Raw genomic sequence first — 144179 nt, 5'->3', positions numbered from 1 at the left:
GCTCGAGCACAGTGTTCAGCTCTGAAATATCAGCGTAAACAAGCGTAACACCGGTAAAAACACGAGCTGTGTCTACTCGAAACCTGGAAGTTGTTGTGTAAGTAGTTTAACGTTTATCGGTTTGTCTGTAGGTTGTGTATGTAGGAGACAATTCATACTTATGTCGAGTTGTCAGAGGCCTAGGTGGTGCGGGCTGTGCTCAGGCTGCAGTGGTCTGATGGCGTGTTGACAGTAAGTGTTTGGAGGAAAACATGGAGTGGATTTTGCAGGACAGGACATTAAAATCCTGTTATTTTCCACTCAATGTTCTCACGTTAAAGCATCAGTGATAGCTAATAATATTATTCTATAATATCTATTAGTATAACACCCACGGGGGTCATTTTACTGCTGTGAGCGCTTTTGCTTTTTATACACAAAATAATCACTAAAAATAATTTCAGTGATGGACTTTCACTTTTAATGGACAGGGGCGGATTAACACACAATGGGCCCCTGAGCACAGATATGCAAAAGTACTATACTTCTAGTGGCTGAATGAGTATGAAACTTCTGGTTTCACACTCTGTTAACTTGAATAGGAATAAAAATTATTTACACTGTAAGATGTTGTTGGGCCGATTGAATCAAATTCTAATTGTGTAACAAGTCATTTTACGGGGGTTGTGAAACCTAAAAAAAAACAAAGTATACTCTGATTATAGGCACCTTTTTCACAATGAAGTCTATGGGGAAAGGTGGAAAAGGTGTTTTGGGGCCCCATGGAATCACTTGACACACCTGGACAGTGTCATTTTACTTTTGGCCACAAAGTAAAATTGGCTTCTAAGCCCAGCACTGTTAAGGGCACACACGCACACACTCTGTACCTGTTCCATGGTTTTGCAGGGAGCATTTTGTAGGGAGCCTGTCTTACACTTTGGACCACTTTGTCTGTGGCTGATAGGTCTGCTCAGTAAGCCTTCCCAACAAAGTATTTTCACATTTATACCGACTTTGAGTGTTTGAGTGTGTGATTGAGATTTTTTTTTTGGAAAAAAAAAGACTTTAAAAAATTACTTGATTGTTTTTTTTTTTGTGTTTGGAAGGCATGTTGCCATTAAAAACTCTAGGGTTTTTTTCTTCTTTTTAAAACCTTTTTGGCAATTACTTTTTCTTAAATGTGTTGCCATTTTTATAGAAAACTTTTTTTTTTTGTTTTTCTAAATGGGTGATTTTTTTTCTCTCACATATTTGAAACGCATGGTTTCTTTAAATATTGCCAAAATAACACCATCTATAAAATAAAGGGGAATTTTTGTCCATGACAATGTGTGGGAACCCTAGGTGATGCTTCAGGCTTCACTGATGCTTAGGACTCTGGGGACCTCTGCCAAAAAATGCCATTTTATAGATCAGTGAATTACACTAAACAATAAATGGTGTATAAATAATGTCACAGTCTAAAACTGTTCAGTAAAGCATACACGTAAGATACCAAAAGGAGTTAGCATATATTATATAAAACTTGAAAAACTCACATTTTAGGGGCGTCCATGTTAATGTTGATCTATATAATTATCAGCAGCGTGTCCTCCGATCCCGGCTGCGTAAATTCCTCCCCAGTTTTTACCGCCGTCCACAGCCTCAGACCTTGTGATTGGTTTTCTGTTTTGGTCAGGCGATGGTGCGGGCCGTGTGGGCGGTGCTCCGTATAGTGTCCTGCGAGGGGGCTGCTGTGCTGAAATCAAACGTACCTGTCGCCGTCAGAGCTGCCGCACCGCGACACACATCCATCTGCAGACCCACCGCGTCCTGCTGCAGGGCTTTCTCCAGGTAAGCTGGCAATCTGTAGGTCCCTGAAACAGCTTCAAGTGATACTTTGAGGTTAGACAGCAGCCAGAGATAAGCCTATTCATCCTAAGCCTGGAAATGTCTGTGTGTGCTATAGATAGCTGAGCTCTAGTGAAACCCGTCTCTTTGCGCGATAAGGAAAGAAAGTCAAGTCAATTTCTATTTAAAAATGTCTTGAACTTCATCTCGCTTTGCATACTAGTTGAGATACACACTTTCAGAATACTAACTCAAAGGCTGATGAGATTCTCTTTAATTCGGCACCAGTTACATTTACCAAAGAAAGCTGCATTTGCTGCAATATTAATACAACATGCGCATTTCATAAACTTTTTGGTTAAGGTTATATAACACGTGTTTTGGCATCAGCTGGAATACTTTATTGCAGCTAACATTTAACCCTTTGAAACCTGGAGCGACGTCACTTTTCTTGCACTGGTCTCAGACACCTTTCACACGGATTTAGACCTTTGAACTCTGAGTAAATTGGTGCGATTTCTTTCAAGAACATGTGGGAAAAGGAAATGAGCTGCTTGTTAAGAAGTGTTTCACAAATTGCGAGAAATTAATAGATTTATTGTTTTATTTTTTAAACCTAGGGAAAAACAATAAAACTAGGGAAAACTATATTTATAATTAACATACTTAAATATTTAAAATTATGCAACATTAATAATTATAATTTTTAAGCACCCTTTCCAGGTTATTTTTATGTTTGCTTGTTTTTGGGGGTTTTTTTTTTTACCTTCTTTCTCTCTCTTTTTTTAAGCTAATTTTGTTGTTATTTTCTTTTCTTTTTTTTTGGGGGGGGGGGGGGGGGGGTATTTCTTCTTAAGTTGCTCTTTGCATTCTTCACATGTTTTTAAAAGAAACCAAAGCAATTTGCTTAGATTTCAAAGGGTTAAACTGTAGTGCAACATAATTATTTCAATGAACAAACACCACATCCCAGGTTATCAAAGAGAACAACGTGCTCCTTTTTGTTTCTATATTATTGTACATAAATATGAAAACCTGCAATCTGAAGACCTGTTAATGTCCACTGGGAACTTGTTACAAGCATTTAGTTATAACTTAATATACTATTTCTCAACCATAAAATATAGTTGTTTTTTGTGCAGCACAGGGAATACAACTTGCATTTAGTTGTGCAACCTGTTGAACCTTGAGTATTCATTCATTTAAAGAAATATGTCCAGGGGAAGCACAATCCACCATGAAAGACATTTCACTTTTTTGTTTGTGTGTTACTTTGTGAAATCTACTCCCTACTTGAATGTGAAAGTTCATTCTTGAACTTGGAAAGAATGTAACGTCCACATACTAGCTTTTTCTGGAGCTTTCAATCATAACTCAAAGTCTTCCTCAGGAGGTGAACTTTGCTCTCCATCCTTTACAAACTCAAAATCTCCAGAAAAACCTTGTCAAACAATACCTTCCGTGGTTGGATCATCATAATTAACCTTAATAACTCCGGTTCTTATGTAAATATGCACTAAATTATTAAATGTTTTCTGCCTGCTCTTTTTCTCTTGCACACAGTGAGGTGAGACACCTACAGTCAATCAGAATGCCTGAGATAACCACAGATCACCTGGACGAGAAGCAGGTGCAGCTGCTGTCCGAGATGTGCATCCTCATCGACGAGAACGACCACAAGATCGGTGCGGACACCAAGAAAAACTGCCACCTCAACTCCAACATCGACAAAGGTACCCTTCTGCCATATCAAACTGCACACGCGTCTACCACTAATGCCCCTTTTTATCTCACATTTGTACTTAAGATAAATTGTGTTTTACCAGGTTTATTACACAGAGCCTTCAGCGTGTTCATCTTCAACAGTGAAGAGAAGCTGCTCTTACAACAGAGGTCTGATGCCAAAATCACTTTTCCAGGTCAGTGATAACTGATTTTCTTTTACATTTTTCTTTTCTTTCTTTGCTAAATTTGTGATAATTCTCTTTTAACTTGTAACTTCCTCTCAAGTTTTTGAAAGAAATCTAGCTAATTTGCTCAAGTTTTCTCAACTATCCCAAATACTCCGATGGTCCACAGGTGTTCACAGTGTTACATTTAGCAAAACAACTGAGAACTAAACACCAGCAGGAGGCATTGGCAATGTGTTTAACCATGTGTGTATGTGCAACCCAGGCTGCTTCACAAACACATGCTGCAGCCACCCTTTACACACTGACAGTGAGCTGGAGGAGAAGGAGGCGATAGGAGTGAGGAGAGCTGCTCAGAGGAGACTTAAAGCTGAACTGGGTATCCCCATGGAACAGGTACAGTGTGTGTGTGTGCGTGTGTGTTTTAATGCATCACAAGAATCTCTCATTGTATCTGATCTCTCCTTTCGTGTTGCTCCTCAGGTGACACCAGATGAAATGACGTACCTGACAAGGATCCACTACAAGGCGCAGTCAGACGGCGTGTGGGGAGAACATGAGATTGACTACATCCTCTTCATGCAGAAGGTAGCACTGTAATGTCAGATGGAGTGGAGTTACATTAGGATATGTTACATTAGGATATGATATGTGTGTTTCTGACCCCTGTCTGTGCTTTTTACGTTTTATCACTACATATTAGTCACAGAACTAAGCATCAGCCTCCGCTATGCTCACCAGCCTGTTGTTGCCGTTTGGTGCTTGGCAGGTACTGACAGGTTGACTGATGCTGATACAAGCAGTAAAAGTGAAGTTAAAAAATCCAAAACCATGCATTAAAATATGCTAAAATGCCCCACAGAGCTGAGAGGAGCTGCAGAGACAGGTGATAATTCTCTGTGGCTTCATCCTTTTCACACACAAGTACTGAGCCACTGTAAGGATAAAAAGTGCGAATTAAAGCTGCTTTTACTCTGTGACTTCAATATAATGATAATGTGAGAGGCACACAATGGGGATAATGTGTATCCTACTCTTGTGAATGTCTGTCTTATGACTCACTTATAAGCAAAACTCCTGCCACTTAATTTACTCTGAGAGCAGAAAGAGACGTTTAGCTACAGCCAACACCTGATGTCACTCAGTCAGTCCCAAACATTACTGCATACTTTATCACATGTGCTGTTGCATGGTACTTTTATCTCAACTGATAAAGCAGGTTGACTTTTCGAGAGGTCCTGTGCCCCCAAAAGTGGGTATTTTAAGCCAAAATATGATCTTTTCCGAACCATAACCAAGTGGTTTTTGTGCCCAAATGTTACCCACAACGTTGTTGAAATGTAAAGTTTCATTTTATCTGCTAATGTACAAATGTTACATATCCATGGTTTGCAGAAACATACAATGTTAGCGTTTACTCTGGTGAATGGGTTATATTGACCATCGGAAAATTAGCAGACTCTACTGCGATAGAGTATCAATGTAATTTTCAGCCCGACTGTTACTGATACAATAACCCCAAAAAATTATATATCAGAAAATGAACATTAATAAGAACAGTCATGCATATGGCACACATCTTCAAATTCAGTTCAAAGTTTTACCTTAAGGATGCCAGACACCTATTCCAGTGTGTTTTTAGGAATGGATTTCCCTGTGTGCCTGAATTTTTTCTGTCAGCTTCATATTTAATAAAAATCTTACGTTTCTCTGAAGGACGTGGAGTTGAGTCCAGACCCCAATGAGATCAAAAGCCACTGCTACGTCAGCAAGGAGGAGCTGAAGGAGATGTTGGAGAAAGCCAAGCGCAAAGAACTGGAGATCACACCCTGGTTCAGCCTCATCGCAGAGACCTTCCTCTTCCAGTGGTGGGACAACCTGCAGAACCTCAAGCAGTTCATGGATCACAACAACATCCACCGCATGTAACTAAAACCTGGATCGGGCTCTATGTTCAGTCACTTTAAACTTGTGGTTGTAGTAGTAACTGACTTGCCTGACAAAAGCAGTGCCAGATGAGCTGCTAGAGCTTCCTGACACTCTGATGCCCAAACATAAGTATCACTGGCTACTTTTGCCAAGGTAGTGGTAAGTGTAGGGCTTCTACACTAAAAAAGGAAGAAAAGCAAGAGGTGATGTGGTTTATAGTGGGTCTGTAGCTCTGAGGTACATTAATCTAAACATGAAAGTTGAATCTAGTAGACTGAATCCTAGTCTTAAGTATTTACATATACATCAGGTCATAAAAGCTGATAATGTGCACACTGGATGTACAGACTGAACAGAAGTATAGACATTTACTCTGTGAAGATAATAGCCTATTTTTGTATGAAAACTTAAAGTGCCTGGGTACAGGTGGTTAGGTTGAGATGAATAGTGTCTCAAAGCACCGATGTGATGTCACAACAACTAATATCACTTCTGTATATTGTCAACAACGATATCAATGAACAAGCTGTGTCTTTGCACTCTTTTACACAATAAAGTGATCGTGTTCATTGGCAGTAAACTTGACTTTTTTGTATTAGAGGGCTGGAATATTACTTAAGGCAGACATGATGAAATGGCTAAAATAATCATTGTTGTAAACATTGTTCAGTTGTGACCTTATAGAATAGAAAAAGACAAACCTTTACTCTGTATAAGTAGATATAATATGTATATGTCTAATTATGAATACTTTTCCACAGATAAAGTCCTAAATAATATCTAAAGGGTTCCCACATGTTGTCATACACATAATTTCAAAACTTTCCCATGACTTTCAAGGAACCACAATACTTTTTTTCCCCCCTAGCTCCACTTGCCTAGCATTTTTCAAACATGTCAGATTCAAACTCTATTCAAACAGAATTTCAGCAAGAAATCAAGCTATGTGGGGAGAAAGGAGAAAATGTATATAACAGTAAATAAATTGTCACACACTGTCTGATATTAGAGCTACATTACATCATCAGCTACAGGAAATAAATTAGTAATTATGTTACATTACATGTAAAGTTATCCATGAAAGATTACTGACAACATGCAAATTCATTAATTTTCCAAAACTTATGATGATTTTTAGTAATTCCACAATTCTCCAGGCCTGGAAAATGTGAATGGGAAATTCCAAGACTTTTCCAGGTTTTCCATGAAACCCTGGATCTTGTTTCATGTTAATATATCACCTCATAAAGCAATAATTTGGTCACACAAAATTCTAATTTTCACTTGACCAGCAGGTGGCAGCAAATACCTGTCAGTGAGGCCACTGCAGTGTCAACAGCTTTCCAGAACGAATTATCCAAAAAATCCAACACCCAAATGCAAAATTTGTATTTTAAGTATATTCAAATATTGCAGTCGTCCCAATGACCACAAAAATTAATTAAACTTAAGATAATTTATGTAGGTATATACTGTTGGAAAATGAATATATAACACACAAAGGGCTATAACATTGTTTTAAATGTGTTAAATAAATGTTAAGTTCAGTTTGTATTGAATAAGAGGTGCTTTATTAGCAAGCTTAATCTTTCTGTTTGATAACACTTAAGGCACATTACCTTTTTCTATTAGAAGCTAAAACATGATACATCAGACACGTTTTGAAGCTTTCGCTGAAAATATAAAACAATGAAATCACAACAGAAAGACAAAAGCACTAAATATGCATAGATTATAATTACCAGTACTGTGCTGAGTTTCTACTGTGACTGCATGTTTAATACTGATATATATATTTATGAGGTCAGTTTCCTGAACAGAGATGAAAACTGGATGAAGTCAATGATCATATCACTGGGGAAAAAAAACACCCTTAGTTTAGGATCAACGGTTACTTTGCTAATTTAAATATGGAAGGCAAAGTGACCAAAACTAACTGGCATTATGGCAGACCACAATCAATGCACACAAATATCGTGAGTGATAACACTAGAACAAAACAACCAACTCTACAATGAGACAACTTTTTAGTTATCACAATATTTCAGATTGATACCTAAAGGTAAAAAAAACATTGGCACTACACTGAGTAAAATAACTAAATTTTAGGTCTTTGAGTATAAGGCATTAATATAAGCGAGTGCATAAGGAAGCATGTGCAACACTTATCCTGATATATTGTTTAAGTGGCATATTGGCAGCAGCTTTAAAGCTATTTGGCTATATGTATATAGTTATGCTACTGCCAGTGCTGCAGCCATTGTACTGAGGATGTAAATATCTTGTAAGAGGGGAGGTATATATACATACATACGCCCTATGTAATATACTTAGTTACACCAGTTTCCCATGCATTTATTGAGGACTTTTACTTTTGGAACCTGATGCTGGAGCCATCAAACAGGCATAAAAATTAACTTTGATAATGCATAAAAAAAACAGCAACAGGTTTGTTCACAACCAGTGCAGTGTTTCAATGAGAAATGTTTTTCCTATTTATTCTGTTTCAGTAAGTGCAACAGAAATAATAAATGTATATTTTAAGTGCAATTCCCCATGCATTATTCTTTAAAAAATGATGGAATGATTTTTAAATTGTAGTAGCGCTGATAAACAGCTAACAACAGGCTGATAAATAGGTTATCTGCCAAAAGCAAGATCTATTTTGGCACTTTAAAAAACACAGGTTGGTCAAAAGAGTGGAGTGCTTATGTGCAATGTATTGTGGGGTTGTTGTCTTTGGCTAAGCTGAGCTACATGCCGGTGTTTCGTTAAGCTGGTGAAATAAAAAAAGGGCTAAGCTAGTGAAGTGTACAAATGACATTTGTCTAATTTGTAATGAGATTAAGTCGCTTTTTATCTGTGAGAGATGAATTGGTCTATGCTTAGTTTCTTCCCTGTGGTATCAGATGGTCCCTTCCGGGTTTGGTGCAGGATTTTGTGCAGGGTCAGAGTTGGGAGGAGTCAGCTTCGTGGTATTGAAAAAGTTCACCACCTGAGCTGGAACTTCTGCCAAAACACTCTTTGCCAGGGCTTCTCGAGGAGCCTGAGGTGAGAAAGGAAGAGTTTTAAAAAAAAGTAGAAAACTGATTGCAATACTGATTCAATTTAAAAAATGGAGCATGAATAAGAAGGAAGGCGTCATGCACATGCAGACAGTTTAAAGGAAAATTCCACTTTTTGCATTTTAATAGTCTTTGCTTTTTACTTTATTTCGGTGTTTCTCATGGTGCCACTTTTTCTTGCAACTTCCAGAGGAGTTGCTAGTACTTGTTGCATTTATAGATATAGTGAGCAACAACGTCATTGGCAATTACATCAACAATAGTGTTTCCTCATTAATGGTCTGGCTTCAACCAGATTTATCTTTTAAGTAGCTATGACAGATTGTTGACCAATGATGGACTATGAAGTGCTAAAAACAAAAGATGAACCTGCACAAACTGTTGTTGATACTGTGCTCATTGTGGTATGCAAACTTTTGTTTACAAACCAGCCATAGCGACAATATTTTGATGTGGTGCAAGTTCAGAAAGAAGCCTTAAATCAGGTGATTTGCACCAGATTAGGAGATTTACTGCAAATATGAAAGTTTATGAAAATATCATGCTTTTATTGTAGTTGTGCTGCAAAGATCTATAAATTATGTTGTCTACATTTTGCTAGAAAGGATTTGTTTTAGTAATCTAAAGAGGAGTTTTCCCTTTTATGTAAATAGAAATATGTTTGTTAGACCAGCCACCAGTACTTCAGATCCTCAGACAGAAAGTACAACAGAATTTATTGTACTATCTCTCTCACTCAGCACTGATGTTGGAGCAAAACACAGTTGGAAAAGTTGAAATGAAGATTTTGAGGGAGGCAATGACTACATGGGATGATTCATGCCATGATCAAACAAGGCAGTTAGTCATGTAGGCCAAGCAAAGGATAGGATCGCGGTAGGTTTTATGACTGAAATTTTTGTGCTACCCCTAAGAAGAATTGGGATCGTTGGGAGGCTTCAGTTTGAATGAACTGAAGAAGGAGGCAACTTGCTGAGGTAACTCGGCCAAAACACTTTGGGCAAGAGCCTGGCTGGGTGCCTGAAAAGAGATGAATACACAAGGCGCACACACCTAGGTGAGATCTAAGGTAATGGGCTGGGAATCCCTGGTATCATATGGGGACACTACTATACTGTTTATGGATTTGTAATTTTGAAGCCAGCTGAAATCAAGATGTCGCAGTGAAATGCTTAGAAAAAAGCTTGAAATGCATGCAGTTTTTAGAGAAATAAACTGGATTTAAAAAAAATGAAATTCCACAAAACACCATTCACATATCTGACATAAAGTAATCAGAAATAAAGAGCTGTCTTATGTATTCAGTGACTTACATTCTGAAACTGCCTGAATGGCACAAACTGCACAATGTCTCGCATGGCAGCCTGGCCCGTCTGAGAGCGCAGACATCCGTCGTCTCCATCCAGGAACTCCATGGCGCTGAAGTCTGCCCCCCCAACTCCAACAATGATGATCGACATGGGCAGTCGAGAGGCGTTGACGATGGCGCTGCGTGTGTCATCCATGTCTGTGATCACTCCGTCAGTGATGATCAGCAGGACAAAGTATTGCTTTGGAAGAAAAGCAACAACAGAGGAAATAGATCGGTTATACATTGCTGAACTGCCTGCAAGTTTTGATAAACTCAAATTTATCTTAAACTGTAGTTTAACTTGTCCAAGGTGTACTTGATTTCAAATCAAATCAATATTTGTTAGTTTTCCTCCGAGTAACTAGCTGCTGTCAGTGGGCGTTATTCACCTGCAATAAGAGCAATGAGATGCATGGAATGTAAGAGGGTGAGTCACACCGCCAGATTATATTTTTAAAACTGACTGTCATTTATTCAGCACAGTGGTGTAATGCAATGTGTAATGTGCTGTATCTTTACTTTACTGGAGTTTTATATTTCTTTCAACTTTTACTTCACTACATTTCATAAATAAAATGTTTACTTTTGATCCGATACATTTCCCATAAAAATGTATCATCATTACTACAAAATAAAATTGGAAAGTTTGGCAATCAGTGGTTAATAAATCAAGTACGAGCAAGTGCAAACAAGTGCTCTTAGAGCCGCACTGATGTTCTGATTTCCAGTGAAGTCCAGGCAGCATGTCAAATCACATGCTGAGTGCCAGTAACTACATGAATAGAATTTCACTCAATGATGAGACCGACTTTATGATGGAAACAGAAAGTCCCTCAGCAGAGAGGACGAGTCGTGTACAAGGAGTTAAATATTTGTGACAGGTGCTCCACTGCAGAGAGTCAGCCCTGGAGCTCAAAGGTTTTCTTTAAATCCTTTAAGTTGTGAAGAAGGATGTGTACATGTTAAGAAAAAATAAACCTCATATTTTTTCCATACTTGAGAACTTAAGTTAAGTTAATACTAAAAAAACAACAACATGAGACTTTTACTCATGTAATAACCTAATCGTTGAATTTAACTTCAACCAAAGTCATTTTCTGGAACGATATCTGTACTTTAACTCAAATGTGGCTTTCAGGTACGTTGTCCACCACTGTTGAGTACTGACATTACTTCCCACTTAAGAATTTAACTTTACCTTCACAGAGATCCAGATATAAGCATCTGAAAATAGCTTGAACAGGCAACTACACTGGTATTATCCTTACGCCCCTGTAGCTCTGCTTTAAGCTTTTATCAAATCATCTTGCCCTATTGCCAAAATGATGCGTTAAGAATCAGGAAATTAGTACTGACAGGCTTTCTTTCCCAAACTGCCCAATGTGGCTAAATGTTTACTGCAAATATAAACAATTTGTGCTACAGACAGCAGCAGTGAGAGGGTAAAAAATTGATAATAAACTTTTACACAAGAGGAGGAGTGCAAATTCTTTTTTGCGGTTCAATTTGGGTTGGTGAACTACTTAATCTGTTAAATATAGAGTCTCAGTATCTATGAGAGCCCGCAGTCACATTACTGGTGAACAGATAAATACTCACTGATGCAGTAGTCTGCTGGAGGGCTTGCTTTGCAAAGCAGGCTACGTGGTTGATGATAGGGGAGAAGTTGGTGGGACCGTAGAGTTTGACCTGTGGCAGACACACCCTGTATGCTTCCACCACACCCTCAACACCTACACACACACAGTCAGGATCACACTTTTATCAATAAAGTGCGACTAACATGTCAGAAGATCTGTGTAAGCTTAACAACAGTGCAATGATTTGTAAACATACCTGCACAAAAGGGATTTGACGGGTTGAAATTGAGAGGAAACTCATGAGAAACCTGTTTAGTGAAACAAATATCAGTTCCTGTGCCAAACCACCACATGACTTTTCAACTATATTCATACAGCATGCAAACAGCAGTCTTGTCTTTTGTATGCATTCACAATTTCAGATTTAAATGTAAAGCTTACCTGCCATGTGGGAGGAATTTGGGCTCCAAAGCCAAAAGCAGGAAACATCTTGTCACTGCACAAGGGGGATAAAGTTAGTACTTGAGTTAGTAAATACAGTTAGATTCGTGATTTAACCCTTAGAAACTTGAGCAAATCGGCTTGATTTACTTCAAAAACATGCAAAGAAGGCAATGAGCAATGAAAGAACAATAACCTAAAAATTAGGTGAAACAATGACAGGAAAATTAGTTAAAAAAACAAACAAAAAACAACAACAATAAGGAAATGACTTGGAAAAAAGGCTTAAAAATGATAATTTTGTAACATAATTTCAAATGTGAAATTATAGTTATTATAATTATAATTTCCTGCCCTTCTACAATTTGCTAAGGGTATATATATATATATAATTAAAACAAATAAAATATAATATTGTACCATAATGTAATTGGGAATATTGTTTTTCCTTTGCTTTTTTTCCCCCTTTAAATTTTTGAAGGATTTTTGAAGGAAAACGACCAATTCGCTGAGGGATCAAAGGTTTAAATACTTGTGAAAGACATCTGAAAGCAGCACAAGAAGAGTGATGCTGCTTCAGGTTTCAAAATGTTTATTGCAAACTTTTCCAGCCATAGCTTGTACAAAGAAATGCTACCTTGTAAATAAGTTAAATTTCATCCATCCTTCTGTCGTCAGTGCCTTCCAAATCGTTTTCAAAATAATAGCAACGAATGTGGAACTTAAGTATTTCTTCTGAAAAAAAAATGATAATACTATGTATGAAGTTCTGAATGTACAGTACTATACTGTGTCATATATACCTGTCATAGTCCTGGATGACATTGCCCACAGACCAGATAGCGGTGAGGTACTCATTAACACCCTGAGGACTGATGTAATGCAGAGACTGAGGAGACTTCGGATCCCCGTTGGAGCCTGTGAAGTCAATGGCGACCTGCCAAAAACAATCAAGGAGACATACAGACAATACATGGAAACAGATGCAGATATCATCGCCCTCGGTAATCCAATTAAATTGAATGAATGAAAAGAGGCATTCATAAAGACGACAAAACCTACGGTGAAGTTGAGCTGACAGCCTCCCATTATATAATCCAGGAAGGTATACTCCTTCACCACCTAAAACACAAACACATCCGTACTATAGAGGAGTGCTGGAGCACATGGAATCTCAGACCTAAACCACTACTTAAATCCAAGGATTTATCACACAAATACCCCTTTCCATCAAATAAATCTCTGGTTCTTGAACTGGTTCTGCTCAGAGTTCTTAAAACCTCGCTGCTATGTTGCGTTATCAAAGATATGTAATTAATGGAGGTGCTGCACAACGCACAACAAAAATAACCAGCAGCGGCAAAATCGCTGAGTACATTAATTAGAAACTTTGGACTTCAGGTCAAGGAAAACACCAATTTATTTTGGTCAAATGCTCTCAGCTGTTTAAAGTTCGGTTTGGGCAGCAGAATGGAACTGGAACCATGTTGGTGGAAAAGGGGTAAAAATGAACACATTCAATATATAAAAACAAACAAAAACATAAAACAGTACAACACCTGGCATAGCTTCACGCTCACAACACCAGAGTTCTTGTAGCCTTTCTTCTTCTGCTTCTTTTTACTGTTGATACATTCAAACTCTGCCTGAGGGCAAAACACAACAACAGCAAGGATGTCAATGCCAGAAGATCATAAAACTGAGGTAGTGTGTTGGGAACTTTCACTTTGCTCGGAACTAGTCTCACTCTTTGCTAGAGTAATTTATAATGGGGTTTTGACCATCAACAAAAGTTACAGTAACAAAAATCAAAGTAGAATGAGGAGCCTAAAGCTGGATGAGACTGTTAAAATTTTGAAATACTGGTTGTTTCATCCAAACAAAGTAATCACACACACACACACACACACACACACACACACACACACACACACACACACACACACAAACATACCGGAGATGTCCGTGATGCTTGTTGGAAGCGTGTCATTGTGGTCTCAAAGATTCCAATAAGGTCATGTGAGCCATCATTGTCATAGTCATAACACTCAACCTGTAAGCAGGTAAAAACAGTGATGTGGCAGAAAAGCAAACTGTTCCATTTACACACGGAGGAAAAAAAAACAAAACTAAAGGGTCCATTCACCAAAACTAGAAAAAAAATTATTCACAGCAAAATGCATTAGTCAAAGTAGCTGAGATGCTTCAAAATCCCCTAAATCTCTGATGAATCAGTCTGGAGACAGTTCCAACAAATCTCAAACTATTAACACGGCAGTGAGAAACATTTTTTTTCTGTAATTTGCATGAAGTGACCCTTTAAGTTCATTAAAAGCCAGATGAAGAAAACAGAAAAGGCAAAAACATGCAAAAGTGAGATTCCAGACGCAAGTCTGTAATGCTAATGTACTGGACAGACGCTGACAGTATAATGAAGAACAGCTGCACAAGAATGTGCAGATTGAGACAAATGCTTTCTTTCAAGGTGGGTGAAGAACTCTTGAAGGGCCGAGGCGGACACCTTACTCAGGTGACGTCATGTATTTTTCCCTAATCTACTCCATTCACACACTTTATCCATTAAAAGATGGTAAGATGAAAAAAGACACACACCGTGACGCGCTGGGCAACTCACATGTACTGTATGGTTGAATATCGCTTCCTTCCTGACATGTTTGCTTCGGAAGTTAAAAAAATATATATATATATATAAGTCATCGAGCTAGTAATAAATACACTACAATCATGGTTTGATATATCTGAGAGAGTCAACATACTTTGCTATGTACAGCTTCAAGAAAGGTTGTATTATGTCATGCCATGAAAATTCAAAGTGCTGCTGAACCAAAAATGATCAATGCAATTACAGGTGCGAGCGGCAGCTTACAGAAACACATTCCACAAGTGCAAGTAGTGAGTGTTAGAAAAGGTATTCAGGTTACTTTTATAGGTTTGTCCATGTCTCCTCCACAGAGAGACTGCAGGGGGATTCGAAAGGGCTTCCATGTTGGATTCAAGTTGTTGTTCACCACCTGAGGACCAAAAGAACAAAGGCTATACAGTTGCAGAAAACTAAATCAAGTGCAGATTCTTAAAGTCAAACTGGAACTACATTTAGTCATCCACTTTTCCTGTTAAAAATAATGTCAACATGTTCTTTAAATGTAACGTTAATAGTTTTTCTTATTGTTCAAGCAACATTCACACAGCACTAAAAGAGACCGATAATCTGAAAAATAAAATCACATTCATCTTCCTCATTTACCGAGTTGTGGTGCATCTAACTTCCTTTCTTCACATATATGAAGGCAACAAATCACAGCAGAGAAGCCTTTTAATGCAGTTGTTGGTCATGTCAATCGTAACCCGTGAACTGCAGTCAAACTGGGCAGCACTGATCAAACATAAATCAATATTCTGTTCCTCTATTGCCTGTCTTATCTTAAATGTTTTCCAATGCATATTTTTTGTAATGTTGACCTGTAAAATGAGAAACTTAATCCAGTCGGTGGACACCGTGGTGCTTTGTACTTTGTTCAGCTGTTTCCAAAATGGTGACTGGATCACAAACTCTCTCTCTACAGCTCAACAGTCACAAACATATATTTTTAAAAACATTTGAAGCAAGAAATAGGCAATGCAGTGACAGAATTTTTATTTATATTTGATCAGCACTGCCTAGTTTGATTGCACACGAGCAATTATTGACAGTGGTGTTAAAGACTCCTCAGCTGTGACTGGTTGAGTTTGATGCGCCAAGCTGGATTCTAACCAATGCCATTAGTAGCTGTAGGAAGAGGAGGGCGGACGTGATTTTTTGTCTCATGTGCATCTTTCAGAATGTAATGACACTTTCAGAAAATACAATTTTTTTTGAGGCTTGAGGTTGGATTTTAGGGTAGATTTTAGTTGGAAAATGAATGTGGGTTGTTTACAGTCTGGGGATGTAGTGTTGTATAGCAGGAAGACTCAGTAAGAACATCTGCCTGATAGAACAATGACAGTAATACTTTATGCAAATATGGTTTGAAAATAATGATCGGATTGGCTGTTCTCTAATTCAATCACAGCCATAAATGTGACTTGTCTGGGCCTTCATTTATGACAACATTAGATTTACATTTACTCAAAAACATGAATTGGTCTCAGTGGTATGTCAGTGCAGATCTTGAGTGAGAGCACAGAAAGAGGGTTACAGAATCTACTGTTGCGAGGGGCACTTCTTTCAAAACTATGACTTTCTTTGGTTAAACTGATGTGAGTGTTGCCCAACATGCATGTTATTGCAAAGGCCGCAGTGTAACACAGCCAAGACATCAGTGGTTCCTGTATTAAACTGGTACCTGTTCATACATAGTTTTCCCCCTTCTGGTAAAAGGGACGATTAGCCAGGACAGAAAATATTAATATTATAACACTTGCAATGTCATTTGCATTTACCTCAGTCCTGTGAGCCAGCTGCCATCCAGTTGCTGTTTGCTTGTAGAATTCCAAGTAAGGGTCAGATTTCCCAAAAAAATCCTATGAATGAATAAAGTCATGAAATACACCAATAAGTAAACCACACCTGAATATGTAAAAAAAAATATATAACAGCATTTAATATTTCTAGAACATACCTTGTTATCTAGTTTCCTAGCTTCAACTTCAAAATTCACCACCCTGTTGTCTTTTATTTCTTCAGCACTGATCTACAGAGGAATAGAGGAAAAATGAATGACAAACAAAAAAACCAAACAACATTGCATCATTTCTCTCTTTCTCTCTCTGCCACTCACTGTGATGGTCCCTTTTCCTGCAGGGGTCTTGTTCTTCAAAACAAGTGGCCGGGTCAGTTTTTTACTGGACACAACCTAAGAATGAGTTCAAAAAACAGGTTTTTAACAAACACGAAGAAGCCACAGCAAAAACAGCACAATGAAGGAGCTCATCCTGCACAGTAGAAAAGTACAACACAGCAGCCTCCAGAGCACGAGGCAAAAGCATCCAAAACAACCGGGCAGAGTGAACATCTGGTGTCAGATTACACTGAGAGAGCCGACACAGCAACTGCTTATCAGACATGTTAACTCTTGTGCTGTAACAATAATATATCATTACATCACATGATGTGTCCTGCCACTGCTGCACCTGTCTCACTCACTTGACTGTCAGCGAGTTTATAATGAATCTTTATTCTGCTGAGAACTGGGAACCAACAATTTACAAATTCTGTTGAATTAAATTAAGGAATTTCAACTTTGAGCACATCATACAGCTAAATTCTCACATGTGGTTTTATTTATTGGCTTTCCAAGACAAAGGATGACAATTTACAAACATGTATCATGAATGCTAAATCACGTCCTCTCAGGGGAGGAGTAGAAAGCCTTACCTGTCCCAAAGTGCACTCCAGTTGCCCCAGGAAGTCATCGTCACTCAGGTCAATCGTTTGGTTGTCGATGTCATAAACCCCAAACTTCAGTTTCTGCACTATTTCGAAATAGTAATCGACGACAAACTTTTTTGCGAACTTTGGGGAGAGGCAATTCTGGACTTTCTCTGTGCGTCCCACCTGTTAGGAAAGGTTGGATTGCGTTGTTTTGGGGTTTTTTTTCTTTTTGCTACATGCACACATTTCAAGAGATCCACAAGTCCGTACAAAGCAATAAAAAGTAGAATGTATTGGCACACATGCACTGACGAAACAGGAAGTTGGTATGATTGTGACTGCTGCTTTACACAACACTGAATTTTCCATTTGGAAGTTAACGATTAACATCACTGAGATTTTCTCAGAGCAACAGCAACATAACTGCCGCACCTTGGTAAAATGCATTTTTTCCATATGGACAGATGACAGATTACAGGAAAAACCTTAATAAATGAGTGTGAATGACAGGATGACAATGCTTCCATTCATAGGACAAGAGGGGTCCCAAAACTTTTTCGTGACTTTTCAAGGACCCATGACACTTTCTTTCCCTAGCCTCACTTGCTCAGCAGTCACTAGATCTCAACCACACTGAACGCATATGGGAGATTTTGGACTAATGCATTTAACTGCACTCTCCACATCCATCATTAAAACATTAAATGTTTGTTTGTTTATTTGTTTATTATTTAGCACATGTTAAAAGTCAACATTATTATTATCATAAAAATTGGAAATATGCAAGGAGGTCCTAAAAACCCTCAAGGGGATTGACAAGAGGACCACCCTAGATCAACATTAAAATTGATTAAAATGAGGGACTATCTTTGGAAAGAATTGTGTTCTCCAGTAGAGCTCCAGAGAGTGCCAAAGCATCAGATGCTGTTCTGGTGCCTTACTAAGACACTTTTTTATCAGCTGTAAATATGTAAGATCTCTGATAGGAAATTAATCGGGATCCAGCCAACCCACTGACCTCATAAAACTGGGAATCAGAGCTGCTCATAAACAGGGCACACATAGGATCGGACTTGGAGCCGATGTCTTTGTCCAGGAGATTGTCACAGGACACAGTCAGCTCCACCTTGGTTACACACTGCGCAGCCATGTCTGACTGGAGCTGGAGACACAACACAGGAAGAGAAGGATATTAACCTGAGCAAATTGGCCTGATTCCTTTCAACGTAAAAAATATTTCTTTAGTTCTCTCTTCTTTTTCAAGTATTTTTCTTGTCACATTTTAGTAATTTCTTGCCAAGTAGCTCGGTGCCTTTTTTTAATGTTCTCAAAATAAATCAAAACAATTTGCTCTTATTTCAAGGGTTTAAATGCAACACAAGAAAACCAACGTTAATATGGGTTTCAAAGGGTTAACATTACTGTGTGAACATAATATAATATGCTAGTAGAGATTTGTTTGCCCCGAAATGTGGACACCGGTTATTTTAATTGCGGTGTAACGAAAACACTGAGTGGAGTGTTTATGTTAACATACAATAATATGACAAAATTCAGTTATCATTTGTTAAAAAAAGACTTTGAGAGCTTTTCACCTACAAATACGAGCCTGTAACACAGTAACATTAAGTTACATACCCAACGTTAATGCTAGGATACAATCATCCAATTAAAAGTTTAGCTAACGTTAGCTGCAAACATACACAAAACCATTATGCCTCGCTGCAAAATGTTGTAATAAAACAGTGAAGCGAGTCTCATGGAAAATGTGACACATTAATCCGAGCACTAATTAAGTCCAGCCGGCGGGGAGAATAAAAGCTAATAGGTTACATTAAGAGAAAACACAACAGCTACCGCTAACAAGCTAACTGAGCTAGTAAATACCGAATTAGCGAACTAGCTAGTTAGCTGCGGTGACTCCCGCGGACAATTTTTGTCTAATTTCATTTCAAACTTACCTTTCAATGTGTGGGAAGCGTTAAAAGACTCAAAAACAAAGTAGTATGTTGGGTGGTGCTAGCTGCTGAAAATTATCGTTGACGCTATGGCTTCAGAGGGTGGTGTCCCCCTTCCGAGGTCTACTCCCTCAACTCTGCTCAGGCAGACAAACTACAGCGGCCGCCGCCGCCCACCGAGAACACCTCCTACCGGATATGAGCTCATCGAGTCTCTTCACCGGAAGGCGTAAATTATTTTATATGATTTGAACATAGATTGTATATAATATTTTTATAAACATGCTATGGTCCTGGAACTGTCGTAAAATCCTAGAATCATCCTAAAATTCCACAAATGTCCTAAAATCCTAGAAATGTCCTAAAATATTAGAAACATCCTAAAACCCTGCAGTACAATGTGTACCACACAGTGTTAAATATGCACATGTGCACCTGTAGTCTTACTATGCTGCCATGTTTGAACTTTGAATTTGAATGCAAACTTGTTTATTTCATATTATTATGCTGACACAGTGGCTAGTAGAGGACAGGAGCACCAACTCAAGGGCTGTTTATGGAAATATGTTAAAGGGTTTTATATTGTTTGATGGCAAGGGGCGCACTAATAATATAGATAATATCAGTTTTAATATCCAAAGTTATACCCTTGATTGTTCTTGTACCACAATAATTTCATGGCCATTTCTGACTACTGGAAGGGAAATTAACAACCATGATATTTAAACACATTCTGCTTGACTTCAACTAGTATTTCCAACTAGTATCAAGGCAGAGGAGATTCCTGAAGCATGGCTACATGTAAGGGAAGCACCACCTGTTTCAGTTTGAAAGAGACAACTATGAATACAGACAGATAAAAACAGCAGCGAAGTATGTTCATTTAGATGTCCAGTGTAAAAACAATTTGGTTGTGTGATAAAATTGGTTAGAAACATAAATCACTACTTTGATGAAAATTCATAGTATTTCTTTATTGTCATGAGATGAAGGCATTGGCAAACTTTAAAAAGATCTCTCAAATTATCTAAGAATTTTACATAAAAATACTGAAACAGAAGCTGGCTATAAATGTAGGTACAATATGATTTTTTTCTTGCATTGCTATGTTTAAATAAAAAATTCATAAAATCAAAGTCCATGACGAGATATGTATAATACGTAAGGCAATGCCACATAGATTGGTGCAAACGACTTATCTTAACAACAGATACACAAATACATTTGGTGAAATGTAGTAGGCCATTTTCATAACAGTCAGTACAGCGAGAAGTTTTAAATCCTCTTAAGACAAAGTAAAAATGTAATGAACATTAGCGTTAACATGCATTGTCAATAATTAATCACCTTAATGGAGTCTCGTTTAACACTCTTATGTCAAATCAAATATGGAACTGGATTTTAAAAAAACAAACTGGTTAAAGTAGAAAACAGCACCAAGGTCACATGTAATCCTTCTGTTGTGTAAAATCTACAAAAAGTATTAATAAAGGCAGACGTATTAATCCATTATGTATGGATTCTTTATGTAAACATCTCTGAATTGTATCTGATATAGCCAGTGCTTTGTCCAAGGCATATGATTTCAATGGATGTGTATGCTTCATTTCGCAGGGAAACATGAACGCATAAAAACAAGCGGCCATTGTTATATGTTGCAACATGGAGATGATGGAGGAAATATTAGCATAATCATGAAGAGCACATTAAATACTCGAGCCCTTTCAAGTAGACATTCTGACAGACAAATGAGATGACTGTTAACCACCAGACTTCAAATCAAGTCACTCTGGTTTTAATGAATGCCCTAGATTGTGCAGATCAATTCAAAAAGAAATGATTCAAATTCTTAACAATCCTGGCTTGAAGGAACTGGCAGGTTTGCATTTCAGTGGAATTGTTCATCATATGATTACACGTGACAAATAAAAAAAACTGATTGACTGAACGTGTCCCATTAAATATCTACATTAAGCGCATGTTAAAAAATGTTAGAAAATGTTTGACAATGACTATGGCTTTGCAACATTAGTTCATAGTATTTACAAATCAAAACATGACAGACAGAGTGGATATTGCATACTGTCCCTCAGGACACATCACTTGGGGGTGCTGACGCTGAGAGGTCGGAGACAGGTGTGCCACTGTGCGGTGGCCTCAATTTCATTGTATTAAAGAAGCCCACCACCTGACCTGGGACTTCTGCCAAGACGCTCTGAGCAAGCATTTCTTGAGGACACTAAAGAGAAGGAAAAGAGACGGCGTTATGACTAGCTATAGCAACCACGTAAGACAAGCAGAAATAAGCAACAGGTGTCTGAATAATGCATGATGATTCAAATTTAATTATGATTAGATATGAGTGATTACTGTAGTATGTTGCATTTGAACAGTAGATTTTTAATACAAAGTAACTCTGGAGTATACAGTAGAGATGAAACGGTATAAGAATTCCATATCACAATCATTGTGACCAAAATTATAATTATCACAATATTGTTGAAATGTGCTGAAAATGTCCAAAAAGTATTGATACACACACAGAATTAATTTCCCAAAGGTTTATATTGAAAACCACAAATGAATTTAGCAGCACTTTTGTTTGCATATACATTAAAAGTCCAACATAGCCAAAACTTTATGCAAACATGAAGACCATATCAAATGTGCATCACATAAAATGCATCCTGTCGTTGAAATGGAGTGTCGGTGTCACTGTAGAAGAGGATGAGGGACTGTTAGCAACACTAGGTTTGCCTACTGAACACCCACTCTGTAAACAAGGGAACAGTAAAACAAACCCACACTGAAGACTGCATCCGCATGTGGGAGACTGATGCTAACTTTTGGTGATGCAAGACGGAGAGTGCCATTTCAAGGTGCCATAATCAAACACGTTTTTAATGATAATTAAAATTTTAAACGGTAATACTAGCCGTCAGGAATTTTATCACAAAACTGGTAACCGTTTCATCCCTTGTATACAAATAAAACACACATTAATATGCAAACAGAGTGATGTTTCCACACTGACAGTGGCAACACTCTACTGTTACACATCGCATCATACTGCCAGTCTTACAGTAACTGCTTACGTTAGAAGCTGTGGTTAGAATACGATTAATAAAAACTAGCCCAAGAATGCTCACTACAGACGTTCCTATGGTTATAGGCTAGGGGCTTGGCAGAAGCTTTGAAAAAACTTTAACTTCAAATAAAGCAAATATATCATTTAAAAAAGGCAGTTGAGCTGCCAAATATCCTGCAGTAATGACTTATGTTAACGGGTTCAATGTCTACACTAGTTACTGTACAGATTGAGGAGGGATCAATACAGGATAGTACTGCACAGTGTCGGGATATTTTTGCATGGCAATATTGTATCAATACGCATATGCAGAGTATTGATTTTCATAAGATGAACATTACTAATACAAATTAAACTTTTGGTAGCCTCCTTGAATATTTCTAATTTAATTTCTTTTTATCTTATTTTTTTAATCTTTTTTTTCTTTTTTCTTTTATCTTATATGAAATAAAGTTTTTCTATGGGGACGTAATTTGCAGATCTAATAAATTGCACTATATCACAGTATATGTTATTGCAATACTGAGCATTGTAGCATGTTTGAATTTGCAATAACATTGAATTGTAGGGCCCCTGGTGATTCCCAACCATAGTACAGATTAAACAAGTGTAATGTAAACGTACATCACACAACATATAAATGGCATTGTCATGTATTCTGATCTTTTAACATTAAAGCAACAGTAGAAGTTAGCTCTGGTCTTGCATAGAGTTCGATCACATGATCAATACCGCTATCAGAACTGAACACTAAATATAAGGCCAGGAGGAGGTTAGTTTATCTTATCACGAACACTGGAAACAGTATCTTATGTTTAACTTATATCTGCCAATTTATTTTCCTTCTTTTTAATCTAAAAATGCAGACTCAAGTCAAATTCCCAGACTTCTCATAAGATTTTTCACGTCGGGTTGGGTCAAGCCAAAGAAATCTCCAAGAATGAACCAAAAAGTTGAGTAAATTGAAAAAAGAAAAATAATCTCATTTTAACGGCGTATGTGCCGCCTTGTTTATACACTCTGTCAATGGAAGTGAACACAGCCATAAAGGTATGGTTTCCTGAAGCACAAAAGTCTGTTTACATTTCTGATTACTGCATGTACTTTCACTTTTGTATTTTAGAAAGCAGAATAAGGACAAAAGTCTTCATACACAAATATTTTCCAATACTATCTTTTCTTTTTTTCATACTTATCTGGACCTAGAAATATGATTCTTTTGACCTTCTTCATTCGTTTATACTTTTCCATATTGCGTAGGAACCCTGTGGCTGGTTTGTTTAATTCATATGAAAAAAACAAGGTTTAAAAACAACTTTTTGCAGTACATAGCTTTATGTGCCAGACTATTACATGGCTCTGAGCAGTTGCCAGGCAACCAGCGGAGACTCCAGAAAGTTTCTGCACATTACAAAGAAATGGTTTTGCAGGTAATCCCCATGTAAGAGCATTCTTGAGTTAGAGATTTCAGCAGAGTCCACAGACCTACGTGATGACGTAATGCCCCACATACTATGAAAGTGGACATCAAAACCCTGAAAAGAACAGTGTGGTGAAGTTAATCTTACTAGATTGTATGATTGTGCCTCTGTTCAAAATCATACAGCTTTGGATCAAATGTGGGGAAGAAAGAGGGGAATGAGGTTTGTGGGGTACTGGGGGTACTCCTACATTTCTAGGAAGGACTGGGATCGCTGGGGGGCTTCAGGCCAAATAAATTGAAGAAGGAGGTCACTTGGTCAGGCAACTCTGCCAGCACGCTTTGGGCAAGGGCTGCAGTGCCTGCCTGCAATTAGATGTTTAGACATCATGCATTATTTCAGGATTTTAAAGATTAAAGAAGCTTTGGTGGTGCATACCTGCAAAGACTTGACTTTATGATATGACTTACATTCTGGAACTGCCTGAAAGGCACAAACTGCACAATGTCCCGCATGGCAGCCTCGCCTTCAGCGGAGCGTAAAATTCCCTCGTCTCCATCCAGGAACTCCATGGCACTGAAGTCTGCCCCACCTACTCCAACAATGATGATTGACATGGGCAGTCGAGAGGCGTTGACAATGGCCCTGCGTGTCTCATCCATGTCTGTGATCACTCCGTCAGTGATGATCAGCAAGACAAAGTATTGCTGTGAAACATCCACAAGAAAGGGAAACGACACAATAAATACAATGAATTACGAAGAAGTGCTTTTCACCTTCATTGATTAGTATTGTGTGGAAAAGAAGAGCTGATTGAGATTATGTTGCTCTTGTTCAGTGGCTGCTTCCAAACCGAAACTATGATAACAAATATTTACACAGTCACAGTTATACCATTTTGATTGATTTTAGACTTCCAGCAACTTACAGAAGCAGTTTCCTGCTGCACGGCTTGCCTGCCAAAATGGGCTACATGGTTGATGATTGGGGAAAAGTTTGTGGGACCGTAAAGCTTCACCTGGGGTAGACACTGCTGGTAGGCTTGGACCACACCCTCTATACCTGAAATGAACACACACGAGAACACAACTAAGTCTCATTTTACACATATTTCCATGTAATTGAGAATGATCAGGAATGGAGAGCACACTGCAACATGATGGTCAATCTCCGGGAACAGGGTCAAACTGCTGAGCATTTCACATATCTGGTAAAATGTTGAAACAAGCATTATGTTGAAAAAGTGACTGCTTATTTTCAGTGCAGTGTTTTATTGATACAGTGTTATTCTGAGGTTTTCCACACAGTCATATTTTTGTTGTGGCCTTCCATGATTAAAACATCTGTCGCCACAAACAGATTTTTTAATCAATATCAATATAATAATTTTCTGAAGCTGGACTGTTCATTAGGAGCACTATTGAATACTGTTTAGTTATTTATAGTGCCACACTGATTTGAAGCACAGAGCATACTCACGCAGGGACAGAAAAAAACTCAGAAAAAATGAAATAATGTGTTCTGCACACCGTATAATTACCTGCACAAAATGGATCTGATGGATTGAAGTTGATGGGAAACTCGTGGGAGACCTTCAAACACAAACAACTATTAATCTGCAGCCCACATCAACTTATATATGTATATATATATATATATATATATATATATATATATATATGAACTTATACTGCCATTCAATGTTTGTGTACAATTACCTTCCATGTAGGAGGGATCAGGGCTCCAAATCCCAAAGCAGGGAACAACTTGTCACTACAAGAAATGACGCAAAACAGGCGTGATTGTCAAAGTAAGTTTATATACACAAAGGATAAGACTACTGCCCTTTATAGACAGGGCGTATGCAACATTGCATGTGACTTTTTGTCATTGAGACATTCACACCTTTACATTAATATTTCTGGCATGAAAGGACATTTACTGAAAGAACTTAGGGCTCTGAATGCTCACCCCTTCCTCATATTGCAATATATTTTCACATCGATTCTATCGTTTTCCATTATCAGAAAGCTAATTCTGCTGCCTGTTTTATAATGCAGTAGTACACAAACATTGAATGGCAGGATGTTAGGTTGGGACTCTCATTTTTTTCAATTTGCATCAAGCTTTTAGCTTGAATTAATTTAGTAGTACATGCAGTAGAAGTGATTATTGAAAACATAACATGACGGTGCTGGTCTGGTTATCACTGTCATGGTGCAAGGGTTTTTTTGTTTGTTTTTTAAATTTCATTCTGTCAAGGGGTCACACCATGAGGGGAAAACAGTTTTTATAGACAGATATAGTCTAATTAAAAAAGATTTTGCGCCAAGAGACACATTACAGTGATATTTGAAGACAGTACAAGACATGCTTTTTGCTGTCTCTCTCTGCATGTTTAACTTGTACTGTTGTATTCTTTATTTTAATCTGACAACATTCAATTCAGGCTGAGGTGCCGACACAAAGCCTGACATTCGCTGCTGCTTTTGTTGTTGAAACATTTTTGCTATCAAACTCTTTTTTAATCTCAGATATCCTCAATAGGTCTGTTTAACTAACTTGCTATAGGAGCCAAAAAACGTCCAACATGATGCTTTATGTATAACAATCTCTGTACCTGTCATAGTCCTGGATGACGTTTCCCACAGACCAGATAGCTGCCAGGTACTCATTATAGCCCTGAGGGTTGATGTAGTGGAGGGACTGAGGGGTGTTGGGATCCCCGTTTGAGCCTGTGAAATCAATAGCAATCTGTCCCGAGAGGATAAAAAGAAAGAGAATACGGAACAAAATCATGCTTTGACAACATCATAATAAATGTTTCCTGAGCAAAGTAAATACTCAATATACATGGTAATTTAAAAAAAAAATTGGGGACATTTTTTCCTTGTTTCCTCAAGGAATTATAAAAAGATTCAAGATTTCTAAAACAAAGTGTGTAATACTCACAGTGAAGTTAATCTGACAGCCACCCATGATGTAATCCAGGAAAGTGTACTCCTTCACTATCTGAAAATAAATATTGGTGACAGAAAATCATTTCACTGTTGTGAGTCTCTAGCAATACATATCTCTATTTGCAGCACTCTTCAAAGTGCTGCTCTGTGCTGTCAAATTGGTGACACTGTTTTTTCACTTGGTTGTGTCTATTTTCATGTGTTTTCTTAATCAGCAGAGGGCTGAGCTCTCAGGGCCACCTGAACATTTACTACACAAATAAAATAATTACTTCAGAAAGGAAAAAATGAAAATGCAGTACCTTGCATTTTTTTACAATGATAACACCAGAGTTTTTGTATCCTCTCTTCTTCTGTTTCTTCTTACTGTTGATGCATTCAAACTCGGCCTGAGAAGCACAAAAACACCACACAAGCATTCATCTACAGATTCATCCACTTTTTTTAAAATGCCAGTCAAGCTTTATGAAATGCTTGAGAAAAACATGCGTGTTCACGCTGGAGGGAAATACCAACACTGGTACGTACACACGCAGAGACAAAGAGAGAGAGAGCGCTCACCGCATATGTCTGTGATCCTTGCTGTATTTGGGAGAGTGTGGTCTGAAAGGATCCAATGAAGTCGTGAGATCCGCTGCTGTTGTAGTCGTAACAATCTACCTGGAATACACAGACAGTTCGGATAAACAACAAAGATCCAGTCAGTTCTCATTAGCAAAGTATATTTTCATATTTAACTGACACACTATCAGTGTGTGAAAGCCAAAGCAGATGAGACAAAAGCATGCTTTGGGGTGACACTTCAAATGTAAGTTAACACCCTGACTTTGTGGACTCTGACAGCAACACACACACAAGTCCTCTAACTATCAAAAAAAAGGGGAAATGTCCCACTAACTCCTTTAGAGCAAGACATACAGATTATCTGCCTGTTTCTCTCTGTGTTGAGAAAACAGGCAAAAAACAAACAGATCTAGACACAGCATGGAGCAACCAGTAGGGATTAGACAAACTGTGATGCTACAGACAGTCTACAGGATGAACAGCTAAGAAAACTAATGAATAACTAAAAAAGGGATCAATCTTAACGGAAAGCGTCTACTTTTTGGAAAATTGTCCCATTGGTTGACTTACCTGTTGATATATTATTAATATTTACCAATTAATTTAAATAATCATTATTAGGGGTCGCCAAAGTCTTGACCTGGCCAATTATCATCTGCATTTATATTATTATTGGAATTATAGTTATCTTTTTTTTGTTTATATATATATATATATATATATACGATAGCCAGTAAATACATTAATTGAAAAATGCTCTACTATGGCTCTGATACAGCTGCATCAATGCCCAACCCACAGCACTATCTGATTAATTACACGTCACACCTATCAACACTGATGGATAGCGTGACAATCCTCTACACTGAAGTATGAAAAACTGACCAGTGTTTCTGCTGGTAACCTTCTGCAGTAAATAGCTGTAGTTACTGGTTTCTTGATTGCTGGTAGTCAGTACCATTTCTGATCATAACATATTGGTCAATCCCTTAACAATATGCTGAATGATTAAATGCCACAATCGCTAAAGAAAAATGTGTTACTTTTCATCATGTGACCTGAAGATTTATATATTTCATATACCTTAACTATGACAGAGGATTAGGGGCAAGGTAAAGAAAATAAATGTTAGATTTCGAGAATAAAGTCATAATATAACAAAATTAAAGTTGTAGTTTTGAAATTCAAGTCGTAATATTTTGAGAAAAAAAGTTAAAATATTTCCTGAATGAAGTCGTAATGTAACAAGAAAAAAATTGTAATTTTATGAGAATAAACTTGTAATATTACAGGCGAGAGCACAGTTCAAGAGGTAACCTCTTGAACTGTGTGTGGCACGGCAGGACACCAGGGACGGTGTTTGCCAACGAGGCTGCCTGTGCTCTCACCTGTTTCATAATTTACTGGCAATATGTTTATTTCCATGATATAATATTCCCTTTCTCTTAAAAATATTACTTTATTCTCATAAAATAAAAACTCTATTCTCGTAAAATTACAACTTTATTCTTGTATTATTGCAACTTTTTTCCTCATAATATTACAACTTTATTCTCAAAGTCTCAATTGTTTTCCCTCAATGCAGCCCTAAAACTCTGCTGTATTTACCATTAAAATAAACTTAAAACTTTATATTCACACGCATGCTTCATATCCGAAGTAAAAGGAGAAATTAACAAGTTCACCTTACATTTCCATCGTATCGTATTTTGTTATTAATGTAAATTGACATAAAACTAGCAGATTTAGCTGAATATCTTGTCTTGGACAATGTTCAACCAGGGACACAGGATTCTTGTTCTGATGATGCTCTCATCATCTAACAGGTAAGTTCACCAATGAGCCAAACTCAATTTTTTGCGCAGTCCCTTAAGATAAATAAAGGGGTGTCAAGGACTTTGACCTGTCCTGTCACAGACACTGCATCCTTCATGTGAAAAGCACTCATGGTGGAGACAGTAAACTCACTTGCACCGTAGAGCGGAAAGCATCTCTTCCTGACAAGTGTGCTTTTAAAGGGTTAGAGGGTGGAAACAAAAAACAGCATACATAAACTAATACTAAAATACATTTCCTTATCTGTACCAATATTATCAGACCTTTAAATACACACAAGACGCAATCAGTTAAACACAGACAGGGTTCCCGCTGCAGCCTTGAGCCAGGGTTTTCTCAATTTAACATGACAAAAGTTAAATGCTCAGAAGTTTTTTTGTCATTAATGTCCAAAACAAATAGTTTTGCCAAACCTTACAAGCAATTCAGAAAGGATAATCTATCACTCAGTAAGGAGCTGACATCAGTAAATAGTGTGTTAAAAACTCTTACATTCTTCGAAAAGTTCCAGTCACCATTTCATATGAATGTACTGGAGTAAATCCAGGATGAGACAAGAGGGATTGCTAAAATTCCTCCCAATGGCAACCCTTCATTTAAAGACATGCAGTGTGAAATAAGACAGACAGAAGCAAAAGGCTTCCCCGTCGTCAGGCGCAATGAATTACAATCGTAATGCATTACAGTCAGTGTGTGATTGTGTTTGTACCTTTATAGATTTCTCCACGTCGCCTCCACAGAGTGACTGCAGCGGGATTCGGAATGGTTTCCATACTGGGTTTAGGGTGTTTTTCATCACCTGGATAACAGAACAGATTACAAACCACTCTGACAGCTGAAAATCATTAACTGTATAAACTCCATACTGTCAATACCCATTCTAGTTGTTACTTAACTTGCCCATGAACAGCCAAAGAATACGTGGATAAGATAGCATGCAACACTATGAGTACATCAGTACCTCTGTCCTGTGACAGAGCTGCCATCCAGTTGCTGTCTGCTTGTAGAATTCCAGGAAAGGGTCAGACTTGCCAAAGAAATCCTTGAAATAAATGAGAAAGTACTGTGTATCTGAGTCGAATAAAGTACTTACTACTACTTAGTGTGCAGAAATACAAGTGCAGAATATTTTTCTATTCATAAAATCTCCAGTAGCAAAGACTATAATAATATTTCAATTCTTTTTGTAGAAGCAGTAGGGTCTACAATATATGATATTTTTAAATTCCTAAAAAAAATAATCCAAATGTACTGTTTACCTTTTTATCCAGTTTTCTACCCGCAGCTTCAAATTCCACCACCCTGTTGTCTGTTCTTTCTTCAGCACATATCTGCAGCGAGGAAAACATGTACGCTTTGAATCATACATCCTTAAATGCACCAAATGTCACTGCCAGTCTCAATAAAAGCAGCTCACAGTGATAGTTCCTCTCCCTGCTGGTCTCTTGTCCTTCATGACAAGTGGTCTTGTTAGTTTCTTTGAGGACACAACCTGGAGAGAAAAACACTTTTGTGAACCACATCTATTACTGGAAATACAACAGCTCCAACACCATTTCAGATGATGATTTTACTTTACATTACAAAAAAGAAAAGGACTAATATGCATTGTTTTTTCATGCTTAATCCCTCATAAATACAAAAATAAATAATAACAAATAGGTTATTTGTGCTGATGTATGGCTTTTTGTAATAGGCAGAGAAGGCTAACCTGTCCCAAGGTACACTCTAGTTCTCCCAGGAAGTCAGCATCTTTTAGACTGTGGTTTTCGCTGTCAATGTCGTACACCTCAAATTTCAGCTTCTGTACCATCTCAAAGTAGTAGTCGATGACAAAAGTCTTGGAAAACTTGGGATCGAGGCAGTTCTTGATTACCTCTGTCCGTCCAATCTGCAGATACATATTGCAAAAAAAAGGACTTATTTGTTTATAGTTTCTGTAAGAGACACTTATGACTCATAGCAGCCAGGCACTGACATTTCCAAAGAGACATTAAATTTAGCTGGGGTAACTCACACAAAAATGTATCCCAATACTGGAACTACTTAAAATTATTGGGGCTGATGATAAATTTGACCTTGTAACCTACTTACCTCACACCACTGAGATCCTGAGGTGTTCATGAGAAGCACACACAGAGGGTCAGACTTTGAGAACGTATCCATGTCGAGCAGATGCTCGCAGGAGACATTCAGTGCCACCTTGGTCACACAAGCAGGGACCGTTGGGGCTCCTACTGCTGCCATCACAGCCTGGAGGACACACTCACTCACACACAAACTGAGGAACAGAAACACAGAACACAAAACAGGAGGGAACATTTAATATACTATGTCAGTGGTCATAATTATAACTCATATAATTATAACTGAGCAATGACTTTGGACCCTATGAAACTTGATCAAGTGACTGGCTTATGAATAAGGTCCCTGAAGCATGTTCTGACCTTGTTAAGTCTGTCATTTCCTTTAATGCTCCTGATTCATGGAGTCAAACTATGCAAAAGTTTGAACAAATGATCACAAACCACTGTTTAGGGATGCATATTTTCATCTTTGTTGTCATTTTGCGTTTTGTAACGTTACATTTCCTGTTGTGAAACTTTTTAGACTTGTCTGTCACTTTAAACAATGGCCACCCCGGTGCACTTTCCGAGTTTAAATAAAGATTTGACTTAAACTGAGAGCTGCATCTGTCTTTTGTGAACCACATGCCCCTTTTCTCTGTTTATTAAGCAGACGCTAACATTGTATACTTGTCCAGTTTAGCTCTCTCGATCATGTACGATAACTCACAGATCTCAATGCACAGTCTGACAGCTGACACGCCCAGATGGATATGGTCGGTGCCTATAGCGAGGACCGAGCAAACACGCCAAACTGCATTCAAAAATCATGTTATACACAGTTTATTAATCGAAAGATACAGCGTAATGATTTAAGAGAGATCTGATGATTCGTTAGGATCCTTTTTGGACATTCGGCTAAAACATTATATCCTTCTAGCCTTTTTATTTTCAGTAAAATGTAGGATTTGTAAGCGTGGTGCCACACAGTGGGGAGGTTTCGGGGCTATCAGTGGATGACGTCGTCTCACGGTGCTAACCTTAGCAGGCACCTTTATTAGATACATGTCGAGTCAAAGTAAAACATTCGCAGTTTTTCAGTTTTTAAAGTGGTCTGTCCTTGACGTACGTTAACATACCATTAGTTAATTCACGCAACTTTCGTGGAAGGAAAACTAACGGACCAAGCTGTGGGAGCTACATAACGTTACTAAACGTTAGCTAACGTTACAGCGACCGTCCAGAAAGAGAACTCGTTCACGTTTGTTGGGTGTTTACTAGATAACGCGTAACGGCAACTGACTAGTATCTAACGTAAGCGGACGGGTCGACGCCTGAAAAGATTTCTAACATACCTAACATCACATTCAGTAACGTAGCTTCGACAGTTTACGTTACTATTTCAGTCCTTTGAGTAGTAACGTTAGCTAACTAAACATTTATATTAATATTTATGGTGACAGCAAAAAAAAGACGCAACATAAGAGTCTTTATTTTACGCCTTACCTCCGTAGATGAAAGTGCTGTGTGGTTTGCTTTATAGCAGGAACAGAGGAGCTGGCTCGCGCTGCAGTGGGCGGTGCCCAGTGCGCTCGTTTTGCGTTAAAGGGGCACCCGTCAGCCGGAGTGCAAAACAAAGAAAAGCTGGAACAACAAATGGTGAAATGCTATAAGCACTCGGTTCATAAACTGGTCACAAATGCAAACAAACAAGTTTAATGAAATATTAATGATTTAAAGAGATTTCGGGTGGTTACACGCTTGGACAGTCATTCAGGGACAGAATCTCTAGCCTTGATGTCATGGAGGCTTCAGACAGCATTTTGTCAAAGCTGTGACAGTCTGACAAAAAGGCATGGAGATAGATGTGTGTTATTATTGGCGATCAGTGTGTTAATGTGTAATCTGTGAATATAAAATTGCTTTTACAAATACAAAAAAAAAAACTTGCAAATGTGAAACACATCGGCTAACACGAATTCCACAAATTTAAAAAAAACTGTAAATACATTAAATGAACAAATAAAAGCATTTTGAGTATTTTCTTAACATTAACAACTGTCAAACAGTTGTTTGTGAATCTAGTTTTCACTTCTGAATTACAATTTAGGCACAATGAATCTTTTTTTTAAAATGTGTGGAATTTTTGTATTCACAGATGTGTTTTGTGTGAAAAAATATTTTTATGAGTTTACAAATAATGCTTACATTTGAGGAAGTTGCTTTACTTTTACAGATTACACATTTGCAGAACAATTGTCAAACTACGCACACAAATAATACTGACACTAAATGTTCTCCATAAAAAGGGAACATCAACAGAACATAAATATGCAACATAGATTGGACTTGGACATTTATGGACACAACGGCCAGATTCAGACATTCAAAGTGTGAAATCAAGAGTTACTTTTGTTATTTATCTTTAAGGCTGTCTTCCTGCCCGCCATCCAACCTGAACCCCCTACTGTCCTGGTATAAGAGTCCAAAGACTAAAGATACACATTCATTTAATGGTAGTGCTAGTATGTTGTTTTTTTAATTGATATTTTCTTATAGTGTGTAATATAGTTTGTTGGAAAGCTACAGTTGTTAAACCATAGTATAGCTTGTAACAACTGGTTGTGAATATGACTCACTCCTATGTGAAAATGCATGCAGTATGTCTTTAAAGGCAGTAGCAACAGAAACAACAAAAAAGCTTTAAAAGTATATAATACTTTTATTTCAAAAATATTGATGAAGAAGCTGGCTATAATGTAGGTTAAATTGATATTTTTTTTCTATGCATTACATATCTTACATAACATATTAATAAAATCAAAGTCTATGACAAAGACAAGAATAAAACATAATGCAGTGCCACATAGATCGGTGCCAATAATATGTCTAAACAACAAATATAAAAAATACACATGGTGAAATGTATTAGGCCATTTTCATAACAGTCAGAAAAGTGAAAAGATTTACTTCCTCCTTTTAAGACAGAGTGAGTTTACATTGATGTAAACTCTCCTTGTTTAACAATGATGATGTTAAGTCAAATATTGAACAGATTAAATATTAGCATAAAGGTGTACAAAAGCATGCACATACACATAAGGAGCACTAGGTGCTGGACCAGAGATCATGCAAAAAACTGACCACATACTAGACTATGATTGCATAAATATTTAATTGGATTACCTTTCAAGCTTGTTACTTTTCATCAGACTCATGAAGACCTTCATCAGTCTGATAAGTGTGAAGCTCAAAATGGCACCTCCGTGGTAATCCAATTAAGTGTCTATGAAAGCACAGTCTGTGCAGACCGTTACTCTGAAATATAGCGGAAACATGGAGAGCACTTTAGCCCATTCATGCAGATATTCTGACAAACTAATGAGATGTCTGTTATTGGCTGCAAGCCAGGTTCATTTGAAGTTTGGTAGGAAGATTGTAAGTATAAAATAAACAAATTTAGAATAATAATAAGATAGATAAAAATGCAAAATAAAAATTCAACTTTAATTAAAAAGAGGTAATTAACATAAAAGTATTTGGCCTGTCAGTTAAAGTAGTTACACTTTGTGCAAATCTGAGTTTTTCTGTCAGTTTGTTCTAATACATTTTTTACAGTCATCTCAGTTTTGCTGAGTTTTTAGGAGAGCTAAGAGAGATAGGAAATATGGCAGAGAGAGGGATCTGGCATGCAGCAAAGGGCCACAGGCCGGAATCAAACTCGGGCTGCTGTGGAGGACTCAGCCTATAGAGGTCGCCCCGTGAAGCCACATTTTTCCCAATTTATGCCATAGACTGTGAAGTTCAATCAAATAAGAAATGACATAAAATCCTAAAAAATCTGGATTGAGAAGAACTGCTGGGATTACACTTTACTGGATTATACTTTATATGATTACATGTATCAAATACAAATTGATTCACTGACTGACTAACTTGGAGTCATATAAAGTTATATGTAAGTGTAACATTAAATATATACGTAAAGTACATGTTAACCAATGTTAGAAAGTGTTTGACTTCGAAAGTGACTATGGCTTCATACAACTGTTATAAAGTATTTACAAATAATAGCATACTGCCAGACTAGGTGTTACGTACTGTCCTCAGGACACATCACCAGGAAATGCAGATGCTGATGCTGAGAGGTCAGAGAGAGGCGTGTCCCTGTGTGGTGGCCTCAGTTTCATGGTATTGAAGAAGCTTGCCACCTGACGTGAGACATTTGCCAGGATGCTCTTAGCAAACATTTCTTGAGGACACTAAAGAGAAGGAGTAGAGACAGAGTAACAATGTGAGTGTGGTGAATATATATACAAATAAGAGAGGCGGGGGCCGCAGAGATAACCAACATGAGCAACAGGTGTTTGAGTATTACATGATGAATAGTATTGAGTATTGAGTATACAGTACATTTCAAATTTCTGTGCGAACAGTGATTTTACAACACTGACAGTGAACACTACTGTTTCCTATCTTATAATGCTGCCAGTCTTATAGAAACTGAGTGTGTTCCCATGGTTACAGGTCTAAATATCTATTTTATTAAGACACTAAACTGCAAAATATCCTGCAATGATATTATAGTGACCTGACAGAAACAAGAAACCTACAAGCCACTGAGGGACTGCTATACTGGTACTTGCCTAATTGATGCGTCACCTTTGAGTAGCATGTCAGTGGAATAATTCACAGTTCACAAATAGGCACACTCAAGTGAATTTATTTTTACATTTTACATGGCCCATCCACAGTTTAGATTGTGATCCGCATGAACTTATATCCATTAATAACCTGCATGCAAACAAGCACATGGCTCCATGGCATGCTACATGTGACGGTTGAAAAACTGTCTCTTCCAGTAAACATCACACCTGCTCTGTAATGACAGCTTCCCCTATTTCCACACACCACCTGCTGTGCAAAGAGGGAACTGCCACAGGTGAAAACACAATAAGTGATATAGTATAGACACCTACTGATGAACAGAGCATGCAAAAAGCTCCAACATACCGGCCCCTGATTGTTCATGGAAGGCAGACATAACTAATAAATTAAAAGATGCCAAAATCTATGCACCACGCATAAAAACTGTATGAGGCAAAACAGTCCATGTATAAACCTCACCTTGTTTTAGTTCAATATTTGACTGTCCAGTCCTGAGACTGTCAATGCCTAATCACAGGTGTCTCTAAGATGGCTTTGTCCACAGACACAGAGCGCACTAAGCCTGTTTTGTCTTAGAAGGTTCCCAGAGCTCTGCCAAGCAGCCAAGAGCCCTAAGGAGCTGCAGAGCTGCAGAGTGAACCACAAGGACAAGTAGAATCACAATTCTTGTGATTCTACTTTTTTTTTTTTTAAATCTTGGCGCATAGGAAGGTACTCCTGTATCCATTTTTTGCAGAAAATATCTGCAAGTACTGAAATTGTCTCCAACTCCTTGTGTCTCTTCAGCAGCTGATGTGTTTGCATGAAGTACTAGTTTTGGTCTCCCTTGGTGGACTTGACCTGGGCTCCAAAAATGGACGGAAAGCTGTTGTCCTTTCCGCCCCTTGTATGAGCACAAGTTTCTAAGGAAGCTGTTTTAGCATTGGGATGTTTTCCTTGTATTGTTCTATGTCTGTCCTGGCTCCTTAGTGATATAAAAAACATTGGGATAAAACATTTGCAAAAGCATGCGTGTCCAGCTGATAATAATTAGATGCTGAACAAAAGACAAAAAGAAGTCCGCACACTATATTATGCTTCCATACATATGAATAAAGTTACCACAGAGATGACGTTTCAAGCTACATGCTCTTCATCAGACAAAATACAATATAAAGACACATCAACAAATACCTGTTTAGTCAGGTCACCTGACAGAGCACCTGACAGGTTATGATTTTGGCCACAAAACTTGCAAGTTGAGCACTTAAAACAATCCTATTACATGTTTCCAATACACAGGAAGCCAGAACAAATCCCTTTCTACTTTAGGATGACATTTAGTCACCATGCTTCTTCGCTTTTGGCTGCAGACGCTCTTCCAAAAATCATCCTGAGAGCAGCATACACTTTACCAAGGGTCACTTTGCCTCTGGGTTGAGCTTTTTGGGAGATGTTGTTGTCCAATATTCTTTTTCAGACAGGAGTTCATCCAGTCAAATAGTGTAATGATGTGATTCATTAAGACAGTCTGATACAGCTTGGAAAACAGCTCATTTAGCTCATGAAGGTATTTCAGCATAATTTTCAAGCTGCTCCTTTTTTCCTCTCAGCTGCTCCTCCTGTGTCTCCAGCTCATGTTTTTTCCTCTCAGGTTTCAGCATGAACAAGAAGTGCAGCTCTGTCTGCCTCTGCTCTAATGCGTTTAGAGGATATGGTTTCCCCACTTTCATTACTTCATGAGCTCTGTCTTTTAGAGCGAGCGCTGACAACATTTAAGATACAGTCATTACAGTTGACATCATAATTTACATTACTATAGTCATTACTGTCAACAGTATTTTTAACCATTTGGGGATGCACAATGATATTGGCAGATATTGGCTTTAAAATGAAAAATCAGAATTGGCCAATGTGCTGATTTCTGCTGATACAACAAGCTATATATATATATATATATTGACATATCTGTTGTTATTGACAAAGTGAATATGAACAAAACAACAACACCAAGTTGAAGTATTTTTTAGCAACTTGACAACAGGAAATTAGTCAAAAGTTATTATTAAAAACAAAAGCAAACAAGGAAATGACCCAAAAGTGCTGAATGCCAGGAGTGTTTTATAAGTTATATATATCTTAAAACAAATTTTTCTACCCTACCCTCACCCCTCCGTTTTTCAAGTAATTTTGAGGTCATTTTCTTGTCATCTCTTTCTAATTTCTCGAAATTTGCAGGACATTTCTGCCAAGTTGCCTTTTATTTCTTTTTCTTTAAAAAAAAAGTCAAGCCAGTTTTCTCAGGTTTCAAATGGTTAAATAGATTGTGAAAGGTGTCTGAATGCAGCACAAGAGAACTTATGCAGTTCTACGTTTCGAAGGGTTAAAGGTATACTATGCAGGATTTGTCGGTTACTGTTTGTAAACAGTATCACCAGCGAAAGTAAAAGTCAAACAGAGATTTACTGTGAATGACATTTGGCCTCATTATAATTCTTTAAATAGTCATTTAAATAGTCAGGCACGTTACTGCTGGTGTTACTGCTGTGTTTTTATTCTGCTGTTTATGTGCACTATAGAAGCACAGCATTGCGTCTTAATTTGTGTCCTATCAATAACAGAGGTAAGGTATCGGCATGCAGGAGTCTCTCCTGTAGCTACAACAAAGGAGACACATTTTATGGGTATGCATGCCACCAACAGGAAAAGGAAGGAGCATGGAGAATTTCACAACCAAGTGCAAGAACTCAACCGTTACAGGGTAGCTTTTTTAAACTACTTTCGCATGAGTGTCAGCCTGATGGAGACACTGCTTTCTTCTGTTTGGGAGGATTTAGGAAGACAGACAACAACATTTCAGGAGCCTGTCAAGCAGATGCAATGGTTTGGTGTTGGTCTGAGTTAATTAAAACAAGACGTTTTTCACTCCTCAAAAGCAAGGTTTTAAGGTCTTTAATCATCTGGCATCATGATTATAAATAAACATGACAAACAGCATTTTTTTGCAAAACAGAAGATATTAGGTTAAATGTGAAGTGTTGTAGCAAAGACAGTAAAAGGGAGATATTGTTTTCTTTAATATTGATGCATATAAAGAAAACTTTACATGTATTTACATAACTCTGAAAATCAAAACAACAGGGGCCCTTTAACATTATTGAAAAGCAAATTCTGTTGCCTGTTTTGTATAATTTAACAGTGTATAAGCATTGAATGCCACACATTTAAATTTAGTTTAACTTTTTATTTCCATGCCAAGGGCATGGGTCAGGCATACTCAACTTGTTTTACTTGAGGGCTTGTTTTGCAAATGACAGGATGCTAGGGGCCACTTGCAGCAGTCCTATACGTGGTTTAAGGATTTTAGGACATTTAATAATTTTAGGACGTTTCTAGGATTTAAGGACATTTATATGATTTGAGGGTATTTCTAGGATTTTAAGACATTTATATGATTTTAGGATGTTTCTGGGATTTCAGGACGTTTATAGGCTTTTAGTACATTTAGGACATTATGGACTTAGCTAGGATGTCTGTTGGGGGGTACTAGGGATCCTCCACTGGCATTTTTTGATAAACAAGCTATATTTTGATGCTGTTTTATGCATTCTGGCCCCTTATAAATACTAAAAGTACGAAAGCAATTTCCAGTGTGAATAACTTTACTTTTATTGCAAATTGGAAAATGGTTGGGGGTCATCCAGCACCCCAATGGGGGCAATATTTAATGCAGTTGCAATAAATATTGAAAATATAAGGAGAGAGTTCTGGTCTGATTACTATGAGATCTGAATAGAATAAGAATAGCCTATTTTACATTGTTTGGTGGGTGATTAAACTGATTTTGTGCATGATGAAATTAAGATGACAGAGATTATAAGTGGATTAAAGTGATTTTAGAAGACAAGACAAGACACAATGCTCTCTTTCTGTCTACACATTAAATATATGGAAATGTTGCTAGATCTGACCTATAAGAAAACTGCCGTGACTTTTACCATCAGATTGGGTTAATCAGGGTTGCATGTGTGAAATGACTTATTTGCTACAGAAACAAAAACACACACACACACACACACACACACACACACACACACACACACACACACACACACACACACACATAATTTTGCACCCTACCTGTGTATCTAAAACATTGTATGCACTGAAATGTACAATAGATAATACAAGTACATGTACATTACCACAGTGCATACAATGTTTTAGATACACAGGTAGGGTGCAAAATCATAGGTTATTTCTATCATAGGTTTTTGTTTAAGTCACCTAAAAAACTCTACACCCTGTAGCTGACTTCAGTTTGGAAATAATAAATACATAAAACTGCAGTACCTTGCATTTTTTATAATGATGATACAAGACTTTTGGTATATAGGAGCACAAACCCTCCCACATGCATGTCAGAAATATACATACAGTTTACATTATATATACTGCAGTATGTACATGCACTTACCAGCCACTATATTAGGCACGCCTGTTCCACTCCTCGTTAATGAAAATATCTAAGCGCATAATTATGTGGCAGCAATGTAGTGCATTTAGGCATTTAGATATGGTGAAGAGCTGCTGAAGTTAGAACCAAGCATCAGAGAGGGGAAGAAAGGTGATTTGACTGACTTTGAACGTCAGTTGATCAAATTTATTTGTCACAAGAAATCATAAAGGGTGTAATTTCAGTGAAATATAATCCAGCCAGTCCTTAATTAGTGCATTAAGAGTAAGGGTAAATGTGGGGTGGGGTGTTAGCCTGTGTCTTCATTCAAGATGCATGTGGTCTGATGGGAGAGGCTCTATTACTGCTGGTCTGGTGTGACTGATAAAAGGCTGTTATTTGGGCATTTGGTATCCTTACTGGTTCTCGTGGCTTGCTCTTGCAGCGCCTGGTATAAACATCCATTAGGCAGGGTGGAGTGGCGCCTATAGTGTATTCAGCTGAAGAAATCCCTCTTGTTTGCCCAGAGGAAGGGAAAATCTTTGTCCAGCCCTTTTCTCTTAGACATAACTAAGTTCAATGTAACATTATTTTGACCATTTACTTCTTATATTCAGCCCCTGAGTAATATCCTTCCTCTTGTTTTTTTCTCTCTCATTTCTTTGCTTGTCTGAAATAATTGGTTGTTGAGATGAAAGTATGATCCAAAATAAAACTTGACTGGCTTAGAAGTCAGCCTGTACAATTTCATAAATTTGTCACAGTGGTCATATTCAAGTCTAGACTCTGTATTTTATCTATTCTCAGTTTTGTCTCATTTCTGAGAGCCCTATGAGCACAGCAAAAGAACTGCTGATTTATTCTTTTCTCCTTATTTCTCCCTATGGAGGATTTAGGAGAAACAGAAGAGAATTCAGTAATCCATATAAAACAAAGACCAGAGCACAACAGTCAACTGCACAGACAGTTACACTTGTTAACAGGGTTTTATGACACACTAATATCTATTAATAATATCTGTTAATATCCTATAATTTGGGGTGACCTCTAGCTCACCTGGTAGAATGTGTGTCCTATTCAGGCTGAGTCCTTTGCAGCTGCCCAGATCCAATTCCAACCCGCAGTCCTTTGCTATGATTAAAACCTCCTTGTCTCTTTCACCTTTCCTGCCAACAGCTATGCTATTATTGCAAGCAAAAAGGCCAAAAATATATATAAAAAAAGAATCCACTGTCCTTATTTTCTTCTCTCCATCAATATAATATTAAGCTACCAAGCTAACCATACAATCCAGATTCTAGTGGGGGAGGGCTATTTAAGAATTATGCATCCATTGAAAAAAAAGAAAAAACCAACAAAATCATTGGCTGAGATTCAGGTGACCATTGCTTAACTGTTGTTTCAGGACCATGGACAGCGCTATTTGTTGTGTATAGGTGTGGCACTGTCCGTAGTACTGTAATGGAGTAGAGGACATAATAGCAAGATATTAAGGAGCAAGAAAGAGATGAAAGTCGTAAACAAACACATTTTGCTTCCTTTGTTAGTCCCTAACACATTTTACCAAATAGGAATATCAATATATTTTTAGAATACTTTTGTTCATATTATATTCAGTCAGTCATTTTCTGTAACCACTTGTCCTCGTAAGGGTCGCGGGGGGGCTGGAGCCAATCCCAGCCGTCATTGGGCGGAACATATTATATTCATAGTTTTTATTATACTTGTACACCATAACATGTTTATTATCTTGTATCTTTAGCTATTTGTTTTCTATTACAGTTTGTTGTTTTGAATGATTTTTTTAGTTCTAATTTGTTTACTTGTTGATTGGTTTGTCTTTGTGTCTTTCATAGTCAGTATCATTGAAAATGAGGATCTCCCTCAGTTGATTTCCAGAGTCTTAAAGGTTTGAAAATTAACATTTTGTATAGTGATAGACTTACAGACAACATATTTGTTGTTCACAATGTAGCATTATATAAGTACAGTATGTACAAACACACACACACACAAACACTGATAGAGAGCTCACCTCATACGCTTGTGATCCCTGCTGCATTTCAGAGAGTGTGGTCTCAAATAATCCCATATGGCTGTGAGATCCGCTGCTGTTGTAGCCATAACACTCTATGTGGGATACACAGAGAGTTCAGAGAAACAATACAGATCCTGTGAGTTCTCTTAGCAAAACATATTTTTACATTAAACTTATAAACTATCATCAGTGTGAAAACCAAAGCAGATGAAATAAAAGCATGCTTTGCTTTGGGGGGACACTTCAAATGTAAGGCAACATCCTCATATTGAAAAATCTCACAGAAACACAAGTCTTGCCAGGATCCAGAACTCGGAATGACACGCAGGACTCGCATCTGGGCCGCTGCAGAAGCTTCAGGCATATGGGGCTCGACTTTCAAAGTAAAACTATCATGACTTTTTATTCTAACCAAAGAGGGTTAACCTGTCCCAAGATACACTCCAGTTGCCCCAAGAATTAAGCATCTTTTAGACTGTGGTCATCACTGTCAGTGTTGTACAATTCAAATTTCAGCCTCTGTACCATCTCAAAGTAGTAGTCAATGACAAAAGTCTTGGAAAACTTGGAATTGAGGCAGTTCTCGATTACCTCGGTCCGTCCGATCTGAGTAAAGGACTTATTTGTACAAAGTTCCTGTCAAAGACACTCTGACATCAAAGTGACATCAAATTTAGCTGAGGTAACTCCCTTCAAAAATGTCTCCCCGTAATGGAAATACATGAAATTCTCAGGGATGAGGATAATTCTGGCCTTTTAGATTGACATTTTAACCTACTTACCTCACACCCATTCATGAGAAACACACACAGTGGGTCAGACTTTGAGAATGTTTTCACATCAAGCAGATTCTCAGATTCTCAGGAGATACTCAGTGCCATCCTGGTCACACCAGCAAGGGCTCCTCCATCACAGCCTGGATGTCACACACAAACTTACAAACAGAAACACAGAAAAACTGTTTAAAAAAAACTGAACTGAGACATACCCAAAGTCATCCAAATTCCAATTGAGCTTTGATTTGTATTGAAAGTTGTGTTGCTTCATCCTTGTGTTTATTTTGCAAACAAGACTTAGCAGAGGCCATTGGCCTACTGATAGAGTTTTTGGCTCTCAAAGGTACAATTTTCCAGTTTTCAAACAGCTCTGCAGTGTGTGCAAATGAAAGGCATCTGGCCCCTTATCCACCTGCCCCCCAGGATGAGCAGGAAGCTCCTGGCAACATGGAGGTTGACCATTTTGCATTTGCACACAATCCTTCACTGAAAAATGTTTTCCAAGATTATTACTTATTATTTATTTTACAGATTTTACAGTGTACTGTCAATATTACAAAGGCACAGAACTCATTGAAAATTGTCAAACTTTACATTTAAAAGGCAAAAACACCTTAAAGTAATGAGTGGCCATGTTTTTGATTGACATTTTGGGCAGGAGTAACAAAATTGCTTGCTGCAAATGAAATATCTGAGCAACATGTTTTTTCATACAAATGTAATCACTTCCAGTATGAATTCATAGGCATTCATTATTTCTCTTTTCTTTCACAATTGTTTTTTTATACACCAGCCCATAAAGCTACTTTCCTTAAATTTTAAATGACAATTTTGTTTTTTAAATAATTAATGATGAATGAAAGACAGGGAAATAATGAGTAGCTGTTTTCATCACGTCACAACTGTTTAATCAAATCACACAAAATGAATCAATATGATGATTAATCCTTTTTCTTTTCATACCCATTTATCACTATTGTAATTCACATGCATTTTCATCACCTCCATCTTTAATGCAGTACTAAGTACTAACATAAGCTAATAAAACATGCTGTAAAAAAAAAAGTCTTAATTTTACATTTCCCAACTTACCGTGTGAGCTACTTCACTGCAAGTGCTTTTTGTGGTTTGTTTTGGAACAATGAACAGATGAGATAAACTATGCTGGGATGGGCGGAGCCCAGTGTGCTTGTTTCCAGTTAGAGGGACACCCCTCAGTCAGACAAAACCATTACACTCATTTTTTAAGTTTTAACAAAATACAGTGAAGCTGGTTCACCCTTTGAAACCTGAGCAAATTGCTTGAATTTATTTTAAATACATTGGAAGAAGGCAAGGAGCAATTAAAGTGATCCAAAAATTAGCAAATTCACAAAATAAGTAAATGTACACAAACATACAAAACAAAACATATATATATATATATAAAATTAATTTAAATAAATAAAATATAATATTGTAACATAATGTAATTGTGATTATTGTTTTTCCATAGCATTTTTTCTTTTTTCCCAAGCTTTTATTTATTTTTTTTTTATTTTACAAAATCTACTTATTTCTTGCAATTTGTGGGAAATTTCTTACCAAGTTGCTCATTGCGTTTTTTTCCATATTTTTGAAGGAAAGCGATTTGCTCAGGGAACAAAAGGTTAAAATACTTGTGAAAGGCATCTGAAAGCAACATAAGAAAAGAAATGTCGCTCCAGGTTTCAAAGGGTTAAAAACACGGAGAAATATTATACATTACTGGACTTCAAAATGGTCCCAAAACAACTACAAAGAGGCAGCCCTGATTTAAAGATCCCAACGACTACATTTACACAGTTATTTAATTATAGTTATTTTTGATTTGTTATTCATTTTTTTATTTGGGAAACTCCTTTCACAGTGGGGTGCTTCAGATGCTTTTATTGATCTCCCATTATACAATAGCTGAAGCTGGGATTACTCTTTTTTAACCTCCATATGTCCCCTAAAATTCAACGTTCAAAAAATAAAAAAAATCAGGAAACAGCTCAAACTAAATTTCACATCACACTTGAAATTAAATCATCTGATAGAATGCTCTCATGTACAGAAGCAACCAGGACTTGTGTCACCTAGGTCTGAAAGGAGTGTCACATCAGTGCGATGGTGTTGACACGACCTGTCCAGCGCCTGACCACGACCTTTTCTCAGCTCACTGCCTGGACAGACAGAAAACACACCACACGGCACTTCAGGTGATTTGAGGATAAGGACATGAGTATGGGTTAAAGCATTAAGAGATTGTAAAGTAACTGTAGAAAAGAGGTGATACGGGGAAAAGAAAGAGAAATAATATATTTAATCAACAAAGCCATTCCAACATGTCAAGTGTTTACATGCATTTTACAAGCTATCATGTCTCCTGGTCAACGCAACTCTTCTTTTATCTGTAAAATGTGACAAATCACATGTAAAACATTACTGAAAATTCCATTCACGGGTTTGAGGTTAATTACACATATTTTGGCATATTTTTGAACCTTGTTCATTTCTTTGCATACAGTAAATACAGAATGAAGGTTCAGGAGATGCATATAAGGAGTAGATATGAGGTATTTGGGTTAATTCAACCCACTTTTCTAGGATGGGTCAGGAAAATTATAGACATTAGGGGGCTTCAGTTTGTAAGAATTGAAGAAGGACGACACTTGATCAGGCAGCTCTGCCAGGACACTCTGGGCAAGGGCCACACTGTTTCCCTGAAACGACAATGTTACAAGAATGAGAGGAGAATCAGAAATCTGGATTGCGAATGTATGACTTCACATATATATACACATACATTTTCCTCCATATCAATAAACACCTGTTAGACAAAATGATATTTGATTATAAAATATCCTTAATTATAAATCCCTTGTATGTACAGACGACAGCTTTCAGGGCAGTATAAAGGTATGCTTACTTTGAAATCCCTGAACGGCACAAACTGGACGATGTCTCTAGCGGCGACATCACCTCTGGGCGAACTCAGTAGTTTGTCATCACTGTCGAGGAACTCCATTTCGCTGAAGTCTGCCCCGCCCACACCCACTATGATGATAGACATGGGCAGACGAGAGGCCTCCACAATGGCAGTGCGTGTGTGGTCCATGTCTGTGATCACTCCGTCTGTGATGATGAGCAGCACAAAGTATTGCTGCAGATAGAGAGATGAAATAAATCAAACAGGGACCCAATCATTTCTAAATTTCTTTAATTTAGATCTTATACCGAACCCTAGTAATGAGTCCATAAACCTGGATATAAATTAGAATTTCATCACCTCCAGTTCCCTTGTCCCAAAGTCAAGGGTTTGTTTGAATGGTTTTTGGTTAGAAGCCTTATATAAGGTCTGTGGATAGCACAAGCTTAAGAGAATTTAATGTTTTGTTCTACGACATATAATATGTCCGTAAATACCACACTTGTAAACCTTAAAGCTTTTATGTTTCTTCACAAAGGTGGTTCTAACAAGTGGCTAAATGAGAAGACAGAATACCATCAAGCCGAACAGTGCCAAACATGGCTTTACAGCCTTGTAGTGGTGGCAATGCAACCACAGATTAGTTGTTTTGTAGCTTCATATAGCCTAGCATTAGCTTTTTACTTCCAGAGATTGGTAGTAGCACATTCTGGTCGACATTTGTGGCTGACAGAATGACCTTCACATTATTCCAGGCAGTATTCCTGTCTGACAAATACTTGTGCCTGACAGAATGGCCTACACTGCATTTACACAAGTTATAGTCCATTCCAAAAGATATTTTGTACCTGACAGAATGGCATACACCCCTATTTCTGCAGTTCTGCACTTCTTTTTAAGTGTAGTTTAATATGGAGTAGGTCATTCTGTCAGGTATAAATATCTATCAGAATGTACTGCTTACCTGTATGAATAAGGGGATAGGTCATTCTAAATATACAAGCAGTAGTCTACTACAGGTAGTAGTCCATGCTGATCAATATGTATACCTGATGGAATGAACTACTCCATATTTATGCAAGTAATAGTCCATTTTGATAGATATGTGTATCCGACAGAATGGCTCACACCATATTTAACTACATTTATAGAGGTAGTAGTCTATTCTGATTGCTATATGTTCCTGACAAATTAGGCTTCTCAACATTTAACCCCTGTGGTAAAACATCAACTTGTGGATTAGGAAAACAGTTCTCAACAACAACAAGACATAGTTTTTTTGTCATCTAGTCATGCCCTCAGAACTGAGTCTAACATATTTTTTTTGAGGAGTATCCTGTGATTTCACATTTGTGATGTTTTTTTGAGAAAAGAATATGGCGACTTACTGAAGCCACATTCTGCCGGAGAGCTTGTCTGGCAAAGCAGGCCACATGGTTGATAATCGGAGAGAAATTGGTGGGGCCCCAGAGCTTCAACTGGGGGAGACACTCCTGGTAGGCCCTCACAACACCCTCTATGCCTGCATCGCAAAACACAAATACATACAGTATAAAGCAACACGAATGCAACATTACCGTACAACACTGGACACTCAAACCCAATCTTTGACTTACCCTCACAGAACGGGTTTGCTGGATCGAAATTGACAGGAAACTCGTGGGACACCTATAAACATAGATAAATATATAAGTTTTACTGTACAGTTAATGACAATTTTACACAAACTTCCTCCGTTTGAGGATGTTCATGACATAAATAGAGGCACAGTTTGCTTGTATACAGTATGTGTGTAGTCGGACTGAGTCAATAAATGTCTGATGTCTAGTCTGTAATGATGATTTTAAAGGATTTCTATAATTTTTCATACATGCCATAGGGGAGGGACCTGGGCTCCAAAACCAAAGACAGGAAACCTCTTGTTACTATTTAAAAAGAATACAGATATAACATTGATTACACTTATTGATCAAGGCACATCGGTCAGTACATTAAAGGGATAGTTTGGATTTTTTGAATTGGGGTTGTATGAGGTCTGTATCCATAGTCAGTGTTTTGAATACAATAGATGCAGTAGTACAGCCACAGGAGACAACAATGTACTGCTGAGGATGTCAGCAAAAATTATTCTAGCCACCTAAAAAACATAAGAACGACCTAAAAAAAATCAGTGTCAGTTGAAGTGCATGCTACATTTAGAATATTGTCTCCGCTTTATCTTACCTTCAGACAGCAATTTCCACCAGGGAACTAAAGCTGTTATATCACTCTCACTTTAAAGCAAGATGCTATTGAGAAAAAGAGTAACTTAACATCGCTAAACACTGGAGTTGCTGGTCTACAGCTGCCTTGATCAGTTCATTTTTTTGTTATTGTGTGACTTAATAAGCTAAATTGTTTTGTAGCATAAAACTTTAAATGTCACTCATTAGAGTCTCATTGGGACTCTACTTAGGTGGCTAAAATGTGCTTTGCTGCTGCCTCCGTCCACAGCCATACATTGCTTCGGTGTCGGTATTCCTGCCTGCTTCTCCAAACTGGGGGCATGCTGACTGACATCTACTTTCCGTAAAACAGTGACTATGCGTACAGACCTCACACAGCCCCAATTCAAAAAATCCAACAGTAAACAAACTGCAGTATCATCATTGTAAGCAAGCAGACATAATGATATAGAAGTTTTCAAATCAGAGACACAGACAGAATTAAAGTGGTAGAATAATGCAGGATGAAGCAGAGTTATGAGATTACCTGTCATAGTCCTGGATGACATTACCCACTGCCCAGATGGCCGTCAGGTACTCATTATAGCCTTCAGGGTTGATGTAGTGGAGTGACTGGGGAGACTTGGGATCCCCGTTGGAGCCTGTAAAGTCAATGGCAATCTGGCAAGGGTCCAAGAGAGGATAAGGATTTAAATAGCTGCTCGGTGACCAAATGCAGTACAGAAATACGTTATGTGGTATGTTATATACTAAACTTCTGCAAGGTCAAATAAAAAAAAATAATTTTATTTATGTTTGGTTGAAAGATGTGATCATGAATAAAAGAATTGAAGTAACATTTTGCATTTGACATTTCTAAACTCACGGTGAAGTTGAACTGACACCCCCCCATGATGTAATCCAGGAAGGTGTACTCCCTCACCACCTGAAAGAGTAAACACTACGTTACCTGCGTGCAGCAGTGCACAATGTAGTGACCCAATACAAATTGGCGAGACAAGTATGTTTGAATCAAGAACACTTATTTCTGGCTGTCCTAAAAATGCATATTCTAAAATTTAATGAGAAGACACAGTTGCTTAGTGAGAGAAAATAGAGTTAGATGGCCTGAATTTCTTAATCATTACCTGGCAGCTCTTGACGGCAATGATCCCGGAGTTTTTATAGTTTCTCTTCCTTAACTTTTTTGGGGAAACGCACTCAAATTCAGCCTGGGAATGAGAACATGACACATATTTACGTCAGTTAAAATAAACATACCTGGCCTTTTATAGTTGGAATCAAACACACACACACACACACACACACACAAACGTCTCACCGGGCAGATGTGTGTTCCTGTTTGCATCTCTGCAAGTGTGGTTCTAAAGCTCCCAATGAGGGCATGGGAGCCGTTGACACGGTGGTCGTAACAATCAACCTGAAGACAAACATCTGTTGTTGGCTTTTAGTTGGTGACAAATAAAAGCCAGAAACTAAATAAGCTTCAAGACAGGATGAATAAATTAAGGTGGATGTAATTTTCTTAAGTCATCATTACCATTTTTGCTCAAAGTCATCACAACATGCATTTCAATTTTTATTAAAAAGCTTTAATATAAGTAAGTGCTAAGTAAATGCCAGCATGTAAACATCTTTTGAAAGGGGATGTAAATAGCATGTGTTTTTTTACACTACTCAAGAAAACCCCTCTAAACTACAATGATAAGGGACTGTTCATTATTTTTGAGAGGGGAGGGGGTGGTGCAAAATGTGTGAGGGACATTCAACTTGAAATGTTCATGTTTTGTATTTATTTTAAATATCCCCAGAACCCCAAATCCTGCAAGTGGGTTTGAAAGGCATGTTTTCTTCAAAAATCTCCAAAATCAGACCATTTATCATAGACAGAAAGTGTGAAATATGGTTATTTGTGGTGAAGATAGGGTTAAGCAAAAATATTTGTAGCTCCATGTTATGATATATATAAAAAACCCACAATAATAATAATAATAATAATAATTAAGTCACACCCCTGACAACCCCCTATTCAGATAAATAAAGTGCAGTCCCTACATTTATCTAATTATAGAGGTGATATACAAAAAATTGAAACATTCACTGCAGTATTCACTATTTATGCTCAGCAAGGAAGCTTCATACCAGTCTAATCGTATCATAAATTACACACCTCACATGCACAAATTATCAATAACATTTCATTCTTATTTATCAGTATAAAAAAGTCAATGCAATAGGAGTCACTTAATTAACTAAAAAGAACAAAGCAAAAATGCACACCTTCAGGGGGGCACGTTATGCGGATGACGTGCATACAAACACACATCGCTTATCCAGCTGCGTCGCAGAACGTTTTAAGTTTGGGAGCATTGTAAAATAAAAACAAAATTCAATTACAAGATGAATCATTAGTATGTTAGAGTAGCATGGACAACAAAAACTCTACTGTTAGGGAAGAAGTTAATGGGCTGCATTTTACAGGGCTTATTGACTCAAATGGTGGGCCAAATTACCTTTACAGGTTTCTCCACGTCACCTCCACAAAGAGCTCGCAATGAGATGCGGAAGGGTCTCCATATTGGGTTGAGGTTGTTGTATACCACCTACATAAATGGGTTTACAATGAGCCACAAGTGAATGATAATTCTATGCAAACAGAGGATGTGTTGCTGGTAAATATGTGTACCTCTGTCCTGTGGGCCAGCTGCCATCCAGTTTCTGTTAACTTGAAGAATTCCAGGAAAGGGTCGGACCACCACAAAAACTGAACAACCATACCCAATTAATGATTCACAGTACTTCACAATATTTAAGTAAATCAAAAGGTAAGGTAAAAATGACTGTTTTTGTCAATGGAGTCTGGCTTGGAGGAGAGAAAAGAAATGTTTCACTTTTAGTCCAGTTCCACTGTCTGACAGCAAGGTTGTGTGTTTGGGAAGTCCTGAGCATAAATGAGACTTCGATTACACTGCACGAGTTCTGTGAAAGCTTGTAAACTGATTTTTTAATATAGTTTTGTGGATGTTGAACACTGCCCCCTATGACTTCAATTCATTTGAATTATTTAAGGTTTTGGGTTCTTCATTCACTTGAGGCATGCAAGATAATACTGCTTTTACAAACTGAAGAAAACACAGGGTGCGAAATTGATAAATAAATGGTCATTTGGGGTTCGGGGTTGGGGGCGGGAAGTAATCATTTTATTATTTAAAAGACCTTCATTACCTTTGTGTCCAGTCTACTGGCTGACACCTCAAAGTTTGCCACTCTGGTGTCTGTTATTTCCTCAGCACAGATCTATTAAAAAAGGGAGAGACAAAACTCAAAACTCTTAAAGGTTTGGGGATTTTGTACTTGAAAGTGGACCGCAGCCTATTTTTTGTTTTCCTTTTCAAGCCTGAAAGTGCGTAAAATCATACAAAGTTTTGTAACCCAGTTATGACACATTAAATTATATCAAACGAAAGAGAAAGGAGCAACAAATCAAAGCTCAATACATCCAACACCAGACAGACTGTGATGTTTTGCCACTATCTGGCTAATACCAAAGAGTGATTTCCTTGATCAGACATAGCTGTGATCCTGGTTATTTACTATGATCACATCAACAGTATTAATCTTTTAATAAGCCTTTAGAATTTTAACTACATACAACACTTAAAAAACTGCATGCTAGTTTTGACCACATCACCACTCACAGGACCGTAGATTAGAGTTTGTGTGCGCATAAATCTACAGTGAGCAACTTTATCTGTTATTATAAATACTGTCTTCCTGATATACTTGTATCACAACTTCCAAAGCACACTGCAGCCACTCTGTCTGTGTGTACATCCACAAAGAGAGGTCCTCAACGCAACTCAGGCATAGATAATAATTTCTGTGTCTTGAAATGAGAAAATGAGAAAAGAGTATACTCACTGTGATCGTCCCACGACCCGCAGGCTTCTTGTTCTCCAGCAATAAAGGTCGAGTCATGTGCCTGTTAGAAACAATCTGGACACAAAATAGTGCCACACAACCATGAGTAGGTGGAGAAATGTCCAAAGTTTTCTTTTAAAATTGTACAAACTGAAGCTAACCTGGCCCAGGGTGCATTCAATCTCCCCCAGAAAGTCATCGTCACTCAGGTCATAGGTGTCGTTGTCAATATCATACACGCAAAACTTCAGCCTCTGCACCATCTCGAAATAGTAGTCGAGCACAAACTTCTTGGCAAACTTTGGGTTCAGGCAGTTCAGGATCATCTCCGTGCGTCCTAACTGATTGACAAAAGCAAACAAACAAACTAAAAAACCAACACGATGTAGACAATGTCAGATAGCTTTGGCAAAATCAGAAGCCAAATACATACACTGAAACACATAAAAGGGAACAACATCAGCAGTTGTACCAACAATGCATTCAGACACATCTGTGTCACATAAACTGCTTGTTCAAAATAAGGTCTTAACTCATATACATGCAGTACTGAGCTAAAGTCTTAGCCCACCTTAAACTTTGTTATTTTAGCGAGGTTACAGTAATCATACATATTAATTTCTCAGCAGTCTCTCTACTAAAATACATCCAGAACATGCAGGAAATATGTACACAGAATTAAAAAAGGGAAATAAGCTGAAGTATTTAGTGTGACTTCACCTTCCAGCATGTCTTGAACTCTCTTGGGCACACAATATGAGATTTACTGGTATAACCTAAGATTATTTAAGAAAACTTCAGGATAATCAGCCCAAGAGAGTTCAAGAGGTGCTATGTGTGAAGGGAGGTCACAGTAAATACTGACTTCAGTCTGTAGAAGTCTTTTTTTGGTGTTTTATTACGTTCTACATGTTCTCTGTATTCTTTGTTTGTATCTTAATGAAAACACTGAGAAATAAATAAATACACACACATATATATATCCTGTGTGCAACGTTGCTAAAACAACAAATCTTTAGTGGCCTTTAGCAGCACTGTAACATGGGTTTTTTTTTTTTAACCCTTCCCCTGGGACCTACTACACACCTCATACCAGTGGGAGCCTGATGTGTTGATGTATAAAGCACACAGAGGGTCGGACTTCGAGAAGACGTCCATGTCCATGAGGTTCTCACAGGAGATAGACAGCTCCACCTTGGTGGCAAAATGGGTGGCCCCTGGCCTTGGGGGCCCACCTGCGGCCATGGCAGCTTATTGTTCTGATGATCAAACAGATTCACCACAGAAAAGAAATATTATCAGAGGTGAAAGTGACTAAAGGACATACACTCCAGTGCTGTACTTAAGCGCAATATTGCGGTATTGTTCTGCTGTTATATACTTCTCCTCCACTACATTTGAGGGGGGGAATGTACTTTTTGTACTTCATTAACAGGGGCCACTCACCATAATAACTGCTTGAAAGGAACTGTGTGTAAGGTTTTGGGGAATTTAGTGGCATCTAGTGATGATGAGTGCAGATTGCAACCAGCAGAAACTTGTCCCAATTAGGCCAGCTAACTATGGTGGCCAACAAGAACCATACAAATGACCCTATCTAGAGCGAGTATTTAGGTTGTGTGTTCTGGGCTACTGTTGGTGCAACATAGCGATCTCTGTGAACGAGGACCCACTCCCTATCTAGATATAAACAGCTCATTCTAAGGTATCAGAAACATAACAATTCTTTTTTTCCAGGTGATTATACACTAAAGAAAACACGCTTAATACATTATAATCCTTTTCTGCCAATATTTCCCCCTTTAAGGGGCCTTTCAGGGACTATACTTTTTTTGGCCAGGGTGTGACTCCTGAGTGACTTGCATGACCCCACCTTCATCATATTACAATAACCATACTTCACAGTTTCTGGCTCTGGTAAATTATGATTGGTAAGATTTTTGAAAAAAAAACCCCATGCCTTTAAAACCCACTTGTGGGGTTTGGGATTCTGAGGGTATTTTAAAGAAATACAAATACAATATACTGAATGTTGCTCCCTGAGCCAAATCAAAATTAGAATAACCCCCCCCCCAGGGCTCACAAAATTACCTAAAGTGCCTCCATGGACTTAAGTCATATCTAGACAGCGGACGAAATTTATGACAATGTAGGTGCTCGCCAGGCACACACGGCAAAAAAGTTTTCAACCTTCCGGGTTTACTTCTGCAGTGCCCCACTAATATGCTCAGTAGTGTTTCTCCCACTGGCCCCGCCTGTAAATTCCCTCTTGGCACACAGATTTTACATTGTTGCAGTTTTTTAAATGTCTTTTTTTTGAGCTCTAGGAAAGTTTTAAAAATAAAAAAAACTCCATGGATCCATAGTTCAAGATGTTCTACCAACAGCTGTACAGATGTCTCCTTTACAGCGGTGGCGTATGGGGAAAATCCCATGTTTTGAGAAACATGCAAAGAAATCAAGCCAATTTTCAAGTTTCGAATGGTCAAATAAGTCACAAATGTGAGTGATGTTACTTCAGAATCAGAATCTAGTTTTATTGCCAAGTACATTTACATATACAAGGAATGTGACTTGGTGTTTGGTGCAAAACAATTAACATAAAGGAAGAATAAACTAGTGAATTTAAATAGAATAGAACATAAGATAAAAAAAATAAAATGCAATATAAATATATTAAACGCCAAAATATTCTATATTGGCATTTATTTTGAGGTCCTGGGTGATGATGGTTCCCAGGAGGCAGAATGACTCCACAGTGGAAACTGGGGATTCCTGCTGAGTCCAGATGCTTGAGGATGAAGTGGAGGGCCAGGCTGACTGCGTCATCTACAGACCTTTTGGCTCTGTAGGCGACCTGCAGGGGGTCCAGGAGAGGGTCTGTGATGTGTTGCAGATGTAAGAGTACAAAGCGCTCAAAGGACTTCATCACCACAGAGGTCAAGGCGAGTCTGTAGTCAATGAGTCCAGTGGTCCTTGGGTTTTTAGGGACAGTGATAATGGTGGAGGCCTTGAAGCAGGATGGCACGTGGCATGTCTCCAGGGAGGTGTTAAAAATGTCTGTAAACTCTGGAGACAGCTGATCGGCGCAATGCTTCAGGGTGGAGGGGGAAACAGAGTCTGGACCAGCTGCTTTGCAGGGGTTCTGTCTTCTGAAGATCTCATCTCTCTCCAGGATGGACAGAGGTGTTGCTGAGGTGAGGGGGGAGGGGTAGCTGGGGTTCATGTTCATGTTGAGTCCTGGGCCCCTATTGTGATTGGGGCGGCCGGGGTGGTGACTTATGGAGTGGAATCATCATGGGGGTTGGTTCCAGGACTGTCCCATTGTTTTTCAAAGTGTTAGTAAAACTCGTTCAGGTTGTTGGCAAGGCGTAAATCATTCACAGAGTGGGTATCTGTATCTGGTCAGCGAGTGCGCGCTGTGCCTCGTGCACGTTGACCTGCGGTGGAATGTAAACACCGACCAGAATGACTGAAGCGAACTCACGGGGAGAATTAAATGGTATGCAGTGAATGAAAAAAAGTTTCCAAACCAGAAGAGCAATGCTTTTTTATCACCGTCACATCAATACACCAGCCACTGTTGACAAAGAAACAGATTCCGCCACCGCCAGTGGCATCTTGAACACACCACATCACACACGCCACTTGATATTTTACGGTGGGGGAGAGCCGGAGTATTGTTCATGATGATGACAGCAGTTGGGAAGAAACTGTTCTTGAGTCTTGAGGTTTTGGTCCTGAAGGACTGCAGCCTATTGCCAGAGGGAAGGGTCTCAAAAAGTTTGTATCCGGGGTGAGAGGGGTCCGCCACAATTTTACCTGCACGCCTCAAGGCCCTGGAGGTGTACAGGTCATGGAGAGATGGCAGGTGGCAGCCGATCACCCTCTCTGCAGTGCGGATGATACGCTGCAGCCTGTTCTTGTCCATCGCTGTGGCTGCAGCGTACCAGACTTAGATGGAGGAGGTGAGGATGGACTCAATGATGGCAGTGTAGAAATGCACCATCATTGTCTTTGGCAGGTTTAATTTCTTCAGCTCCCGCAGGAAGTACATCCTCTGCTGGGCTTTCTTGATGAGGGAGCTGATGTTCAACTCTCACTTGAGGTCCTGGGTGATGATGGTTCCCAGGAGGCAGAATGACCTCACAGTGGAAACTGATGATTCACAGAGGGTGATGGGGGCGGGGGCTGCAGCGATCCTTGCTAAATCCACAACCATCTCCACTGTCTTCAGAGCATTGAGCTCTAAGTTGTTCTTGCCGCATTAAGTCACTAGATGGTCAACCTCCACCAACACCGACCAGAATGACTGAAGCGAACTCAAGGGGAGAATAAAATGGTATGCAGTGAATGAAAAAAAGTTTTCAAACCAGAAGAACAATGCTTTTTTTTTTTTTTTTATCACCGTCACGTAAATACACCAGCCACTGCAAAGAAACAGATTCCTCCACCAAGAGTTGGAATCCTGCCAGCTGCAGCGCAGTCCGGTATTAGGTCACACAGACAGGTTTCCGTGAAGCACAAAATACAGGATGAAGAAAAGTCTCTGTTTCTTCTCATCAGCAGCTGGAGTTTGTCAAATTTGTTGCACAATGAGCGCACATTGGAGAAAAATATGATCGGGAGCGCTGTGCGAAGTCAGCGCAGCGCTGATGGAGAGGCACGAACGCGCCGGCCCTTTTTCCTCCTTTGAGCGCACCTTTGACCTCAATGTCCAATATTTCCACGCATTCCGTAAGAAACATGGGAAACAAATCCGGTGGCGTTGAAGCCGTTATGTTCATGAGCTCTTCTCTGGTGAAAGAACTCTGTGTTTGTTGGAAAAAACTAACATTAACACAAAAAAAGCCAAAACAATGCGCACCAATTCATCGAAGTAGCCATCCGCGGCACTATCTTTAACACACCACACCACACACGCCACACACGCCACTTGATATTTTTCTGTGAGCACCTGTATTAGCAGTAAGTATCAGTAAATGCAGGAGCAATACCAGGTTGTAATGTTGAGTTTTTACATTTTTAACAATGTAACGTGACCGTTAGTCCACCGTTAACCTTATCTTTACCTTTTATAACCGTAGCAGTTATCACACAATAAACCTTCAACGGGACACGATGTATGAAGAGTCTGTAGGAAAAAGTGAGATAAAGACAACAATTAAAATTTGTACAGTGCCCATAATATAATAAAACACATAAAACTAAGTAGGAGTTTTCCTCCCGTTATATTCGCTAACGCCAGTTTTAGCTTAGGGTTAATTAAATCAAACGGGCAGTGCCTGTCAAGTGGGTGTGGCAACGCCTGAAGCACTAAAGCTAATAACAACCTACATATTGTCCACCAAAGTTACACGTATTATTTCATTATAGCAGCAGAAAGCTAGTCTAGACTTATTTACCTGTGTTGTTGTTGAAGAAATATAAAATTATGCCCGCCTCTGGTGATTCATATGTACGTAACGTTTATCGTTATCTGAGTATCTGACAAGAACAGCTGAGCAACCCGGGGGAGGGGCCGACTCACAGCGGGCTCAGCTAACTGACATTAGCAACTCAGCTACCTAACTTATTCTGTCCGCTTTGGTGTCACACTCGGAGCTAATTTATGTGTGGCAGATACATTTATGCTGATGAAATGCAACTTTGAAGTGACACTGTGATGTAAAAAAAAAAGCTAACGTGAATTTACAGCGGAACTCTAATACGATTTGGTTGTTTCCAGTCGAGCACACTTCAAGGGGACAGCTATTTTCCGTGGTGCATTCAACAAAGACAGTTTGCAACAATATTTTTAGGCTACTATTTTAAGACGTTGAAGCTTATTATCATTTTAGACAGCATTTAGGATATCCCGTGTAAATGTTCACCAAGTTATGAGTGCGTTTATTTTGTTTTGTTTTTTTGGTCTTGAAACTAGTATTGACTACAACATTTGGGAAATGTAGTTTTTGAAAATATTGCGGTATTATGGGAAAAATTTGGTTGTTTTCTGTGTTTTGTTTTAGAAAAGGCTGCAGTATTTGTAAACGTCTTTATGTTTTCTGAAATATTTTGTTTGGGGACATGTAGTGGTTTGAGAAATGTTGCAGTATTTAGAAATTTTATAGTGTTATGGGAAGTATTGCAGTGTTTTGGTAAATGTTGTAGTGTTTTCTGAAGTGCTGAAATATTTTCTAAAATGATGCAGTGTAAACAACAAACAGTCCCGTAGAAGATTAGAAATTATTTAAAATTAGAAAATAGAAAAATATGAACAATACTCAAGATTAAAATTGAATATACATGTTGAAATTTCACTACATGTTTTAAGGCAAACCATACAATAAAACAGGCTATATTTTGTGTTTATTTGTTTAAAAGGATCCCCATTAGTTGCTACCACCATGGATCTATTATAAATCTACCACAGCAACAACTAATCTTCCTTGTGTCCCACCATAGGACAACTTCACACAAGAGTACATTCAAGAAAAAGCAGTTAAATCATAATTTGTATGTCTCATCCAAAACCCAAATCCCCTGACCCGCCCAGTAGGCTATATTAGGGGTCAACCAATAATGATTTTTCAGGGCCAATGCCAATACCAGTAATTAGTGGTTAATGAGACTGATAACTGATATGCATATACAATAAAAATGATTTTTTTTTGTTAATATTTAGAATTTGGAATATAACAAACTCCAACAAAAACTAACTTTGCTTAAATAACTTTAGCAATGTAAAATCAAAACTGAAATGTTCAACATCATATAGAGCAGGTTACTCGCAACTGTTTTTGATAACGTCAAGTGAAAATTTAAATTAAAAATGAATAAATAAATATTGCTCCCTGTGGTTTAACAAAGCAAAAGTTCCCTCCATGCTGACACTTTCTTTGCACTTTTTAATCAATTTTAATCTATTAATTAATTTAAATTTTTGGCGATCATTAAAATTAAACAATGATACAGATAATCATCAAGATGTCAAATATCAGCCGATAATTGTCCAGGACGGTAAATCAGTCGACCCCGTATATCACCCCATCCCTAAGAAACACCATCTATTTAGTGAAATTATTCCATGGCAACAACAAAAAGTAAAAACGATTCAGACTGGATGAATTAGAATGAAACTATTTTCATTAAGAGGCAAACATCCCTAAAAACAAACATCCATAATGATCGTTTTGCAACGTTTTCTGTTTGTGCTCTTGAATGCTCCCTGTTTGTATTTTCTGACCGGTCTCTATAAAGTTTCGATTTCGTCGTCAGTATTGGTTAGTGAGCGATTGGAGGTTGATTCAATGGCTGGGATAGTTTTAAAGCGATGTGTGAGCTGGACTTTACTGTCAACATCTGGTGCAAAAAGCATCAGGATCAGAGGGACAAACCGGAACTACTGGACAGCTTTAAGAAGGACTGCCACTGTTCTGACTGTAAATAGCAATGCCTTTCATTCCTGCTCACCATCAGTGCTATTATCATGCACAACACTATTAGAATCGGTCATTTTCGCTACTAACAGATTCTCTAAATTTGTTACTTTAGCCTACGCGTTGAAGAACAAGGAGGCTGGTGTTAAAGCGATAGCTGAGCCTGTATGCTTACATAGGTGTATGTTTTGGTATGTAGGTTAAAGGGCAGTGAGACTTTAGTGCTGCCAGAGAGCTGCCGATCAACACTGCAGCTTTGTTTCAGGATCTGTTTAATTATTACTCTGAGCAGGTACAGTCTGATATAGAGGAAGACTATGGTAACTAGTTATATGTTAAGTAATTAGGAAGTGCTGCAAAACGGGAAAGGCAATTCAAATAGTTTTTAAGCACTGAGGAGGGAGTTATGATTCTTTAGTTAGCTTCAGTGGGGGACATTCAAGTTTAAATTGTTGTATTTTATGTTTATTTTAAACATCATCAGAACCCAAAATCCACAAGTGGGTTTTAAAAGCATGTTTTCTTTACAAAAATCTCCAAAATCATACTATTAATCACAGCCAGGAACTGTGAAATATGTTTATTTATAGGAAATATGATTATTTATGGTAATGGGATGGTCGTTCACTTTCCCACAGTCACTAAGGGAGGTTCAAGGAAAGGTATTTGTAACTCAAAGAAGGGGCATGATCAGTATTGGGAAGGTTACTTTTGGAATGTAATAGCTTACAGATTAGTAGTGACTTTGTTAAAAATGCAAAGTGCTTAAATTTTGCGCTCAATTTTATCTCTTTGCTGACCGACAATGTCCAAAAATCTGCCAAAAGAAGGCATTCCTGCACGGCAAAAATATGTAAAGCAACAGAATTAATGTTTTATTAAACATATAAACTTTTTACTGAAAAGATTTTTTTTGTATGTAACCCTTTGGTAATCAACAACATGCTGATTAGTAACTGTATTTTATCGTAATCAGTTGTAGTTAGAGAGAAAATATATGCATTGTGTTACATTAGAATGTATTAGTTTTGTTTAAAAAAATATATGTAGCATATATAACATTTGCATGTTATTGCCGTGCAGGAACCATAACCCTGTGAAACCTGCACTGTTCTTGTGTCACAAGTATTTAAACCTTTCAACCATTTTTTTCAAAAACATGGTTAAAAAATCAATTAGCTGTAAGAAACATTCCAGAAATTGCAACAACAACAAAAAAAGTTGATATCGAGAATTGGTTTTTTTTAGGTGAGTGCAATGACCTGGTGTCCTCACACCGTTTCTGTGGTGTGAGGTAACCTCGGGTCAACTGAGGATGATCACCAAAAATAACAGCCGTAAAATAGAGGAGATTTACGTAAATGCAGATCTATGGAGAGATTGACTTTATTCTGGGCTGTTGTGGGCTATTCTGGGTTCTCTTGCATTAAGTAATAACCACCTTTAACTCTGATGTAGTTTGCCTCATGTATAAGTTCCCTTATGCATGAGACATGGTCCCCTGGAGGAGAATTTGTGATATTGGGCTGTATGAATAAAACTGATTTGACACTTCTTTTCTTGTTTACAGAGCAGAAGAGCTGCATTTCTCCTGGGGCTCCCGACATTATCCTGTCTGACTTACGAAGCTTATCACAGAGTGCAGAGTTCAGCCGTGGTCCACGCTTTAGAAAAAGGTAGCTGGCAAACTGGGCTAAATATGAAGTATCTTTCAAATACAGATTTGATAAACAAACATGTTCTTTCCCCCCCAGAATTCAGTTGAAGAATACCAAAATCCTAAACAGCATCCAAATGATAGACCTTAAGAGCTGGCACAGTTATGGAGGCCAAAAGAATTCAAGATAACATTATAGTAGTATTTATAGAAAAAAATGAATACTTTACAGAGCCTCTAGAGTCCTAAAAGATTGATATTTTTTCATCTTGTACACAAGTTATTATTTGGCAGAAATATGTCATTAACTCGTGAGAACATGTTATTATCTTGAGTGCACAAGTTATTTATTTTTCGGTAACAAGGTATAATCACGTGGAAAAAAAATGATCTTGCGTGCAAAAGTTGATTTCTTGTGGGATCGAGTTAATCATCTTTAGGGCCAAGTTGATTATTTTTTTGGGAACAAGTTCTTATCTTCTGCGAACACACACATCTTACCCCGTGGGAACAATTTGTCATAATATTTTTTGGCATTTTTTTTTTTTACAAGATAATGATTTCAAGTTTTGGGACAGCTTAAAGGAATAAAAAGAGAGATGTAGTTGAATTTGGTAAAGTGCATTAGGAACATTTCCGTCTAAATGTAGCTGCTGTTTTGTGTGTTTGTGCAGTGGAGGTGTTGGAGCAGGCTGACTACCTGTACAGCTGTGCAGAAACAGAAAAGCTGTACCAGCTGCTGCTGCAGTACAAGGACAGGTGAGGAGAAAGTTCGGTCACACTCCGGACAAAACCAACTCTTCTCTGTTCTCACTTTTCATATTTCCTCTGTTTTTCCGTCTGTTCTCACTGGAAGTTAATGGAATGCTTTGGTACACTGTAATATTTGATATTTTCATCTGTTCCTATTGTTTTTATATTGAAAGTTGAGCGCATTGCCCTCTGCCACATTTTCATTTTTATAGTTACCACCAGAAAGTACCAACATTTTATACACATTATGAGTTTAAGTTGTGATTTTTTTTTCCTACCAGTGATGATGCGGAGTTCCTGTGGAGGCTGGCCCGGGCATCTCGTGACCTGTCGCTCCTGCCCAACATGGAGGCGGAGCGGAAGAAGCAGCTGACGTTTGAAGGCTTCGAGTATGCAAAGAAGGCACTGGAGAAGGATGACAAGTGTTTTGCGGCACACAAAGTAAGACACTGTATTTAATTCTCACTCCATCTGGTTTTTCATAGAAAAAGAAGTTACCTACCTCATAAGCACATCTGTGGTCAGGATGTTTGTGTCTTCACGACTGTTGGTGACAATCACAGTGAAAGAAACTTACTTTTTGCATTGATTTGCTGGATTTTGCCAAGTTCATTAGCAGATTTAACACAGGGTGGTTTCTTTTAAAAGAGCTGTAAAGATGCACTGAGGTCAGATTTGACAAAGCCGTCTTCCCTCCTGACAGTGGTACGCAGTCTGCCTCAGTGATGTCGGAGATTACGAGGGAGTCAAGGTGAAAATTGGAAATTCATACATCATCAGGGAACATCTAGAGGTGAGAGGACATCTGGGTCAATGTCATAATGTCACATTTAAATGTTTTCTGAAGAGAAACATGTTGCTTTTTTTTTAGAGAGCCATTGAGCTCAATCCCAAAGATGCCACTTCGTTACATATTTTGGGTTACTGGTGAGTATCTCTCTTGTTTTGTAATTTTTTTTTCCAATTCTGTTGTGTCAGGAGCATCTAAACATTCAAAATACATAAAGCCAAACATGGATACAAACTTGCAGGGCCATAATCACATATTTAACACATTTTTGGCATTGGAGGGACATTTTTTTATCTATTCCTTCTGCAACCCAATCCTAGGAGAAAATTTCAGAAACTTAACAGCTAAAGTGACCATTTTCGAGTTTTAGGGAGCCAGTGTATGATTGCACAAACCATGACCTTCATATTAGCATTTTATGACACATTAACACAAAATCTATAACATTCAACAGTGATGTAGGATATGTTTCACTTATTCTAGTTTGAAAGTAATATAATAGAGGCTGTACAGGGTTTGAAACTGATGTCCCCACACATAACAGCCAACAGTATTCATAAGTCTCTCAATTATACATTCAAAAATATGTTACACAAAAACAGCACTTGTAGGGTTTTTATGCTTAATTTAAGGCAATTTCTTTAGTAATTTTTTGCTATTTTTGGGTCATGTCTTAAGAAATCAAGCCAGTCTGCTCAGGTCTCAGTCACAGAGGTATTATTTAAAATATTTATGTCTTCTCTTCCAGGTGCTTTGCTTTTGCTGAGCTGCCTTGGTATCAACGCAAGGTGGCTGCAGTCATTTTTTCATCACCACCCGTGTCCACATATGAGGAGGTGAGGACTGCTCCGTCAACACTGCTGTCCCTTTGTCTTGTCACTAACTGCACATTACTGACTGTTAAAACAGCTTCAGGCTGAAACAACCTGTTTTTTGTCATGTTTTTTTTTCAGGCTTTGGAATTTTTCCTGAAAGCTGAAGAAGGTAAAAGACAGGGTGCTAATAAAGTTACTGAGGCATTTACTGTAAAAACGGCTGATCTGTTGGCTGCAGCTCAGATTCTTAAATTAGGGCAGCGCTGTGCTTGTACAGGATTTCTTTAACGGTTTAAAATGCTTCAATTAATGTGCATTTCTATTTTTTTCTCAGTTGATCCGAACTTTTACAGTAAAAACCTGCTAATGCTCGGAAAGACCTACATGGGCATGAAAGACACAGAGAGAGCTCGGCTCTTTCTGACCAAAGCAAAAGACTACCCTGCTCACACACTGGAAGACAAAGAGGTACACACGCTAAAGCCCCATATGCATGAGACTAGTATTACCAAGGGACATCATGTGATTTCAAAATTACTCCTCCACGTCTGTGATTTGTGTGGTGCATCTGCACAGGACAAGCAAAGTCTGTATTTTACTCAAATTGAGATTATCCCTTGAATGTGTTGCACAGTTATGTGTAACTCCACTCTGCACAACTCAAACACACTACGCTGCACTAAAAGCATTCATGCTACCCTCCTTTTATTTATTTCTTAAATTTGGGTTAACCTTTTAAAACCTGGAACATCAGCTTTTTTTGTGCTGCGTTCAGACGTCTTACACAGGCATTTAAACCTGAGACCTGAGCAATTTAAAGAAAAAGGTTTAAATTAAAATAAGCAACTTTGCAAGAGATGTTCCAAAAATTGCAAGAAATTAGGAAAACCTGACAGGAAATTAGTTTTTAAAAAAAGGAGATTATTTTAAATTGATAATCATTAAAAAGATAGGGAAAAATGTTCAGAAGATATTTGTCCCTTTTTTTTATTTTAGTTTTTTTTTGAGGAAAATAGTGTGAATTCTTTAAAAACATGGGGAAAAAAAGAATAAGCAACTTGGTAGGAAATATTTTGCACATTACAAGAAATAAAGATTTATTTTTTAAAAAGCTAGGGAAAAAGCAAAAAAAGAAAGAAAATAGGGAAAAACTATATTTATGGTTATTATAATACATTCTGCCACAGAATTATCACAAATTTAATAATAAAAAAACTAATGTTGAAAAATAGTCATAATTTTCAGGTAATTTTCCTGTTTGTTATACTAATTTCTTGCTCATTTTTGGGTTATTTCTTTTGTCGCGCATTTCCCTCATCCCACGTTTTTGAAAGAAATTAATTTGCTGAAGTTTCAAAAGATAAATCTCAGAGAATATCATACATTGGCTAATACTAGCCTTAACAATGACCTATTTGCCCTAATCCTAACTGTCACTAGCCAGTGGCTAGTTGCTACGGCACACAGTGGGAGACATTATTATGTTGTGAAGGGATGGGCGTAAAAAGCTGCCAATAAATAGCTGCAGTGTGACTTTTCTCACCCGGTCATTCCACTAAAAATATCACATGACAAAACATGGTAGGTAATTTGCAGGGGTGATTTCAGTTGACAAATCACAGACAAGATTGAACCTTTGAAATTATTACAGATAACTAAAAGTATAACAGTAAAACTAGTCCTGTGTGACAAGTGTTTAGGATTACTAACTGTAGATTTACTGTGTTTTCATAATTACCTGACACAGATGTGATATTTTAACTGTGCAGAAGATGTTGAAATACCTCCAGGTATCAGGATGCATGAATCACACGAGCTGATGTGAACACACTCATTTGGTTTACAGTACTTTTGTTCCTTTGCAGGTCCATAAAGAGGCTGTCGACCTGTTGAAGAAACTAGGATGAAGATGTTATTACCACAGATATCACAACATTTATGACCAAATGCCTTGATATTAATTTTGTGATATTATGCGGTTTAGAAAGTGGGTGAAGATAAACAATAGAACAGCGATGGCAGTCCACGAAGTTCATAGAATTATATAACTTTACTCTAAAGCAACCTTAGAAACCAGGAAGACAACACTAATATCCAAAATCTAAGATGTTATGTAGTCTTACTTCATGATATGGATATAATATTCATATACTGTACAGCCTTAATAACAGCTGAGTGGAACATGATGCATTTGGGGACTTTTGGACAGTTAATTATTGCTAATGAATCTTCATTTTTAAATCTGATTCTCTAATAATTAATAACACAAAACTGTCTAATCATTCAGCCTCTAGTTAACTTAAAACTACATCATGCAACATTTCACACTGAGGTAGTAAACAGGATCTACGTGGGCCCTGCTAATCTTTTCAAGCCTGAATTTCTCCTCCACTGGCATTTCTCTGATAATGTTTAAGATATTTTCACTTTTAAAATTCAGATTTGTGTTCTGAAAATGGAAGAAATGCAATAAAGAGAAATGCAGGACTGTGAGAAGTAGATTGACAGATATTGTGCTTCTGGGGAAAAGTTGCAGATTGTTAATTACATGCTTAGACGTGCTTTTAAGTAATGTAAAAAAAATGATTCCCAAACTTAAAATGAATACCAACAGCTCAAGAAATAATAACTGCCTTCTCATATCACAGGATTTTTTTTGTGTGTGTGTGTCTTGTTTTTGTATAAGCATTTACTGTGTTTTACGGGAATGCCGATTTTTTTCCAGATCAAAATAACAAATAAACCTTGGCCACAAATACAATTTAAATCTTAAATCTAATCTTAAATTTAATGTTTGCTGTTTTTTCACCAGCACAGGATAAACTGAGCTGGTTTAATGAGACAATAATAACCTGTTCCACATGACAAAAGTCCTTTGTTTGCAAGGAGGTGATTTAATTTTTTTTTAAAAAGTGTATTTTGGCCTGCAGCTATAGGATGTAATATCAAAGTTTGTTGGCATTACAGTCATAAACATACTGACTGAACTAAAAATAAAGTCAAACCAGCTGTAAAGATGGTAAGATACATTTATTAAATATGGTTCTTTCCACAGGCAAGATCCAATCCAAACAAAGACTAAACCAAAAGTTGTTGTATTTTCTTTTTTTTTAAGAACTGAAAAAAAGTCTTAACAGTTTTGTTGTAAAACCTGAGCAGGAGGCCTCTCGCCCCCCCCGATAATCACACAACAAAAGAAAGAAAGCATGGTCATGAAGGGGGTTTATTCACTTATTTATTTGTATCTCATAAATCCATCTCTCTTCATTAAAATGGGTGAAAGCAGATTAAAAATGAATCTTCTATACACATCGTCTCCAGTAAAGGGGCATTCTGTACAGTGTAGTTGGTGTTTACAGTGTGTATCTACACGCGATATGTTACAGTTTAGATGCGTTTCAGACGGCCTAAACCGCAGTCGGCACTCTGATGATCTCCCTGCTGCGTGATCACAAACTGAAATGATGCACAGTATCATGACTCAGCGTTGAGAGTACACACCTGTCCAGGTGTTACTTCATCTGATTGCTGGCTACAGTGAAGGCGACCTGAAACATCCCATTCATTTCTGATAAGAACAAAGGCATCACAGATTTCCATCAATGGAGCGGCGGCTCTGTGTAATTAATTATAATATTTAAGTACTTTATTTACTTTCATTATCTTTATACAATGAATATTCACATACACAGTCGATTTTCCTTGATTACAGGTTTCTGTTCAAAAGGAAGCACAGAGTTATTTTGACTTCTCTTAAGTCGGCTCCTTTTGCTACAGTAAATGTTTTTCTTCATATTGTCGTCCCTCCTCTCAGCATTTCCACAGGGACAGCTGAATACATGTTATATACATGACTGATAATTTGAGTAATCGCAAGCTCCTCCTGGTAAAAGTCTAAAGCAGCTCGCTGCAGTTTGCAGTGGTCTGAAAAACACAATGCCAGAGAAAACGAGGAGGATGGCCTGACACTGCTGCGTTCAGACCACCGACTCAAAGAATAAGCACCAGAGTTTAGAAACGATGTTAGACAGACGTTTTTGAAAAAACAAAACAAAACAAAGGACGTGTCCCCTGAAGAGCTGAAGGAAAGAAAGGACAAGTGGGGGTGCAAAACAAAAACACACAACATATAGCACTGCAATGCTGCATCAGCCTGTGGAAGCTTTCCACACATTATTTGGTCTGTGGCACTTTAGTGTCTCATTAACTTATAAAATCATAAAGTTGAATAATCATTATCTGTATGAGAAAGGCTTGTTTTTTTCCTGCAACTTCACTGATGCACTTACACAGCTTTACTAAACTAAGGCTATCTGAGCTCAGAACAGAAGCTGTGAATGAGACTGGACATGAGTTGGATGAATTTAAATGGTATGATGTTTGACAGAGGGCTCAGCTCTGTGGCTGGAAGGTCAATTCATGTAGCTTAACTGCAGTCACGCTGTCGACTGCACAGCCACATAACAGATCCACACTGCATGAGACAGAAATGTTACTTTTTAATAATACCATGCAGGTTTATGACACTGCCAATACCTTGTATTTGACCGATCAGCCCCTCAAAACATGTTTAACTCTTATGTTATTTTACTTGGTTGGTTTCCACAGCCTGCGTGTAATATTTTTATATGCTTCTAAGTCAGTCAAAACATGTAATTTGATACCTTTTTTTGTCCATGAACACTGATCAACATGTGTGGAGCTCTCAAGAACATTTGTTGCCATGATAATGACTTTTTGTTCTTTTTTTTGTTTAACACAATGCCACAATTTTTTTCCAGCATTTGCTTCAGTTGCTTAAAATAATGGTTGGTAATAAGTGAGAGGCTGAAAAAAAGTTTCTTTCAGTACATGTACTCATGTACAGTTATATGAATGAGGTGTCATTTGGACTTAGTTACAACACAAAATGGCCACATAGATTTTTTTTATGATTAAAATGTGAGCTTTTTTAATGTGTCTTGTTACAGTGATAACGTTTATGGCTTTATGCGCAGAAGAGGCAGTCGTCTATTGTGATACCTATAACTGAGGGATAATGTGCTCGTTGTGATATCAAAAGGGCTTTTTGAAGTGTGTTGCTCTGTGGCTTCACAGATGCTTTACAGCCCCAGATCAAAATTCAAAAGAGGAGAATCAGCAAGCACACATGACCCAGCCAGGGTCCGTCATTTGTCTCTTCTGTTGTGACATTTTTTCCCGAACAACTCCATTTTTAAATGAAAACGGTAAATGTGTCATCTTGGTGTGTATTATATTTTGCCAGCTGAAGCAGTGAGTTGCAGTCTTGTTGGTCTGGAACATTTCCAGTGTCCATGGCTTCAACTTCACCACTATGACCCGCAGCTCCACCTCCACTCACAACTCGCTCTTTTCCTCCGATTTGGAATATTTTCCTCGTGTCCCGGCATTCCTTTTGATATCGTCGCCTTTCTCCACGATGGTCTTTTTTTGTCCCAACACGTATTTTTATCCAAACTGGATGATCTGATGATGTTTCTTTTTCTGGTGTCCAGAATCTCTTTGAGGGAAAAACGATGCGTTATTTTCTGCTTCATCGGCTGAACACCTTTTTGATGATAATGGTAAAAAAAGCTCATTGAGAGACGGAGCGTCCATGCTAAAATGTCTGCGTGTGTACAGGTGGCGGTAGAGGGTGGTCACAGCAGTCTTCTCATCCTCAGAGGCAGCCATGCAAGCACGCAAAATTTGCAACAATTACTAGGAGTCCAACAATGGGGGAAAAATATATCAGGCACCAGACCCCAATACTACTCTTGCCATTTAGAAGCTCTATAGAACTAGAGCTTTAAAAGAAGATTGCGCTTCAACTATAAAATCCTCTCGAAAAACACTTTCAGTCTCTTTTAAAAAGCCGGTCAGCAGTGGGGAGGAAAATTAAAAAAATATCCATGATTTCTGTTTTTAAACAGAGGAGCAGAGATGCTGAAATGCTTGCATATTTCATGATGGGGTATCATATAATATTTAAGGGCTGGGGAACGGGATTGCGGCAAAAAATGATGCTGCAAATTAAGATTTGGTTTAAAATGACAAAATAGCTTATATACATTGGTGGTTATCTTGTGCAATTCTTTTTTTTTTTTTTTTAAGTTTGTTTTACTTGGCTGAATAAACAGCGACGGGGGAGGGAGAGAAAAACAAGAGGACTCCTCCCTTTATTCTTGGCCAAACCCTTCTGTTTCCTCGATGGCAAAGAGCAGCTTCTCTTTCAGCTGTTCGTAGCTCTTGTAAGGAGGCAAATCCAGACGGTTGAAACTGAAAAAAACAAAGATGAAAGTTGAGTATTACGGCTCAGATGCTTCATTGGCTATAACATACACAGAGTAAACATAAGCCTCGGGATAGTCACAACTTTCTTAGTAAACTGCAGCAGCTGTGATTCACTTTTCAGGCAAACTCTCTGAACCAGTGGCTGGAATATCTTCGCAAAACTGAATCCAGTGTATAACATAATGCAACACATTTAATCACAGTGAATAATAATATAATAAGAATAAAATCTAGGCAAAACTCTATGTGAGGGAGGAATGAATCGCATCATTCAGAGGTAGAGCGCTCCACTCACCATGTGTGGCTCCGAGGAAGCCATGTGTCCTTCCCCACCTTCTCAATGCAGAATTTTTGGGGCCCGTTACTTCCTGTAGTGCAAATGATAATAAGGGGTGAGAGGAACATTGTAAAACTATTACCGCCCCTCGGTTTTAAGCCTCCTCTTTTTGGCAAAACCACAGGGGATACAGAAATCTACACGATAAAAAAATAGCTGCTTTAAAGACATTAGGCCTTTCATTACACTACCTTTGAAATAGCAAGTTCAATTATACAAATTTATGAAACAACCTTTAAATTATCCTTTATTTTCCACATTAAAAACATTTCTTTATAATATTATATAAGATAACTGCTTCAAAAGCCTTTTCACTGTATATGCCATATCTCCCTCTCTAATATATATCTTATAACTGTGAAAACAATGCATTTCTGCTTCAAACTGCTGTATTTATTTAAATTTCTTGTAGAAACAAAAATGATTAAATTACATTTTAACACATCATGAGAACGTTATTTTTTACATTTGTGCAACACTCATTTTTACTTAATAGAAGTGTGAACACATCATCATGTAACTAGATACCACCTCTGTTAGCTAACAGCTAACATTAACTAGCTCTCTTCCTGCCGCTGTCAACGTGGATACGTTGTTCGCAATGTGGCATTATCAGTGAAATAACAGGGTGCGTCCTCTGATCGTCAGTTTACTGTGTCCTTTCATTCAGACGGTCTCCTCGGGGTAAATTTCTGTTTGTCCCAAACATGTTTTTTCATTGTCCGCAGGATGCCGGGACACCGTTTGTCTCGAGCCCTGCTTTTAAGGCTGCGCAAAATTTGTTTGACACAACAGTTAAACATGGCCTCTCATCTTATTTGCTGATAGGCCAATGGCAGAGAAGGCCATATCAGCTGACACTGATGTTTAAATGATAAATCTGTGCATTCTTGGTTATCACAATGTTGACATGTATGATTCCAGTTAAAAAACTCCAGTAAGAAGCATGCCGTCTTCACACAGAGACAAAAGAGTACAGAGGACTGACAGAGAGCTTCTTCACAAATGGCAACAGCACCCGAAGCCCAATATCAGCATAAGCAACGAGCTTGTGGCGGAGTACCGGAGGAACAGGACAAAACAGAAATTTGTTGCCATGACAGCATGAAACGCTTCAAATATGGATGTTGCAACAAAAAAGCTACACTTTTTAAAAGGTGGATTCCTTAAACACATCTTCAGCATAGCTTTAGGGTGGATTCCCAAAATTAGTGTGACTTATTCAGTATGTGACTAAATGCCTCCTTTTCTGTTCCTGCGTTATAATGCTGAGAAATGGCCAGAAAAGGGTTTTTGCTTATATTTGATCTTTGACCTTTTGGATATAAAATGCCATCACTTTGAAATTTTAATTTATTGGACATTTTGATCTATATAACTCCACTCAGGAACATAAACCGCTTCTCAAAGTCCTTTAGTCCCTCTGCTATCAGGCTGTTAAACCTTGACAGTAGTCTCGGGGAAGGAATATTTTTATTTTACTATCCTGGGAATTCTCCACTTGTGTATCCTTTGCCTTTGTAATCTCATTTATTTACTTATTTACTTTTTCATAGTTTTTCAGACTCGGAACTGTTTTCATTACTTAGGGGGCCATACAATATCAATATATAGATTTATTTATCGTCTCTGACATACTCCTTACTCTCTTGCTGTTGATTCATAAATGTATGGTCTGTAGACTGCTGAAACCAAATTGCCCTTTGGGATAAATAAAGTTGTTGAGTGAAATTGTGTCATAATTATTGTATGAATTATTGAGTTATGGCAAAAAAATGTGTTTCATGAGGTCACAGCGATCTTTAACCTTCAGTCAACATATTTGAATCAGGTTATTTAAGTGGATGTTTGTCCTGAATTTGAAGAAAGTGTTCCTGAGATATCACGTTGATGAGAATGGGACGGAAAACCAAAAAACAAAATGGAAAAATGACATGTTAATAGCATGTAACCATAGCTCTCTGTGTTCGACTGATGATGTAGTAAATGTGTCTCTCTTTGTGTGTCTGTTTGTCACTGACCCATGAGTTCAGCGAAGCCGCCCAGAGGAAGCCTGCATGTTCCGGTGACAAACTGCATGAGCCGCAGTCGCACTTCGTTGTCCACTTCTTTCACCAGCTGCAGGAGGGAGGAAGCGACATCACACACTCATCAGTGACCTCGCACTACCAACTAAACAGGCTTTCAATCATCAGATGATACGACACAATTCAAATAAACATTTAAAAGGAGCAACACAGGTTGTTTCACAGGTGTTACAATCACTGATCATGAGCACGCACGTGATTTAAAACCACCAGCTGGGGATTAAAACACTACATGACAATGAAAGGTGGTTTTGTGCTCTTTAGTGAGGTTTTTTATTTTGCTGTGGTAGCATGTCATCATCCAGTCTGTTAGTGACAGATCGTCATGTTTATATGGGGCTGGCCACTTTGCTGATTACAATAGCGCCACCACATCTGAATAGTGCAGAAATTGCAGTCACAAATGACAGAAATCCAGCGAATGCAGTACGCTTATTCGAAAAAAAAAGACAACCATCAGTGTTTTGTGATGAGCTGGAGGCGGAAATAATCGGCTCCTTTCCTTTGTAAACAATAACAGGTAAGACACATGGACACAATGTCTGTTTTTGGGACTGTACCTGCCAGAACCAGATGATCTGTTTGCTGTTCCTTGTATAGTGGCGGTACACTGCGTTCCTCTGCCAATCTTGAAGGTCTACCTCCTGCATGCCACACAGCATCACCTGGGCCAAACACACATATGCAAGTGCATGAATGACATGTCGAACATAAAGCAAATACCTAAAGACTAGAGAGAATTCTTACACCAAAAGAGTACAGAGAAAATATGATTTTCGATTAAAATCCAAATTCTTTCATCTTTAAGTGATGCTCAAAGGGTTCAAAGCTCTGTGGAGTGGGGGCAGGCTAATGGGACTACAAAAAATAAAAAAAATAAAAAAAACCCACACACACACTGGAGTATTGATAAGCTCCGACGTTAAAGGTTCTGCTGGTGGTATTGGAGAAATGACGAAAACATTTTTCTTGTTTATTTAGGTTACAAATACATAAAAACAATCTTTTAAAGTTTTTATCCCACCAACTGCATTTCTAATTTGCAATAAGATTAAGACATTTGTCTATGATGCATTTTCCAGAGGAGAGCTCTGTGTGTGAGTCCGGCAGGCTGGGGCATGCGGGGGTAAAAAATCATTTGCACGTAAGGGCGAAAACACGGGAATCTTTCAAAATATCTGGCAAAAGTGCCTCACATACAGGCAGAGTAATGCGCAATTTACGTCCGCCGAGCTAGTTGTTAATCTCCTGTTGCCCCACCTACCTCATGCATGTTAGTCTGTGATGGGGATCTGTTTAAAACAATGCTATGCAGAATGTTAATTGATACAATGTACTTAGATACACTGAATATAAAGCTATATCAGCTTGTGGTATAGCTTAGCTTATCAGCTAATATCAGCTTTGGTATTGTGTTATTTGGCTTAGTCAGCTACGCTAGCTGTCTGTGTCACACATTGGCACATATCAAAACAATGTTACTTCAACAGCTACAGATATTAAATGAACCGCAATGCCTGTTAGGTGAAAGGTTATCCACAGAAGATTATCTTTCCATGACTGTGGGAACGCTAAAGCATCAAATGGGACAGAGCTTGTTACTGCGCTACCAGCATCATGCCACACTGCTCACCTCAAGCTCCTTTTCATCAAAGTACTGGAGCCACTGAAGTGGAACGACCTCATTGAAGCCGTCCAGGAAAGCTTTGGTCTGACCTTCTACCCCGCGAGAGAACCTCCACTCTGCCATCAGACTGTAACCCAGACAGCAAAGATGGACTTTGTAAGTTACTCAAAATGATAATCAGAGGTCAGACATAGACCATAACAATAGAACAGCAGCTTTATTGAACCTGATGTACTCCTCCTTGTTCTCCTCGGTGACTAGAACATTGGCACCATCAGCTTTGAGGTCGTGAGAGGTGATCTTCCCCAGGATCTCCATGTCCACTGAGAAGTACATCTCCAGACCACACTCTTCAATGTTGTTGTCCCTGAGGAGAGACGAGATTGTGTTACTGCCAAAGCAAAATCAAGAGCTCGTAGTTGCAAAAACAAACAAATAAGTCTAAGATATTCAAGTTTCTATTCATAAGCATAAAATAAGACAGCCTTTTAAAGGTAAGCAAACACTGGCTGAGTCTCTGGTGTTTGTGCCATCTTTCTGATAACTATTCATACATCCTGTCATGTCTGCAATAAATGCCTCACCCCCTCTTACCCCCTCTTACCCCCTCTCCCTCTGTCATTAGCACTCTTGTACGTGTGGATTCTGTCCACTTTCCACATCTCTTTTTGTGGTTGAGTTCCCATGTTTTCTTGATCCACAGTCCTTACTCTAACACATTAACGCTTTGCCTAAAAACTTACAGGCTCAATCACTGATTCTAAACCAATACATATTTTTGTCAAATATCTCCTCGCAGTCGACTAGCTGTCTGCTGTGTGCCCTGCTGTAAAATGCAAATCAAATAGGCCACACACCAGCCACAGTGCCAGATAGACAAAAAAAGTTCATTTCCAACCCCGCTGCTTGTGCACAGGACTGGGGAAAGGCCATGGTATGGGAGGGGAAGAAGTTAAATCTAGCACATGACAGGAGGGGTGTATTTGTTTGGGTGTTAAGTTCAAATATCAACAAACTTTCTGCCTTGAATATTCATATTTGATGTTATGTACTTATTTAACTTACAGTAACTCTGACTCTCCTAAAAGCTTAAGGCAAAACAAACATGACAGGGAGCAAAGGCTGAAAACATTCATATGGAACAACAGATGTGTCATTCACTTGATACTTTGAGATTGTTCTTGTGCCTCATTGGTGCTAAAGAACAGAAAAATCAAAAAGTTAATTCCTGTGACTGTTATACTGGGCTTCAATCTGCCCTTTTATCTTCTCTAGTGATCCCATATAGCTCAGGAAGAAAATACTGCAGTTGGTGCTGCAACTGTAAGTGGAATGTGCTAAGCCCAGCCTTCTCTGTGATACTACAGCTCCCTCCAGAGTTTAACATAGGGCACTTTCAGTATATCTGGCAAAATAAACTGAACCAACAGTGTGCACATAAGAGAGCGGTCGAGGGACCCTGGAAGATTAGCCTCTAGACAATCACTAAGTACTCTATTTAAGAAAGCACAAAATTACTCTTTAATCAAAGGCTCCACTTACAGTAAACTGCTGTGATATTAAGAGCTGTCAAATCAACAATCAATAACTATTTCAATCTTAAATGCTTTACAGTAAAGTGATTATAAAAATTAATATATGCACGTGTTAATTTCCCTACCACAATAACACACATATACATTCTGAAGGTCGTGTGAACCAAAGACACAAATTACCTGATCCATATAAGAGAGTTGTAGAACTCTGGGTCGATGGACTCCAGGTCTTTGAGTATTAGCTTCTTGTTCAGCATGCGTTTGTAGAAAGGGAGAGAGAAGCCTGTGTCGATGAACTTGCCGTGGAAAAGTGCCTGCAGCAAGAGATAAATAAAAAGACAGATTATTATAGATTTGCTGGTTATTCTGAAAATATGGTATCTCTGGGGATATAGTTAATCACATAACAGATCAATTTATCATATACAAGGAAACAGCCCCTAACACCATCCTAATGATGATATGGCAGATAATGGCAAGATAGCTGAAAGCGAGCTTTGACAATCTGAAAATAAATACATACAGACTGCACACAGTCTCAAAGTGCATGTGTTGAAACCCTTAAAAGGGACAAATTACATTATATATATATACACACACACATATACATATACATATATAATGTTGCATATTCATATTAAACATGGCCAAAGTTTCAAATGATGAGGTACACATACATAAAAATAATCCCTGTGAGCCAATACCTCAGGCTTCAAGCCATTCTGAATACTTCGTTTCCAACTGTTCTATTTTCAAGACAAGCTGACATCAGATCATGACAGATTTCTTCTTATGGACATCTGTTACTGACACACTACTGCATGCATTTACATGACAAAGCCTACTCTGCTACATGGTACTGTCAGGGAAACATGGAAACTTGGTTGCTTATATTATAAATTTCTCCTCGGTTTCGGATCATATTCCTGTTGGAACATGTCTGGCTGTGTCTGAAAGCTTTTAGTGGTGATTTTTCACAGTAGAAAGTTCAGATATCCTCAGTTAGTCATTCATCAGATGCAAAAGACCCTTAAACACTGACCGATTAGAGCACACTGGGCTTTTTCGTGAAGGGGGCTTAAATGCAAAGGAGCTAAAAAGCGGTGTCAGGTGTCAGGTGTTCCAGCACTGACAGTATGAGGAAAATTACGTGTTTTTTAACACTGAAGCATGTAAACACATTCCAGTAGAAACCTTAAATACAAGTATGAACCTGAAAATGAGCATAATGGGTCCTCTTTAACTTTATGTTTGGACATGTTTTTTTTATTTAATGTTTGGTTATTTTAGTCAACACATTTAATGTAACACTTCTTATGCTTGCACAGGTGTTATCAGGATTGTTTGCATTTGTGTGGGCAGCTTGTGAACTTGCCATTGCGATAAAGCGGCCTATGAAGCAGAAGTAGGAGAGGTGGTCCGGGTTGATAGCGGAGGCCGGGTTGATCTGCAGACAGTAGTTGCTCTTGCCAGCGTACTCAAATAGGCAGTACATGGGGTTCAGCACTTCATGTGACAACAAGAAGAACCACTCTCTGCAAAGTGAAGTGTGGGACAAAATGATAAAGACAAAGACAAAGAGGGAGGACAAAGATAAGAGAGTGCGTAAGGGGAATAATTTGAATAGAAATTGGGAAGGAAATGAAAGGAGGAAAAGAGAAAAGAAAAAGAGAGACACAAGAGACGCACATGATCAATTACTGCTTACATTTACAGTTTTTTTTTAATTCACACTATAATATTTATATTGTCCATATTACCGGGCTAAGCCACCATAGTCTAGACCCTCCTCGCCTCTGAAGATAACATAGAGTCTCCTCCTCAAGTCGTAAGGCTTCAGGGCCATAATCTAACAGAGAAACAACACAACATCAGCAAATGAAAAGGGCACAGTGGCATGTCTTTATTGAATGTATAACAGAGGAAAAATAAAATGAGCATGCACGCAGGCTGTTGTACATCACTACACTTGCACTTCATAACTGTATGTGCTGCATAACACTAGATGGTGGTAGAAGGACCCTCTTACTTGCTGGAAAGAGTCTTCAAACAATGTCTGTCTGGAGACGGTGATCTTCACATGGCTTGGGAGAGCATTGGACTGAGCAAAGACAGGACAAAACGTTAATGCATTTGGGAGGGGAAATGAGATTAACACGTGACTGAGAGCAAGAAATAGAGTGATGGAGAGAGAAAGCGCCTACCTGGCACAAGTAGCGAAAATGGGCAAGCTTCCACCGAAAGCTGCGCTCATAAGCAATCTGAGGGCCTTTGGTGCTGAGAAGCATAAATACATATATATCAACGTCAGAATGTACCAAGAACAAGCTGACGGATGCAATTCAATAGATTCCAAAGGGGTTAACAGTTGAATCTACTTCATATAATGAAAAACAAATGCTGTACATGTGATATATGCTCTGGTATGGTCCCATGAAGTTAAGCAATGTTTAGAAATATTTTCTAGCAAATTTATCAAATTCCCTGTGCCTGTGTGTAATAGAACCAACCAACCAACCATTTTTTTCTAAATGAATATATGTTTTTTTAAACTTACTGAGCTCTATGTAAACTGGCTAAATTAAAGTAAAAAATGACTCCATGTGGTCTGAGTAAAATGTTCCCTTAAACTATGCACAAGGTCCCATAGTGAGGGTTAGAATGGATTTATATATCATGTTATGTAATGTACAACACATGAATATATCAGTTATTTAAAATCGTGGACTTACACAGAGGACTTTCCAGTGCGAGGGTCGCTGAAAGTGGTCGTTCGGGTGTTGTGATCCACAAAGTAACGAACCCCTTCCCTTGTGTATCGGATCTCCCAACCTTCAGGAAGAGGATCCTCATTCTGTAGCCTGCAAACACACACACAGACACACACAGCCCAATTATATACATGGACTGATACATGTGGGAAATGGAGGCTATGTCAAAAGGACAAGAAACACATTACAAAAGTTTTTCTTGCAGCTTATGATATTTTTCAGTTTCAAACAAATTTCACAACAGGTTAATGGTGCTATAATGACTGACAGATTATGTTTCTTTTTAGTACCAATAGGACATTGGCAAATTAATAACAGCTGCTTTCATAATAATTAGAGATTCAGTGACTTATCGGCCGAGCATCGGTATCTGGCAATACACCTCGTTGACTGTCATTAGCTTATCTGCAAAAAAAATGGAATTCAACCATTCCGATGTCGTCGTCGTGTCACACCGATTCTGAGAAGGCTTAAAAGCAGGGCTAAAGACTAATCTAAGAGTCTAAGACATCCCCTCGTCCCCAAGTCGAAAACTTGTTTCCTACAAATCCTACAAATTTAAAGACTATATGTGTAAACGAATGGACCAAAATCTCCTCTGAACACTAAGAGAGAGCAGATTCTTCATACATGAAGAATCTTGAAGATGACAAACAAAAGTTTTTCCACAAAGTAATACATACAATTCAGTTAATGTGTTCAATACTTTTTTCCTGTGTCATTCTACAAAATTGCATTCACTTTTTTTATGGACTGAAAATGGATTTTTTATTAACTTTTTTTTTTTAATCTGTGTGATTTTTTTGAGTTTATATCAATGTCTGGTCTAAATTTTATGCAAATCTCTGCACTAGAAATATGTTTATTCAAAAAATGAATACTTATTTCCACCACTGTAAATGTGTATGACTGAATTTTAGCTCATTTAAAGACTCTAATTAAAGACCGTATGACTTTAAAACAGTTCCGTTATTTTTTTTACAAGGAAGATTTCTATGTTTCCTAGCTCAAAAGGGGAAATAAATACAACGAAAACAAAATAAACGTCAAAAGAAAAACATAGGTATCGAATATCAGCTCAAAATTTCAAAATGGCAGTATGCCTAACAATAATGGGTTGTTGTTGTTTTCCTTCAGATCATAACCTGCTGTAGGACGTTGTGCTACAAAAATACTACACACCTTTGTTCCAAGAATGCATACTGATTAAGGTCAAAGGTCATGTTGTTGCACAGAGGGGTTAACAGTTCAGACCCTGATGTTGTTTTGGATATGCTTCTCATGACTGAATAATATTTTGGGAAATTGAAAAATAAGACATATTGTGAAAGAATCGTGTATTGTGCAAACAATCTGGAGGCCAACCGATTTATCTGCCTAGCTTGTTCTTGTTCCTGTAACTGTTCATCACGATGTGTCACAAGGTCTTCTTGACTTTCTATTCAGAAATGATGATTATAAATACTCATCTTGGCTTTCCCTGAAGCCAGATCAGAAGAGCAGATATTGCCTCGCCTCAAGCACACATTCAATAAACTCACAATAACACAGTTTTCTGCTTCAGAATTTTCGTTGCTGAATATTTAAGAAGTTAAAGGCTAACTTTTATATTTTTCAACCTGGACCATATTTTGCCATGTTTTATGTTCATGTGACAAATGGGAACAAAACTTTTTGAGACTGATCCAGTACTGAGCACAAGTGCTGCAGACCAGCCTGCAGCTGCAAAACAGATTGCAATGTCACAACTTGGGCATGTTGGCACAATCAGTTTAGGTCCATTAAAAATGCTTGTTTTTTGCCCCTGACATGCTCAGATTATTATTCTAACTGAATGCTTGTCTCCGGGCTGCCCCTGCAAAAAGTATAGAACTGAACCACGGCATGTGCAGACTCTTTGTGGTGATGGGTGCCGGTCATGTATTGGCGTTAGCGGACTCCTTTTCTTAGCTCACCTTAAATACTGTTGCTCACTGTTCGTTTGAAACAGACCAAAGTGAAACCATGAGTGGAAAGCACAGTTTAGATGTTTTGTTGTTGTGGTTTTTCTGGCACTGAGCTCACCCTTGGGTTCGGGGGTCTTCCCACTGCGTTGTCTTGGTATTGTGGTTGACAAAGTACACTCGATCATTGGAGTCCACGCGCCTCTCTAAAGATGATAAAAACACAAACAGGCATTTCTAGGTTAACAGACAGATGTGACACTTGGCCCCAAAATGTGGCAACACTTGTCAGATTATCCTCGGAGCTGACTCATGCTATAAACATAAACATCTTTGATTTCGGTGAAAAACAAGGAGAGACAGCAGAGGTTTAAAAGAGGAAGTTGAGAGATGAGTCAAAATAGTGAAGCAAACAAGCGATTTGGATACATTCAAAATAGTCTTTATACAACTTAAACAGTGTCACAAAGTATTTGTTCTTCATAATAACAATCATTTTGGCATGAAAGTATGTACAATAATTTTTGATGCATTTCTGTGTTTTTCTTATCAGCAAAAATGACAAATGTAGATAAATATCCCACTCAAAGTTCAGCACATACTGACACCAAATAAAAATATGTACAATATTTAGATGAAAGAATGTAAACTCACCCCAACCAGGCGGCAGCGGGCCAAGAGGATCATTCTCAGCAGACATCATGGATGCCTGAAAACGAGGGATGCACACATAGACATCCATTTAAAAAAGAAAAAGAAAACAGGAAGGCACCAATCTGGTCGAAAATATTCCAAATATGTATATTTATTTAAAAAAAATAATTAGACTCCACATCAAGGATCAGGTAATTGGAAAAAGTTCCGAATGAAAACAAATGAGAAAGTGAGTTTTGCTATGTTGCTGGCGGGAACAGCTAAATACTTCCCAGCTGTCTGTCTTTTGCTTTGTGTTGTAAGTTAATCATCGTCAGTGAAGATGACATCACCGCTGAAATCAAAGACTTAACAGAAGGACCCTCACCAAAATAACCAGATTAGAGCAGAGGCTGAGGCGTGCATATTTTGACTTTGGCCAGGCAAAGTTCTCACCCATGGGCTAAAAGAGTTGAGCTGTGTATTGAGTGAGTGGAGTTGCAAAATAAATGCAGCCAGAGAAAGAGGTGAGATTCATGAGGCAAAGGATGGAAGGGGCAAAAGTTTCTAAGTTTCATTGTTTGTAACCATCATCAGAAACTACGCTTTGATTTATAAGTTTATCATGATGACGAGACTGGCATTGACTTGTTTAATCTTACCATTTAGGACAAAAAAAATATGGGAGTCAGAAAATAATACTGTTGATTTTCTTTAAATTTACTCTACCATACTTTACAATATACTCTCTAATAGGCTAATCATTTTTAAAGCACGCTGTAGTGTTTTTACCATATGTAATGTAGTCACGGCTTTTCATTTATTAAACTATGGGAAAAAATAAACCTTCAATGACTTAACATTTTCTTGAGTTAGGTAGGATTTTCAGTGTTGTCAAAGTTGCATTGCTGTAGTTGCATTATGCACAGTGCTTTTAAGTAGTCTGCACTTCATAATGGAAAGAAAAAAGTAAATTTATAACTGATGTTGGAAAAAAATCAAAGAACCCAATATAAAAAAAATAAGTAATTATATAGATAATATCTGGGATTTGCCATTAAAGTTATGCAACCTTTTAAAAGTTCTTAAAAGATCTAGATAACATCAGAGTGGTTCTGGACTACTATATTTCGTCCAATATCTGAACCAACACAAAGCAATGAGATCACTGACATCACAGATAACCAGAAACTTAATGATCTTTAAAAGGTTTCTTGGTAAGTACTGAGGAATGGTTTTTGCTAAATGCACATTGTAAGGGTGACAAGCTGATAAAAGCTAAAAGCTGGATAGAACCGGTGTGGTCAGGAGACTCAATAATGCATTGGGTTCTTTTGAGATTAATATCAAAAGACTGTAGTTTTGCAGATTGGCAGCTCACCAAATGTGTACAGTGGGAATTACAAGTAACCTGAGAAGTTGTTTTTGGATGATTACTTGCTGTCTATGAAACAAATCAACGAGAGATTTGTAATTCAAAAAGGGACAAGAGGATGTAGGAAAGGTTGGGGTGGAAGTTGTCTTACAGAGTAGAGGTATCTCTGGTTAAACTGGTGCATAGCTCCCTGCAGCTGGCTGCGCTGGCTCTGCCACTGCTCAAAGTTGCGGACCGATTCCATCGTGGGACGCTGCCATGTGGTCGTGCGTGTGTTGTGGTCCACATAATAGATCCTGCCGCGGTCATCCACTCGGCGCTCCCAACTGGCAGAGTGACGGAGATACAGGACAGTAAACCAATACACAGTCTGCCTGGGGTGTTCAAAATACACTTCACGGTTTCTCAGACTGAGATTTAAATAAAGTGTTTTATGATCATATCATAGAAACAATACTTCCACTTATTAGTTCGTTTGCAAACAACAGAGAAAACAGCATGCTGCTTCACGGGACTCTTTGGTTTCAGCAATTAGTTGTATTCATACATTAGGACAGTATTAGTGGCTTAAAAATGTCTTGATATTTGTAGAATAAATGCAAATGCAAGAAATGAAACTGAAATCCACACCATGAAACTGTGTGTTATGGTAACCTCTGTGTGGAAGTCAAAAAGCCAATGTTTATATGGACAGATGAACCTTGTAAAATTACAGATATCATATCTGAGAAGGGCTGAAGACAAAAAAAGTGAGCAAAAGAGAGGCACTCACCCTGGTGGCAATGGCTGTGGTCTTTCCCAGGTCGTAGTTCTGGTGTTGTGGTCTACATAATAAGTTCTGCCATGCGGATCTTTCCTCTGCTCCCACCTGAAAGACACAACAATTAACAACAATTTAGGCAAAAAAAGCAAGGTGCAAACAAAAATCTATATAAAGTTGCAATATGGTGGAGATGGATAGAAATTTGAAAGTAAATGTTCAACAGACTTTGCTACATTTATTGTGAAAGATCAGTTTGAATGTGGGTTTTTCGAACTCAAATGATACTGACAGGAGTATCATCTAAAGTTGGAACCATTATCTTTACTGAAGCTTTACAATATTTCTTTTATTAAATTCAATAATAATATACATTCACATTTTTTTGTTGTTTTTTTTCTCATAAAATATTTATATTTATTTTGTGGAGGTTTTTGAAACACAATAATTGAATCTTATTGTAATAATGTTGTTAAAAAACAGTGATGTTAAACACAGTCAGGGAATGCAGAATAGGTGGCGTTTTTTACCCCGGTGGTAGAGGATCAGAGGCTCCAGCATTGGGGACCTGCTGCCTGGGCTTCGCCCCGTCTGTAGTTACAGTTGCACTGCTACTACTGCTGCTACCACCGCCGCCTCCTGAAGCATTCGCTTCTCCAATTGCTGGGGAGGAAGTGGACGATGATGAGGGCGTGGCTCCCTGTGCTGGGGAGGTGAATGTGGAGGAAGCAGCAGCAGTGCCATCAGTAGGCTTTGCAGCAGAGGAGGAGGAGGAGGACGCTGGAGCCTGTGAGGAGGTTGGCAGGGTTTGAGATGTGCTATCTGATGCTGTGTCGGGGTCCGCCGGGGCGGCATCTTGATTGCAGTCCTCGTGGTCATCTGCGGAGGGCAGCACATCTGTTGTAGAAGACGATGGCTGGAGAGCAGCATCACAGGACTCCCCATTGACTGCAGGAAAGTCAGAGAAAGACAATGTTGCTGTTTACATACATGGACTAAACACATCATCCATATATGACTTGATGTCAGTGATGTCTAAAGAAAATAAACGTCTGACTATTCTGGTAGTCTAAGAATCTACATTCGTACTGTACACATGCATCAACATACAGCAACTGGCTGATCAGCAAGTGTCTGTCCATGTAAACACGTCCACTGACAGAAAGAATTCAAAGTCTGAAAATGGATACTCCATTTCTTTACACGAAACTAGAGTGGATATAAAAAGTCTCCACACCATTGTGAAACTGCAGCTTTTTAAAATGTACAACATTAATGACAGATTTATTTCATCTTTAATAGAATCTTGGTTTGTTTGAAAGTTAGAGATTGCATCCTACTGCAAAGGCAATGGTCTGCAGAGAGTTCCTGAAGAAAATACAAAATCTAATTGCTGAAAAGTACCCATGTGGAAAGAAATTTAAAAAAACACTTCTACCATGGAGCACAGTCAAAACATCATTACAAGTGGATGAATTTTGGCACTAGAGAGACATGGCAAAGATCAAAACGACCCTCAAAAGTTGATGAGATGATAAGGAGAGAACTTATCACAGCGTCTACCAAGAGGCCAAAAACGACACTGAAAAAACTACAGGAATTTCTCGCATGTGCCGGTCACTCCTTGCATGTGATCACCATCTCTTGCGTTCTGCACATATCTGGGCTATGGGGTAGGGAAGCAAGTCCGAAACCTGTTATATCAAAAACACCCATCCAAGCCCCTCTGAATTATGCAAAAAAAAAAAAAAGACTAATTCAGTCACTCTAAACTATGTGGGAAAAAGTATTATGGTCTGATGAGACAAAACATTAATAAAGACCTTAATAAAGGATATGCATGGCGGTGGAAGCATCATGCTTTGGGGCTGCTTCTCTTAAGCTGGGTCATGGGCTCTTATTATGACAGATGGGGTAGTGAATAGCTCCAACTATCAAAATGACACAAAACCTGCTAGCCTCTGTTAGAAAGCTAATGATAAAGCCAACTTCAGATACAAACATGGCAATGAACCAAAGCACACATCCAAGTCAACTGAGGCATGGCTTCAGAAAAGGTCAATCCAAGTCTTTGAATGGAGAAAATGGAGCAAATAAGAGCTGGATAAAGTGAGAGTTCAAAGAGACCTAGTGACAAGGACTTTCTGAAATAAGAAAGAAGAAAAAAAAGGAAAACACTGCTTCCACAAAGAATTGATAGGCAGGGTTTGTAGACTTAGGCAATCAGGGTGTTTTTTTTCTGGATTTCAAACTTGCAATTTCATATTGGTGTGTAGACTTTTTATATCCGATGTTGCATCTAAAAAAAACAACTGCAAACTATGGCTGGGACTCCCTGTAACAATACGTATCCAACAGAGCACTATACATATTTGCTCTATGCAGTTCAGGGGTAAATAATTAAATAAAACAAGTTTTTTTTTTGCTTTATAAGGTTGTTGCTTTTCAACTGAACTTTGAACTGTGTATAAAAACATGGGAAAGAAAATAATATTCTCTAATAGATTATGACACCAAACCTTTTCAAATATTCAGTGGTAATTACCATAACAACAATTTCTGAAGTCACCTGTTAGCTTGTCACTCAGACGAGGCAGTGGAGGCTACACGGATGAGGGCTATCATGTTAATTCTTTAATTAGAGCAAATGAGTGGCATTTTAATAATTTCAAACCAATTATACCAGTTATCAAATGTGCGACTTGATTTTTATTTATACAATAAATATTATTTAAGTAAATTACAGGTTAGGACCATATAAAAAGGTCTGCATGTAAAGAATTTATATTCTCCCGTCAACCTTTGCTCAGTGTAGACAATGTGCCTTTGGTGCTCTGCCTGCCCTCCACAGTATATTGCACTCTGCTTTCCTTTTCTATGCGTTTATCTTTTCAGGGAGTTTTCGACAGAGGTGCTAACAGAGCAGAGATTACAGGCCTAACTTAATGAAAATGAATGTACTGTTCTACTCCACTGTTACTAGGACCAAGTGAACCATGAAGAGGCCTGATCTCAGCCCAGGCCACATAATGAATACCTGCAGGAAATATGCACATGTATAACTGAGGTGGTCTGATAATGAGGTTCCATTATCCAATTTTATACACAAGCATACAGTTTAGCAAATTTAATCAGGAAATACTCCAATTCTCGTGGTAATCATATTTAACGACATAAACCACTCACAGGGCATAAAGGCCGTGAATGAGAAAAACACATCAAAACATTGAAAAGGCTACAAACACACCATACTAATCTGGAACTCAGGGCTTACATTTTAAACGATCCAAGGTACTGCAATCTGTAATTCACACATGAATTGCAAACAAAAGATCAAGCTCACCAGTCCTACTCTCTGTGTCACTGTCCGACGGCTGGTGGACCGGGGTGGAGTTGGGCGTGGCATCTCCATTGACGATGTGACCAAGGGCAGGGCTGCAGGAGCTGGAAGGCACCTGATCATCCACACCATTGGAGGCTGAACAGGAACTTGACCTCGGGCCTAAGTCTGTACCATTCACTGTGCTTTAAGAAAAAAAGACACACGAAGAGTTCAAATCATTAAATCAAATCTGGATCCAAAGATACACAAAACAAATCCTTAGTTTTTAAAATTACTAAAACTAATTCTATATTCACAACTTCTATTAACTGTAACTTCCTGCGTCATGTGCATAAAATCAAACAGCACTGAGCAATCGCTGTCTCAACTGGTTAGTTGTTGTAGTCCACTAAAAAGGCCTGGCTAGACAAAAAAATCATTACTTGTTTAAATGTGCACTAAATTTATAACATTTCCCCTACTTTACCCTGCCATCAGACAACCTTTTCTGACGGGGAATTGAAAGCAGTCTATCAAAGCTACCAGACTTCGGTGACAAAAACAGTATATTAACGTGGCAGACCACTGGTGTTACTGGTCTACTGCGCCCTTGAATGGTTTGGTTTGTGCAAGGTAAAGCAGAGCGAATATTCAAATATAGCATTCACTTTCACTAATATTTAGGTGGGTGAAATTAATTTTGCTGTGACCCCATCCAAAGCAGTACATTGCTTAGCTTCTGTGCCAATAGATTTGGTTTCTCAGAGATGACGGCAGAGCAACACAATACGTAAAATAAGCACAGAAGAAATGTCAAATGGGTCGAGCCATAGTGTTTAACTGCATATCTCTAAATGTTACAGTTATGGCTGAAAATGACAACAGAAATCAGAAGTTTGCAGAGTTCACATATTCCTGCATTTGTAATCTGTTGTCAGTTGTCTACCCGGAAGCTGTTGTTAGCATGACATCAAGGGGATTCAGTCTATACCCCTATATGATGGAATTCATATGCATACAGACGTGGACAAATTTGTTGGTACCCTTCCATGAAAATAGAAGAAGCCACAATTTTCTCTGAAATAACTTGACACTGACGAAAGTAATTGGCATCCATTATTGTTAATTCCATATTTAATGAAAACAGACATTTACTTACATACTTTACTCTATGACATACTAAAGGAACACAGGTATACATGAGACAATTGCTTTTAACTCGATCAGTTTTCAGGAGGAATGAAACATTGTTTCAATGAACTGTGAGAGTACCAACACATTTTTCCACATTTGTATATTTATAAAACTAAATGATGTTAACTTGAGGAACCAAACACTTGAGTTTTGTTTCTCCTATTGGCCAAAAACAGCCTTGTGATGAATCTGGTTTACAGGCTTAGTGAAGGTTAGTCTGTGCTTCCTTTGTGTGTGTGTGTGGGTGCCAGATAAAAGAGTCTTATGACATTGAGACTATTGTCTTGTAGGGGTAAAAACAGGACATAATAGGATGACGTAGTGATGTAATGGGCACAGCTGAAGAGGCCCTTTTGTGAGCCAGCAGGGTTCAGACGGTGCCACAGACGTGCCCACACTATGACCAATACAAAATCTGCCATATGACTCAAGTCCAGGCTTTGTCTTGGCGAGGGGTGGGTGGACAGCCGGCAATAAGGAAAACGTCAGACCAGCCAGTCAGCAACTGACAAGAAAAACTCAGACGGGGTTATAAGAGCTGACAACAATGGATGTTGATTGTACTAGTCAGCATATCCGCAAATCACAAAAGCTTTTACTATACTTAAACAACAATGTCCAATAAGACACACTGACTGCACAAAAATAATGCCAACAAATTTTCCACCATTTCTGCACCACTTAAAATTTCAGTGTCAAGCACAGCAAAGGCTGGCAGTCCTTCAAGAAATACATATTTGTTCATTTGTGTCTAGAATAATCTATTGTTAGTATTATACTTATGTTTCAATATTAATAGGCTAACTACAAATACTGAGTCAAAAGGAACCAGAATTCCTGTTTTATAACTGCAATCTGATTCAGAGGGAAAAGAAGGTACAGTGCAGAGACAAAACAGGCAAACAATTACTTAAATCACATAAGTAGGAACACAAACAGTTTGAACCAAACACAACATTTGACTTCTGTCGCCATAATGGAGGCCAATATCTAATGTTTTGACAAGCTGAGAAACCTGGCGCCTCTGGCTCTACAGGAAGGGTTTCCCTACTTGACCGTCTGAGGAAAAGTCGCAACACAAGCTGACTGACAGGGAGGGAAAGAAGCGAGGAAAAGCAGCAAAGCAAAGCAGAATAAAAAAGGAAAGCATGACAAAGCTGAATAAAAAGAGGCAGAATAAAAAAGAAAGCAGGAGAGAGATGCACAGACAAGGTGAGTAAGGCTCAAGAAATAAAAAGATTTCTACCAGATTTCTACCATTAAAGAAAGAATAAAGGGAAGTAGGTGGAACAGGAAGAGAAGAGAGGCAATGGAGCGTAGACTGCCAGTTAATCTGCAGGCATAACAGAGATGTAAGACCATGAAGGACAAGTTAAGAGACAAAGAGAAACACAACTGGAAAGAAGCAGAGCAGAAAGTTCCCCTTGAATCTGCTACCAACAAAATAGTCGATAATTCACCTCTAATTTTATAAGCTGCAAGTGAAGTCACATTTTGGGAACGATGCAGAAAAGCTAAAACTGAGCTCAGACTGAAACCAGCATGATTTTTTGAAGAAAAAAAAAAAGCAACACTAAATAAATACATCCACAATTCTATCTAACATTTTCCGGCTAATCAGAAGCAGACACTGCATAGTAGTTTAAACTCTTGCAAACCATGTTGCTTTTCTTTTTATTTTCTTTTTTAAATGTTTACAGCTTCCTTAATAATCTTCTGCTTTATGTTTGAATTAATTGAAATGTGTGTATATATGTTTTATATATATATCTTGCTTTCATAAACACATGTTTACGATTTCATTATTTAGGTAACAATGACAAGGCAAAAGTTTGTCTTGCAAACACAAATACCCCTCTGCTCGGCTACTTTTTCTATCTGACTGAGTACTCCAACATTTTGGGAACTCCCAGGGAAGGGAAACACTACCAAGTTTTAAATATGCCCCTGTTTGTGTCTTGCAGTCTTCTCGGTAACTGCAATGCAGAGAGGAGCCAGGCAGCCACAACCCACTCAACCCCCCCACCAACCTCCCGTCTGTTGAGATGAGCAGACGTGCTTCCTTTGTGGCTTTCCCATAAAAGCCCAGGAAGCCTCACCGAAGGGCACTTTTGCCGTGTGACAAACAATAGAGACTGGCATCACTGGGGCAGCACTACAACTTAAAGCAGGAGAAGCGGATAGCCACGGTTGAGAAAACGCAAGACAGACGGACAAAACACAGACCTCTCTGAGGAGTATATATACACATATCCAAACCTTTTTTACTTGAGCTAGTGCAAGTCAATAGAATGAGTATAAATGGTCATGTAAATTAGCCTGCATGTGTTCTTACAGAGTGCACTGTGGAGAAACCATGCAAACACATAATTCTTTGCAGTATGTTAGCATTCCTTTACTTGAGGATTAGCACTCTCCTTATTTTCCATGAGTTGATCTAACCAGGTCAAAGACCATTTTAGGAAAAGTGAAGTGAACAGAATCTTCTTCCTTATAAAATATGTGATGTGATGTAAACTGATTACAAATAGCTGATTTGTTGAGTAAGTTTACCTGTTGGCAGCCCTTGAGGAAGAAGAAGAGTCGTCTCCATTTTCATGGATGGCATCACCATTCTGTTGGACTTCTGGAATGAAATGGAAAAAACAATGTTAGCCTACAGATGTTATGCATAACAAGATTCCCCATGCATTCATTTATTTGTGGTGGCCCACCACAATAGATTTTCTATTTTTAGGGCTGGACTGTTCATTAGGAACACTATTGTAATATATTTCCCTTTCAGTTATGAACTGCACCACACTCTTGGAGCGCAGAGCGTACTCTGAGCACAGACGGCGCAGCAGAAGCCAAGCTCAGTAAAAGTGAACCTTAACTGTTCATAGTGCGAGTCTAAACAGTCACACGTCTAAAAATAAATACAACCTCTCGTCATATCATTTACGGTTTAAGTTTTCTCAATAGTTTTGATTTTCTGCATTTTCAGCATTCAATAGCCTGAAGAGAGTTGTTTCACAATGAATCAGCAAAGAAAATGTGGCTGTGGGACACATCTGTGACATGAGAGAGGAACAGTTTGCACAATATTTTTTAATTACTCAAACTGCTTAATTTCAAACGGTCAGGTATTAATATTCAGGTTGTAGATGACGTGGTGGTGGAGGATGTGGACTGCAGTTGAGAGACGTGTGGAGACAGAGAGGAGAACAGCTCAGCCTCTTCATGCAGTCGTGGTGTCAAATGCAAGACACGGGGAGGAAGTGGTCACAGCTGAGGAGGTACCTCCAGTGGAGAGAGGCAGGGGAGCAAATGGGTCTTTTTATGTTGTCTCATATTGCATATTTGTGCAATGAATATAACAATAAAAAGTTGCATAGGACTTTCTGTGGGAAACTGCATAATTGTATCGTTACTGCATAAGTGTCTCCAGTACGTGTATCTGTGATCGTCACTCACCAGTAAACTTGGCAACCCGACTATCACCCACCCCTAATGTATAAATACTCAGCTCACTTGTGCCGTTTGCCGCACTGCCGTTGGTAAGCGGTGCCAGTTCCTCCTGGTCAGTGACAGTCAAGCCATCTAGGTAGACCGTCAGCTCCCCTGCGGGAACCTGAACTCCCTTCTGCTCCACGCTCAGTTTCAGCACCTCCTTCACATTCTCCACTGCAGAGCCAAAACAGGGATGGTGTGGGAGGAGTTACAAAGGAGTTCCATCAAAGAAAACAAAAAGCAAACCACTTTTATAGACATGCCGAATTCATAATGCAAACATTAGAGAAAAGACACATTGATCTGCAATGTGGGATATCAGTATACCTCAACAACAAACGGTGATCACAAAGTGGTGCTGATTAGCACAAACTTTAACAATCCCCTTTATAAATCGAGAGATGACCAGAGATGATAAGGCTTTATATTTAACAAAAAAAAAGAAAAAGTTCAGAATACATGACACTGATGTCAGACTAAATAAAGTCACAAGTCTGCTGTTATGTGTTGCAGTAACTGTGTTCCAACTGCATCTGATAAATAACAAACACATCCCACCCTCGACCTTGTATTATTGTTCTGTATGTTTGATGTGGCTTAATCATACATTTCCTGTCATGCTGCTCCAGGGCTTGAATTAGGTCCAATGTGGCTTTGCCCAGCAGACCGTCTGCCTTCAGGGTGTGGTGACTCCATACTTTGAAATCCACCTGTGCGTGCGGTGTTACATTCCTAAAAAAATCAGGAGCACACAAACACACAAAACACATATCAGTTTTAAAACATTTAACTCAAATCTCACAAATGGACAGGAGAAAATAGCTCTGCTAAAGCACAGACTTGTTAATCACGCTATAAATATTTTTAAAATATTTCTTTAGTAGCTGTGTACTCAATCAGTTGTACATTTGTTGTTTTTTTTTAATTCTGGGTGGATTGACTAAATGTTTCCTAATCACGGGAAGCTTAATCTCTGTGAGAATTCTACAAACGTTTGGGACTAGTGAATACATTTGAGTAGGGCTTGGTACTGTGATACTTAACTGCTTCTATACTATTGTGTATTGAAGAATGCCTCATTATTTGCAGGGTTTCCCTCACGTTCATTTATTTGTGGCAGGCTGCCACAACCAAATTATCCTCCGCCACAAATAGATTTTTGGAGCTGGGCAGTTCATTAAGAGCACAATTGGGATATACAAACCGCTGGGTTATTAAAAGCACACTTGTGGGAGAGACGGAGCAGCAGAACATCAGGTGCATTGAAAATTAAATTTAACTGTTTATTTTGCTGTGTCTAAAAGTTACCTTTGTGATCTGATCAACTGTGACGGATCAAGAGATCAATTATTCACTCCACGGGTGAGCATGGAGCATACTTAAACCATGATAAAATGATGCTGGCGATTTGTTGTCCAGGGTTACACATGGTAGAGGCATGCAGGAAAAACACAACATTACACCAAGAGATGGGGTTCATGGATGTGTTGTATTTTGAGAGGCTTGACTTAAATGTGCATAGCTGTAAAATTGTGATCGAAATTTGGATCCATTTTATCACGCTCAATGCCAATAGCATGCAACGAAATATATGCAAAAGGGAAATTGTTGCCAAGACCGTCAACATGACGAATTGGATGAGACACTTGAACGTGTATGGAATAAATTGAAGAGCAGAAGGTTGCTAAGTGTTGGATTGCAAAAAGAAGAATGGACTGCAGTCATCTTCCTCTCAACATTTAAGTCCAAACTGTTACAGAGTTTCTTTAAAAATATCAACCAAGGGATTCCTAATCCAAGACCACTGAAGACAGCGTTTTGAATGTGGATTTTAGCAGATAACATTTAGAATTCAACAAAAAAATGTAGCCAACTTGTACATGGTTGTTTACTTAAGTTGTTTACTGAAATCAACATTTCTGTAATGGGTACAGTGACATAAACTGGGACCCATATAATATTAGATAACCTCAAGTTATGGCAAACTTGTTAATTTTTATGTTGTAAAACTGCTTTGAGTGTATAAAAATGCCAGAGAGCTGGAAAAAAAAAACCTTGAGATTTGTACTGTAATGTGTAATTTTCTCTTTGATAAAATGGATTTTATAAAATTGATATCAAAAAAGTATTTAAAGTCAAGGTAACCGTATGGAAAAGTTTTGAATGATACCCAGCCCTACACTGGAATGTGGAGGACAAAGACATGTGGTGAAGTATGCACATTAAAAAAAAAAAAAATCACCAATCACAACCTCCTCAGCAAACAAAACAATTGTTATTTAGATGCTTCTTTTCTGCTCCGCCTAAAACAATCTGGTCCTCGCTGCAGGCTGACTGACTAATGTACTCAGCTCAAATAGTGCTGCTTCCTTGTGTTTTCCCTGCTTACACAAAAGGAACTCTACACAGCACAGTCATTGTATTCACGGTTGAGCACATCAGCCTAAAGAGAAATATGCAGGATTACAGCCTTAACGCCATGTGTAGGAGTCATAACAGCTTGCAGAACATCTATGGTGCAAACCAACGATCACAAAGGCAGCACCAATCTATCTTGTTTGCAATAATTAACCATTCAACACATTTAGCATTTGCAATGACATGTCTCCGGCATTTAGCTGGGCGATTTGAAGGCCAGAGAGCTAAAAAAACATTAAATGATTCAAAGAGCTCTGTGTGTTGTCATATAGCATTTTTCCTTATTCAAAGAATTATCAGATGATCCATCAACCTTATGCTTGTTATAAATGTTATATACTGTGAGACAGACATAGGTCCCAAATTCCTGCACCAAAGTCAGCTTACTAAAAAGACCTAGAAAAAAGGACAGCTCCATCTTTGTCCCATATCAGCTTTTTATATGAGCATGGGCCACTTGGAGATAAGCATAGGCGCTTTCTAGGAACATTTTGTTGAGGGGGAACTCAAAAATCTTCGAAGTCTGCCTCTCTTTTTATCTTCTCCAAATAATAAAGTGACTGGGGATTCATGAGTAGTCCCCTGGCACTCATTTATGAAGCGCGCTGTGAACATGAACTTGTTTATATAACATGCTATCTCACTCTCTCTCTCACACACACACACACACACACACACACACACAAGCTGTCAGATACACAGAGGAGGAAAATTGTTGCTTCTTACAGAGTGAGCCTCTCATCCCATTTAGGACTGGAGGAGCTGTGAGACTTCGCTGTGCGGCGCGACTCCCCCTCCGCTGTCACCTCCACATAAATGGCAGTCCCAAAAAGGCTCTTCTTCCTCTTGATTTTGGCACAGGAAACTAGCGGTGGGTATATAAAGGCAGTGATGAGACCAATGATTTTTTTTTCCTTCAACATTTTACATTTTTAGCATAAAGTTGACATACTGATTCAGATATTCAGGCATACATACATAGACAAAATAATTCTTTTATCACAGAAATGTAGCAATAGAGCTGCGAAGAAGAACCTTCATTATGCCAGCTTTGCTTTTTCAAACATGAAACGGGTAATGCAAGTATAGTGCCACTCCAGTGGGTTATTTTAATTAGTATGCAGGCGTTACAGAAGAAAAAGAGGCGTGACGTGTAACACAAAAGCGTCAGCCTCTAGTGTGACATGTTATATATGTGTCAGCACTGCTTTCTACACAATAACAACGGTATAACGTAATAACAATCCTTTACCATCCCTGTTACATGGTGGTTGATTTCGCCCTCTGCTCTGAGGATAAGGAGCTGCTGGATTTTATTGTCTCCCCAATTTGCAGACATTTTCTGCTGCTGTACTTCTTTCAATTCGCTGCAAACTGTTTGCTGCTTTTTATCCTGTCAGCAGGTTGCACACATTACATGTTGTCAAAACGTCACACCCGTCCTGTCCTGCCAGCTATCACTTTCACAGATGTTGATTCAGCGCTGTTACTACCTCCACTCCTGTACTGAAGGCAAGACAATTCTAGCCTCATTCCAACTGCATGATAAAAACACTTACACCTGCTAACATCTGGCTTTGTGATGCAATGGAGAAGCGTACAATAGGCAATCACACCTGGGTCAAATGACTCTGCAGTGGTTGTGGGTATTTGTCACCGGCTTCGATCGCCATTGATGAAGACACAACACCCACTTGAACACGCTAATTTCAGCTCCTTAACCAGCAAGATGCAATGACGTGCTGCCACTAATTATTGTCCATCTCCTCCTAAGCAGCGCTAAAACATCGATCCAAATTAGTCTGCTGTGAGTTTGACAGAGAGACCAAATAAGTAAGAGATATATAAATGTACACATGCTATTTTTTGGGTGAAAAAGGGGTATTTGTCACCCCATTCCACGATCAGACCTTTTACACAGAACAGCGATGCAGAATAACAGCGCAGCATTACCACTTTGAACAGGCGGTGTAAAAGGGGCTTATGTGAGCTCTGTGAGTTAGTGACAGGATCTAGACCCTGAGGCCACCCTACCACTCCCATACTTTATAGCCTACAGTGTTTGAACTCACCAATGGCATGGAGCTCTGACGTTCCTCTGTGGTTATGGCTAGACTCTGCTCTAGATGAGGCCGTGGCCATGTCATACACCACAGTGGGAAACCTTCAAAACCACACACACAGACAAATGAAGTAATCAAACCCCAAAGCACCCTGTAAAGTCACAAATGAGACACAGGTGAACTTGGCAGGCTTCCAATAAAATAGAGCTGAAAAGTTGTTAAAGCTGCTTCCATGTATTCTGAACATTTTGTTGTGGTTTGAGGTCATGGTATCAGCTCTTATGTTTACCTATGTTAAGTGTAATATTACTTTATTTACCTATTGTTGTAATTGTTTCTACAGAAAAATAATGCTGAAAACACGATCTGTACTCACAATTGGTGTGTGCTGCTAGAACGTCTGGTTCAGCCCACTCCGTGTCCCATGGTTCCTCTGAAACAGAAAAGAGCTCATTTTTAGAACAAGGTTAAACACAGCTGGTGCAAACTGAAGCAGTTTAAAGTCTGACCTCTGATTAAACACAAATTAAGCAATTTTTTTTTGTCTATACATCTCAAAGAAGCAATTGTTTCACACATACTGACATGGAAAAATAAATGAGACATTCTGTGAAAAGCTCCTGTTACTTTGCATTTTCACTGTTACACAATAACATTGGAAAGAGTGGTGCAATCTATAGTTCCACAACTTCAACTTGCACTCACTTCAACTGATCACCAATCACAACATAAACTGTGTGATTCTTCTTTTAGCCATGGTCAACCACAAACCTGTGTTCTTCGGAGCTGACTTCTCCGCTCACAGCAAAAATCTGACTTCTAGGGCACTTCAAACTGCAGTGTTTACATTCTACTGTGTCACTGCTGTCTGTTGTAAAAGTCAACTTCAGTTGTGAGCACTCTGCTGTGCTGTAAACACAATCCAACAAATCGTGATACCTATCCCCATTCCTGCAATTTCCCCTTCAGTATTCATAAAGCAATCCCATAACATGCGAGTTTCCATTTCCGGGTTCTTCTTTGACCTATTAAATACACACAGAGTTTTTGCAATGTGTAGCACAATTCCACGTAATGAACAGTTGAAGGGGGGTCAGCTTTGTTTTTACTCTTCAGCCAATGAGTTTGATAGCTGGGTTAAACTGAACCCGTTTAAAACCTGCCTGATCACTCAAACTGCAATGTACCATTTTCTGCTGTAGGTCTGTAAAGCTCTTAAGACATTTAACATTGCTCCACATATTTCAGGAGGAAGAACATTCTTTCTTCTCCACCTTTCCTAATATTAATACCATAGTTCTGTAACAATAGTGTATAATATAATATAATATAATATAATATAATATAATACGGTGCAATATGTATTTTTGCGGGGAAATGTGTGCAGAGACAAATGTTTGGTTCCCCCCTGTGCTAGCAGCATCAGGAAATCCCCATCCATTGCATGAGCAAAAATCTGATGACAGGAAACGCATCATACGCACCACCTGAAAGACTTTGGCTAGCTGACGGGCAGGAGGCTCTGGGAGCCAGCAGCACAGTAGGTGCCTTAACACTGTTCATCTGCACACACACTGCAGTGACACAGACCTGGTTGAATATCAATAAAGTTTACTTTTAAATTGTAACATCAAATGGGCAAATACAAATGTGCTGGTGAGAGGGAAACAAACACTGGAAAAAAACAAATAATTTATCACCAGACCATCAAAGTCCCCCTAAATCATTACTTTCATTTATGTTACAGTACAAATATCATGATACTACATTATACTATATTTTACAGTAATGTTAATATCTGCAAAATCTGTGTCAAACTGCAAAATAAGCTGCATGTGTTGAAAAAAAGGTTCTTTAAGATGTATAAAATTTGTAGTTAGTAAAATTAAGCTTTCTGTGTTCAACTGTTCTTAGGACTACTTTCAATCAAAACCAAATATGGCTTTCTTTGGAAACTGTCTTACGTCATTTGTCAGCAGTGACAATAAAACCACCCTAATTCCCAACGTTCAGGCATGCTTTCCTCCTCCACAGCAACCAGAAGAACAAAACAAGACAACAAGCCCATTAATTGTCTCAGCTACAGAAGTCACTACACCCACTGTTTCCTGATCTAGTACCAAGCTTCTAATTAGCACCAAGCTTTTTTGATATGATTAAATGATTACAGCACCAGGTTGACACATTGGCTAGTTGATCGAACAACATGGACCGCAAGTTGGAGCAGGGAGCCTTTAAGCAGCTTAGGAGGAACCCTATTAAGAAGATAGGGTCAGAATTAGCTGATCAGTGTGCAGGCTACAGGGCAGATAGCGACAAAAATTATCCAAGTTAGCAGCGCAGTGCCAAGCAAAGTTAATTCTGCTATCTTACTAATGAAAGGTTCAGAGCAATTGAGTTCACTTGAGATCTGCTAGGTTAATAAGCCTTTTAAAAGTTTAAACTTTACTTTATATAGCTTTATGAGAGGGGGCAATGAGGGACTCACAAAGAATTGAAATCAGTCACTGAGCAACACAACCAATCCTGACGATGAGGTACAGCTTGACATCATACAGAGCAGGTTGGTGAAAGCTGTAAAATAAAAAAAAAAGGGGGATAAATAATGGGTATGGGACAAAGTCCAGCAGTCATCTGCTATCATTCTCAAGGATCCTCATGACAAATGAAAAATGAAAACAGTCAGTAGTCAGGCAATAGACTGACCCCAGATTCCCCTGGTATTGCTTACATGGAAGAACTGACACTGGGGTCAACAGGTGCAAACATGGTTGACAGCTTGCAGAATATAAACTACTACTAATACTTCTCAACTGAGAAAATGTCAGAAAACCAGACTGCATTAGAGCCCATTCTTAATGGTTTTCTAAATATTAATTAAGCAGATAAGCCTGGGGCTTCTCAACGGAAGTCATTAAATTTGCCTATAGCATGAGTATGGACAAGCAGTCTCTGAGGCATAATTTCACGAGGAGCCTTATGAATTAAAATACATGTTTTGAAAAAAGACAACAAAAACAGAATCAACATTTACCAGAGGCAGACACATTAATTAGAGTGCCATTATGAAGACACAATGTCCCTAAACAGGGATTTGATCAGTGTTATATTAGATGCAATACTGATTAATAGAATTACCAAATCAGAAATCCAGACATGTTAATTCCTGTATTCTGCGCATTTGTCTGATAATGCATGACAGATGGCTAAGCAAGTTGACACTCAGTCCGCTCTCCTCCTCTCAAATGCCTTGTACAGCCAAGTACAGAGATGGGATGTGACAAATTGATGTATGAAAGACCTCTGGACACTTAACCACTGTCAGCACATTAGTCATACACAACAAGTCCTTGCAAGACAGTATCCATTAAGTAATTTAGAGGATACACTTTCAAATGCACTGCATTATACAGCCTCAGTCAGCTAGAAAAAAAAACAAGAACTATCTGAACATGGTCATCAGAAACTCTACAAGTGTTCTGCTTGCAAATCATCAACTGCTCACCAACTCATGGCTTCATTACGTAATGTATATGGCCTGAAATAGATTTTTTTCAAGTATGCAGTATGACTTACTAGACAGGCCAGCCTTTTTCATTTCCTAGTTAGACTTTATAATACCAGGTTGAAATAAGACTGAAACTATGAGGATCTACCTCGATTCTTCTGAAGGTTTTCCATAAGGAAAAGGCTGCTTAAGCTGACTTACTGCATTGCCTCATGTGGCCAGTGTCTTGGCCAAAACATTGCACATGAACACACCACAAAGACTGCTACAAATGGCCAGCTAGCACGTATGTTCTGCACATGCGTGAGCAGTAATAACTATACCAGCAGGCAGCAGTAGTTTGTATTCGTCATTCAAAAAGGAAAAACCAGAAGGGTGACAGGACAGATACAAAATGCTAGTTAGCTAGTTCACCCAATTACAACACAACCTGATGTTGAAAACACAAATATTTACCGTGCGCTAGCGAACAGTAAGACAATTACATACCATTTCTGCTTAGAGCTCAGTGGCTAAAAACATAATCTAATCTACTATAACAAGTGTGTTTCAATCTCACGCCCTGTTGGCTTAAGATGTTTGTTTACTTTCTTGATTTCTGTTTCTCTTCTTGTGCAATGAGTTCTACTTCAAATCAGAGTGATCTCTCTTACCAACGGGCTCCACTGTCCCTGCCGGCCGGCTATTCAATATGCTGAACTGGCCGAAAAAACAGCCAAAAGGGCCGATAGTGCCAATGATGTGGGACACAGTGCAAACACTAGGGTGACAGACGATAACCAGCGGTCAACAATTCTAGTCATCGATTAAATGTCTGGGTTTTTTTAACAGAAGTACTAAATTTATATATATTTTTTTGATATTCCTTTTACTTTGGGTTCTGGTCTTTTCGTGGACAAAAGCATCAATAACTTTCATAAATTTCTAGCATGTTATCTAACATACTAGTATGCACAAAAGTAATGTACAGTTTTATCTAAAAATGAAAGTAACTGTTAGCTGCAGCCTTTGTCTACACTAAAAGGTCCTTGGCTTTCCATCTCGGCTATGATCTCATGTCAAAAATGCCTGTTTGCCCTTGAGGGATCATATCAATTGACTCAAACATAAATATGTAGGATCATCACATGCTCCACTGCAAAAAGCACAACTCTGGCTTAATAAGTGCAATTTGCACAATAATGTTTAATCCTGAAGTGATTCTGTATGCTGTCTAATGTGCTGGTCGGATTTTGGTTGGATTTGCTTGCAAAACAGCTAGCGCCCTACTGTTAGACAATGCACTTAATTTATTGTGGTGCATATGTGCTTGTGTGACTGCATGAATACCAATGCTTCTTTAGGAGAGGCTGTTGACAGACCTTAGAAACTGGGCTCATATGAGGAGAATTAAAGTTCTCTAATTTTACACACGTGATAATTTACATACCAACATGGACCCTCAGGCCCACATACACAGTATTAGAGCAGCCTGCACCAGAGTACATCTGGGTAGACGATGATGTCGGGGGGGGGGTGTTCGCTTACATGAACAGGACTGAAGCCCCCCTCCAAGCACACAACTGAGCTCCACAAAACTGGGCAAAAAAACAAGTCATAAACCCAGCAACAGAAAACAAGTCTAAACCATAACATACTGTCATCTTGTTTTGTTGTTTTAGTTTTCTATTTAGATCAAAATAAACATAAACCTTGAGCATAAAGTGCATTATAAACTAATTCATAACATCAGATGGCAGGAGAAGCTTCATTTATACCTGTCAAAAGGTTCGACCATACAGGGTTTCACTGCAACAGTGTACTGACCATCAGGCACCCCAAATTTGTGAAAATTGAAGTTTATTCTAGATACCCAGACAGCAATTGTGCTGTTCAACTCGCTGCATACAGTTAAAATGTTAAAATGTCAAGTGAATAGCAATCTTTAACCTCCCTCTTATCTCAACCACAATCAGAAGCTGTTAAAGTAACACAACTTTTCTTTACAGTGGCATGACATACTAGCTTTACACAGTGGTGGCAGGCTACAACTCCTACTTGCCCCACAGCTGTTTTCTTGCTCTCCAAAGGTCAATGTGTGTGAGTGTGTGTGTGACACAGCGAGACAGAGATAGAGAGACGCTGAGAAAGAACACAAACAAGTATATTACAGAGCCAGACAGTAAAAGTTCCTGCTCAAGTGACACCTTCTTGTAAGCAATTCCTTCCCAATATGGCACAAAAAAAAATGTAAATGACAGCCTGAGATGTCAAACCATTGTACATATAGCTGAGAGAAAGCAGGACACTCAGTACAGTTCTGAAATACAATATCTAAGACTGTACAGAAAATCCTTATCAGCCACTAATACAAGTCAGTCATGTCTTGCATTTTTTCTTTGAGACTGAGTCTTTCCACAGAAAGGGAAATGGAGGACAACTAAGCCTAACCTTTGTTGATAGGGATTCCCATCAGAACTTGGACTCATTAGCTGAGTCCATATGACACATCGTGGTTAAAATTATCTGTCTTTGCCAGTCAAGGATTGTTACAGCAAGTGTAACATAGTTATTGTTCAGGATTTAGAGATGGGGCGCTACTGATAATTTCAATTAGTGCTTTATAAAACTGCAGTGTGCCTCATGGCAGGCCTGTGTTTACCTGTATTGTGCATGACAAAAGAATCACCTTCTAGACAACAATGTCAATACATTTAAAAGTTGGCTAACCATCGTTCCTTTTGCTGAAGAGATAACAAAGTTCAGTAAACAAAACCATAGATTATTGGGTAATAAATGACCATATTGGGCCCACTTTCAAACTATCTGTAAGCCAAACGATAATAACACCTTGTTGAAACTCAAACACTGATCACCACACACAAACTCTGATAATGTTAACGAACATTGGCTAACTTTTAGTGATCTACTGACATGCTAACGTTAACGCTAGCTCACAAAGTAGAAGCAACATTACAGACAAAAGCTTTCAGACAGCATCCCTCTACATCTGCGTCAGTGTTTGCTAATCTTATATTTGCACCAGACATATCACATATGTACAGTATATGTCAGATAAGGCTAGCTAACGGCATGTAGCCATGTCATAGCCACTAGCACTTGCATCGAAAGCTATGGTCAGCTAGCTAACTAGCCATTAATACGCTAGCCCGCTAGCAAGACAAAATAAATCCCAGTCTAAGCATTATATGTTTGAAATACTATCGTTAGCTTACCGCTAGCTGACTATCCTTCTAACTACGGTTGCGACATCTGACTGACTTGCCAGATGAAACACACAATGTGTTTGTTAAATATTTCACGGTTAGCGGTACGACTTGCAGTGAGGCAGACAGGGCTAGTTTAGCAAGCTAACGTTACAAACTTAACTAGCCAGTTAGCTAGCCGGCTTGCTAACGAATTTGACGTTACTTAGCAGCTTTGCTAGTTGTCCGCCATCATAGAGCTAACGTTAGGCAAACTGTTTGGTTGGATGTGGAGGACAGACTTGTAAGGAATTCGTTTTTGATATTACATCAAAGTCTATCGTAATGGTTGGAGTCAGATAAGCAGCTGAGTTTTACCCTGTCCGTTGTTCCGCTCCTTTCCAACTCTCCGCGTCTCTGCGGTCCTAACGTGACGGTTGTCGGTAAAATGTCCAACCGTGTAGGCCCCGCAGTCTGCTACGGTTCTCTTGCCATCTCTGTGCAGAAGCCTCGGAGCAGCGAAAAACACACGGGCGACAGGCGCGCCACCCCAAATATTGCTGTGTAATAACACGGGACACAAGAGCTAGCCCTCTGATTCAGTGCCCTGGATGTTCAGTGTAATGTTGTTCTGGCACAACATCGATACCCGGATCACTAGATGGACAGTTAGACCGGACCATTTGATGCACTTTTCCCATGCTCATCATCTACAAGTGTAATTTAAATATTCATGATGTGTGTAGTTGTTGACAGTGCACAGAGTTTTTGTTTACTTGTCAAAGTGAACATTCCTGCATGTCATGCGAAATCTGGTTTTGTTTTCCAATATCAGTGGACTTCTGTTTTATTTTTTTTTATTTTATAATTTCTTTAGTCACTTCTTCAGTAATGTTGCTCACCTTAGTATTTTGTTGTGGCTATTTCAGTCAATCAATCAATCAATCAATCAATCAGCTCCAACTTCTTGAACAGCCTATTAATTTTTTTTTTTTTTCAAAAAGAGCTGTGACAGGTTTAAGGTTTTAACACCATAGTTTACAGTGAAGCTCATACCTACATAAGTCTGGCAAATAATGGACCACATACCACATACACTTACAGATTTATTCATTCATTTTTCTTAAATGTGGTTTATGAAATTAAAGTGGACCCTAAAACCTGCTACATCTTTTGGCGTCGAAGGAGGATTTGAGGTGTCTCACAGCCTGGGAAAAGAAGCTGCTCTGTAGTCTGGTGGTTCAGCAGCAGGTACGTCTGTATCTTTTTCCACATGGCAGCAGGGTGAACGGACTGTGGCTGGAGTGGCTGCTGTATTTCAGTATCCTTTGGGCTCTGCGCAGACACCTCACTTCACTAAGGTCACCAATGCTCTGTAGATGGGAACCAGTGATGTTCTGGGCAGTTTTAATCACCTGCTCTAGAGCCTTCTTGTCCTGGGCCGTGTACGAACCATGCCAGTTTGTAATGTTTCCAGTCAGTATGCTTTCTATTGCTCCTCTGTAGAAGTTAACCGGGACCTTGCTCTGAAATTTAGCCTTCCTAAGTTTCTGTAGGATGTAGAGCCTTTTCTTTCCAGGCCAAGTTCTTATTATATGTGAGTTAATTTCTGAGATTTGTGTTGTTGAGAGCAAACCTACTGTAGAGAGCAATGAATGAAACTATAGACTGGAAGGAATAGAAGAGAAGCCGTACACTATAGAGCATACTCCATTTCCTTTCATTCTCCCCCACAGGCTGTGTGACAAACACATTTGTGTGACAGCTTAGACAAAGTCTGGACTCATTCTGACAGTCTGTTTATGATTTAAACCATTGAAACCTAAGCAAACTGACCTGAGATCTTTCAAAAACATGGAAGAAATTCCCACAAATTAGCACGAATTATTAAAAATGTACAAGAAAATGACCTGAAATTTTTATTATTATTCTTTAAATTTTTTCCCTGGACATTTATATACCTGCTCTTTATAAATAGTTTTCTAAATCTACTAATTTCTTGTTATTTGTCAAATATGTCTTACTAAGTTGCTCATTGCCATACTTTTCACTACTTCTCCATGCAATTTTCCACAACTTCTAAGATACAAACACCATTCCAACTAAAACACCTTTTATTTAACATGACATGAGTTTTTGGACTGTAAAAAGTGGAGGTGTACGATGAAAAAGTGTAGGGGACAAAGCCCCTGTGTTGTCCACGCCCCTGATAGCCATAACTTAATTGTGGAGGCAAATGGTCAGTGACTAATATGTTGAAGAGAGGCTTGAAAGATGCTAGACAGGGTAGTAAAGGCCATTTTTATTTGTCATTTTCATTTTTTTCCCAACACAAAACACAATATATTAAAAATATATTAGTTCAGGTGGCTCAGAGAAAACAATACTATCAACTTATTTAAAAGGTTTGTGTATGCTTGTGTGTGCATGCACACCAGCAGAGGATGCCAAAGTACACTTTTGAATACCTGCTCTCCATATCTGCAGTCATTTTTAGATGTAGTTGTCCACGCGGCTCAAGGTTATATGTGTCATAATGTTTTTAAGTTTTTGTAAATGGAAAAACCATTATAATAGATGCATTGCATGAAACAAGAACTCTTTAATTACCTTAAGAGTTTAGGAAGTCAAAATATACTTCAAAGGTACATAAAGTCAGCGAACGCATCTGTTTGAAATCAAAGACCGGATCAGATTAGAATTGCTTTATTGTCCCTGAGAGGCAGATTGGCTTGCATCATTAGTCAACACAACCAAAATTGTACACAACCAACATCATAAAATACAATAAGCAGACATGAATACATATAACATACCATAGATGTCAACATGACATGAAATTTAATGAGATAAAGCTTTCAGAGTCGAATACAACTTGATTAAAAACTCCATGTTGAGTGCAGTTTATGAGCCTGTTGCAGGCCACCTCTAAGAACATTCTCTGGTCAAGCATTTCATATGAAGAAAAGTGAGAAGACAGAAGAGGTTTTCCAGATATGACAAACTTCAACTCAACTTTTGTGTTAAACTTCACCATTCAATTCCATTTTTTCATACTTCATACAACATGGGTTGCTGATCTTGGGCTAACCAGCATTCTGATCTACTCCTCATCCTCCATCTTATGTTTTTCTGTGACCTGCATACTCTAAACACCAATAATAATAATAATGATAATAACTTTATTTATTATATCACCCTTAAAAACAGAGTTTACAAAGTGCTTTGACAAACAAGGCAAAGCAGAAGCAAGTGGGAGTCAACATAACTATAAGAGCCAAACAATAATGCATAATTGATGTCAGACAAAAGAAAGAAATGATTACAAAACAAAAATAACCCTAACAACCCATACCAATAAGAGTAATTACCATTCAAAGAATATAAGTAATAAACATGGAAATAACATTACTAATAACAGAATTTAACAGGATCAAGACAGAATAAAAGAAAAATTAAAAGATAAATTTAAGACCAACTAAAATAGACAAATTAGAATAAATGGCTTTCATCAGTCATCGTCATCAGTGACTTCATCTATGATGACCTTTCCTTGAGTGCTGTTAGGCCAAGTTTTAAATGCGTCCTCTGACGCCTAAACTCTTAAATGTGCATGAATATAAGTTCCCCGGATTCTTAGTATTAAAACTCATTAGACCTGGGTTCCTCAATAATTTGAGTGATTTCTACAAATGTAAGGTAACTTCAGTCTCATTAAACCTCCGTTTACAAGCACTTCATGATAGATCAACACTGCCTTCATCACAGTACATAACATATAAACATAATATAAGGTGGACATAAACCTGATAGTATCATGTTTACTGTACTTTTAACAAAATCCTTATTAAAATGTTAAAAAAACAAACAAACAATAACTTATACTTACAACCAGCATGTTTTGGATATATAAGAAGAATTTAGGAGCAAGCGCCCACAAATGCAAACACTTAAATTATTTACGATTAATGACTGTGACATGGTTATGATGACATTAAAAGGGCAAATGTATAAAACAAATGAAAAAGACATTTGGAGAAGTTTCACCAGACCAGACTCTTACGAAAGTGTTTCTCAAAGTCCCAGACATGAACATAAAAGTCATCTGTAGCCAATATGTGGTGGACATAAAGACATGAACATATGTACATTATATTCTATCCAGCACTACAACCACGCAGTAAATACTTGATTTTAGTTAGAGCAGCAGACCCTATATTTGTTCTTGAGGCTACACATTGTGCTGCTATAGCCTATTATAGAAGGTATGCATTGACATAATTTTATGACACTAGCCACTTCCAGCACTGAGTGGCAAAACAAAGTCACCAGTTATAATAAGAAAAATAATAATTATTCTTTTTATGATTATTATTGCTGCTGTTAATAATATTGTTTTTCTTCTTCTTCTTATTATTATTGTTGCTGTTGTTGTTTATGTAGCGTTTACAAAAAAACAGTCCTGTACATACATCAAAAAGTTGGTTAAATGTCCAAAGGGCAGGGAAAGGGTTATGCATTGCTGATTATTTTCATGGAAGAAGATTGTCTGCCATTGAATGTCAGTCTGATGGATCTGACCTCAACTTTAAAATGGGTTTAAAACTGGTTGCAGAGTTCAGGAGAAGCATACTTTCTGTTCTGAGGGGCACCAATAACACAGTCAATAGTTGTCAACCAACAGTTCTCATACAACAACAGTTTGTATAATATCTTAAAAAACTGCACATAATGGCTCATACATCTGACAAAGAGCCCCACAAATGATGTTTTGCACTTAACTCAGAGTTAATTTGGTTTCACACGATTCCGAACACCAGTCTCCTGAGGAAAGTGCTGTGTTTATTTGACCCATCCACCACTACAACCTGCCTTCTTACCCAGACTTTTGGTCTTTACTTTCTTCTTTACCCCTGTGCATAAGAACAGCCTGCCTAAACAGGATGCTAGAATTGCGTTATTGCTGGAGATCAGAGCAGAGAAATACTCCTGGGTTAAATGGAGTGAGTTTTTTTGACAAACTAAAGACCACTGAACAATACAATAATCCATATGATTTACTGGGTAGTTTACAGACCTTGAAAGGGATATAACATAAACAAAGCCAAAAGGACTCTAGTGCTATTGTAAAGTAGGATTTAGCAGCGATTAAAATCACAAGGACTTCCAATTATATTTCAGTCGCCTGTGGACAGGTTAGCAAAAGCATTTAGATTTAATTTTATGTTTCATATGAAAAAATGTGTACTTGGTCTGTTATATGTTAGAAGTATTGCTTCATATTTCCTCTTGAGTCTTTGGCAGCTATTATCCCTGAATTCCAACCAAAACTGTCAGCATACATCAACTACACATATTTCTAAATGTATTTTTCCCATATGAATACATTGAAGGCGTTGTCTGGAGCACATATTTAAACTCCCTGAACCTAAAGGAAGGTTACCTGCAGTGAGTATATGATACAAAAACAACATCTTGCTGCATTTGGTTCCACATTAGCACATTACTACAACAGGTGCTCACCGTGGGGTACCCCAAGGCTTCGTGCTGGGTCCAGTTCTCTTTTGCATTTACATTAAAAAGAAAATATATCAGTTTCCACTTTAAAGCAGGCAATACTCATATTGATCATACTACAGGTCCTGATAGTGCACTCACATATCAAACAGTGTTGCCACACTGTCCCATTCAAGCATTGCAGAAATACTAATATTTACTAGTTATTAACAGCTTCCCCTCCTCTTGTTTCTGGGTCATTGATTGCTTCTGGTAGCTTAGTTCAAGACTTACAACAATTTTATTAAAACCATTAACTACATGATCCAGATTATTTATGTTTTTTTTTTCTTTTCTTTTTTTTTAAGATTATTTTTTGGGGCATTTTCCCTTTATTGGTAGGATAGTCTGAGAGTGATAGGAAAGGTGGGACAGAGAAGGGGGAATGACACGCAGCAAAGGGCCACAGGCTGGACTCAAACCCAGGCCGCTGCAGAAGCCTCAGCCATATGTTGCACACACTAGCAGTTGAGCTAGAGGTGGTCGCCCCAATGGCTTTATTTTTATCTATCTATCTATCTATCTATCTATCTATCTATCTATCTATCTATCTATCTATCTATCTATCTATCTATCTATCTATCTATCTATCTATCTATCTATATATATATATATCTATCTATCATATACAGATATATATATACACATACATGCATATTTCTGTTTAAAAAAACCTTCTTACCTTCTAAATAAGGAATAAATGGTTTACATTAGATTTTAACACAAGTCACTTGCCATTAATACTGTTTTTGTTTCCCTCTATTATTTAAGTATTTTATTTCTTTTTACAAATTCTCATAATATTAGTCAACTTTTTTTTCAGAATGATTTTTCTGCATCTAAAATTCTATGTCTTATGAATTCTCTACATTTACTTTGTGGAGGCGTTTTTGCAGTCGTTTTGTGATCCATAGATTTTTAGTATAATTTTGTTCTCTGCTGTGATGTTTTATTGGACCCTTTTTTAAATCAATGTTTTTTTTCAAAATAATACATTTTATTTGTTGACAACTTCATATTTATTTTCCAGTTGTGTTAATAATTTATTTCTAAATATATTCATGGATTCTTCTGTATTTATAGGTTATAGTCTGTCTTGTAATTACTGCCATGAACTACAAAAATGGAAATAGTCAAGGATGTCATTAATATCCTGCTCATTGTATTGCCCTCAACAAAATTTGAAAATATATTATCTCTTAAAGTGGCACAGAGTGATGTGATTCAACAAGTGCTCACCAGCTATTATACAGTGTATCAATAAACTCCAGTCATTTTATACTGGTTTTAACAGGTATTGAAGTCACCACAAATGAACCTAACTTTTTGATATGTCTTGACAAAAATGTCCTCCACTGTACTGTTCGTAAATATTTCTGTGTTAGATCCAGGTGCTCTACATACACAGTTAATTACATTTCCTTTTTTTCCTCAATACAAATTTCTGTGGTGATACATTTCAGCACAGCATCAACAGTTAACACACTTTCCACTACTATATAATTGAAGCTTTTATCTACATATGCCCTCACTTTTTGTTCTTCCTCTTCAAATAAGTTAGTAGCATCCATTCAGCTTCAAATTTACAAACTCAAAGGTTGAGCCAAGTCTCAGATATTACATTAAATGTTTTCATCATTTAATACAAATATTCTCTGATGTTTTGGAAGTTTGCATTGAGATTACTACTGTGAAAGTGAATAATTTATATTTTATGATCTGGCTTGATCTTAATGTTGAACTGATCGTCTGTGTAATAAATGTAATTTTTGAGAATGTTGAAGAAAATTGTTTTCAGGGTCAATATCAGGGTCACACATCAGTGTGTAAGGAATGAAAATTGGAAAAGCCATCAGCCTACTCCCTTTGCTTTAGAAAAAACAGAAGCAAATTTCACTTTGTTTGCCAGTCAGCTTAAAACAGAGCATTTTGGAGTTTCTCCCCATTCATTTGAGGGGACAACACCAAGATGCACACACTTTGGCACACTTAACAGATTCAGATGGTTCTCTTCCAAGTCCTTATACTCTGGGTGTTAACTTTTACAGGATGGATTTGATATGTTGACATTGTTCAGCTCATTTTCAGAGTTGGATTACAGCTCCCAAACTTGTAGTTAAGTTACCCTGTCTTGCTTCTCAACTGCTAAAGCCAAACAATGTCTCCTCTAGTCACCTAGCCACTTCATAAAGCACAGTTTATTGTGGATTTGAAATAAAGGAGGAGCTTTGATTGACCACACGGGAAAGGTTTGCCTTTGAGGCTTAATCTATTCATTTTAACACAAGTCACTACCTCTTTCCTAAAACTAACCAAGAAAAGTCTCTCTGGCTGACAAGCCTGACTGCAAACTCCCAACAGCAACCGAGACCTGACCCACAAATGAAAAAGTTGCAGCAACATTTGCATACCTTTTTCTTTCTTAAATTTAGAGCAATATTTTAGGAATTACTAGACAGTTTTTGCAATCCTATATTTGATCCATATCTCAGTCTCAAGACACAGTAACTGTCATCACATGACCTTCTTCTATCCCAGCAAATGAAACACGTAATCGTGTAGTTTGTGACACAAGCAGTACTTCTCAGCAAACGCAGTGTGCTGATTCTGGATCTGTCCTTCACTAATTTTTCTCAATAATTTTTCGCCGCAGACCAAATAAGCCAGCAGTGTTTGTGGCGAATACAACAAACCCACCCAAGCACGGTTAAAGTCTCAATTCTCCTCTACACTTTTAAGGGACCAGCCAGTGCTACTGACAGTTTTGCGACGTATGCCTATGACGCACATTTTAGATCTGGCAATATTTTTTTAAAATTGGAAAGCCACAGGGAGCCGCTAGCAATGGGCTAAAGAGCTGCATGCTGGTCTGGAGCCAACACATAATACAAGAAGGCAGACTTCCCTGAAAACAAAAAAGATGTGCAGAATGTGCAAATACATAACTATATGAACCTATAATAAAACTGGAAAAGAAGTGTGAGCATTTTCCCAGCTTTCTGGTGTTTGTACAATTTACGATTTCAAGTCCCACCATTATAATTTATAAAGTCCAAAATCAGGTATTTGTCTCAAGGGGCTTTCAGGTGTTGTCAAACACATAGAACTTGTGCCAAAGACCATCATGGAGTTTGGAAAGAGGGCAGATTATACAAACACACAAGAAGCAAAACTAAAATACATAATTTACAAAAATAGGCGACAGAAACACACGTGCACACACACACACACACACACACACACACACACACACACACACAGAGAGAGAGAGAGAGAGAGAGCGAGAGAAGATAATCTCCTAGAGAACAGCTATCCACATCAGTTGACAATTTAAAACATTGTAGACCCATAATCCCAGATGTGTGAGAATTTGTATAAGCGAGTTTTCATATAGTTTTGCACTCCCTGGTCCATATAGCCCCATATGTTGTCTGTTTTCCGTGGAGGCATGTGTGAACAAGACGTTTTCTCATAAATTCAGTGTAACACAGCATGACCAATTGATTTACAAAACACCATTTTATGGGTGAAATGTTCCTTTAAGCGTGAGAAAAATGCTGCTTTGGCGGCAGAAAGAGCACACATGAAATTTAATGCATACTCGTGCCATAAAGCTTGAAAAATACCAGATTTAATTTATGCCATTTGCATGCCAATCTCCTGCAAGCCTGCACAACAGCAAGTGTTTCATCGTTATTGAGGAAACTAGTAGCCTCAACTTTAAAAACTTTAATGGCCGGGATGCCTTAAAATTTTAAGTTGACTGAATTTAAGAAGACAAGTGGAGATAAATTTAGAATGATTCAGCAAAAAAGTTTTCTTGTCAAAATTGATGTCAATTCAATTAATATTAAATCCTTTGGTTTAACTCAATGTTTAAGTACAAGTGAGTTAAGATCAAGTCATACAAACTAAATAAATTTAGTACAACTGAAAGGAGATCAAGCGACATAAATTCAAGGACAAAGACTTTGATTTGAACATCTATTATTAACAATCACTTTGACCCCGTGTTTCCCCATTACAGTTTAAATTTTGACTCCATCCAGCAGACAATAAGCACCAACACCTCAATATGATGACTGCCTCCTGTCGCCACAATGATTATAAATGCATCAAATTAAAGTTAATAACAAAGAGAGAACTGAGGAGAGGAGGACAGAGCGGCTGTCACCATGACAGCAAAAACATTTGCTCCCAAACAAAACACAAAACAAGATGACATTTAATGTGTATTACAGAGATTTGTTATTTTAGCAGTTACTGAGAAATGATCGACCTTGGTTTAAGAATGTATTTACTTGTGAGGTCATTGTTTGTCAGCACAAGACATCTACGTAATTGGGAATTAAACTGTTTTACTGATGTGAGGCCATTGTGTACAGGAGAAAACACAAACAAAAACACTGGGTATTGGTCTGAAGACGATAAGCCTATGGGGGCCAGTATTTTGAGGGTTCTGGTGTAGTCAACAGGTAGCCAGGCCAAGCCATCCCTTTTTCATGTCTTGTTTAGTTTGCCGTATCTCTATAAACAGATATCTGCATATTAAAGCAAATAAATACATTTCAAAAAGTTAATAAAAAGTTAAATGGTCGTCAGAGGCTAGTTTATGGGTTCCAACATTGCATTTCGGCCAATGCATTCTGTTTCTTTTGCTTTTCACAAGGACTGTTTACCTACTACTCTAACTACAAATGGACTACGTATGGGAACAGGAATGCTTCTGGAAAGAAAAACAAATGAAAAAAACCCCAAAACAAACATGTCCGCACACTAGAGTTTGCTCCTATGAATATTTCATTCAATTGCTTCCTTGGTTTCAACTAAATTGTTTTAAAAATATCTATACTCTTGGGAGCTTATTGTGATCCTTGGTATTTATATGAAAGTATTTTATGTGAAGCTAGAATCGGCTCTGCATGTGAGGAAAGATGAAACATTTGAATTCTATCATTTCAATCAATATTATGATGACTGTTAACAAGTAGAACACATATAATTAGTATAGTTTGTTAGTATAGTTACCTACATAAAAAACACCCATTAATTTAGGGTTTTTGAGTTATGACATCAAAAGCAAAAATTGTTACAATTGCCCCCTCTCTCCCCTATTAGCAATTTTCTCATCTCACTCTTGGCAAGAGGGCAAATTCCCCATTACCTTACTGTAATGTACTGTTGTCCTTTGTTTTTACCTTACGTGGGGGTTTGCACCTGTGCTCATAACTTAGGACTTGTTGAGGTGAACCCAAAGATGACATGGTAAAGATGGCAGCTAGAGACAATCAGTTGAAGAGGTCATGTGGTATGAATTTATTTGCAGGGGAGCAATAACATGAAAAAGCACAACTGCAATTAATAAATTCAATATCTGATTGCTATCAAATGTCTGTAACTTTGGCTTAATACAGAATTACTTTAATCAGATAAAGCTCACTTATGCAGTTTAAAAAGGTAAAGTCATAATACTGTAAACAAAACAAAAAAATTCAAAACATATACAGTAAATATATGTAGTCAGTGCTAAAACACTGCTGAAATGCTACTTCAGCAACATCAAAAATAAGCATAGCAATAATGATAATACTGATAATATAACGTAAGTATAGTTCAGAGCCTTTCACAAGAGGTATAAAAGTTTTTTAAACTCCTTCAAATGTACATTTACTGTCTCGAGAGGATGACTCGGTGAGATGATGCCTTCTGTCCCATCCATGTGATGCGTCAGTTTGTGTTTTGACGTGATGTGGCAGCATGGGTGATGGTATCTCTGTTTCTGGTGTATTTTGTGTCCTTTATGTTCTCTCCTTGTATTACGACTTTATCCTCCGGCAGAAGCAGATTGTATTGAAGAAACGGCAGTGGCAACTGACACGTGGGTCACAGCAGCCAGACTGGGGCACACAGCTCTGTGAAAGTTGGGAACATTTGAGTTTTGCAGGTTTGGGTGCAACTTTAGAAGGAGGGGGGCCGACTTTTGGAGGAACAGGGACTTTGGGCTTCTGGAAAGTTGAGAAAACACACGGAGGGAGGCAAATTGGTGAATGTGGGTGCACAGAATCAAGTGTTACAGTATTATATTCAACCTTTTTTTGATGTTTAAAAAGTTTTGGTTTTATTTATTAAAAGCTAAAAACTCTATTTTTTCTCTGTTTTATGTTCAGATGCATGGATGGATTAATGAATGGGCCTACCAGGCACAGACTCAGGGGCCCAAAGTCTTTTGGGCACCCATGGCCTTCATCTGCAAGATGTCACTAAAATTAACATGGATCAACCAGCAAAAGACAAAAACGACCACAAAGAGATACAAAGCAACTACAAAGAGGTTCAAAATGACCACAAAGAAACATAAAACTACCAAGAGACACAAAAAGTCCACAAAGAGACTCACAATAACCACAAAAAGGGGCAGAACAACAACAAAAGACATAAAATGACTACAAAGAGATGCAAAACAGAGAAACAGAGTCTCAAAATAAAGACTAAAAGGGGTAAAGCAACCATTTAGAGACACAAAATGACCTCAAAGAGACACAAAACAACAAAAAAAGGATGCAAATAAGATATACAGAGACTCACAATGACAAAGAGGGGCAAAACAAACAAGACACAAAATTACCAGAGAAAAGACACATGACCATGACAGAAGAAAAAAAACAAAACAAAAAGGGGCAAAATAAAAAAAGATGCAGAAAACTACAAAGAGACATAAAATTATCAAAAAGAGAGAAAAAAACAAACCTGCACAGACAAGTGCAACAACTGTAAGTAGCCCATTGTCATGTAATTTGTCAAATGTGTGGCATTGGACTTTTTTCAATTATGTCTCAATTGAGATCATAAAAACCAATGTGCAGTGTATATAAATCACAAAAATAACCCTTACAGATAATTAAATAAAGTATTGCATGGCACAAATACTTCCTGTTAACCGTATATGTCTATACTCTATGTGACTGTAATATAACCACACAGGTCTTACCTGTGCATGGATCCTTTGTCGTTCGTACTGTCCTCTCCTCGCAAACAGCGATCTCTGTCTGCCTAGGTTCAAAGATTCTGCTGAAACAACATCAAGACTGATTTTAGGAGATAAAAATGCAGAACATCTCTGCCAGAGATTGCTTTGTGTCCAGTCTGAGGTTACCATTTGTCCCAGATGGTGCTTTTCATGTATTACAATTACTGGACTTTAGAATCTTATAGCTAATATTATTTAAATAAACAGCAACCTTTGAAACATCCATATGTTTTTTTTTGTGTTATCAAAAGAATACTTATTGTATCAAAAGTAAAAGTATTCAAGGGTGGTTTTGTGTCAACATTGGGTGACACTTATGAAACAGGGGACTGGAGTCCACACTCAATAAACACTTTAATTTTGTGCAGTCTGGTGAATTTTTCTGCTAATTTTTTTGGTGGAAATATCTTTCATGTCATCAAAATAAAAGTCCTCTTCCACATTTATGTTTTTATTTGAGGGACGAATGTACACCTGCATCCAAGAACTTATTATGCAGACTGGACCCTGTCAGTTTTAAATGTATATTTTATAAATATCACATTAATCACATAATTACCACCCTATTTACACAACACTTATGTGGGTATTCAGAGCCTAAAATTTGAAAAATTAGCTATAGCTGTCAAATGGAGTAAAAACTACAGTATTTATAAGAAAGTAGTAGAGTACAAGAATAACGTAGCACAAAATGGAAACACCCAAATAAAACACGAGACTGTACAGTAGTTGAGTAAATTTACTTAGTTATCACCGCTGCTTGAATGTAATAGCAATACATGAAAAACGCAAACTAAGGCTCGGTCACCACATCCACCTGTTGCATCTGAGACACAGTAGCCCTAATATTCTAATACAGTGATACTCACATTATGGCCTGAGGACTAAATCCTCCCCCACCCATTTACTAATTTACAATAAAAATAAATTGATCACACTTGTTTATGTACTTTTAGAATACATAAGGTGCCAGAGAGCGTAAAACAGCATCAAAACAGAGCCTGTTTATCAATAAAAGCACTGGTGGAGGACCGCAATCCCCGACTCAGCTATGTCCCTATTGTCTTGAAATCCTAGAAAGGCCCTAGAATCCTATAAATGGCCTATGATCCTAGAAATGCCCTAGAATCCTAGAAACATCCTAGAATCCTAGAGATGTCCTAAAATCCTAGAAGTGTCCTAAAATCTGAGAAATGCCCTAATCTGAGAAAGTTCCTAAAATACCTCGAAACATCCCAAAATCCTAGAAACTAAAATTAGAATCCTAAAATTCTAAAAACATCCTAACATCCTAGAAATGACCAAAAAAAACTGAGAAAGTTCTTTCTACCTAGAAATGTCCCAATATCCTAGAAATGTTCTAGAATCCTTGAAATGTCCTAGAATCATAGAAACACATATGGGGCCGCTGTGACTGCCCCCTCGTCTCCTATCATTTTGGAAGTGGCCCCAAAGCTAAGCAAGTTGAGTATCCCTGCTCATCATCATGTATTGTAAATGTTTTCAGTACACTGGGAAATAAAACCTGTTATGTCAAGATTTTATTATAATTATTCTGTAATCACAAGACAAACCATACAAGTTTATACAAGGTGGTTCTCTGCAGCTTTCTGTCATTTCCTTCTCTGTCCACCAGAGGTCGTCTCCCAGATCCCCTGGGGAGCTGGTAGTGTCTGATTCCTGTTACCAGCTGCATCTCAGCTTATGATTATCTGTATTCTTTATACAGGCAACTCTAATGCACATATGGTTTATATTAAATAGTAAAAATAAAAAAATACTAATACTAATACTAATACTATACTAATAAAAGTATAAAAGTGCATGAAGGCACTGGATTTGAAACTCAGAGAATTTGCACCTACAGTATAAATTTATTAGTGAAATAAATTACGTGATCAGACACAGGTGCTGTAACAACCTATGGGACTTTTTTTGAAGAGATTAATCTAAACACTTGAACATCTTTGTAGCAGCCCCGCTGGGACTGACAAGACTTAATGTACTCAATACTAGAAAGCTGAGGGATCTTGCCGCTTTTTGTCAGGCCATTAAATTTACTGCAAATTCACAGTGATGATGATGGAATAACAGCAATTAAACAATTTAATCATCCAATTAAGACATTAAAACCAGATGTAAAAGTGGTACAGCTAGCACCAAATGTAAAAAATAATTAACATTATACATTCAAAAAACAGTTTTGCTTTTGAAGATTGGCCCAGTGTGTTCCCATGTTGACATACTGTATGCATGCTTTGCACTATGTTGAGCCTCCTGCCTCCAAATCTTGCTGTGTCAAGAGCTGCCTGACATTTTAGGCTTTAGAATTTGAACCTGTTATTGGTGCTTCTGTTACTCTTTCTGTAATCCTATATGTGCACAATTCTGCAGTCAACAGTAAGAGTTAGAACTCTTCTGAATTTATGCTGTCATACCGTCTTGTTAGGAAAAAAATCCATCAAATACCGTTACCATAAGCATGTTTTCCATATGATATCACATTATGTATATGGATTATGTCATAGCTTCAGAGATCAGTCTCATGTATTTATCATATCTGTCACACTGCACAGCAAAAAGTGGAGTGTTGATTCAACTCCCACAGAGTTAATTTTAACACTTTTTCAGGGTTTATATAGCTCCACACTCTACAGAGTTAAATTAACACTTTCAAAATAGTTAATTATTTAACACTGTGTCAGTGTTAGTTCTTTAACTCAAGAGGAGTCTAAAGCAATGCCCTGAAGCCCCACCCCAGAGTACATTATGTACATGGTTTGAGGTTATGTTTTAGCAAGACCAAAAGATCACTTTAACTTCATTTATGAGGACAAAGTACCACAGATTGATTGACAGCCTTCACATTAGGGCTGAGCAATTTCTTGAATGCCATTTTAATTAAAATTTTGGCCTCCAACAATAATTAAAACAAGATAATTGAGATAAAATTATTATTGTCATTGTGTTGTAAAATCAGCTCTTTCTTTTAGAGCAGTGTGTTCAGTGTTGCCAACTTGGCTTATTAATTCCTTAAATCATGGAATGACAGACTGTATGCACTTTAAAGCTCAACTGAAAAAGAAGGCTTTTTAGGGACTGTTCATTACTCACAAGAGGGAATGGGTCTTCTTTTTTTAAGCATGTGAAGGGAGTTTTTGAATTAAGTAAATTCAACTTTAAATGGTTGAATTAGGATTTTATTCGAAATAACCCCAGAACCCCCAAACCTGTAAATGGGTTTTTAAGGAGCATTTTTCTGAAAAATCTCCAAAATCAGATCATTCATCATAGCCACAAACTGTGAAAGATTGTTATTTATGGTAAAGTTAGGTTATGCCACTCAGGGAGGCTCAAGGAAAAAAGTATGTAGCTCCGGGAAAGGGTCAGGATAAAACACAAACACCACAGCCACCCCGCTATGTAAAGTACAGTCCCTTAGTGATATAAATTAGGCTAAAAATAAATTTACATCCTCAAAATAACCATTAAAAAAACATAATTTTGGCACAAAAAAGTTTATTGCTAAATAATTTTTAATCGATAATGATATTCAGAACTTTTTTTCCCTTCATATGAATATGTCTGAATTTATTATATATGTATGTTAATTGTGGGAATGTCTTACTCTTGTCTTAATAACTGTGCGTGGCTAGTTTGTTGTGATTTTCATTATTTTCTTAATCTAACCTATTATTAGTTTAGTGTTAATTATTGTTTGAATTAACCTCTTCTTTTATTACCAGTTTTATCCGACTATAAACCCTGCAGCAGTGGAAAAAAATGAACTGTAGAAATGAGCACAACATGAACTCACCTGTACTCTGAGAGGCTTTCCTCCAGCTGACTGTCACATTGTTGTGGGCAGTTTGCAGATCGTTGCGTACAGAGAGTCCTGCGCTGGCCAAGGACAAATGCACAATGCACAAGCACATGATAACCAGCTTCATCCTGACTGCAAGCAGCTGCCTCTCCTCCGACGCCTTGATGGAGACCGCAGAGGAAAACCCGCGTGTTGCGTTGTCAGCTGCAGGCTTATACATCTAACTCGTTATTTGGACGTCTTGTTCTTTGTCTCACCCCCTCTGGTACTAAACCTTATTAGAGAGGCAGGTTTACCCATGCACGGTACCCGCCCCCCTCTTCACGCCACTGAGCAACAGAAAGGGAGACCTGCAGGGTTTTCCTTTAGAATTTACTATAATTAAAACTGACATCTTTTTTTAAACTTTACATTTAGTTTCAGAGAGATTGTGCCTGTGGCTTTGAAACAAGCAGGTTATCCAGAGATGACACCAAAGTGCTTATTACAAACTTTAAATTGCAACTACATTATTAAAAAACAATACTTTATTCTCTCCTGTATTTGTTATTATGATGCATTCATGGCCAGGGCCGTAGCACCAAATTCTGGGTCCTCTGCATAAGTAGTCGCTTTTGGCCCTCTGCACTTCTTCTCTTGATCCATGTCTCTCTGGGGTTTCCTGCATATTCATTTGTTTGTGGTGGACTGCCATGATCAAATTATCTACCACCACAACATGTTTTCATCCCAAGTTGTCAGATTTCACCACTTTACGCTTTGTTGGTGGACTTCCCCTTGGGCCACAACCAGTGGTTTTGTCAAAAGCATGCGGTTAGGATTAGGGAAAAAAAAAAAAATTGGTGGAGTAGTTCTATATTCTGGAAGAAAACACTGGCGCCCGGGTTAAAGAATGAAGTTTATAACACTCATCCACCACCCCTCCTGCCTGTCTTTAAGGTACCTTCCAGGTCCTTAAATTACCATGTTATCAGTGTTTCAACCCGACGCGGTCCAGCGGCAAATCATTTGGCTGTGACAGGTTCTGTTTGGCCTCGGTCTCTACTGACACCTCCCATCCACATATCATACTGTCATGCCAAGTGCTGTGCGGCCAACCAGTAGCATATCTTTACAACACGAGAGGCAGTTTTTGGCATCAGTGTCTGATGCAGGTATCACTAACAAGTGGCTGTATTTGACGATTTTAGAATGAAAACGTTCTGGTTGTCACAAATGAATTTTCTGTTTTTGGAGATGGACCAGTCATTGGGAGCACTATTTAAATATATATACAATGGGTTATTTTTAAACTGTCAGAGTGCAGAGTAAGCTGTTGTCACAGATGGTGCAGTAAAACGTCAGGTGCACTAATAATGAAAATGAACCGTTCATTGTGCTGGGTCTAAGAGTTTACATTCACTCACCCTGCAGCAGGTGGCCAGCTCCTCCATCCGATCTGGTTTAGCTTTGACCAGATCAACTGATCAATTATCCACGCCACGACTCAAACCACTGCCGAAAGATAGAAATGACAAGTGATTAATTCAATACCTAAAAGCTATACTTGAGTAAAAGTACAGATATTTTACCAGAACATTTCTTAGGCAGAGGTTGAATCCACCTACCTAGTATCTGATATTTACTGTACTTAAGTATTAAAAGTAATTTCATAATATAAAATGTACTGTCGAAGGTAGAATTACAACAAAATGCTCATAATAAAAAGGGAGATATTCAAAATTTTGAGAATTATTAAGTTTATTTTTTAATAATATAAACCACCTTTGTTTCCCCATTTCCTTCATTTGTCCATCTGTCTGTCCCCTCCACCCTTCCTCAGTTCTTTTCTGATTTTGTAGTAACTAACTAAAATGCTCAGGGGAAACGTAGCTGAGAAAAAATGAAAGTTGACAGAAATATCCAAACTCATGTAAAGACAGATACTCCCCCCAAAAAGTACTGTAACAAAATATTATTTCCTTGTTACATTAAACCACTAAGAATAACTCATGGTGAGTTTCGCCTGTGCTGTGATTACAGACTTAAAAATAAAAAAAATAAAAAAATAAAAAAGGAAAGTTGTTGGCTACTGCCACACATAGATTCTAATTCTGTGGGAAACACTACTTTCTCATGTACCTTCTGAAATTGTTTTTTTCTTCTATTTTTTTTTTTTTTTTTTACAGTCTGTTTGCTTTCTTTCCCTTTCCATTCTTTTTGGAATCCTGATTTGGAACCTTTATTTGCTTTCTCTGTAAAAGACATGACAGTGTAAATTTTTCAAAAAAGATATTTCTATACAAAGGTCAGCCTTTCAGCCAATTTTAATTTATTTATTCCTTGGAAATTGCAACAAACTAAACTTTTCTTCCCAGGCTTTTCAAGGGCCCTCCTCCCACTGGGGACCTGCTTAATCAGTCCCACTCACCCCCCTATGACAACACCCCTATTCCTGGCTTCTTAATAATTTGAATTAGTTACATAAATATACATTTTAACCAAAATGTTTCAATAATAATATAAAAGTGACCCCATGCATAGAATGAAATATGATTTAAAAGCTGTTCCAGTGACAATACCTTGAATATTATGAAAATGAATGTGGTTTATGTGCGTTTCTCTGGCCTCTCTCATGCTCTTGGTCCAGACCTATACACACAGGTGATATTAATATTAAGTATTATTGTTTTATCATTTTTTTCTAATTGTATTCAGCGTGCCCTGCCTCTATGTTTTGCTTTGTTCCCTTAAGACTTGAGAAGAGGCCAGGACTCTGTCAGTTTCTCTCGTGCTTAACATGCTTTAGACATGTAATTATATCCACTTCTCATGCTGAGAAATCTTATCAGATTTCCGCAGCAGTGGCTTGGCTTTAATGTGAGCTCTTATGTAATTGATGGTGGGAGGTATCCTGAGCCAATTCTTTATCAAAACATATACACTGCTGTGCTTCAGGGCTTTCTCACTTTATTCCCTGTGTTCCCTCTGTTAATTCGAAGAGAAAATAAACTAGTTGTACTCGGTCACACAGAGCCAAAGAAATTACGTGATTTGAATAATATCAGGAGCCTTTTTAGGATTTTGCAGAAACTGGGGGAGGTTCAGTGGGAAATAATTTCCAGGGAATTAAAAAAAAAGATGATAATAATAATTACAATTTAAATGACAAATAAGCTCTATTTTGATTTTGATTTTCGATTTTTCAATGCACTCTGGCACCTTATTTACCCCTAAACTTTTTCCTAATCACTAATTTGTTATGTTGGAAGTATTAGTAATTTTTAGAAATAAATATCGAGTAGAAACTGAATTTTTTACAAGTGTAAACCCGCTAACATCTGGCTTTTTAATGCAATGAAACACCCTGTGTCAAATCACTCAACAGTAGTCACGGGTATTCATTGCTTTGTAGCTCATTAAACGGCGAGAAACAATTAGGCACCACATCTAATTACTGTCCATCTCCACCTAAGCAGTGCTAAACCATTGCTCCAAATTAGTCTGCATTGAGTTTGCAACAGAAACTGAGTACGAAAGAAAGATATAAAGAGAAGTAACCACTGTAATGTTTTCACTGGCCTCTGTCCATGCTGCTTTCTACTACTTCTAACCTGTTCTCCAGCCTCACCAAAACAACCCCCCCCCACACACACACATACTCATCTGCTGCAGAGCCATGTACACAGCTCTGCTCTGTTGGCAATGGGAAAGCAGTCTTTAGCCAAGTTAAATGGAAGTTTATTGAGAGAAAAAAAGGTGGTCGTGTAATTGATGTTTTCCATCAGTCAATAGGGGTTGAGGGGGCTGTGTCAAATCTATTGAAGAGGTTTAGCTTGAGGTGTATTATGCTTTGTTTATATGGGTCTTATCTTGAGGTCAGAGGTTGACGGATGGTTAGGCCTTGGAGTCGGATGTCCGGATTACTGGCACCAGGCTTAAATGACATGAAATGTGGCCCCTTGGGGGTTTTTGTGATTGATCACAGTAGGTGAGGAATGTTTACTGATGAATGTGTAGATACTTGTACCTATATAAGAGACATGCATGAGCTGTAAGAGAGAGAGATTCGCATTGGTCCTGAATCCTCTCCCAGGCAGACCATGGTGCCTGGTGGATGCTGAACTTTGTTGTAATAAATTGATTCTTATGCAACCAAGTCAGTGTCAGCGGAGGTTTCTTCATCGTCTACACATCATTGCTACTTAAGAAACAACCACAAGCTCATTAAGAAATCCTTGGTCCCCCTGAATTTTGGACATGGGCCTGCTGCAGCCTGTCATTTCAGGCTGTCATCAGCGCAGGTTTTACAATGCAGGACCCAGGTATACTAAATTAACGCCAAAACAGCACAGAAATATTTTCACCTGCATCTCAACAGGATTTACAGCAAAGGAAACCTCAAAGCTAACAAAAACGTCTGTAAGCTTTTTTAACAGATCATAGAATTTACATGTATTTAAAACAGAATTTACAGCACGGATACACTTACAAAAATGGCGCTGGCCTCAGCAGTGGCCTCTACTCGACCCTGTTCCCCGCTCATCTGTCCTCAACTCCCCCCTCAGTGCCACTGGCAGATTTTTGTCATAACCACTGCCAATAAAGATTTTCAACGCTAATGTTTTCTTTAAATAAGTATGGAATTTTTAAAAATCGGGCAGCATCAGCCTCAAGTATTTTTTTATTTTTTCTTGGAACTTTCTCTGCTCCACCGTTTCATTTTTGGGCTCCTTTTTCCATCTAATATATGTTATAATTCCAATTATGCCACTCTGTCCGCCTACATTTTATTAATTTCGCACACAGGAACGACACTCCTGTGTGCTCCTATTTTTATCACCAAGAGAGGTTTAGAATATTTGCAGTTCACATAATCTGGTCGCAATTTATATACTTACTAAACGTGTATGTTATCCCAGAGAGATATAAACAGATGCTGTGGTTGAAGTTGTCATATTAAAATGTACAGTGCGGAACAGAACAGAAAAATTTAGAAAAATGGGGTCGATAAGGAACAGTTCCATTTGTGTCATGCACAACAAGAGCAGACGTACATGACAAACACAGCTTATGTTTACAGTCCTTCTGTAGCAGAAGAGCTGTCACTGCCTGATCCATACCAGAAACCTGATCTGTTTATGGCCTATTGCCCCTGACTGACAGGCTGTCCTGACCCTAACCATTCGAGGTCAATATGCCCAAACATCTTCGTATGAACAAATTTTGAATCAGGCAGCAGTCGTTGGCTGAGGAGTTCTGTCCAAGTTTCAGCATTTGTGCATTGCACTGAACAGTATAAAATGTATTATGTAACATGTGAACACACTAGTTTAACAGCATGTAAAATAAAGATTATTTGAAATAGTTTTCACATGATATTTAATGTAGTCATGGTTTTCTTAGATAGCTCACATATTTCTGTAAAATGTAAGAAATAAGAAATAATCTTGCCTAAAGATGAATACAAACATTTTATAAAACACAAAATCTTGATGAGGTACATAATTCATGCGTGAAAGGGCTAGAGCAGAATTTGGTTGATATATGCTCCCCACAACCACACCTTGGTCTTGCTAATTTAATTCATCCCAATGTTCTTCAGGACTTACAGAAAACATGGGAAATCATTTTTTTTTTCCCTCTCAGAAAACCTTGTTTTTCCACAAGCAGAAAAATACTGCCATACATTTTCACACTAAATAATTACCCTGTCTTTTTTTTTATCTATTTTCAGAAAAAAATATTGATTTTTATTTATCAGTTGTGGCTCTGCTCCAGTTACAGAGCTGTGCCAGCACCCCATGGCTGTGAGTCAGCATGTAGGCCGACTATTCAGGGGCCTTGTTTTCAGAGCTACTTACTTTTTCATTTACATTTTTAATGCTGTCAATCAAACCTGTGTTTTACTAGACAAAACATATGCTTGAGAGGAGTGTGTATACTATGAGAAAGGCCATACAACAGACGTTCTAACAGGTCATGGTCTAAAAGTGATGATTAAAATTTGTTATAAATTTTATAGGGAACTAAACAGGCACTCGGATAGCGCAGACTTCCGCCAGGGCCAGATGCCCAATGCTCAATGCCAAAAGTGTAAAACATGTTGATTGCCTGTCCTATCAATTTGATCCGCTCTAAAATGTCTTCTGTGGCACATGCTGCACCCTTCCATCATGTTTCATGAGAATCAGGCCAGCAGTTTTTCCGTAATGCTGCAGGCAAACAGGCAAACCAACCCAAAATCATAAACTCCTTGGTGGAGGTAAAAGAAATGTGATACTCAGAAAATTGTTTCAAACAGACATGATATGTCTGATATGACTGTTACATAACTTTTTAAGTTGGAACAACATGGCAACATAGCAAGTAATCAAAAACAGCACCACTCTTGCTTTTATGTCCCAATTCAATTAATTCAATTCAGTTTTATTTAATTTACAACTGTGGTGAAGTTAATTTATTGTCTAACATTAGCTTTCTACTTTTGGAAATTACATCTAGGCTTCAAAAATCCTGAAAGTGGTGTTCATTTGTGAAAATTATCTTGCTGAACAAAATGTGTAAGTGTGTAAGTATCAAACATTTGTTTGCCTCAGAGCTTCTTTTCTGCAGTGATCCAAAATCCAAAGGAAAAATCCCATAGACTTTTTGCCGAGTGAACCAGGGCGATGTTAGCTTTCAGGTTGGTCTACAGGAAAATATCATCCCTAGGGCACTCTATTTAGTAGCTTGATGGCCTGTAAAATGAAACTGTAAGTGTGATGCTTCTGACCTCCAGCCAGCTGGCAGAGGAACCAAGAATTTGAAGAGGGTATGAAGTGTGTCTGGAATTGGCGAGTGCCTTGTGAAAGCAGCGGCTCCTGTGAAAATCCTAAATATAGGGCAAAGAGACTCCAAACATTGTCTCAGCTCCCAGATTACCCTCTGCAGAGCTTTAGCATCACTGTTATTAAAGCTGGAGTAACAGGTGGTGATGTAAGTAAGTAAACAGAGTCAACTGATATTTTTCTGTAAATGTTACCGATCTACACTGGGATAATCATGACATGAAAATAAAAAAAGCACAAAAATAATAACCTCTTCTACAGATTAATGTTCCTGTTTGACTGGTAATATGCTTGAGGAACATTTTGCCTGCATGATCATAGATAGACATAGACATATATGTATGTCTATCTATGATAGTACAACCCTTTGTCTCTCATTGTCCTTAACAGCAAGCCAGTAAAACAAAGCAAGGTCGTTTCTAGGCAAGGCCTGCTGCTAGGTAGATTAATCTATAGTAATTGATCATCATGTATTAGTTGATTTACATTTTGTGTCAGTAATCTGAATATGTAACTAAAGCTGTCACATAAAAGTACAATATTTGCCTCAGAAATTAAGAGGAGTAGGAGCAAACTTGCATAAAATGGAAATACTCAAGTACAAAAACCTTAAAATTGTACTTAGTTACATTCCATACTTAGTTGCATTCCAGCACTGTTAACATCTTTACAACTCTAGTCACTAAATGTTTAATGACAGCGGTTATACTAATTACAAGACACTTTATGAAGTACACATTTTTATTTGTTAAAAATTAAGATGTGTACTTTTAATGTAAGGAGGGTGCCAGCGTTCATAAACAAGGACCAAAATAGAGCTTTAAAAAATAAATAAATAAATTTAAATCTGGGGGAGGATCCCTTGGTCCCTAAAAAATGTGCTCAGTTATAAAAAAGAAAAAGAAGAAACAGCTTGCCTTGTAGCATACAGCCCTAACAAACAACTCATTACCCACCAACATTTCTTACTACCCCCGAAGCAATCTAGAAACGGGACAGTTAGAAAGTTACGTGAGACTGAAGATCCCAAGGGGATTTGCAGCAGGAGCATAATTCAAATATAAAGGAGGGGCCTTACACACACACCCACACACATATACACACAAAACATATATATGTTACAGCCACCCTGAACACCAGACACCAAAATTTCAATTGGGCTAATGGGTAAAAATGTAATTTCTTCATTGAGCATTCCACCACTGACTGCTGGAAGCCAAACACCCCATGGGGACATTAAAATGTTTCTCTGCTCTGTACTAACCAGGCATGGGAGGCTTGCAAAGCGTTGGATTCCATCAAATGCAAAAGCACAGTGCATGGGGCAGTAGTAAGAGTGATACTTTGCATTTAAAGAGTTTGGAAAGACTAGAGCTAAATGGTAAGGAATGGACTGAACAGTGTGTTTATGTGCTCTAACCTGTGCTGCATGTCTGGCTGACTTTCTTTAGGCTACAGTACACAAGCGTTTCTTACAAGGCCAAGCAGCCTATCAGTGATCATAAGTCTGTAGGACTGACCTTTTGAACCCTGGGAGTGCTGGCTTGATTTCAAAAACTCAGGATGGCGATGAGCAACTTAAAAAGAAATGGTCCAAAAAATGGCAAGAAATTATTATTATTTTTTTTAATTACACGAAAAATAAAATAAGCAAAACAACAACAACAAACAAATAAGGAAATTACCTCATTACTTCTGTTTTCACTTACATAATTTAACCATTTGAAATCTGAGCAAATGGGCTTGATTTCTTTCAAAACTGAGGAAAAAATGCAATGAGAAAGTTAAGAGGAAATTACCCCCCAAAAAGCAAGAACAAAAAAAAACAAAAAACAAACCAAAGAAAAAGGAAAAAAGTACAAGACAACTGCATGAAAATTAGGAAAACAACAAAGAAACATGAACAAGAACACTTAACATGCCAAGACTCGTTATCTTCATTTATGTGATTTATAATAATAATAATAATAATAATAATATAATAATAATTATTATTATTATTATTATTATTATATTATTATCATTATTTATTATTATTAGTAGTAGTAGTAGTAGTAGTAGTAGTAGTAGTAGTAGTAGTAGTAGTAGTAGTATTCACATATCAAATGATTATATTTTGAAAACATAAAGTTCCAAAAAAAAAAACCCTACAAACAAACAAACAAGAAAATTACCTGAAAAAAAGGTGCTCAAAAATGATAATTCAATAAAATACTTTTTACTATATAATTGTAATAATGATACAAATTGTTTTTTTCCCCCAGATCTACTAATTTCTTGCACTCTGCTCATTTTTTTTTTTTCTTTTTTTCTTTCAAAAGAAAGCTAACTAATGTGCTCAGGGCACAAAGTTTAAATACTTGTAAAAGGCATTTAAACACAATAAAAGTGATAGCAGGTTCCAAAGGGTTTAAGAGGAACTGCACAACCGCATGCGTAACTAACATCACTGATTTTTCTAACAAAATTCATGTTGTGTTTAAAAACAATTGGATTTATTTCCCAGTGCGCTTGGATCAGATTAGAGAGATTTATTTCTAACTGTATTTCTTCAAGTGCTTCTTTAAGTGCATTTTTTAAAGTGTGCATTGCAATTCTTACAGTGTTGTTGAAGGGCTGTTCGCCTTGCACATATTGTGGAATGTGATTGTCATTTAGCGTGCAGCTGCAGACTCTATATGTCAGACTTGCAGTAAATCAGTGTCCTGCTTGACACATAGGCCCATCTTTTGAGTAGAGAAGGAGTAACTAAAGCAACTTACAAGTGCATTGACCCAGTGCATTGATCCAGTGCAGTCAACCACGAGGATGCACCTAAAAAATGGCAAGAAATCACTCAAGTACGTACATAATTTCCAACAAATACAAAGCTGCTCTGAGTGCTACATTTAGAAAATGTAATCACTTTTTAATGGGCTGAACAGATGGGGATTCAGTCTCTGTGTAGAGGTTCTACTGTCCTGCAGTCAGTGTGGAGTTCATTTGTCTGCTTTTTTTCTGGAATCAAAAACCCATTAAAAAAAACAAAAGCTAAGGCTTATAAGGGGTATATTAGCCACTGTTGTCACTGTAAACCCTCCCAGTATGTGCCCTGTGATAATGTAACCTCCAGCCTGACAGGTGTAGAAACAGAGGAGCTGGATGTGGTGCAGTTTACACCTTTAGACTGAAGAATCTCATAAGAAGCTAAGCTAAGCTATGAAATTAAAATCACTAAGATATAAATGAACTTCTGATCATTATAGTTAATGATACATTTAATGCAATTCAGTGTATATATGGTAAAATAATTATTTAAGGTTTTTTTACTGTCTAAAAATTATGCTTTACCAAATGGTTGAATTGGCCTTTCAGGGTAAAAGTAAGATGAAGTAAAAAACTTACACTTTTTACTCACTAAAAAAGGGAGTAGTCACTGTTGTTAATATCATATATTTAATATTATTTCATCATTTATTTGATAAAAGGAATTATATCAGTGTGATTTTTTTCACCATTTCTGAGATGTCTTCAAAGCAGTGTAATAGAATACACACCTGGAAATAATATTACTATTGGTAATATTACTAATGCCATGGTTACAAATTGATATATGTGGGCATACTAACATATAACATGCATTAAAACAGTGAATAATTTGTAATATTAATTATTTTATTTCCTTTCTGTTATACCATTAACACCAACAGCTACCAACAGCAACTATTTGATAGAGGCCAATATATAAAAAACTATAGGGGCCCTGTTTAAAAAAACAAAAAAAGATTTTTGTTACTGAAAATAAAAAATAAAAAATCCATTGTTTCTGTTTTAGTGAGGACTAAGAGCTCTTTTTGGCTGACCGAAGCAGCACAGGCAGGGAGGACCCAAATTCAGGACAAATGGATAGCAGAGATGGGTTAATTGATGAAAACAAGCTTACCGGCAGGTGAGAAGTAGAAAGGCAAAACAGGAAGGAAAAAGGAACCACGAACAGGAACATCCAGAAACGCAGGGAAACCACTGGGAAACGTAGACAGATGATCTGACAAAGAACAAAGAAAGTGAGCAGGTGTAAGTGGGGGAGCACTAATTGGGGACTTGTGAACAGGTGAGCAGACTGCAGGACCTGTGAGGGACAGGTGAAACTAATCAGGGCGGGGCAGAACAATTAATAGCGCAGGAAAACACAAAGACAGGAGGTAAAATGAGAGATGACACATGAGCAGTGAACCTACAGTATAAAACAGGAAACAGACTAAACATGAATGACTACATGGAACAAAGAAACACAAATAGAAAACCCCCAAAACAAAATCCACAAGACAACAAAAAAACAAACAAACACAAACCAAGGGGTATGACACTTTGTTTGTGTTTGGATCTTATTTTCTGAACAGGACCCGCCCGGAGCTGTGTATCCTAAACTACCAGAGACATAAACCACTATCATAAGACCAAAAATTAAAGTTATCTTGCTAATGCATTCATCTCGCTCTGCGTGACAGGCGTCAGGAATCCCTGCTGACCAGGGTCGAAGTCAGTGCCGATCAGCTTTTTAGCATTTTTGGACAAAATTCTGTGCCAAGGGCTTGTCTTATGATTAGCCCTGTCGAACATCTGTGCTCTGACAATATAACGCCTGTCTTATCACTTTTGAACACAATTCCATGCCAAAGGCTTGTCTTATGATTGTCAAATACTTTATGCTCTGTCAATTTAAAATTTCTCTTTTAACTGTGCACAACTGAGTTGGACTGGCAACTTCTTCAAAGTTCAAGAGGGCAGGTGAAACTATCAGAAGTGTTGAGTGATAATGTTTTTGGATTCTTCGTGATAATAAAACTCATATCTGATGTCTGGTCAAATGAATAAGATAAGTTCCAAGCTGGTAAATAACTTAATATCAAGTGATTAGTTAGTAAAATAACTTATGAACTTTAAGGTGATACAATACAGCTGCTGCACAGAAGTGAGTCAGAGCTGGGCATTGTGAGTAGAAAGAATAGGAAGGAAGAAGAGAAGGAAAATGAAAAGAGGAAGAATTTGGAAGACAAATGAGAAATACAGATGGATTCATCAGCAGAAGTCCAAATTAGTCGGCACTGAGTTTGAAAGAGATATGGGGAGGTCAATAGGCCTTTCCCTTTGTCCTACCCCTGGCCTGTGGAATCTTTGCTTGGACCACACCCATCTTCAAACTCAGCCTTCATTGTTATCTCAACTACACATTGATCACTAAGGCTTAGATTTTGGTTGATTTGTTAGGAATTTTCAAAATTTTAGACCGGTTGCTATGGTGCCGCCATTGAGCCTATTAGCTCACAACTGAGGAAGTTTAGTATGGGACTGGACCCCTGTGGACCCATGTGCGTGCACAGGGCTGCCCGGGTCCTGAAATGTGCTTCATAAAGATTTAATGTGAGCACCTGGTTTCAATGTTTCAAGGCTGATAAAGCTCAGCTATTCCAGTCCACTTAGTGCTGTCTCCCCCCAGAGACTCCTTAGTTGTATTCAGTGTTATTTTGTTTCACCCTAAAATGCACACAAACATTAGCAGCCATCACATATACCCCTGCTACAAGACCAGAGGATTGGGAAACTCTTACTGCCCCCAATGCCCTCTCTTGTAACAACTGCTGAATTAAAAAGAATCACACAACTAGAAGAATTAAAGTGATTACTTATTGTGTCTTTTGAATGTTAGTCAGCAGGGTGAAGGCTGCAGAAGAGCAAAGAAGGGTCTATGTGTTAGCTGCTGGAGAAAGCTCTTTAAATCACAGCCTATACAAGCAAAAACCCTGTCTGTTAGGCATTAACATCACTTTCAGCAAAGATGAAGCATCTAGATTGACAGATTAACAATTGTTGAACCACATTTAACTAGGCTACATCAAACACTGGATTTGCAAAAGACATTATTACACTGCAAACCCCTCTTTCTGGGGTTTGCAGCCCTGTTAAGTGTGGTTCACCATTTTTGAGATTGTATAATTTTACTTTCAAGTAGCGAGCTGGCTTCCATTCTACTTAATGGCACTGACTATTTACTGGCAGTGTTGTTGACACGGGTAACTATGTAATTTCACTTTACAAACATCTATATGCAAATCTATGCAAGTTCACACCAAACATTTACCATAAGTTTCCACTTCTTCAGTAAAATCACAATAAAGTTATTTCTGTGCAAGTTTTTTTTTCCATCTTTTTTCAGATTTGTGTGATTTAGGTGGGTTGGATTTTCAGGTAAAATATATAACCCCAGAAGGTTTTTTTTTTATTTGAGCACATACTTCCAATAGGAACTCTGATGTGACGGAAGTCGACTATTGAAGATAGTTATAATTTGCAAGAACTTTAAGTGCATAGTACATGAAACAGGGATCCGACTGCAAAGTTTAGTTCTTTAGAATCATTGTTGAGTGAACTATAAACTACTTGGAAAGCTTGCTTAGGGCACTGAATGTGCTTGGCCAAGCACCACTCACAACTGCTGAGTTATAACCTATATTTATCATAATTCTTTAACACCTATAAGCATAGCATCCTTACATTTTACAGCATTGTTAAAACTGAATGTGTGTTCCTATTATCTAAATTTGGTTGCAGTTCAAGAGTTGAGTAGTCTGTCAACTGGGTAGAATTCGGCAACCAATTCTAGGGAAACAGCATGGCGTGTCAAAAAGACTAAAGGATATATATATTAAGGTACTGTGCAGCTAACCATATCTTAACAATAACTTTGAGAATGTAACTTTTTCCTGTACTCTTCAAAATGTTGGATGTACAAAATGAATGAAACAATTTTGCCAAACATTCAATTAACTTCTTTCTGAAACATTAATCCATTAAAATATGAACTCTGCATTTACAAGGTTATCCAAAAAACAAAGTGTCATACTAATGACAGCAGTGGTGCTATTGCTGTGATTCTGCATACATTGTCCCATCACCTAATTTTAAACCAAATTCCCTAAAAAGAAACGCACGGGGCCACAAATATCTTTATTAGTGATACGATAAATTAGGTAACTGCTTTCCTGATCATCCATTATACCACTGTAAGGCCATAAAAAAACATAACCTCTGAATGGAAAACCCCATGAAAAGCAAGATGAGTTTTAAAATCAAATATGTGAAAAGTTAAACTCTGCTTGTAAGGCAAGGGGTACCCTGGGGTACTGTGAGTTTTTACTGCTCCTAACAGTGTGCATGGAGTCCAATCTCTCTAGGGAAACCGCTCCTCTATTTATGTTGTGCTTGGGGGGTTACAGCTGAAAAGATACTACGCTGGTAAAGAAAGAGAATTTTTCCGTGATAAGAATTTATTACATTTTTGAAAGCATCCAGCCAACCATCTGATTTCATGACAGCAAAGCCTTAAAATGTGAGGAAACATATACGTGTGTTCAATAGATCATTCCATGTTTTATTGTGTGTGACATAAAAACTTCTTTCTGATAAACATCTCATAGCCTGTGTTATTGTATCTACAGTATTCATTTCAGACCAGGTCTCTCTGTGAATTATCCCTTTAAATCCAGGTTATTAATAGTGATACCAAATGTTAATCATACGAGTCTTTTATAGTGCAACTACAGGTGTATATGTGAGCTCCATATTAATTCATGTCATGTTACAAAACCACGTCGGTTCAGTCTATTCCAAGCAACAACATACACATATCACACATTTAAAAGATTATTTCCATCAGAGGAACAAAGTGAAATTGTTCTATATTCAACACAAATCTATAAAGCTATAAACACATCAAAAGAAAAGGAAGGTGAAAGATGTTTAAGGCACTTAGAGTTATGCGTGAAGAAACTTTACAGTAGAACAAAACATTAGCAAACTCCATATATATATATATATATATATATATATATATATATATATATATAAAAACACATATTAACACATTAGTTCCAGTTGGGAATCAAGACAGATTCAGTGGTATAAAAGGCACGTTTCTGTCTCCAACATATGTAGTAAAAACCATATCCTAGCAAACATTATGGGTTGCCATTCATCCATAAAGTGCATCACATGACCTTTCACAGGCCTAATTTGAGAGAATTCAGCGTTTGATGTTATGAAACCTTTCACTAACCCTTCGTTAAAGAGTGAAAACAACACACGTAAAACCTCTGCTGCTCAAGTGTTATTGAGGTTTAAAAATATGGCTTTTGGGGATGATGTGTAGGCCTGGTAACAGTCTGGAGAGTGTCTATCAGTCACTTACGTCACCCAGTTTTTCCTAAAGTGCGCAGATGGTGTTCTTGTTCCTTGATCTCTTAAAAGTGAACTTAAGTGTTGTTAAAATGAAGCTTTCAGATTTGTGGCTCATTAGTCTCTCAGAGATTTATTAAAGGAAAATTAGCACCACTGTGATATAGGACGGGGCTTCTTTCTGCTCTCCTTGACTAAAGCTGAGGTCCATCTTAAAATAAATGAATGATCATAACAGGTCAGTTCACCCAAACAACAAAAGAACATTCTTGCCTTCTCTTGCTGACATCTAGCACTGCAGATTATTTAGGTTTTATTTGCCTTTTTTGAGATATCAGGCTTTTTAATGTCTGCTTCAAACCTGTCTGTCTTGTCTGTGGATTATCCGCGGATTACCGGTGAGTTTTTCATGCTATTTTCCAGAAACAAAATTCCATCCTCCTACAATGTATCAAGACAGTGTGAGTTGATATCAACGACTGCAGAGAAGGATGGATGACATAAAAGCTTCTAAAAGGCCAACATCTTGAGTGCCCCCTGGTGGCTGGCTGTAGTATAGGTCATAAACCCCTCCCCCTCCATGTTAGCAAACAGGACATGGGCCAAATTAAAAACTCAAAGTACACATCAAATTAATTTTTTGCAAAGATGGTTTATGTCATTTTGAGTATTTCTCATCACCCTGATGTTTGCTCAAGTGTACATTTTTCTCATAAGTTTGTTTTTAATTGATTATTTGATGCTATGAAGAGGGGACTGATGTCATGATTGACAGCCATGTGAGCCAATGGAAGTTCTCTGATCCAATGGCGATTGGTCGGACGCGTATATGACCATCATCCATCTTTTCATATAATCTGAACTATTTACATGTCCACTCACTACTAGGTCTAGGTTGAAAAATATATTATATATTATATATATTTTTTGTTAAATGGGTGAACTGATCCTTTAATTATACCCACATCAAGTTACACTATATTGACAGACCTTGAGGAAACTGATACAAGTCCAGGCCCAGTCTACACTCCCATATAAACAGGCAAGGTGCCAGAAGAGGTTAAGTGTTGTAAATATTTATGGACTGGCATAGTCAATGTCTAAAAGCAAGCTGATGCATGTCTCAGGGAAATGATTACATTCCTAAAAAAGTAACAATTAGGGCACCTTTTCTTGGCTCTCTCACACATTACAGATTTAGTTGTCTCTTGCAGGACTTCACCACTTATGGCACTAAAGCATTAGGGAATCTAGACTTCAAGATGCAAACGGAATTTGACTAAAAGTGCAAAGACAATGAAGTTTCTCAGGTTCTGCCGCTATGAGAGTCAATGGCAGTTCTAAGCAACGACATGGAAGTACCTGCAAACACAAAGTTAGCATTCCTCTGTGATACCCACCTGGTTACCAATGTAAGTTCTGAGGCATTTAATTCATCCACATTTTTTTCCCTTTTTTTTCTATAACTACATGGGGGTGTTGTTTCTCTGGTTAGAGACGATGGCCTGTTGTCAAAAGTAAAGAGCCATATGGCGATGCACGTCTGCCGTAACTGATGAGATGATGGTTAGCTGTAGATTGTCACAGTTGTAAAAGTCTTTCTTTTTTTTTTTTTGGTCAAGAAGCCAAACTTTGGCTTGGTGTCCACAGGATCAAACTGATCCAAATTTGCGGCCGCGGTGTGAAGTTCAAAAGTGAACGAGTAGGACTGAGAATCCCCACACAGTTTAAGACAACTTCAACTTTGAGGTTTTAAGGAGTGTAGCCATGTAATTCCAGAAACAGTTGCAGAAGGTCAGAGAGAAGTCCTTAAATATCCGATGACCCGTTTGTAAAGGGGGAATATAAGTGAAACAGGCTGTTGCAGTATCAACTATTCCCTTTTAACTTATGTACAGATCTTGAGATAAAGGCTGCCTCACATCCAACTCCAACACTGGAAGGTGAAACAGCGGCTACAATCTGGAAGGTGTAAAAGGGGAATTGTGGTCGGGAGGAGGGAATGGTAAAAGAGAAGTCAGAAAAAACAAACAAATAGTGCTGGAATAAACACAACAGAAGGGGGAGGGGGTGGTCTAGAAGAGCAGGAGACTGAGGACATGGGGGATGGAAGAAGAGGAGGACCACTGTTATTGTTCCAGCTTCTGGTGGTAAAGCTGAGTGACCTGTATGACCGGAGGCGAGGAGCTGAGCGACGGCCCACACCAACAAGCAGAGGATCGCACCGGTTGGACTTCACACCTGCCACTGGAGAGAGGGAGGTCACAGCAGAGGAAACAAATTCAGCATTTGGACTCATTCAACTCAGATTAAATGCAAAGTGAAAGCTGAACATCAGACAACACAAAGTCAAACAGACTGAGAGGATCCAAGAGGAAACGTACAGCAGAAAAGAGATATAGGCCAACTTGTGAGCCGTCCTTGTAAGAGGAGAGATACTGTTTGTTATTAATACGCCAACACCAAAAAAGTTACACTAACAGATTCACTGGGAACACAGCAGGAAGACAGATTTGACCTCTGACTCTCTCCCATCTCACACTGCATGACAGATCATGGAGAAATGTTTGCAAGGAATCGACGCTACTTATGACTAGTTCAGATCCAAATCTTTATTACTACAAGCTAGAGGAGAAGAAACTGCCGTAACACATCGGGAAATTAAATGATCATTTGTCAGATAAATTACATTTTTTTTTGTCATTTACTGCTTTAGATTACACAGGCTGATTTAATAAAGGGATTCTACTTATGTGTCAAGGTGCAACATGGGGAGAGAAAGGAGGAAGACCTGAAATCCAACAAACCTACAAAGCCCACGTCGTGAGCACACATCACCACGTGAAAGAGCGATGCTAACAGCACGTTAGTCACATATGATGCAGGGGAGCAGTGTGACACAGCCAACAGGTTTACAGAGCACAGAACTACGGAGTACAATGAATACACATCATGGTTGGGGACAAATCATTTTCAGGACCATGATTTTGAAAAGAGTAAAAATTATTTTATACTTAACCTACTTACGTTTGTGGGAAAAAACAAAGTGGTGGCCACTGGAGTCCCCGCATTGTAAAAGTCAGATTTCCCTATCTTTACTTATAATTAAGCAAGTATATGTGTTATATAAACACTATGAAAGTATCAAAACGCTCATTCCACAGAGGAGTGCACACAGTCCATCTTTAGAAACTGTGCTCCTAAACACGCCGTCAGGACATCTGTGAAGTTGTGATGTCACAACTATACTATGCAAAGGAAGAAGCTGCCACTACAGTGCTGTTACAGTCATTGCTGGCTGCAATGATGCAGCAAAGAAGCAGAGAGCGCAGATGTGCAGGACCCAGAAACACTGACCAATGAGGTGAATTAGGTGCACCGAAAATGAACTGACCCCAACCTTGATAAACATCCCGACTGCAGGCACATAAAAGGTTTGGATTTTATGGAAGCCCACAGGTACCTTATTTAAATGATAATGTAAACTTGAAAATCAAAATGCAATTCCACAATAGCAGTATAATTTTCCACATGTGTATGTATTATTTGAGTAAAAATAAAAATAAAATGCAGTAATCTAATTTTCACATAATTGTATGGCAGTCTATGACCGTAAAAAAATGAAAATTAAGTTTTACCCCACCGTACAGTGGACAAAATTCATATGTTGTCCATTGATGCAAGTGATATTTAAGACAAATAAAAATGCATACCTCTCACAATTTAAAAAAGAAAACAACATTCAATATTTCATTTTTTAAGATTTAACATAGTGTACAGTGGACAATATCAAAATGGTAAAGGTTGTATTGATAACATTTTTATATAGACAAATAACTTAAAGAAATATTATTACATCCACAGCTTTCACAAAGGTGCAGATGCAGAATAAAAATAATCTATTTCCTAATGAGGCATTAAGATTGTGTATTTATAATTAAAAAAAAAAAAGATGGTTCCTAAATGAACGCCACATTGGGTCCTAAATAAATGCTTCTAACAAGGATTGTGAGCCAAAAAACAACAACATTGATATCATGCAGTATGTCTATGTTGTCAGTGACCAAGAACCTTAGTAGCTGCCAATTGAAAAAAATAAAAGAACACAATTTATGAAAACAATTTCAAATTTTTCTTAAATAACATGTATGTGAAAAATTACACTTATTGTGGATCTACACTGTCAGGTTTACATAATCATTTTAATTAAGTCCCCGATGGGCTTCCATAGATTTTCAAGTAAATCTAAATACAATCCTCACTTGTCATATGTACAGCCAGTATGGCAGGAGGAACAAATACAGCAGCAAATTAACTGCACGTATAACACGTGAGCATTGTATTAAGACTTGAAAATAAACGGAAGCTATGCTTTAACTTCCCGATACCCAAAAAAAAAAGAGGACACCTCCATCAGAGTACAGTAGTTAACAGAGGGGTGCATGTTACTGAGAGCAAGAACATGAAAAGACAGTTTGCCATAGTGTTAGCCTGCTGAGCTGGTTTATAAAGTACCTCACATGTTATGGGGCTCTTTTTTTTCAGATTGGAGCAGCGCTGCTGTGAAATGTGAGGGCAAAGAAACACAAGAAAGGAAAGAAAAACAGTTTATAAAAAAAAAGCACACTAACAAATGTGCCTATGATCAAAATATTAGTAATGGTAATCACCTCTTCGCTTTTAAGTCACTGATATCTTTACATGTGTGCATGCCAATACATAATTACTTTAAAGGACAAATCACAGACTGATGTATTTATACAGAAATCTGATTAAGTTCCTACGCATTGTCCAGTCCAGATCGATGTGTTTTCATCTTTTCATCGTGTTAAGGACTACAAAATATCAGGTTGTAAGACCGCAAAGTTATTAGATTACTTTTGAAAATCTTTTAAATTTAATGTCGTCTGCATGAAAAAAAGACAAAGGAAAGATGAGGTAACTCACATTACATCTCTGTACTGTATGTTGTAATGTTGTAATTTTCTAGCGAGTCAATCAATGCAGTGCAAAAAAAGAGGCTGTCAGCAGATGAGGACTGATCAATCAACTGATAAGTGATTAGTTTAGGGTTTTATTTCTAGAATGAGAGGTGGAACTGGTAGCCTAACGTGTGAGGCATCAGTCTGAATTCTTCATCAGTTCATGATACACAGTTGGGAGATGAAAAATTAAGACTCAGAACAGGACCTGTCTTTCTGAACATAACCTGGTATAATGCTTAGTGAAAGATTTCTTTTTTTCTTTTTTAAATGAAGAACTTTTATTTATAAAGGAGTATTTCGCCATTGTGGTATTGATACTCTTGTTAGAGGAATCACAACACCTTTTACAACTATAGGCAGAAATAGAGCACAGGGTTTAAATTAATTAGTCTTGTGGCAATTTCCTCCCATGTAATTTGATTAGGAAGTAGAGACTGATGCACGAAAAGCCCACATTGTGGTAGATAATCAATTAGCCTCAGTCTTATCTACAACTGAAGGAAGATCCAGGTTTTGTAGTTGAGATCTGCCTTCATTTCCCCATGCTTTACATTTGTATAAAACATATTTGGTGAGAAACCTTCAGGTTTTTAAGTCTTTCACATTAAGTGCTTCCATTGGCAAACAATCCCTTTAATTCCTGGAGGGCTTCATTGGGACACATTTTAAGGAATAGCAGGGTTTCATTTACAGGGTAAGAACAAGTAAAACAAGTGGAATTCATTAGGTTTACACGTAAAACACAAGGGAAATGTGAGCCATCACCGGCTATATTTGTGTAACCAATACAATTCATAAATGTGCCTTGTAGTGACTGATGAGGCATTTGACGTTCACCACTTAGCCTTTGACCCCACAACCATTAGAAGTAGCATTGGAAAATTCACTTTTGGTTTATGTGGCAGCAAAAAAAAAGAAAAAATCACTTAGTATCATTTGCGGTGTTCAAAATGGCCACAGCCAAGCTCAACCTGCATTCGGAAGGTGCTAATGTCGAGCCCCGCTTATTTGATAGTGCACATAGCTGTGTGTGCTGTGTTTGGTCTCTGCATTTGTGGCATTTGCACTGGTGCATCTTAGTCACTATCGTGTGTGGTGTGTGCTTATTACCCAGTGTCATTCTGCACATCCTGATCAGCCTCTGCAGCAGACGACTCCACATCTGCATCTGCGCTGCTCTCACTGCCCTGAGCTGACAGACCACACAGAGACTCCGGGCTCAGACACTCACCACTGGCATGGACGGACGGACGGACAGACAGACAGACAGACACAGACACACACAGACACACACAGACACACACAGACACACACAGACACACACACACACACACACACAAACACACAAACAACCAGGTGGTTCTCATTTACTGAGTTACAACGTTTCATGCTGTTTTAGAACTTGTAGATCGCAGCTACTACAGTCCTCTGCCTAAGACCAAGCACATGGTGTGAACCAGATGTGTCTTGCATGTAACTGTATTTTGTAGTTTGTAATTAGTGACACCAGTGTGCAATCCTTCTTCCAACATCTTGCATTTTTGTGTGTGTTTGTGGTTTTCCACTGACTTGATATGTTTCTCCAGTAGCAGGATAGCTTGCTCCTTCTCCTGCAGCCTCCTCTTCAGGGAGGCAATCTCCTTCTGCTTCTCTACCAGCTCCTTTTGGAGACGATAGTTGCTCTCCTCCAGAGTCTCACAGAACGCCTGGAGGGAGGCAGGGACAAAGAGAAGATCAGAAAACATATGCTGACAGTGGAAATAAAGGTGTGTGTGTCATTAGAGGAGAAGACAGGGATTAAATTTAAAGGTGCTGGAAACTTTAGCAATAAACCTAAATGCAGACCTTTTAAAAATCTCTGTCCATGTCTTTCATCTTTAATTAAATGTTATTTAACATTGAGGTTTGAAGTGTCTGTCTGAAATCATTCCCAAGTCAGGTCAGGCAGGCTATTTTACTGGGCAGCTGTAGGGAAAGTAAGACATGTTAATTGCCTGCAGCAATGAGATTGATGGGTTCACAAGGGATGTGGAAAAGCCGCAAAGTGCACAGATTTTCCATGGAGCACCGGCAATTTGATTTTGGCATCTGTGTTGAGCAATCAGACCGTTCACACTTGAGGCGCTGCAGCCCCAAGCTCCATGGCAGGCAAGCACGTTCAGCACACATTTTTGGCCTGAACCCAGCCCGACCCGTCGGGATGAAAACTCTTGTCACAATCAACAATGATTTCGTGGATGAGTCAGTAAGTTAAATTAAGTTAACAAATCATTGTATTCAAATAGCTGTATTAGCAATTTTATTGTCTTGCCTTCGTGTTAATCTAAGCCACACAGCAGTGCTCTTGTGTTTGGCTTTGCAGCTCGGCCTGAATCCATGTTGTTAATTTTGATGGCAAATTTCAGTGTGGAGAGTTCACTACTTATAACAAACAAATAAGCTTTTTCAGTCTAAGAAAAAAGAAAATATACTCAAAAAATGTCCAGGAAGGAGATAATCTTACACCTATTTTAAAACATTATTTAAGAAGAAGACAAACTGTGGCGCCTGGGTCTCGTGAGGTTATGATTAACCACATGTGCATGACGTCTGAGCAAGTCAGGATAAAGTCAGACACAAATCTGCCTGGCATGCATCGTGCAGGGTTCAACTGGGCACAGCCTTGGCTCAATCAAACAAACCTAGCGTTCAATATCCAGCCATACTGAAATAACAAGATCTTCTTGAAAAGTGAATTGGGTAGCAGCACAAACACACATAGTACATGAACGCATATACTTTCACATGCTATGCATACTTACTCGGCTCTCCTCCAGACTATCAAAAGGCCCAGGTGGGTCATCCAGACACAGAAACTCTCTCACTGCCAGGCTGTTAAGAAGAATAAACAGAGGTTGCTGTTTTTGGACAGACGAATGAACAGTACCTCAACATAAAGTAGGAATGATTAATTGTCAGGTGGACACTTTGCAAAGCACATAGTTGACACAAAACGGCTAACTAATTCCAACATTTAAACAGTAAAACAAAGCTGCATAAGCATGTCTCATACCAGTTGGCAATGTCCTTGTGTGCAACCAGGTTTTGCAAAAATGCCTGCAGCCCCAACTGTCTGTCTTCCAGGAAGTCGCTGTCATAGTTATCTTTGAACCACCGCTTGGGAGGCAGAGAGAGGCGGAAGCCTGGGAACATCTCCTTCAACTACACACACACACACACACAAACACACACACACACAGCGTATGGAATGAGTATCACATGATCTTTCTCATACAGTTACAGTGATAGAACAATATTCAGTGTTTAAGAGAAATATTAGGTTACTGATATGCAGGGATGTAACTAGGCCAAGAGAAGGAGTACTTGTATCAGCCCCAGCCTTGTTTTAGAAATGACTCCTCAATGGATAGGGGGAATGCTTGACAGGAAAACTAAAAGAACCAGGGATATCCCTTTATTTTCCACTATAGGTAGTGCTTTAAGTTAAAATCATGGTATGTGCATTTTAAGAGGAATAACTAAATATTGCCAGATGCTTTTGTGTCATACATTTCCTGCCTTAATTCTTCTGTCCATTAGCGTACTGACTGCCTCTATGGGAGCCTCTGAAGTTACTTATGCCTACCTTCCTATCTGCCTTTACTCCTAACGTAAACATTGCTTGGTGATTTAATAAACCCTCAAAACAGATGTATGCAGGTTACGACAAAGCAAGGTTTGTCAGCATGTAGTCAGCTTTGGGGAAATGCTGCATTGATAATAGACCCTGATGGCAGTTTTATCAGCAGGCGGTGGGCTGATTTGTGTTTGCACACTTGCTGGTCTGAGGTATGTACATTAAAGTACAATACAGCAATGTTGGATGAGGTCTAAACTACTACACAAGCTATGTTTGGTGCCAGCCATGCAGTGTAGAGGCAGTGCTGCATGTTGGAAACCTGATCGTGTGTTGACTATGCCGGATATCTATGCTGCCGTTAAACTCAACAACATGTGCATATTTGGCCTTATACAACTTAAATGAATGTAACTGCTAAAATATTACCATACATTTAAATGAATGGCCTCTACAATTACAGTATGTAAAGCAAAAAAACATCAAGTATAGTGAGTGTGAACACTGCAGCAGCCACTGGAAAAGCCACAGGAATGGAGGAAAGGACGTCCACACCCCCCTCTCTGTCCTTTTTCCTTGTTGAATATGTAGACTGTATAAATGGTTGAATGTAGGGTGTTCCCACCTCTTGTGTTTCTGTTTTTCTTGTCTGGGGCAAATATGTCTGAATTTGTATATTGTGCATTTTAGTTATAGGTGTAATCAATATTTTGCGGGCTTACAGAGATAAACTTTGCGGTTTTGTTGCAGCTTTCTATCCATTATCCTTAAAATTAATTGTTTCCTTTTGTAATATGTGACCAAGCTGTCCTTCCCGAAACCACGAGAGACCTGTTCCCCTAGTTGGCTCGGCCCTGTTGAATATTTGGGAACAGAAGCCTTCTTTGTGTAGCTCTAATCACTTCCACAGTGCAATCAAAAACAAAAGAAAGCGTGCTGAATGCATGATGGTCAAACACAGTGTCTGCAAACAAATGATCATAAAATAGAGTTTCAGATAGGATTTGGGACAGCCCATACTTTTGATGAGAGCATGCATATGCAGACAATTGTACATAACACACCCAAACACACCTTGTCGTTGAGTCTGGAGAAGTCTGTGTACCTTCTAAAAACAACCCAGCTCTCATCTGGAGTCTTCCTAACCAGGACTTTAAATACCTGCAGCAGAAATAAGACAAAACACAGAGCCTTAAAACCTCTTTTACAACCACAAAAGTACAGAAATAAATGTGTGTGTACTGAGAAAATGTTTGCATTCAACTTCAGGTATACATCATGCTGTGTGCTTGGGTTAATGATCATGTCTATCCCCTTTGCTGAAGTGTTGTTCTGTTACTCTAACTAGGCAAACTAAATAGGCTGACACCCTGCCAAACTACATGTCAATATAGGCTAAATAACATAGCATTTAGGCTTAAATCAGCACACTTAGCTGGAGAGTTGCACCACAGGTTCACAAGTTCAAAACTATTGGTATAGTAAGCCTTTTATTCTGGTTTCATACCGTGAATTTGGCCCTCTCCTCCATGACCTCATACCCCAGCACAGTCGGGGTAATAGGCCTCTCCTCCCCTTGCTGGCTCCCAGCAGGATCAGATATAGAGCGGGGACAGCTGGAGTACTCCATTGAGGTCTCCAAAGTCCCATTCACCCTGGCCCGTACCACAGGGCTCTGAAGGGGTGGCGGTGTCCTGCTCCGGCTGCCTCTGTCTATGCAGCGGGATTGGCGCCGGGAGCCTAATCCTCCACATCCTCTTCCGTGGTCCTCACCGGCTGAAGTGCTGGAAACGCTTCCCAGTGATGAAGCTCGTTGTGGCCGCCT

At 38.2% G+C, this 144179-nt stretch overlaps 9 protein-coding genes and 1 long non-coding RNA gene across 17 annotated transcripts in view; 2 read left to right on the top strand and 8 right to left on the bottom strand.

Moving 5' to 3' along the window:
• LOC121960440 (WD repeat-containing protein 37-like) overlaps positions 1–223 on the bottom strand; it is a 25592-nt gene extending 25369 nt beyond the window's left edge. Inside the window, exon 1 of the mRNA XM_042510123.1 lies at positions 159–223. The gene's annotated coding sequence lies outside the window, so the exon portion shown is untranslated. The remainder of the gene's footprint in view (positions 1–158) is intronic.
• Positions 1–6226, top strand: part of idi1 (isopentenyl-diphosphate delta isomerase 1) — a 6256-nt gene extending 30 nt beyond the window's left edge. The window contains exons 1-7 of the mRNA XM_042510124.1: positions 1–97; positions 1661–1815; positions 3376–3545; positions 3639–3731; positions 3988–4118; positions 4206–4310; positions 5439–6226. The exon at positions 1–97 is cut by the window's left edge and continues 30 nt beyond it. Coding sequence (XP_042366058.1) covers positions 1664–1815; positions 3376–3545; positions 3639–3731; positions 3988–4118; positions 4206–4310; positions 5439–5651 — 864 coding nt within the window. The 5' untranslated portion in view covers positions 1–97; positions 1661–1663 and the 3' untranslated portion in view covers positions 5652–6226. The remainder of the gene's footprint in view (positions 98–1660; positions 1816–3375; positions 3546–3638; positions 3732–3987; positions 4119–4205; positions 4311–5438) is intronic.
• Positions 6227–7199: 973 nt separating this feature from the next.
• Positions 7200–19571, bottom strand: LOC121960447 (copine-3-like). Of its 2 annotated transcripts, XM_042510131.1 has the most exons (17): positions 19421–19571; positions 18478–18621; positions 17463–17642; positions 16867–16941; positions 16708–16779; positions 16529–16609; positions 15031–15120; positions 14043–14141; positions 13648–13734; positions 13151–13210; positions 12892–13025; positions 12089–12143; positions 11904–11955; positions 11667–11800; positions 10030–10266; positions 9624–9736; positions 8541–8697 (listed from the first exon to the last, which is right to left on the bottom strand). In XM_042510131.1, exons 2-16 carry the CDS (start codon positions 18607–18609, stop codon positions 9626–9628), a joined length of 1599 nt encoding a protein of 532 aa, XP_042366065.1. In that variant the 5' UTR covers positions 18610–18621; positions 19421–19571; the 3' UTR covers positions 8541–8697; positions 9624–9625. The 2 variants fall into 2 exon arrangements, with proteins under 2 accessions (XP_042366064.1, XP_042366065.1); XM_042510130.1 differs by lacking the exon at positions 9624–9736 and having other exon boundaries at positions 7200–8697; positions 19421–19570.
• A 799-nt stretch (positions 19572–20370) lies between these two features.
• LOC121960573 (copine-3-like) lies at positions 20371–32908 on the bottom strand. 2 transcript variants are annotated; one of them, XM_042510354.1, is made up of 16 exons: positions 32859–32908; positions 31381–31567; positions 30998–31177; positions 30704–30778; positions 30546–30617; positions 30248–30328; positions 29996–30085; positions 27448–27546; positions 27189–27275; positions 26879–26938; positions 26547–26680; positions 25645–25699; positions 25467–25518; positions 24855–24988; positions 24397–24633; positions 20371–21656 (listed from the first exon to the last, which is right to left on the bottom strand). In XM_042510354.1, exons 2-16 carry the CDS (start codon positions 31531–31533, stop codon positions 21507–21509), a joined length of 1659 nt encoding a protein of 552 aa, XP_042366288.1. In that variant the 5' UTR covers positions 31534–31567; positions 32859–32908; the 3' UTR covers positions 20371–21506. The 2 variants fall into 2 exon arrangements, with proteins under 2 accessions (XP_042366288.1, XP_042366289.1); XM_042510355.1 differs by lacking the exon at positions 20371–21656 and adding an exon at positions 24044–24291.
• A 12474-nt stretch (positions 32909–45382) lies between these two features.
• LOC121960574 (copine-3-like) lies at positions 45383–57821 on the bottom strand. 2 transcript variants are annotated; one of them, XM_042510356.1, is made up of 17 exons: positions 57753–57821; positions 57420–57481; positions 53434–53606; positions 52509–52688; positions 52348–52422; positions 51652–51723; positions 51113–51190; positions 50940–51029; positions 49748–49870; positions 49554–49637; positions 49292–49351; positions 48953–49086; positions 48072–48126; positions 47818–47869; positions 47590–47723; positions 46202–46435; positions 45383–45995 (listed from the first exon to the last, which is right to left on the bottom strand). In XM_042510356.1, the coding sequence occupies exons 3-17, from the start codon at positions 53590–53592 to the stop codon at positions 45876–45878; spliced, it is 1650 nt and encodes a 549-aa protein (XP_042366290.1). In that variant the 5' UTR covers positions 53593–53606; positions 57420–57481; positions 57753–57821; the 3' UTR covers positions 45383–45875. The 2 variants fall into 2 exon arrangements, with proteins under 2 accessions (XP_042366290.1, XP_042366291.1); XM_042510357.1 differs by having other exon boundaries at positions 49748–49846.
• A 1786-nt stretch (positions 57822–59607) lies between these two features.
• rmdn1 (regulator of microtubule dynamics 1) lies at positions 59608–69133 on the top strand. Its single transcript, XM_042510755.1, has 10 exons — positions 59608–59771; positions 61339–61444; positions 62100–62184; positions 62460–62619; positions 62882–62971; positions 63050–63105; positions 63717–63804; positions 63922–63952; positions 64118–64251; positions 65649–69133. The coding sequence occupies exons 1-10, from the start codon at positions 59640–59642 to the stop codon at positions 65688–65690; spliced, it is 924 nt and encodes a 307-aa protein (XP_042366689.1). The 5' UTR covers positions 59608–59639; the 3' UTR covers positions 65691–69133.
• Positions 69134–69872: 739 nt separating this feature from the next.
• LOC121960869 (NEDD4-like E3 ubiquitin-protein ligase WWP1) lies at positions 69873–102942 on the bottom strand. 2 transcript variants are annotated; one of them, XM_042510754.1, is made up of 26 exons: positions 102706–102942; positions 98123–98208; positions 96011–96067; positions 95644–95735; positions 94298–94436; positions 91761–91885; positions 91175–91327; positions 90215–90287; positions 86489–86670; positions 83676–84093; positions 83158–83253; positions 82537–82711; positions 81032–81086; positions 80499–80583; positions 78396–78524; positions 77868–77940; positions 77693–77764; positions 77424–77512; positions 77039–77198; positions 75844–75977; positions 74355–74495; positions 74135–74255; positions 73062–73166; positions 72436–72532; positions 70373–70445; positions 69873–70062 (listed from the first exon to the last, which is right to left on the bottom strand). In XM_042510754.1, exons 4-26 carry the CDS (start codon positions 95711–95713, stop codon positions 69963–69965), a joined length of 2865 nt encoding a protein of 954 aa, XP_042366688.1. In that variant the 5' UTR covers positions 95714–95735; positions 96011–96067; positions 98123–98208; positions 102706–102942; the 3' UTR covers positions 69873–69962. The 2 variants fall into 2 exon arrangements, with proteins under 2 accessions (XP_042366688.1, XP_042366687.1); XM_042510753.1 differs by lacking the exon at positions 98123–98208.
• A 10621-nt stretch (positions 102943–113563) lies between these two features.
• LOC121961007 (agouti-signaling protein-like) lies at positions 113564–118860 on the bottom strand. Of its 2 annotated transcripts, none has more exons than XM_042510910.1 (3): positions 118728–118860; positions 114872–114951; positions 113564–113888 (listed from the first exon to the last, which is right to left on the bottom strand). In XM_042510910.1, exons 1-3 carry the CDS (start codon positions 118858–118860, stop codon positions 113700–113702), a joined length of 402 nt encoding a protein of 133 aa, XP_042366844.1. In that variant the 3' UTR covers positions 113564–113699. The 2 variants fall into 2 exon arrangements, with proteins under 2 accessions (XP_042366844.1, XP_042366845.1); XM_042510911.1 differs by having other exon boundaries at positions 114872–114948.
• Positions 118861–127071: 8211 nt separating this feature from the next.
• On the bottom strand, positions 127072–129559 carry LOC121961008. The gene is made up of 3 exons (XR_006107015.1): positions 129465–129559; positions 128305–128356; positions 127072–127119 (listed from the first exon to the last, which is right to left on the bottom strand). It is a non-coding gene; the product is annotated as an uncharacterized LOC121961008 (long non-coding RNA).
• Positions 129560–134369: 4810 nt separating this feature from the next.
• snx16 (sorting nexin 16) overlaps positions 134370–144179 on the bottom strand; it is a 12610-nt gene continuing 2800 nt past the window's right edge. Inside the window, exons 2-9 of one of the 3 annotated variants that reach the window (XM_042510436.1) lie at positions 143862–144179; positions 143429–143515; positions 141791–141939; positions 141540–141609; positions 140308–140444; positions 139849–139971; positions 138269–138313; positions 135915–136000 (exon numbers count right to left, since the gene is read on the bottom strand). The exon at positions 143862–144179 is cut by the window's right edge and continues 200 nt beyond it. In XM_042510436.1, coding sequence (XP_042366370.1) covers positions 138295–138313; positions 139849–139971; positions 140308–140444; positions 141540–141609; positions 141791–141939; positions 143429–143515; positions 143862–144179 — 903 coding nt within the window. In that variant the 3' untranslated portion in view covers positions 135915–136000; positions 138269–138294. Of the gene's footprint in view, positions 136001–138268; positions 138314–139848; positions 139972–140307; positions 140445–141539; positions 141610–141790; positions 141940–143428; positions 143516–143861 lie in introns of all 3 variants that reach the window. The other 2 variants (XM_042510435.1, XM_042510434.1) reach the window with 2 other exon arrangements.

Source organism: Plectropomus leopardus, chromosome 21, assembly GCF_008729295.1.
Source record: "Plectropomus leopardus isolate mb chromosome 21, YSFRI_Pleo_2.0, whole genome shotgun sequence".
Lineage (NCBI taxonomy): Eukaryota > Metazoa > Chordata > Actinopteri > Perciformes > Serranidae > Plectropomus > Plectropomus leopardus.
The sequence above is the reverse complement of the archived record's forward strand: the minus strand, read 5'-3'. Positions and strand labels throughout refer to the sequence as shown.

Bases quoted from the DNA above. Each gene is read 5' to 3' on its own strand.
- LOC121960447 (XM_042510130.1), bottom strand. From the start codon at position 18,609: ATGGCTGCGCAGTGTGTAACCAAGGTGGAGCTGACTGTGTCCTGTGAC. The intron at 15,121-16,528 runs GTAAATGCAAAT...TTTGGTCCTCAG, and splicing joins AGCTGGCTCACAGGACTGAG to GTGGTGAACAACAACTTGAA. The intron at 12,144-12,891 runs GTATATATGACA...CCCCTTGTGCAG, and splicing joins GTCATCCAGGACTATGACAG to TGACAAGATGTTTCCTGCTT.
- LOC121960573 (XM_042510354.1), bottom strand. From the start codon at position 31,533: ATGGCAGCAGTAGGAGCCCCAACGGTCCCTGCTTGTGTGACCAAGGTG. The intron at 26,681-26,878 runs GTGAGTATTACA...CTCTCGGGACAG, and splicing joins GCTGTCAGATTAACTTCACT to ATTGCTATTGATTTCACAGG. The intron at 25,700-26,546 runs GTACAGAGATTG...CATTTCTTGTAG, and splicing joins GTCATCCAGGACTATGACAG to TGACAAGTTGTTCCCTGCTT.
- LOC121960574 (XM_042510356.1), bottom strand. From the start codon at position 53,592: ATGGCCGCAGGTGGGCCCCCAAGGCCAGGGGCCACCCATTTTGCCACC. The intron at 52,689-53,433 runs GTGTGTAGTAGG...TTTGTCAATCAG, and splicing joins CAGGCTCCCACTGGTATGAG to TTAGGACGCACGGAGATGAT. The intron at 48,127-48,952 runs GTAATCTCATAA...CTTTTTAAATAG, and splicing joins GTCATCCAGGACTATGACAG to TAACAAGAGGTTTCCTGTCT.
- rmdn1 (XM_042510755.1), top strand. From the start codon at position 59,640: ATGGCTGGGATAGTTTTAAAGCGATGTGTGAGCTGGACTTTACTGTCA. The intron at 61,445-62,099 runs GTAGCTGGCAAA...GTGTTTGTGCAG, and splicing joins GGTCCACGCTTTAGAAAAAG to TGGAGGTGTTGGAGCAGGCT. The intron at 63,106-63,716 runs GTGAGTATCTCT...CTTCTCTTCCAG, and splicing joins TTACATATTTTGGGTTACTG to GTGCTTTGCTTTTGCTGAGC.
- LOC121960869 (XM_042510754.1), bottom strand. From the start codon at position 95,713: ATGGCCACGGCCTCATCTAGAGCAGAGTCTAGCCATAACCACAGAGGA. The intron at 73,167-74,134 runs GTGAGCAGTGTG...TGTTTGGCCCAG, and splicing joins TTGATGAAAAGGAGCTTGAG to GTGATGCTGTGTGGCATGCA. The intron at 70,446-72,435 runs GTCAGTGACAAA...TTTGCACTACAG, and splicing joins CGGCTTCGCTGAACTCATGG to GAAGTAACGGGCCCCAAAAA.
- LOC121961007 (XM_042510910.1), bottom strand. From the start codon at position 118,860: ATGAAGCTGGTTATCATGTGCTTGTGCATTGTGCATTTGTCCTTGGCC. The intron at 114,952-118,727 runs GTGAGTTCATGT...ATGTTGTTTCAG, and splicing joins GAAAGCCTCTCAGAGTACAG to CAGAATCTTTGAACCTAGGC. The intron at 113,889-114,871 runs GTAAGACCTGTG...TCAACTTTCCAG, and splicing joins GACAAAGGATCCATGCACAG to AAGCCCAAAGTCCCTGTTCC.